The sequence below is a fragment of the Hakea prostrata genome, chromosome 10 (assembly GCF_041222555.1).
Source record: "Hakea prostrata isolate BN-2017 chromosome 10, UWA_Hpros_2, whole genome shotgun sequence".
In the NCBI taxonomy this organism is placed as follows: domain Eukaryota; kingdom Viridiplantae; phylum Streptophyta; class Magnoliopsida; order Proteales; family Proteaceae; genus Hakea; species Hakea prostrata.
This window is the reverse complement of record NC_142609.1, coordinates 48,839,475-48,961,370: the sequence shown is the minus strand read 5'-3', so window position 1 is coordinate 48,961,370 and position 121,896 is coordinate 48,839,475. Positions and strand designations below refer to the sequence as shown.

The 121,896-nt window shown below is 37.6% G+C and overlaps 10 protein-coding genes, 1 long non-coding RNA gene and 2 pseudogenes across 16 annotated transcripts in view; 4 read left to right on the top strand and 9 right to left on the bottom strand.

The window, feature by feature from the left end:
* Positions 1–318: 318 nt before the first annotated feature.
* On the bottom strand, positions 319–13,433 carry LOC149003684 (nuclear poly(A) polymerase 1-like; annotated as a pseudogene). Its single transcript, XR_016170175.1, has 10 exons — positions 12,357–13,433; positions 12,172–12,249; positions 11,962–12,069; positions 8,175–8,237; positions 7,896–8,057; positions 3,510–3,623; positions 3,352–3,414; positions 2,870–3,199; positions 2,190–2,354; positions 319–1,829 (listed from the first exon to the last, which is right to left on the bottom strand). The product of XR_016170175.1 is annotated as a nuclear poly(A) polymerase 1-like (transcript).
* Positions 13,434–16,063: 2,630 nt separating this feature from the next.
* Positions 16,064–19,963, bottom strand: LOC149003683 (G-type lectin S-receptor-like serine/threonine-protein kinase LECRK3). The gene is made up of 2 exons (XM_089138402.1): positions 19,429–19,963; positions 16,064–18,276 (listed from the first exon to the last, which is right to left on the bottom strand). The coding sequence occupies exons 1-2, from the start codon at positions 19,912–19,914 to the stop codon at positions 16,327–16,329; spliced, it is 2,436 nt and encodes an 811-aa protein (XP_088994528.1). The 5' UTR covers positions 19,915–19,963; the 3' UTR covers positions 16,064–16,326.
* A 13,607-nt stretch (positions 19,964–33,570) lies between these two features.
* Positions 33,571–34,490, bottom strand: LOC149003682 (uncharacterized). The gene is made up of 3 exons (XR_016170108.1): positions 34,261–34,490; positions 33,860–33,937; positions 33,571–33,757 (listed from the first exon to the last, which is right to left on the bottom strand). It is a non-coding gene; the product is annotated as an uncharacterized LOC149003682 (long non-coding RNA).
* Positions 34,491–41,905: 7,415 nt separating this feature from the next.
* LOC149003681 (G-type lectin S-receptor-like serine/threonine-protein kinase LECRK3) lies at positions 41,906–44,856 on the bottom strand. Its single transcript, XM_089137608.1, is given in 3 exon segments — positions 41,906–44,076; positions 44,209–44,462; positions 44,465–44,856. Coding segments are annotated over 3 exon segments (2,412 nt in total). The 5' UTR covers positions 44,679–44,856; the 3' UTR covers positions 41,906–42,132.
* A 1,855-nt stretch (positions 44,857–46,711) lies between these two features.
* LOC149003680 (G-type lectin S-receptor-like serine/threonine-protein kinase LECRK3) lies at positions 46,712–50,642 on the bottom strand. Its single transcript, XM_089137607.1, has 2 exons — positions 50,104–50,642; positions 46,712–48,960 (listed from the first exon to the last, which is right to left on the bottom strand). The coding sequence occupies exons 1-2, from the start codon at positions 50,584–50,586 to the stop codon at positions 47,017–47,019; spliced, it is 2,427 nt and encodes an 808-aa protein (XP_088993733.1). The 5' UTR covers positions 50,587–50,642; the 3' UTR covers positions 46,712–47,016.
* Positions 50,643–62,126: 11,484 nt separating this feature from the next.
* Positions 62,127–65,532, top strand: LOC149003679 (myb family transcription factor PHL5-like). Its single transcript, XM_089137302.1, has 7 exons — positions 62,127–63,247; positions 63,370–63,586; positions 63,662–63,738; positions 63,844–63,883; positions 64,716–64,770; positions 64,965–65,031; positions 65,125–65,532. Exons 1-7 carry the CDS (start codon positions 62,648–62,650, stop codon positions 65,329–65,331), a joined length of 1,263 nt encoding a protein of 420 aa, XP_088993428.1. The 5' UTR covers positions 62,127–62,647; the 3' UTR covers positions 65,332–65,532.
* Positions 65,533–66,225: 693 nt separating this feature from the next.
* LOC149003678 (pentatricopeptide repeat-containing protein At5g59600-like) lies at positions 66,226–69,084 on the top strand. The gene is made up of 2 exons (XM_089137725.1): positions 66,226–66,497; positions 66,619–69,084. The coding sequence occupies exon 2, from the start codon at positions 66,840–66,842 to the stop codon at positions 68,451–68,453; it is 1,614 nt and encodes a 537-aa protein (XP_088993851.1). The 5' UTR covers positions 66,226–66,497; positions 66,619–66,839; the 3' UTR covers positions 68,454–69,084.
* A 1,176-nt stretch (positions 69,085–70,260) lies between these two features.
* LOC149003677 (transcription termination factor MTEF18, mitochondrial-like) lies at positions 70,261–73,346 on the top strand. Its single transcript, XM_089137421.1, has one exon. It carries the CDS (start codon positions 70,475–70,477, stop codon positions 72,236–72,238), a length of 1,764 nt encoding a protein of 587 aa, XP_088993547.1. The 5' UTR covers positions 70,261–70,474; the 3' UTR covers positions 72,239–73,346.
* A 1,144-nt stretch (positions 73,347–74,490) lies between these two features.
* Positions 74,491–76,904, bottom strand: LOC149003676 (O-Glycosyl hydrolases family 17 protein). Its single transcript, XM_089138314.1, has 2 exons — positions 76,459–76,904; positions 74,491–75,882 (listed from the first exon to the last, which is right to left on the bottom strand). Exons 1-2 carry the CDS (start codon positions 76,803–76,805, stop codon positions 74,769–74,771), a joined length of 1,461 nt encoding a protein of 486 aa, XP_088994440.1. The 5' UTR covers positions 76,806–76,904; the 3' UTR covers positions 74,491–74,768.
* An 840-nt stretch (positions 76,905–77,744) lies between these two features.
* LOC149003675 (small ribosomal subunit protein eS28 pseudogene) lies at positions 77,745–79,725 on the top strand (annotated as a pseudogene). The gene is made up of 2 exons (XR_016170368.1): positions 77,745–77,773; positions 79,368–79,725. The product of XR_016170368.1 is annotated as a small ribosomal subunit protein eS28 pseudogene (transcript).
* A 2,346-nt stretch (positions 79,726–82,071) lies between these two features.
* LOC149003674 (uncharacterized) lies at positions 82,072–84,313 on the bottom strand. The gene is made up of 2 exons (XM_089138962.1): positions 83,957–84,313; positions 82,072–83,073 (listed from the first exon to the last, which is right to left on the bottom strand). Exon 2 carries the CDS (start codon positions 83,023–83,025, stop codon positions 82,612–82,614), a length of 414 nt encoding a protein of 137 aa, XP_088995088.1. The 5' UTR covers positions 83,026–83,073; positions 83,957–84,313; the 3' UTR covers positions 82,072–82,611.
* Positions 84,314–87,928: 3,615 nt separating this feature from the next.
* LOC149003673 (Peptide chain release factor 2) lies at positions 87,929–93,497 on the bottom strand. 2 transcript variants are annotated; one of them, XM_089138295.1, is made up of 7 exons: positions 92,818–93,497; positions 92,488–92,700; positions 91,706–91,807; positions 91,328–91,465; positions 89,753–90,057; positions 89,453–89,606; positions 87,929–89,363 (listed from the first exon to the last, which is right to left on the bottom strand). In XM_089138295.1, the coding sequence occupies exons 1-7, from the start codon at positions 93,250–93,252 to the stop codon at positions 89,229–89,231; spliced, it is 1,482 nt and encodes a 493-aa protein (XP_088994421.1). In that variant the 5' UTR covers positions 93,253–93,497; the 3' UTR covers positions 87,929–89,228. The 2 variants fall into 2 exon arrangements, with proteins under 2 accessions (XP_088994421.1, XP_088994422.1); XM_089138296.1 differs by lacking the exon at positions 87,929–89,363 and having other exon boundaries at positions 89,459–89,617.
* A 20,384-nt stretch (positions 93,498–113,881) lies between these two features.
* Positions 113,882–121,896, bottom strand: part of AUG7 (nuclear matrix protein) — an 11,909-nt gene continuing 3,894 nt past the window's right edge. The window contains exons 6-10 of one of the 3 annotated variants that reach the window (XR_016170243.1): positions 120,929–121,019; positions 116,688–116,795; positions 116,088–116,186; positions 114,734–115,142; positions 113,882–114,644 (exon numbers count right to left, since the gene is read on the bottom strand). Coding sequence is in view for 2 of the 3 variants with exons in the window: in XM_089137387.1 (XP_088993513.1) it covers positions 114,948–115,142; positions 116,088–116,186; positions 116,688–116,795; positions 120,929–121,019 (493 nt within the window). In the remaining variant the exon portion in view is untranslated. Of the gene's footprint in view, positions 114,645–114,689; positions 115,143–116,087; positions 116,187–116,687; positions 116,796–120,928; positions 121,020–121,896 lie in introns of those variants that run through there. The other 2 variants (XM_089137387.1, XM_089137386.1) reach the window with 2 other exon arrangements.

Genomic DNA, 121,896 nt, shown 5'->3' with positions numbered 1-121,896 from the left:
TAAGTATAAAAAAACATCACCGACCTACAACGCAACTGGACCTGCAGTCGAATCAACCAGAAGAATCTTCTAAATGCTTACTGTAGAAGACAAAAAAAAAACTTGGGAATTCTCCAGCATTCACTTTCACTGACAATGTCTTCACAAGCTTTTGGCCAAGCATTTGCCTTAGAAGCTGAGCTCAACCTGGAAATAAATCGGTTAACCAACCAAAGGGATCAAGGATTCAATCATTTCAGGAATTCACACTGCAGAGAGAATTAAATAAATGGAGTACCTGATGAGAGGCTTCTGCCGAGTTATCGATGTTGAAGCAGGCAATGCATTAACAATTGGAGTGGTCAATGCAGTAGGCTTTGCAGGCAGGAGGGGGGAGCGAGAAAAGAAAACAAAACCATCTACCTTCCTGCTCTTCAGAACAGATCAACACACATCTCAACAGTATCTAAATTGTTATGTATACTTATTCTGGTTAAGTGGCGCCCGTGATAGCCAAGTGAAACACCTATTTTAAATCACCCAGATAATTCTCTCACAATTGTCTCGTTCTGACATACAGATGGTCAAGCACACACAGAATGTTAAGTGGTTGAGTAAAGATACCACAAAATATTGTAATTCTTACTCTGTTGGTTGTACAACATCTTCCTCTTTTTTAAGAAACTGCTTGTGAAAAGATCTCATCTCCAATTAAAAGGTAATCACTTTCCACATTCCGCTTTCTTCCTCCCATACTACCACCTAACCCTACGTACCAAAGACAGGAAAGAGAAAAAAGGAAATCCATCTCTTTTTTGCCTTATGCAATTTCTCAGCGCGTCAGTCAAGCACTCACTTGTTTAACACCTGGCCATAGCATCATGATATCTACATATGTAGGGGAACAATGAACAAGTGAGGAAAACAAACCTCCAGCTCCTTTAAGCTTCCGCTCTGGAAAGGGCATGTAGTTGAACCTACTTCTTTCACTTCTACCTTTGTTGTCAAAGACTCAGCACTGCTGTCATTCGCACACCCTCCAGAAGTTTTTGCTCTATCTATCATGCTAAATTCATCTTCAAATGCACCAAGCTCTTCTGGAAGATCTGGGTGGGGAGCTGCTGGACCAGAAATGTTCTCAATGGCAAGCTTCTCTGCCTCTTTGCATGATAAACCAGCACTAGACATCGGTATCACAGGTAGGCTACATCCTACAGATCCTTCAGCTTCATTACAGGGTGAATCAGCTTCAAGTTGATTATGTCTTCCTCCTGAAGTGTTTGCATCCATGCAGCTTCCTATTACAGAGTGTAGGAGTAGTGGGGAAAGAATGCCTAAGAGAAAGAGGGCTATAAAATCCAGACACCTCAGTAATTCTCCCACTGGCAGAAGTAACTGATGACAAGCACTCTGCATTTCTTGTGCTAATATTATCATCCAATTTTCTCTTCTTGTCATCTATGACATCCACATCGCCTGCTGTGGTATTACAATGATTTATCAGCCAAATCAGTTTTTGATTTCGTGACAAACCTACTCTCCCGCATTCCTTTCACAGGACAAGAAGGCCGAACTCCACCAGGAAACACAAAAAGAGGAATATCATTGTGCCTTATACGGGATATTTGGATCTCCATTCCTGGTTTCCATAATGTATACATTCCAACAGAGTGCTTGAATTCTTCTACAGCAGCCCTTATATCAAATTTTTTGCCTTGAACTTCACTTACAGAAACACCCTTTTTTTGTTGGAGGCCCATGAAGTAACAACAATGGAATGGCCTGGATCTGTCCAAAAAATCATTTGGGTGCGGGTGGCATTGAAGCATACCAAATGTGTCTCTCTCGATCTGAATGTAGATAAACAGAACAAATGAGAACAGAAATATGAGGAAAGGACAGGAGAATGAAAAAGCAGTTGACGGCTTATGGCTCCTTGAGATGCGAGCTCAGATCGAAGCTTTATGATCAAAACCCTTTTCTATAGAGTGAGCCCATCCCCTGGCAATATTTTGGAAGAAAAATAAGACCATATGATAGCTAAGGATTTCTTGCTAGGTTGAAACATTATTCATGGCCTGCAGCCCAGATCACTCTACTAGGGTGATGACTAAACAATCTCACCAGCATTGGGAAGGTGAAAGCCATGGTTTAGTCATCACAGAAAAGACCAGCACAAGGGAATGAAAATGTTAAGTTAAGTCTCTTACCTTCAAAGTAAGCTGGCGAAGTCGAGATTCTACCCAACCCTTCCACTTTCTCAGGTCATCATCATTTTCAGCAGTAATGTCAATCTGCAAATAATTTTTATAAACTTCAAAGAAAGGGTAAACCTCAAAGAGAGTATCCCAGTTAGCCTTGTTTTGCTCCATGGCCTGCAAAAATTTAACCAGTACTGTTAGCTCTTGGATGGACATGTATGACCAATAAATATTTGAGGATACAGAAATCTCTTGACACTGATATTGAGAGTCCAGATCGTCCACTTACATGGAAAGGAAAAACTCCATCCACATGATTGGATGTTTGAGACATGTCAAATTACTCAAATCTAAGAACAAAATCTTCTTTTTTAAGGAAAATTCTGAAAATGTAGGAACCCAAAGCTTCTCTCTCATTTCCTAAAAAGGAGGATTTTATTTTTATATTGGACACATGTCAAGCATCCAACTCTGACATTTATATCATTAAGACTGCAGTTTGACTTAACAGACATCTGCATATTGTCTAAATAAAAATCATGCAGAGTCAAGTGTCTGTAATTTTTGTCATTTATGACGCCCAATTAGAAAGTCCTGAGAACTATAAACAGATCATGCAATAATCATAATAACTGGTGGGGAACAAATTTCTACCACAAATTAGCTAGGCATTAAAGCTTAAAGCACACCTCACAAATTTCATTTCCCCTCTGGAACTCCTCTGTCATTATACGCAATGTGCTTGATGAGACATTATAGCTAGAGTTAATACAAGGGTAAGCAGGAGTAATTATGGGCATCAAATGTAGTCCATCTCGGGAATATTTTCTTGGATCCCAAACAGGTAGTCCCAGCGAACCTTCATCAATGGTGCATAGCATGACAGGGTTTGGCCATGGCCACTGGCCAAAAACCCGGAAGAACCGAGATACCAACATACTGGGTAGTGCATTTGGGTATAGCTGGCAGATTCGAGCAACCAGCAATGCCCAGTGTATTCCACCAAGAAACCCAGCAACCTGGCCATCAGACACAAAATAAAAAGAATATGACATCGAATAAAGCCTAACCAAAGTGGTTGGGGTTGGGGGGGGACGGGAGGAAGGAAAAAGCACAACAATAAAACCCTGTTTAATTCAGAAAACGAAAAAAAGAAAAGGAACTGCCTCACATTTGAATAAACACCCCGTCTTTTTGCCCAAAACCTCATGCATCTCAAAGTCATACGGAAATTCTACATTACACATCAGAAAAAATAAATAGATCAATCATAGTACAATTTGATATCAACATAATCATGCAATTTTAATTGTAAAATGCTAGCGAAACCTGAATATTTGGCACTAAACGTAAAATATAATCAGTAACTCGGCATCCATTAAGACTACGAACTGTCCAGTCATCTACATTCTGCAATATCAAATCTTGAGAAACATCCAGGTCCTGCAACAGAAGAACATATTGAGGCAGTTAACAAAGACACATCCAACACAGATCAACAAGATGATCATTCTTAGATGGACAGGACTTGGACCAATGGGTGAAGAGCAGCATCCAAGTCCTGCTACAGAATAACATCTTGAAGAACAAAGTCAACAACTTCACTTCCCACATGGATCAACAAGATAGTCATCTTTTAGATAGATGGATCTTGGAGAAGTAGGTGAGAGCATTAGACATTGGTAGCAAACATGTCCATTAATCCAAGTCTTGAGCAGCAGTATGTCTCATAGTTAATACTTGGGGTACAAAAATAAGGGATAAAACTTGGACATTTCCAGTGGAAACCATGACTTAAAAAACACAGAATTGGGATAGGAACAATCCCAGCTGATTATGATTCAGATTGGATTGGCCAACATTGGACAAATTGGAATTGGTCATAGAATTGACCAAAAACAACACCCATTGGCTGTAGGTGACATAGAAGGATCTCGACATTGTCACCAACAAAGTCATAGCAGAGGAGCAACAGAGGATCATGTACCACTTCTTAGGGAGATAGACCTCAATGCAGATTTCAACAGTGAAGACTTCTAAGTTCTATCATCACGTGTAGCACAAGGTGGAGTCTAATTTCTGGATCAGAATCTTCTCTGGAGCTCTGAGTCCCCCCCTCCAACACCCCTTTTTCCCCTGCCCCCCCCCCTCCTGCTCACACAGTCACACTGTAATGGTCCCATCACCCTTTATTCTCTCATTCTCTCTCTTCTTTTTCTTTTTTCTTTTAACTTTTATTATTATTATATTATTTTGCCCCATGTGATGAGGACACTTGTGTCTAACAAATGTGTTTTTTCCCTCAAGGACCCGGCCCAACCATCTCCTCTCCAACCCCCTTCCCTATTTTTGTGCCTTACCTAACCCTTAAAACCCCTTCCTCCTTCCCTATCCCTTGTTGGCTGCCCACCTCTTTTGAACTTGGGATCTCTAACCTTCTCAAGAGTCTTGCCAACAACCCTTTCCTTCGCTTATGGCTCTAACTACTGAGAATTCTCCAGTAGAGGCTACAAATGATGAGCCCTCTATTCTAGGGACCCATGGTGATCTAGACTCCCCTCTTGAGTGCGCAGAGGGATCTGGCCCTATTGAGGATGATGAAAACCTTGTTTCTTTTGAGGATACCAACATCTTTGAGGGCACCCCTAAGACAGATTGTTACGGTTGTAGGAGAAACAACCGCTCTGCCAAAGGGCACCACCATATTGATGAAGATTTCATTGTGAAAGTCTTCTTCTAGAAAGACAGAAAAAGAACAGACAAAGAAATTAGGTTCTGGTTTCTTGATCCATTTTAGTCTAGTTTGCTCTCTTTCTTTCACTGCTCGCTTGTTTTGCGTTGTTTTTAGGCATTTTGCCATTTGTTGGACCTTTTCTTTTCTTTCTTTGGTTGGGCTTGGCCCTTTGATGTAACCTCACTGGAGTGAGGCCAAAATCCAGGATCTAATAAGGAGAATCAACAGGCCATTATTCTAGAACCCGGTGGTTAGGGATTCAGGGTTGTTAAGGGGTTTTAGGCTTTGTAGGATGGAATACTAAGTTTGGCTAGAGTTTAGAGGATTAGGATGAAGAAAATACAGACCCGATGCTTGCTGTTTTAGGTTTCACAATTGAATTCTAAAAGTTCTAGGGTTTTGGGAAATTACGGTTTATAGTTCCAAGTTTTTTTTTTCCTTTTTTTGTTGGGGGGGGAGTCCGGATTGTCTCCCCCAACGGCTGTTGACCACAAATTATGGGGGGGGGGCCACAAGGTTAGGGTGATGAGATTTATTTTTTTTTAAATATTTTATTATTTTTACTTGTAGTCCCCACATAATTTGTGGTTATAATGCCATTAGGGGAGATGATCCACACCCCGGGGGGGGTCACTAGGGCTAGGGTCGAGTGCTAGATGGAGGGAGGAGAAGACGATCCTAAGAGACGACGGATTTCTATGGTGGGGTTTGGGTGGTCTTGAAGGGTTTGGGAAAAAGAAGAGGGAGTTTCAGATTTTAGGATTTTAAGCAGGTAATTAGGTAAGGTTTGCAATCGAGTGTTAAGGAGGGGAGGGGTGATGATTCCAAAGGGGGTGGGATTTGGAGGACATGTTCGAGAGATATGTAGTTCTACAGTTTGGGGAAGAAAAGGGGGGGGGGGGAAGGGGGACTGGCGATTGGGACTGGAGGGCTGTTAGGTTTGAGTGCGATGAGGGAAAGAGAGGGGAAAGGCTTGGGGATTAAGGACTTACAAATTGAATGCTCAGGGAAGAAGATCGAATGTCAATGTTCCAATAACCACGTTGCCGCAAGCTTCTCTTGAGTTAGAAGCTTTAGAACTCACAATCACACATCCTCACTGTAGTAATCCTCCCCAGTAAATTTGACTCATTCCAAAAATTGATTTGGTCACAAGGAATAGGTTGTAGTTATAGCCCTTATTGAAAGACTCCTACTGGGACTCAACTTTAAAAGCAAAACAGAGGACTCTTATCTTAAGGAATCCTATTAAAAATAAGACAACAACTTAAACTACTCCTAGACTGGCTCCAAGAACAACATAAAAGTAGGACTAGACTCCTAATGAAATTAGGATAGCAACTAAAGGAACTCTGTTTTAATAGAACTCCTAATAGACTAGGACTCTTACTTAACTTGTCATAGGCTAATTCAATTTACAAAATAAGATTAGAGTTGGACTCCAAATAAAAGTCTACTTGTGGCTAGACCTAATTGGGCTTAATTGGGATTGCCCAAAATGACCAAAATACCCTTCATGCTGGCAAAATTTCCTATGCTGATGGCACGGACATAGGGTGCCGGGCAGTGTGTTCTTTTTTTCAAAAGATTCGATTGGACTGACCAAATAGATCGCTCCAGTTAGGTTATTCCCTTTTCTTAGATAAGTATCCTATATAGCATACAATGCACCAACTCCCTCCCCAACCCCCCCCCCCCCCCACACACACAATAATAATAATAATAATCCTAAAAAGAAAAGAAGTCATCAGACAAACCATACCAGATGGGCTAATAAGTCATTTATATTTTACCCACTATAAACAATTAGGATAACAATGTCCAACCTGAAGTAACTAAGGTCATTGAATAGAACCGACATCTTCCATGAAGGACCTCACAGATTCTAGAAAGAGAAAAGTACATAATGAACCAAAAGGCTTTTACATTTGTAACAAACAGTCAAGCTCAATCTGGCATTCATCAATAAATATGTCAACGACTGCAATACATAACTCATAAATTCAGGAACTCCCCCACATATAATGAATAATCATTATCACTTCTAAACCCAAATGATGCTGTTCATCTATACAAACCTATCAACTAATCAAAGAAAGTAAAGTCATTAACACCACCAAAGAAAAGTATCCAATCAATGTGCAGTACACACTTCACAGCTGACCAAATTATATCATATATAAGTAAATAACCAATGCTACAGTAATCATCACTTGCCTATGTTAGTTCACTATACAGAAATTTTACCAGGAATGTTACGAAAAATAATGCTTTGTTGATATGCAATACAAAAAGCTGGGGGGAAACAACATCTATTTCAAAGTCAAGATGTTATTTCACCAAAATAGTGATAGTATCTTGTGTTATGTGTGACCCAAATTCTTGTATCTGGCTTTGAAGGCTGACCCAACGACATATTTGGTGGAAGACCCGAATGATCTGTTTTCCGAGATTTATGATGGAAGCAAAGGGCTTGGGCGGATCAACCAATATGCCTAATTGAAACTCTATACACATGTCCGTCCAACCTCTGGTAAAGTCATTGTGAAATTTGGGGATTTTCCCCTTATGGTGAGAGTTTTGTAACGCCATTACGATAGTTTTGAGAGAACTCCACTGTAAGCTTCTTCCATGCATAGTGAAAGTTCTTCACCCGTGGATGTACCACGTCGTCTTAGTGTATGGACCATGTTAAATCAGTGTGTTGCATTGATTTAATTCCCATTCTGTTTGTGATTTCTGAGTGATCAATTTTAACATTTTGATTATTATTACTCTTGGCACCCATAAAGGACTCAACCCATTCATATAAATGGGGTTGTTTCCGCCCTCAAATCATGTTCAAATATGCTTGTTAGTCATGTCCAACGAAAGATGCCAAATGACAGAAAAATATGAATAAAATTTTCCAATAACTACTATTTTTTTAGTGTATTATTTAAAATAAAACAAATTCAACCTTAGGAAATTATGAAATTTACCTCAGGAATGACCCAAATTGAGAGCTTCGCATAAAGAAGGTCTATAGAAACCCCATTAAATTTGAACTTCATCACAGGGACATAAGCGTTGGGCACAGGGTGTAATTCTGTTACTTCAGGCATCTCAACCAGCATCTTGCGAAGTTCGATGAAGAAATCCTCCTGAACTTCAATTTTAAGGGTAAATAAACCCATCAAAAAAGAAAAGGAAGAATTTAAAACATCCTTCAAATCAAATTTGAAATCAATACATCAACTTGAGCGAAGAGCTGATCTCACTTCTCTTGATGCATGTCTAGGACCCACACATAGTGTATCTATATCTGCACCAGGGCCATGCACCTAAATTTACAGACAGTTCACTATGATGAGATTTATTGAACGACCAGATATAAATGTCATAAGAAGAAAAAATTACAACAATGAGATTGCTTCTTATTACAAATAATTTTTAGTATCACATCAGCCTACACGTAAACCACCAACGAGTGACACATACAAAAGCAAAACTCCTGATCAAGTCAAGGTCAAATTTTCAACTGTAACATTAACCGAGTTAACCACGAATTCAAGTTGTAAGGCAGTTCGGCCCCTATTTATGCCCCCTCAAGGTCGTGGATTTCGCCTGCCATTACAATCTATGATCTTTCACTTTCTCATTGAATTATATCAGCTCCAGCAAGTTCGGTAAATCTTCCCAACCCCTTTATTAATATCATTTTCTTAAATTTTCGGATTCCTTATAACCCTAAATACAAGAACCTAAATCTAGCCCAACCACCCATTGATGTAACCAAATTCTAAGGTTAGGGTTGATTGTTTCCCTAGAAGTAGGGTTAGCCCAGAATCTCTTTTGTTGAACCAGTAGACCGATACCCAAAACTAGGGTGTAATGGTCGCTAATAAAACTAGATGGGATGGATAAAATTGTTAAATGTGGCGTATATGGGTATACTTTGAGATAGCTAGAGATGGGCAAATTTGTTATGGATAGGTTTTGGGATATCTAATGTTTTAACAAATCCTATGGGATGGGTTTGTGATGGATCAGATGGTAACAAATCCGTATGAGATTATACGGATTTGTTAAGAGATACCTAGGAAGCCTGGAATTGGGTATGGGAGGGGTTCTGGGGATCATTTGGTTTAAAATCTTAGTGAATGTTCTTAAGGATTTAACTGGGCAATTCCCATGAACAATTGCCTCAAAGAGTGTGCAAATGGTTTGGTTCACCAATGCTCTCAATCCTCCTCTTTTTCTTTTTCTTTGTTTTTGAAAAAACACAATATAGATGCAGGTCTTGATCCAGGATTCCAACCAAAATTAATGTTTTATTTTTATTATCATCATTTTTTTGGTTTAGGGAGAGAGAGGGGGGGGGGGGTGTTTCAGTCACTTGATTGTAGGTTGGATTCTAGACTGTGGAAAGATACAAGAAGGAACTTGCGGCTACCAAAGGAAGTCAAGACAGTCTTACTAAGTAAAGTTTGACGAAGGTTGGAGTCCGACTTCAATTAGGATATATGTTTTCAATGATAAAGAAAAACTATTTGTAAGACATCAATGGAAGCACAATGCTTGATCATTTTGTGACTACGTAACAATTTGAACTATCAATATTGATTATTTTGGGTTAAGCATCTATGTAATAATAAGGTACCTTATTTTGGATGGAATTGACAAGTACATGGTCATACTATATAATCAAATGATAATGCCATTTTTGTAATTATTGATGCATATTAAAGTGAATTTCTGCCAAGAACAGATAGCTTGGGATATGTTTATCAAACACGTTATTGTTCTGAAAATGTTCAGGAACTATTTTTGGAACATGTTTACCGAACGCCTTTTGAGTCATTCTAGAAGCATTCTATAAACATATAAAACTGAAAAAATATTTTTTTTCCAAAGAACTGTACTCCTAGCATAGAAACGTTATCAAACTTACTGTAAAACCCTGTCATATCTATTTGACCTAGAAAGTGACTCTGCTTACCAGCAATAGTTTGTTGCTTATAGTTTACTACCCTGATGATCATATTCTATCCAGATGCCAGATTACGAATTTATAAAGAAATAAATTTGGAATATATGATAAACCACCACACTTTTGGAGAGCTGCAAGCCAAGAGGGAGATGGAGGGGACAAGGGATGCCAAAGGCACGAAGTAAAAGCCCGAGATACCAACCATGACAGTAAGCCTACAATAAGGATGCAGAACAAGAAGACCAGAAACAACCAGGCTATCAAACCAGACCAGAAATGGACTAAAATGTTAGATTCTGAATGTCCAATGGGTTATATGATTCAAGGGCTGACATATTGTATGTATTTTCCATTTCAATGGGCCATTCTTGAAAGCTCGAATATTTGGGAATTAGTGATAGAGGATTTTTTTGTGGGGGAGGCTTCTTCTTTTTTTTTTTTTGTGGGCATATGCTAGTTCTAAACCCTAGACCCTTTTTCCCTTTCTTTTCCGTCACCAATGCCAAGTGCCAAGGGAAGCTGATCTTCTCTCCTCTTCCCTCTACTTCTATGTCTCTTTCTCCTCTTCCTACTACCCTCTTCTCTAAACCCGAGAGTGCTCAGTGCCCTAAACACCCTCTCCCTCCCCACCCCCCACATCTTTTCCTCTTCTGCGAATTGGTACCAGTTACTCTACTCTTCCCTTTGCTTCTCTCTCTTGTCCAGTTGCCTGCTTCTCTTTCTCTCACCTCTCCTATGCTTCTTGCTACCTATCTACTTCTTGTCTGGAGGAACAGAGCCAGATTGATAATGGTGGCCAGCCCAAGACCGTCGCCTTGTCATCTACTCCACCCTCCTCCTCTACTTCTCTTTCACTTCTGCCTCTTTGCCTAACCAAGTGGAGCCAGATCGATGACGACTGCTGGTTGATCCCTGGCTCTGGTTCACTTGAAGTTCTGAGCAACACCTGTGAAGCCCCATCTGCATATTTTTGCAACCTGTCGCATGGTTGCTATTGGCCCAATTGCTCCTCCTCGGATCCCTCGACATGAGGAGCCAACAACTTGAGAAGTCAATTTCTTGCACCCTTCTCTGCTTGTCTAGCTTGGCTTACTAGCCTTGGATTTTGTCCATTTTGTCTAGTATTGTATTTTAAGCTTAATTGTAAGGTTCGGAATCACTTGTTCAAACTGTCTTCTTTTCATATGGCTTTTCGTCATATTCTTTCCCCTCGCCCTTTCTTCCCTTTGGTTAATAAATTTGTTTATTCATCCAAAAAAAGTGATACAGGATTAAGTAGTTAGTTCTGAAGAATTTATTTAAGCTTTAATAGGGGGATCATAACCACTACCAACAATTTAGCCTTGAACTTTAGAGTCTGTATCTGTGAGAGAGAATATGGTCATGCGGATGCAAAATGCTCTACTGTGGAATACAGCATGGAACCTTGATGGATGCCAAAGCTAGTGTAGGTTGGATTCCTTCTCATAGTTTAGGCTATATCTTTTAATCTAGCTGCTCGGTTTATTCATAGTTTTGGAGATCCACTATTGTCATATCTCCTACATTGATCAGAAATTTATAGAGATCTTGTTCTCTGGTAAATGATCATTTGATTTCAACCAAGCTTGCGCTGATGTGTCTATCAAATCTACTAGCTGGGCAGATCTGAAACCTATTTGGATGTTTAACTGGATTCCAAAAGTTGGCAGAGCCATTTACTGATGACTATGTTCAGCGACTGATATGCAGTAACCTTTCAGTCAGGACAGTATACTGGGCAAACTGAAATAACAGTATGTTGGAAGCAGGTAAATATGGTAAAAACAACATCATCGAACTGAAACTGTGGCCTACTCATAGCAGAAGCTCAACAGTGTGCACCATAATAGTCTCCATAGCAAGGCATTAGTATGGACAAACATTTGCACATAAACAGTGCATTCAACCATCAAATAAAAAATTAATACAATCAGATACCTTGAAAAATAAATTTCCTGCTTCCCCTGACCCCATATTGATTCCTTCGGAACATGTTTTATTTTACAAGCAGAAGCCATTGATTCAATAACAAACTCACAAAAGCAAAAACATACCCCCAGCCTGTATGAACCAAATGTGAATATTTTGGCATTTGCTTCCTGGACCACCTGCTCATTGAAACCCTTAGCTCGGCTAACTGCTTTTATCCATTTCTTAACAATCTGTTCAAGTTTTCAACAATCAAGCAGTGTCAATAGCATTAGAATCAGAAAGATATAAAGACCACAATACCAAAAATTGACACCTTAATCAATGAAACCCACCTGGTCCAAACGCCCAAGCACTTCTTCCCTAGATACAGCCTCTTCCTGACTTTCATACAGGCCAACATCCGCAAGGTACTGAACATAGAAAGTCTCAGCTAAGATTCATGGATGCACAGCACTAGTTCCAAAAGTTAATAATACGAAGAGGATTGGAAGGAACGTGGCTTCCATATAAAACTAACCTTTTCAAGCTCGCGGGTCTTGATCACATCAAATTCGGTAGGGTTACTCAACGATATTGGTTCCGTAACTCCAAGATACTCCCTTTTAGACCCTAGACTTCCCATTGAACCCTTTTTCTTACAGATTTACGAGTTATTAATATATATTTCTATTAGAGGGGATGAGAATTATAAGAGAAGAAACACGAAAATTAACACAAAGGTTAATTACACAGCTGCTGAGTTCTGATGCTTCAAATATATCGGGTAATAATTCATTCAGTTCGAGCCGAGGCTGACACTACAAATCAAACGGAGAAATGGAAGAAACAAGCACAATGCAAACTCTTTTTACTTTTCTTTAACCTACGAAAAAATCCTACGATGAGGATATGATCATTGAAAGTGGTCCAACGAATCTTTCATCTTTCCCAGAAAAAGAAAGAAAAAAAAAAAACCCTAACCAGATATGGACAATTGCAGCTACTACAATGGAGACGAGGATCTTGAATCTTGAAATCGTCACTCAAGCAGGTAAGACACAAATTTCTCCTGTTAACTTGCAGAGTAGTTCAACAGCCATCGGATTATGAGAGTTTTCAAAATCAAAGAAATCTCTACACTTAAACTCAAACAATTCAAAGAACAAAATACAGAGAAAATCGAACCTTTTCAGATTGCAGTCTATTTACTCTGCGATAGGGTACAGTTACCAAGAGAAAGAACTGAAGATGTGAAAATTCACATTGAGGTTCTAACTTCTAACTGAGCTTTTTTTCTTTTTTGGTACGAGAGTAATCTCATTCAAACTGGAAAAGAGGGCGTGAAAAAAGCCGAGGAATCAGGAGAGCATAAGTCCTGAATCCAAGGAGAGGAGCAAGGCCTTATGGTCATACACGGGATAAGACGTGGCACTTCGAACAAAAGCATCAGCTGCACAGTTGATACTTCTTGGAATGTAAGAGAAAGAAACAGTTAACAGTGAAGTCCCCAGCCTTCTGATGTCTGAGATCAATACGAGCAGACAGAAGGAATAGGCTTCTCAGGATGTAGAAGGTATAAGATTACAGAATTACAATCACTTTCCACAACCAGGTGATCAAAACCTTCACCAATATCATGTAGCATTCCATTGCGAATCTGAAAAAAATGCCGAGCTCAAGTTCATCGTGGGCCGTTTACAAAAAAAGAAAAAACTTCATGGGCCACTTGCAAAAACTCCTTACCCAGGCCTACTCCATTGTTGGGCCTTAGTATGTAATGGGAGGCCCTGCATGATCACCTCATCATCATGGAAGCACATACTACTTCTCTGATGCTTTTTCTACACAAAATATGTGTGGCCTTATAGGGTTCACGTCTAATATTGATTAAATAATTTAGAGGTGGAGCCTCTAGTGGGTCTTACATAATTCCACCCCTATTGTGCGGTGGAGAAGCATCAAGGAGCAGTATGTGCTCTCTCGACTAGTAAGTGTTTCGGACTCTAACCCCCCATTCCTTCACACCTTTCACAATGAACATCTGGATGCCTCTAACCTAACCCTAGAGAGATAATCTTTTAAGATGAAGATTTAGATGTTGGAGTCAATGATGAGCTCAAAATGTTTTTTGATAAATGTTGATATGTATACTTTTGTGTGTATGTTATTTATAGAGTAAGCTTTTGGAGGTGACTTAGCGGTTAAGGCTCTAATTTCTAGTATATTTTTCACTAACCAAAGAGTTCTTTTCTTCAAACATCTTGATCATAATTCACAAAGTTTGGTTTAAAGGATAAATATTCTTTGATAATTTAAATAAGAAAGTAAGTTTTATAAATGGTCTCTTTCTATGCACAAAAGCTATGGCACTTTTTGAATGCCTAGTTTTCAATAGTAGAGTTATTAGTATTTGAAGACAGCTTTAGAGTGCAAGACAAAGGCCATTATATCTCACCAACACTGTCTCTAGGTATTAATGTATCAAGAGAAATCATACTTGAGATATAAAATTCAATTCGAACATGATTTTGATTCTTAGCATCTCGACGTAAAATAAAAATTTAGTCATAGTAGCTTGAACTTGGTTAGTTGGGAGAACATTGGATGATTTTGAGTAGAGCTAGAGAATCTTGCTTATTTCAATCCAATTTCTTAAACCCTAGTTCAACAATGGTAAATTAATAGACAAGTAAATGAGTCCAAGCAATTTTGAGTTAAATTTGAGAACAAAATGAATATACCCGTGAGCTTCTAAAATCACACTAAAGTTTTGAAAGTGCTTCTTCATCCATTCACATCTTGACAATCCATGTTTGGAATGTTTATAATGCTCATACACTTCATAACTATAATTTACTAACGGATAAATATTCCCACAAAGAAGTGATGGCTACTTGAGAGGCTATTTGGAATTGTTCTTTGCTAGAGGGATGGAAAAAAGGCTATTGGTGACAATTTTTTTGGAAAGAATGGTAGGAATGTAGCCTTCTAGACTATTCAAATTGAAATCCTACAAATGTATAAAGCAGGTCTTTAGAGGATCTATCATGAGATATGGAGGTTCTGGTCTTGGAGAGTTGGAGGACCATTAGGGATGCTTCCATATAAGATAATGACCCCCACTTGCAACTTGGTGGTTGTACAATTGTACTATACATAAGGTGTAATGGGCCTGGGCTTTGGCCTTTCAGCCCATTTCAGTCTTAATTCTTTCTATAAAAGATTTTGTAAGAGTTAAGATTGCTACTACTGTCATCTAAGTTCTTCTTAGCAAAGAGGTCAGAGTTCAATTCTCCCTACCAACATACGTTCCCATATCAAACATATAGAAAAATCGCCAATTTCCTCACTCGCTCACTAATGAAAGCCCTTATAGAAGCCTTACGAATAGTCTAATTGTAAAGAAGATGTTGCTTTAACGGAAAAAAAAAAAAAAATACTATTATCATCCAAGTTTTTTATTTTTTTATAAAAGATCATTATATGATTGTTCAATTGATAATGACCAATCCTTGTGAAGAAATCAAGGGTTTGTTCGTCCTGGTGGTAATTGTGATGGTCCCCTACTCCCACTAATATAAAACTACTAGTTCCAACAAAAGAAAAAGTTTTTTGATGGAATATTATTCTTATCTAAGTCATTTAGGAAATTTAACTAGTTGTCAAATAATCCGATGGATGCAAAACTTTATCGTATGACACATGTCATACCAGGACTGTTACAATTTTGTAATACTGGCCATGTTGATAGGCCCAAGGTATGATATTGTTTTTGAGTGATAATTTTATTTTGGATTCTATACTTTTATTATCTTCAAATACAGTACTCTTAGAACTTCTGGATAATTTTTTGTTCAATACCTTTATTTATGGATTGAGTATTCAGTCTTAAGGAATGAAAATTTGTTTACGACGACATTTCATATGCATGAGGGAGGGCAGTTTGGAAAACACCCAAGCGCTGTAAGGGTTTTTGAAACTTTAATTATTTTGTTTATTATACTGATGATATACGGGCATTTTTAGTGTCAATTATCAATCTCTATTGGACCAAATTCTAAGAAAATTTGGCACAATTGATCCAACGCTAACTTCACTTATCACATATCTGATCCATGATTCTTCCAACTCTCAGGCAATGTGTTCATTGTTGACTCGGGGAAAGGTTTGAGATTGTTATGGTACACATTGGAAGAAGGATGTAGAAGGTTTCCTTTGATTCTTTCTGTGTCAAGAGAAACAAAAGAAATTGGAAGAAGGAAAGTAAGACTAGTTCTCAATTCACTAAAGAAGCCTTCAAAATGCCAAGCTCAACCTTCTCCATGGATTACAATTCAAAGTGACAAACATTATTGGTAAGTATTGGATTCAAGTCCTAAAACCAAGAAAATTTTGATCACAAAATGGAGATCTAAATTACCAACCCATACAACAAATGGTAGATAATGACAAAGCAGAGAAAGAGGAGTCGCTAGACATTACTTGCTGGATGTAGAAACAGTGTGGTTTTAACTTTCAATAGCTGAGATGGAAAGATAAGGGTAAGGAGGCATATAAACTTCAACAGTTCCTTCTAGCATCTGCACAACCATCCTCATAGAGGGTCTCAATGATGGCTCTTCTTGGATACACCAAATTGCTACTCTCAGTAGCCTCTCCAGCCTTCCCAAATCATTCATTACTTCAATATCATTTTCCACCAGGGCATCTAACCTTCCTTCTTTATAGCAATCATATGCCCAATCGGTAAGAATTGCTCTCTCATCACCACCCATTTCCTGTTCAACACTTTTTCTACAACAAATGATCTCCAATAGCATGACACCGTAGCTATACACATCTACCTTAACCGTGATAGGCGTGTGCCTAAACCACTCAGGTGCAACATAGCCTTTGGTCCCTCTAATGGCTGTGTTAGTTTGACTCTTACCAGTCATTAAGAGCTTGGCCAATCCAAAGTCAGAAATCCTTGCTGTATAACAGTCATCTAGAAGTATGTTTTGAGGCTTTATATCACAGTGGATGATCTGGCTACTGCACTCTTCATGCAAATACACAAGTCCTCTTGCAATACCTAATGCAATCTGGATTCTTTGGTTCCAATCTGGATGAGGGGACCTAAAAAGGAAGCTTGCTAAACTGCCATTGCTCATGAACTCATACACAAGCAGCCTGTGTTGTCCTTCCTCACAGAATCCAATCAATTTGACCAGATTCTTATGATGGGTCTGGCCAATCACAGTCAATTCAGTCTTAAACTCCTTATCTCCCTGTGGTACCACTTTGTCTAGCTTTTTCACAGCTACAAGTTTAGAATCCAAGCCTAAGACTCCTTTGTAGACAACACCAAAAGCTCCACTTCCCAGCTCTTCCTTGAACCCATCTGTAGCTTCGTCCAGTTCTTCGTAAGTAAAAGAATGCAGATTTGTATCAAAAGAACTTGGTTCACGTACCTTCTTTGTTACTTTCTTGTGGTACGTCAAAACCATCATAAGAATTGCAACTAGAAAAATTAAATTGAAAAACATCGAGCTACCCAATAGCACAGCTGCAACAACACTGAAAGAACTTCTATTTTTCTCCTCTCCAATGGCAACCGTGGGAGGCTGATGACCTCTCTGGGTGATATTACCTGCTGAGACTTTGACGAAACCCTTCGTACTTATATCACTCCTCTGTCTTCCATTTCTAAGTGGTAAGGTCTTCTTCCAACAGAAACCACCGTCGATATTAGCAGCTGCACATTGACAATCATACAAGCAAGAGTTTTGGCACTCATTGTCCGTGTAAGGGTAAAGCCTTATATAGGTTGACGAATTCGGCCAATCCATGTTAAGCAACTCCTCCATTCTATACAAAACCTCAGGGGATTCTGATCCATTTCCATTGCATCCTTCTAGTATGAAGTCAGGTTTGCAACCACTAAATGTGTTGGTTGAATCAACCAACGAATATTGATTTGGGCATTGACAAACAGGTCGATATTGCACAATTTTGCAAATGCTGTTATAACCACAAAACCCTTCCCCAACATCCTCACTACTAAAAGAGCATATGTCATCAGGCATAGACCAGACAATAGACCAACTTTCATTGGCATTGCTACTCATTGAGGACTTTGGTCGAGCATATTGCGTGAAAATACCATCGAAATCCATGGTTGCTCGGTGGTAATGGGTTTTGGTCGAGGGTATGCTCCCAACAGTGAGGTTCAATAATATGGCTCCTGTTATGTCACTAATATGAATGGTAGCTGTACTCTCATTGAAGACAACTTGATGACCAGATCTATAAGTATTGCTTACATAATAAGCAGCATAGGCGTAACCTCCTGGTGACGATATAGTATTCATAACAAGATTTCCATCACCAAGCAGGCGGAGCTGGAACCTTCCTGTGGAGTAATTGGTTGGTTGTTGTTGTTGTCGAGAAGAAAGCGTGCTACCCAGTTCTAGTACCTGTTGAAAAGATGTAGCAAAAGCAACAGATAGCATAGTGAGAAAGCTGGCCAAATAATAAGTTTGGATCACCTTCCACTCTAGCGAGCATTAAATCACTACACAAATTGTGTGGGTTCAGGCGGAACCTACTGTTAAATATTTTATTATATTTTAGTTCAATTATTTTAAATTTTTTTAACATAACAATTACTTCAATACAACTTTACAAATATACAATGTTATTAAAACAATTTATTCAATAATTAAATTTAAAAAAATCAAAGAAAGAGATAATACCCACTTTAATATGATGTGAAAATAAAAATCGATTAGTTCAGTAATTAAATTGAAAAAAATCAATTGGTTCATCCTTGCATGATAAGGGCCTGTTTGGTTGCACAAATTCAGAGATTTCAAATCTCTGGATTCACAAATGAGAGATTTTTACCCGTTTGTAGTGTGAATCTATGGATTCATGAAATCTAAAGATTCATATTTTTATACTAAAAATGTGAATATGTAGATTTATGGGTATGGGATGAAATCTCAATTATAAAAATATTAAACATTTGAACCCTGACTCCAAAAATATTTTTTAAGCATGAATCTATAGATTTCATTCTAAAGATTCAGGCAGCCAAACAGTTAATTTTATGAACCATGACTCCTAGATTTATAGATTTCAAATCTGCTGATCCATGATTCAAAAAATTGATGTTTGGTTAGCCTCAAATCTATCGACGTTCATAGAGTTCTATTGGGTTATTCTGCGTGAATTAACAAATTTCATTAATTTTATACTTACGGTGGAATCCATGGATTGCACCCAATACCCAAGAATGGCTTAATTCACATTTTAAGGGGGAAAAAGTGAAATCCTTGGTATAAATCTCGATTCATGAATTCAAGGATTTGAAATCTCTGGATTCAAATTTACAAGCAGGCCCTAAGATTTCTAAAATATAAACTAGAAAATTTGAGAGACTTAAAGAGAAAAAAAAATTAGAGAAAGAAAGAATGAATATTTGATAATTATGGGGATGATTTAGGAAAATTTCAACGTACTAAAAACAATGGTAAAAATAAATGAAATAAAGGAAAGATCCATTTCACTTAATTAAATCCAAGAAACCTTTAATTTTTATTATATTAAAAATAATACAACGATACCTGGGATGGGAGGATGGTGTCACTTGGGTATTTGAAGCTTTCCCATACACGCACAGAGTTGTCATCTACAAGGACGAAGTTGCCAGTGTCAAGCATTGCAGCATACTTGGCGTTACCAACGGTACTGGATTGGGTACTCCATATCTCCTGACCTTGAGGGCTATTGAGCTGGAGCTTACCATCAAGGGTAAGCTGAACTTTTGATTCTCTAGGTGCTGGTTTATCTCCATTTGCATACCAAACTACAGTCTTTTCAGGTATTTTGTCATACCAAATAGCAAGCAAGAAGTCATCTTGATTGTTGATAGCTTGGAACCCAAATGTAAATTCACCTGAAGGAGAGAGCCATGAAGAGTTTTCACCCCCTGCAGTGAGAGATGTGCCCAAGGTCACAATATTACTGTAAGTCTGAGCCGAAGCAGAGAAGGGAAGACGAAGAAGAAGAAGAAGAAGAAGAAGAAAAATCAGAAGAAGATTGTGAACCATAGGAGCTAGCTTGAGCTTTTTTAATTATCTAGGGAAGGGAAACAATTGAAAACTGATGTCAGGGCTGCAGTATATAACAATGGGGGTTCAACTAAAATGCTGCGTATTAAATCTGAATACTGTGCTGTCAAAGGTCAAGATCGACTGTCCGCTTCCCTTTCGCAAGACCATTCAACCACTAGTGAAATCGAAATCTCGACCATTCAACTACTTGCAACTAGCCCAGATAACACGGTTCAACTTTAGTGCTAAGTCCACAACACTGACCCAAAATCTCGACGTGTCAATCACTTGTAGGCAACAAATACTGCACATTTAATGCTCACCATTCAAGTCTCGACCATTCAGATAACATGGGTCGATGACTCGACGACGACGGTTGAAGTGCATGAAATTACAAGTTCAGTCAAGGCGGCTTCATTGTCGTAGCATGGTAGAATTTAAACGCGTTAACTGTGATGGCATCATCATTCGTCCCCCTCTGGATTTCTTCAAAGATCTTAATTAATGTAAGTGAAACTATTTCCTAGGACAATTCAGACTTGTGAAATTAAACCTTAAACATGACATCAATGTTGAAATTAGTAGAGTCACCATAAGCTAGATGATCAACATACAGAGAAAGATTTTTCCATTCAATTTTCTGAGGTATTTTCAGTTTTGAGTACACCCTAACAATAACAAATTGACCAGTCCCATAACTTCATAAACCTTCAAGAACAAGTGCGGTTCTTGATTCTCTGATTTTGTAAAGTGAGAAGATGGGTGAAGGGAGCATGTCTTCACCCATCTTTTAAATTTATAGGTTATCAAAGGATAATTTTACAATTTAAATCAAGGGTAAAACAGTAATATAACATGACTCGCGGTTGGTTTTTTAGGTATTCTGAAAATTATACAAATGCCACCTCATTAGTTATTCTGAAATTTTACATCAGTTAATTGATAGCTTGGAACTCAAATGCAAATTTATCCACATAGGAGGTCAGAGTTCGAATCCCCTCGGGGTTAGGGTGAAGCTCGCCTATATTAATTATATAAAAAGCGCCTTGAGGATGTAGTCGTGGTGCGCACTAGCTGGCCCAAATGAACCTCATTAAAAAAAAAAATAATTTACCAGTTACTTTAAAAAATGTAAGGGATAAGATAATAATTAAGATATAATTCGAGGAGGCATTAGTAATTATCCTTAATATGTATTGTATTTTCAAAATTTACAATAGTAGGGTAAAGTCATCTTGATCAGTTGATTGTTGATAGCTTGGAACCCAATGCAAATTCACCTAAAGGAGAGATTCATGAAGAGTTTTCACCCCCTGCAGTGAGAGATGCCCCCAAGCTCACATTACTGTAAGTCTAAGCGGAAGCAGAGAAGGGAAGAGGAAGAAGAAGAAGAAGAAGAAGAAGAAAAATCAGAAGAAGATTGTGAACCATTGGAGCTAATTAAAGCTTACAACATCTTCAGGAAACTGATTTTGAGAGAATTTCAGCAAATGCGTTAAGTGATTTTAAATATTGTCATTGGTGCGACGTGTTACTTCTTCCTCACAATATCACATTGGTCTGTTTTCGCCAAGTTGATGATGTCTCTGTCCTAGTCATTTGAATTTGAATGCATCCATTAATTTTTCTGGTAAGGTTTTGATTTCTTCTTTATTATGGTTGACAATGGAAATTGCCTTTCTTTACCATCTTCTAAGTCTTTAGACCATGTCAACAAGTCAACAACGCATGTGATTGGCAGCTGAGGCCATTGCTGTCTATAAAGGCTCTCAAATCTGAACTAGATTTCGGTGCTAGTACCGCTGGAACAAGTAAATAACATAGAACACTAGCTGTTTTCATCTACATTTAATCCCTCTATTAAACTCCAACTGCAATGATGGCTGACCCCATTTAATTGGAACAAGGATTGGTGATGATGATGACGATGAAATCCAACAGCAATATTAAGTCTAAAAAAAACATCACCGAGCGGGATCCTGCAGTTGTATCAACCAGAAGAAACTTCTACATACTGTAGAAGATAAAAAATACTTAGGTTGCGTTTGTTTGCAAAAGTGGGGTGGGAAAAAAGGGGTGAGAAAAAAAAACATGTGGGTCCTACATGTAGTGGGGTGAGGGAGAAGAAAAGGAAAGGAAAGGGTTTTGTGGAAAAGTGATGGGGTGGGTCCCACTTTTTACTTTTCCCAACTTTCCCACAAAATCCCACCAAATATGTGGGGTTTTAAAATAGCATGGGGTGAGAAAGTTGAACTACCACATCAGCAGACAAGGTTCCTTGAATCAAGGAACCTTGTCTCCCACTTTCCCACCCCAAGCAACCAAACACTCTACCATTTTAGGATTTAAAGGAAAAGTAAGAAATTTACACATTTTTCAAGAATTTTCCCACCCCTTTTTTCCCACCCCACCTTTATTCCAGCAAACAAATGCAGCCTTAGGCTGCGTTTGTTTGCAGGGTTAAAGTGGGGTGGGTAAAAAGGGGTGGGAAAGTTGTACCCGATTACCACAAAACCCCGAATATTTACCTGTTTGGTTGCCTGGGGTGGGAAACTCAGGCGACAACTTTGGCCACCGTGGAATCCCTGTTGGGCTCATTTTTCCCACCCCAGGCCCTCTCAAAATCCCACGATTTTGATGGGGTTTTGAGGGAAAAATGAGGGAGAATTGAGAAGACTGGCGGGAGATCTGCAACTTTGGCGGGAGCTTCGGTGGAGATAGAAAATGACGGAGGAAGTGGCCGGCGGCAGAGGCTGAGCAGAGAGAGAAAGAGGGAGCGCAGAGCAGAGCAGAGAGAGAAAGACAGAGCGCAGAGGAGAGGGAGCGCAAAGCAGAGAGAGAAACAGAGAGCGAGCAGAGGAGAGAGAGAAACAGAGCGCAGAGGAGAGAGAGAAACAGAGCGAGCAGAGGAGAGAGAGAAACAGAGAGCGAGCAGAGGAGAGAGAGAAACAGAGAGCGAGCAGAGCAGAGAGAGAAACAGAGCACGAGGGAGAGAGAGAAAGAGAGCGCAGAGGAGAGAGCGAGCAGAGAGAGAAATAGAGTGCGAGCAGAGGAGAGAGAGAAACAGAGCGCAGAGGAGAGAGAGAAAGAGAGAGCGAGCAGAGAGAGAAATAGAGTGCGAGCAGAGGAGAGAGAGAAAGAGAGAGCGCCCACCGAAGAAGACGACACGGACACCCTTTGCAACTGTTGCACTTTCCGCCGGAGTAATCCGCTTGGATCCGCTGTGGCGACTCACCGGCATAGCAGAGACAGAGAGAGAGAGAGCGCATCACTCAGAGCACCTCCCACCTCCCACCTCCCATCTGAGTATTTACCTGTACACGATATACATATGAGTAAACTATAGGGAGAAAAAAAATAATGATAATATATCTTTAATTTAAATTACTTTTACAATCCCACCCCATTCAACCAAACAAGTATTAAAACTTGAAAGTCCTCACCCCATCCAACCAAACAAGTATTGAAACTGGAAAAATATATTTACCCATTATTTTTCCACACTTTACTATCCTGTTTCCCACCCCACTAACATATGGGACCCACAAGTACAACTTTCCCACCCCTTTTTTTCCAGCAAACAAACGCAGCCTTAGGGAATTCTCCAGCATTCACTTTCACTGACAATGTCTTCACAAGCTTTTGGCCATAGCATTTGCCTTAGAAGCTGAGCTCAACCTGGAAATAAATGGGTTAACCAACCATAGGGATCAAGGATTATACAATGTGAAATAGCCTAATCATTTCAGGAATTCACACTGCAGAAAGAATTAAATAAATGGAGTACCTGAAGTGAGGCTTCCGCAGAGTCATCGATGTTGAAGCAGGCAATGTATTAACAAATGGAGTGGTCAATGCAACAGGCTTCGCAGGAAGAAGGGGGAGCGGGGGGGAGGAGGAAGAAAACAAAAACCATCAACCTCCTTCCTCCCCCCCCCCCCCCCCCCCCCCCCCCCCCCCCCCCCCCCTCCCTTCTTTTTCCCTTTTCCTTTCTTCCCCCCCCCCCCCCCCCCCCCCCCCCCCCCAACCCCCCCCCCCCCCCCCCCCCCCCCCCCCCCCCCCCCCCCCCCCCCCCCCCCCCCCCCCCCTCCCCAATTCACCCCCCCACCCCCCCCCTTTTTTCTTTCTTCTTTCTCCTTTTTTTACCCCCCCCCTTCCCCCCCCCCCCCCCCCCCCCCCCCCCCCAATATTGAGATAAAACCCCCCCCCCCTCCTCACTTCCCCATCCCAATTAAAAAAACCCCCCCCCCCCCCCCCAAAAAAGGCCCGCCTTTGTTCCCCCTTCCCCCCGAAACAGGTTCCAGGGAATCATGATTCCAAAAAAAAAAATCCATTTGGTTCTCTTTTGACTCGGAATCAGGATTTGTCCATGATTCTATTGGAACCCGTTTTTCAGTGTAAAAACCTGATTTTATTGGAAACCACCTCTTGAGGTGGTTTCCAAATAGAATCACCCAAATCGAACCATGGTATAAATTTGGGAGACTCAAACAGAATCACTATTATCGGGCTTTTCTGGATTTTAGGGTTCAGCTCTGCGAGGTTCTCTTCCGTCGAGCTCGAGTGCTGTTCAGCTCCATCGCCTTCTTAAAAGCTTTCTTCTTCCCATTTGGCTTCCATTCGGAGATTTCTTCTTCCCATTTCTGCAAAATGGCGTCGTGGTTGCCTCTGTTTTGGTGAAGCTTTGGTTGAGCTCCTGCTACCGTATTTCAGCTCCATCGCCTTCTTAAAAGCTTTCTTCTTCCCATTTGGCTTCCATTCGGAGATTTCTTCTTCCCATTTCTGCAAAATGGCGTCGTGGTTGCCTCTGTTTTGGTGAAGCTTTGGTTGAGCTCCTGCTACCGTAGTTCAGGTTGAGCTCCATCGCCTTCTTAAGCTATGATTTGACTTCCATTCAGTGATATCTTCTTCCCATTTCTGCAAAATGAAGTTGTGGTTTTCTCTATTTTGGTGAAGTTTTGATTGAGCTCCTGCTACCGTATCTCAAGCTCATCCTTGAGCTCCATCGAGGTGAATCGCAAGTGCAGTGTCGAGCTTCTTCTTCTGCAACATCTAGGTGAGTCTACCGTTGCCTCTGTCTCGCGAGCTCTGTGGTTGAGCTTCATTGTTGAGCTGTATTTGGTATTATCGGTTTTCCATTCTATCATTTTTTAACGTTTTTTTGTAAACGCAGGTGAATCAACAGTCTTGCATCAACCTGGTCCTGCATCTTCTTGTTGTTCGGCTTCTACCAAATCGAAGGCACATATAGAGTAGCTTTTATTTCAGATTTCTCTGTTATTTTGGTTATGTGTTCTAGTTGCATCTGGGTTAGGAATATGTCAAGTTTTGTCATCGATTGATTGCATTTATTATCTCATATTTATTTGTTTTGGAGGTTTTTTGAGTATTATTAAGTGTTGGTTAGTCAAGGGGATAGTTTGATTACTAGTTGGTATAGTCATTATTTCTATTATTTGTGTAGCCTCTCCAATCTCTAATATTTTGATCAATGATAATCATGCAATAGGTGTTTGTTATATTCTGAGAATTGCATCCCTATTTTGAGAGTTCGTATCTTCACACTGTTTGTAAATTTGTTGTTGTAAATGTGATTCTTGTGATTATGTCATCAATTCCTTGCTGTTTCTGTGGACTTCAGATTTGCTTACTGTTTGTAAACGAATTATTGTAACTATAATCATCAATTCCTTCCATACTAATATATAGGGCTTCAAATACCCTACTTTTAGGTCTTCTAGGGTAATTAAGTGGTGGACGAAGCTATTTCGGGGCTAATGTTATGGGTTGGGGATCGGACCAATAGGATTCAGGGTAATTGGCTTAGAGTTAGGGTTTTAATGGAATTCAGGTGAACCTTGCTGTAGTTGAGATTTCGGAGTTGATCTTCCAGTCGGGGGCTGTGGGAATTAAAGGAACATAGGGCTGAATTTATGTGGCAAGATTCCTAGCTTGACTTCACCCAGATTATCTGTCTATTAAGGACCAACTACTTATTGGAGAAAATGTACCTTCCTTGAATGAAGTCTTCTTTCGCTTAAACTGGCTGGTTTGCAATTCCAAATCTTCTTTTCCTGCTCCTATCAAGGAGAATTCTGCCTTTCTGACTGACTGTGGAAAACCCTCTATTAGGGGTCATGGACAGACCCAAGGACATGGTGTGGTGACATTGGTGTGGTGGACAGCAACAAGATAAGTCCTCTCACCACTCCTCTTTCTGTGAGAAACCAACCACACTTTTAATATTTGTTGAGCGAAACATTGCAAAATCGATTAAGCTCATGAGTTAGCCAGCACTGCATTTACAGAGAGTACTTGTGGCACCTTTTTATTGGCAATTATTCCAATAATCTTAAGGGATCCTGTGGGTAGATGGAAATTGGAGGGAAAGAAAAGGAACCAAACTTGGGATTTTAAGGGTTGTTCGGTTTTAACAAAATCTATATGGGTAGGGTAATTGGGAGGAAAGGTAAAATTAGATTATTTCAATCTTCATGGGATGTAACAAAAATAATGGGGAAAGTATAACTAAGATACATATAAAAAATATGGATTGGATCTTGAACGATTCTCTTCTATCTCCTTCTTGTTCTTTCTCTCTTTCTTTTCTTCTTTCCTCTCTTTTCTTTTCTTTTCTTTCTATTTTCTTTCTTTTTCTTTTTGCTGGATTTTTTTCTTCTGCTAGAAACAAAGAGCCGAATGAGTCAGAATCAGACGATTAAGTTTTAACATTTACTGTTTAAAATGAAGTACATTAATTAAATGTATGCTTTTGAGTTTGAAATGTACTTGGATTTGCTTTAATTTTCTGCTTAACTTTGTAGTATAATTGTCACAATATGTGAATTCTAGTGTTAGAATTGCATCCCTATTATAATTGTGTGGATTTACTATGACCATCATTTTGGTATTAAGTACATCATCTGTTTCAGGATGTCAAGCCATAGTGTAAATGATGTGACAACTTCTTACTTGAAGTATAAGAACAAAAGATGCAATTGTGGGAAACTTGCAGCCGTCAAAATTTCAGTCTCATCCAGGCATCCTGATAGGTTGTACCAAGGGTGTGAAGACTACCCAAATGGATGCTCTTTCTTCCGTTGGTGTGAGCCAATTGGAGAACATCACACACCCTTAGAGACATCCAGTGGTATGCAGATACAACAAGATGTGGATGTGAAAGATGTGTTGAAGTCTCAAAAGAAGAATGTGCAACATATGAAAATTTTAGTTCAAGATATGACCATGGTTAAACTATTACAAATAGGGCAATTTATTGTGTGTTGTGTAATACTATTTATAGTTGCTAGGCATGGTTACTGATTTGTATTGTAGAAATGGATGTATTTTATTAAATTAATAACTCTTTTGTTGTCAGATATACTAAAGCATTTTGTTTTTATCTTAATTATGTGGTAATCTTTTTGTCATATATTATGAAATTATGGTGTGGATTTTTGTGGTAGCATTGCATCATAACTGCATATATACATGTACTTTGTCACTCAATTATATTTGTACCAGATGGAGCCTGTAAATGCATCACAATCACGAGACAAAGACATAGCATCATGGCCAACAAACATATCCCTCACACTCTTGGAGGAGTTCTTACAAATCCATAGAAGTGGTAGAGGTGGAGACAACGGACTGAAGAAAGAACATTGGATGGAGATAAGTAGAAAGATACATCAAATGTATGGCAAACATTATGATTGTGATCAATGCCGTAATCATTTTCGTATCTGGAAAACTAGGCTCCGTGCACTTTCAGATTTACAGAAGCAAAGTGGTCTTGGTTGGAACAATAATGAAATGAGATTTGATGCAGGCCCTCACTTTTGGACTGATGTCAAGGTAACAGTTTATATTCATATACTATCATTTGTCAATTCACAATACTATATGGTAGCTTCTAAGCTGTAATTTTTTATTTAAAATTGTAGAAAAAGGAGCAGAAGTATTGGAAAGAGCATTCTGTGCATCAAATTCACCTAGATGTTGCTGCAGCCTTAGGCAATGAGATTGCAACCGGTCATGAGTCTCACAATCGCTGCAGATCTTATGTATGACTCACCAATCGAACCACATGACCAAGACACCCCATTGCATGGGACTGGGATAGACAATTTGGGTTTAGACCTTGATGCCAATGCAGCTGAAATACCATGCAACCAAGGAGGACAAGAGGCGGGTGCCAGTCGATCTCGAGGTAGACCACGGGCTGATGATGTCTCTGGACAGCCTAAGAAGAAGAAGAAAGGAGCTGATAAAGTTGTGAGTCCGTTGAAAGAGATATCAGGTGCTTTGAGAGAGTTGGCCAAGAGTGTGGTAAAGGAAAGAGAGGAAAGAGAGGGAAAAAAAGATAAAGAAGAACTTGTTTGTGATGCAATTAATGAAATTCCAGATCTTGACATTGAGACCCGCCTGCTTGCAAAAGATATATTTGCAAAAAATAGCCAGCTGGGAAATGCACTACTGAGTGAGAAAGAGGAGGATAGAGCAACTGTTATCAAGTTTTACTTGGATAGATATAGTTGATGAGGTTAAGATAAGTGTTTACTATTTTTCATGCATTTGTCAGTACATTCAGTTGAATCATTTTCTGTTATTTGTGATATTCGTTTAAGAACTGGAGTACTCAGAATCATTCTACATTATTGTGCAGGTGATCTCAACAGCACCACAAAAGATGAGCTCTGCAGAGACATATACTGTTTTGGGGAGGTCTTACTGGAAATTATAACCAATGGCAAGCTAACAAATGGTGGAGTGAGCATTCACAGCACACCAAGAGACAGAAATTTAAAAGAGATCTATGATAAAAATGAAGTTGGTGCCACTGTTGAACTGAAAGGAGAGACAGAACTTGTCCTTGAGGTTGCTTTGCTTTGTACTAGGAGCAGACCATCCATGGAAGATGCCTTAAAACTTCTATATGGGTTAAGACCTCACAGCAAAAATTGTTGATTTGGAACCACAAGGATTACAAATCCTGTTTAGATATGTCCACGTCGAATGCTATCAGAAAGTGTTTTGTATGTAACCAGCTAGTAGGAGTGACTATGTTTGCACCTATTGATAATTTTATTTTCTCGTGTGTTATGTCATATAAAGTTCCTTGTGTATTCTTAAAAACACTCCAACAGGTTGACAATGGTAAATTTGTTAGACACATCTTTTTACATACACTGAAAGTCGTTTTCATTTCATGTATTGCCTGTTTTTGAATGGATAACATGAGCTGCTTTTGGGCTGCTTTTTGTAACATGATCTAGTTTAATCATTTGATCAATTGACCATGTTTTCCTGAACAGGTGAGGGATTTTGAGTTATAAATTTCTAAATTTCTGGTAAGTGAAATCTGTGTGAGGGGACCTTTGAGCCTTTAAATATAGGAACTGCCCCATTTGACCAAAGTTGCTTACATATCTAGTGAGCAACAATTTTTTTGGGAAGTTGCTTCAAAACCTATTTTAGTTGAGTTGCTGTATTTTTCAAAATCTGGATTAGCATCACCCTGCTTATTTAGAAAATTATGAAATGGGAAGGGTACATTTTTTTCAGATTAGCAGAGGCACAGCATTCTTGTACATTTTTTCTCTCCATTCCTATTTTTTCAGGTACATCAGAACACTCAATTTAGGCACATCTGGGAGCCTGGGATTTCACCAACATTCTTTTGGTTATATTCATTTCTATGTAAGAGGTTGGTACGGTGGATGTCATGGACAAACCACAAGATTGGTGATGATCTTTTGAAGGTTCAAGGTTCTATTATGGTGACTGGTCCAGTTGAAGTACAACATGGGATTCAAAGAGCTACTGTCATGCAAACTTGAATTGTACAGAAAAAATACTATTGATCAACCATACATGTTTATTAGCTCTCAGTGTTGTACCCACATTTCAGAATTGATTGTAAGCTTTTTATATTAAATGTCTTAGCGTGAGCCAAAATGTTAAAATGTCTACCTGTAATTGAAGGTGACAAAGGACTTAAGTTAGATGGCTATACATATGTGGCATGGAAATTAATTTTTTTTTAATACATGACAAGAAAAATCACATACATTTCTTGGATACTTTTTGGGGAGGCTGATGCAAAATGCCTATTTATTTTTGTACAAGATTTTCTAGTTTTTTTTAGACCCAGTACGTCAAGTTGTTGTTGGTCGTTTGTTTAAAAGGTTGAATCCACTCCCAGAATCAGGGTAACCAAACAGTTTTTCAGATAGATTCAATTTCAGAATCAGGGTTACCAAACAGTTTTTCAGACAGATTCACTTTCAGAATCAGGGTAACCAAATGATTTTTCAGACAGATTCAGTTGTCAGAATCAGGACAACCAAACAGTTTTTTTATAACAAATATGATTCTATAGAACCTAATTCCACAGAATCATGATTCTATAGAAACATGACTCTGAATCGGATTCCATAGAATCGCGGAACCAAACACGGCCTAAGGCTTTCTTCCATATCTTCTGCTCCAATGACTTCTACAGCAACCCCATCTTTCCAAATTCCAACATCATCTCATTCTAAAACTCACATCTGATAATTTTCTTCTTTGGAAAACGCAATTATTTCCCATTCTTTGTAGTCAAGAACTTCTTGGACTTATTCAAGGTACAAATGTTTGGAGCCACCGATCCAACACCCAATCCTGCTCATGCTGAATGGAGTCGCAAAGATCAACTTGTCATGGGTTTGATCATATCTAGCCTCTCTCTAGAAATTCTCACTTATGTAGTGGGTTTAGATTCTACTGCTGCAGTATGGGATGCTCTCCAGACAGCCTTCGGCACTCTCTCTCATACAAGTGTTCTACAGTTGCATATGCAACTTCAAAATACATCGAAGGCAGAAAAAACAATTTCAGAATATCTTCGTGAAGTCAAAATTATTTCAGATCAACTTATGGCAGCAAACCAATTGGAGATGCTGAACTCAAAATGCTGTTATTTTCCGCAATCTAGGAGAAGATTATAAAGATATTGCTGCTGCATTAGCTTCCCATCTCTTCATCGTGCCTTAATCAATCATGAACTTAGGTTAAAGAGTGTTCAGACTCCATTCCAAGAAAACCTTGTTCAGTCTCCACATCAACCACAGCACATGCAAAAAGCCTCTTATCTCTCAAACTCCAATACCAACACAACAGAATGCTGCCCCATCCTTCCACATTCCTCTTTCTTCCTCCAACGCTACCACCTACCCCTACATAGCAAAGACAGGAAACAGAAAGATGGAAATCCATCTCTTTTTTGCCTTTCTGCAATTTCTCAGCATGCCAGTCGAATGCTCACTTTCTGAACACTTGGTCATAGGTTCAGTCTTTGAAACAGGGTTAAAGTACACCCTCCAGAAGTTTTTGCTCGATCCATGTTCCCAAATGCACCAAGCTCTTCTGGAAGATCTGGGTGGGGAGGTGCTGGAACAGAAATGTTCTCAATGGCAAGCTTCTCTGCCTCTTTGCATGATAAACCAGCACTAGACATGGGTGTCACAGGTGGGCTACATCCTACATATCCTTCAGCTTCAAGTCGATTATGTCTTGCTCCCTCTGGAGTGTATGCATCCATGCAGCTTCCTATTACAGAGCATGTAGTAGTAGTGGGGATAGAATGCCTATGAGAAAGAGGACTACAAAATCATCACCAATTGACATGCACTTGGCATTTCCTGTGCTAATATCATCACCAATTTTCTCTTCTTGTCATCTATTCCATCCACATCACCTGCAGTGGCTTTACATGATTTGTCAGCCAAATCAGTTTTTGATTTTGTGACAAACCTACTCTCCCTCATTACTTTCACAGGACAAGAAGGCCGAACTCCACCAGGAAGCACAAAAAGAGGAATCATCATTGTGCCTAATACGGAATACTTGAATCTCCATTCCTGGTTTCCATAACAGAGTGCTTGAATTCTTCTACAGCAGCCCATATATCAAATTTTCAGCCTTGAACTTCACTTACAGAAATACCCTTTTTTTCCGTTGAAGGCCGATGAAGTAACAACAATGGTATGGCCTGGATCTGTCCAAAAAATCATTTGGGTGAAGGTGGCATTGAAGCATACCAAATGTGTCTCTCTCAATCTGAATGAAGATAAACAGAACAAATCAGAACAGAAATATGAAAATAGGACAGAAGAATGAAAAAGCAGTCGATGGCTTATGGCTCCTTGATTTTCATTGACTTGTTTCTCGGTTCTTTGGCTTGACCAACTTTCAATAAAAGATTGGCCCTTTGAAATGAATAATTACATCTTGGGGTTTTCTTTTTCTATTCATTATGGTCTAGTTGACATCTATTTTCCATTTAAACATCTGTTAGGTACAGTGAGTAACCCATTGGATTTTGTCAGAAGAGGAATGGAATAGCACCACTAAACTAACAAGTAACAAAGGCTGTTGGCCGGCGTATTCATGAAAATGGCCTGAAAGGGTCGGTTGTTTTTGTTACTTCTTACCTGGGGGTACTGCACTGCTGATGTTGCCTCAAAGGCTGGTCTGATTTCCATGACCAAGGTAAGTTAGTTAATACTATTTCATCCTACAAATTATAGTTAGTGTTGGATTGAAAGAAGGAAATGATACTATTTATTTGGTTTTTTTTTTTTTTGGGAACAGATCATGGCTATAGAGTTGGGGACACTCAAAATGAAAGTGAATGCAATAGCTTCAGGGTTATTCAAGTCAGAAATCACAGAAGAGCTTTTGCAAAAAGATTGGCTTAACAATGTGGCTTTAAGGACGGTAGCTCTAAGAAAATTCGGTACATGATCCAGCACTGACTTCACTTATCAGATATCTGATCCGTGACTCTTCCAGCTATGCCTCAGGCAATGTGTTCATTGTTGACTCAGGGAACACTCTTCCTGTTTTTCCCATTTTCTCTTCCCTTTAGCTTTGGTATTCCTGTCTCCCCCTCTTCTTTCTTTCTCTCTCTTAAATTATTAAAAAAAAAAAATTTAAAATAAAAAATTTCATTGACTTGTTTTTTGGTTCTTTTGGCTTGTAGAACGTGGAATTGAAGGTAAAACGGATAAGATGACTAAAAATTGGTGAACACATCGATGCCATTAATTTTCAAAACTGGAATTTCATTATCAATTACCATGCAATGTATGGGAAGATGCTTAGCTGACTCTTAAATTCAAGGTTTGAGATTCTTACGGTACAAATTGGAAGAAGGTTAAGCCATTTGTATTTGAATGCATCCATTAACTTTCTGTTAAGGATTTGGTTTCTTCTTTCTTATGGTTGATGGCGTGTTAATGGAAATTGCCTTTCTTGTCCGTCTTCTAAGTCTTTAGACCAGATTAACATGGTATGTGATTAGTAGCTGAAGCCATTTCTGTCTATAAAGGCTCTCAAATCTGACCAAGATTTCAACCAGATCCCTGCAGTTGTATCAACCAAAAAAAAGAACTTGGGAATTCAGCAGCATTCACTTTCACTGATAATGTCTTCACAAGCTTTTGGCCATAGCATTTGCCTTAGAACCTAAGTTCAACCTGGAAATAAATGGGTTAACCAACGTGGAAAAACATAAGCGCATAAAAAGAGCATTAACCATCAAATAAAAAATCATTACAATCAGATAACTTGAAAAATAAATTTCCTGCTTCCCCTGAACCCATATTGATTCCTTCAGGACATGTTTTATTTTATAAGCAGAAACCATTGATTCAATAACAAACTCACAAAAGCAAAAACACACCCCCAGCCTATATGAACCAAATGCAAATATTTTGGCATTCGCTTCCAGGAGCAGCTGCTCATTGAAACCCTTAGCTCGGCTAACTGCTTTTACCCATTTCTTAACAATCTGTTCAAGTTTTCAACAATCAAGCAATGTCAATAGCATTGGAATCAGAAAGACATAAAGACCACATTACCAAAAATTGACACATGAATCAATGAAACCCACCTGGTCCAAACGCCCAAGCACTTCTTCCCTAGATACAGCCTCTTCCTGACTTTCGTACAAGCCAACATCCACGAGGCACTGAACATAGAAAGTACATGGCTTCCATAAAAAACCAACATTTTCCAAGGAGAATTATAAGAGCAGAAACACGAAAATGAACACAAAGGTTAATCACACAGCTGCTGAGTTCTGATGTTTCAAATAAATCGGATAATAATTCATTCGGTTCGAGCCGAGGCTGACACTACAACTCAAACAGAGAAATGGAACAAACAAGCACATTGCAAGCTCTTTTTTACTTTTCTTTAACATACGCTATGAAGTGATGATCATAGAAAGTAGTACAACGAATTTTTCATCTCTCCCAGAAAAATAAAAAAGTAAAAAAACTAAACCCTAACCAGATATGGACAATTGCAGCTACTACAATGGAGACGAGATCTTGAATCTCGAAATCGTCACCCAAGCAGGCAAGACGCAAATTTCTCCTGTAAACTTGCAGAGTAGTTCTACGGCCATCGGATTATGAGAGTCTTCCCTATCAAAGAAATCTCTACGCTTAAACTCAAACACTTCAAAGAACAAAACACAGAGAAAATCGAACCTTTTCAGATTGAAGTCAAACTTACCCAGCGATACGCTACAGCTACCAAGGTTCTGACTTTGCTAACGGTTGCAATTATAAATGCCGAGCTCGAGTTCATCATGGGCCGTTTACCAAGAAAGAAAAAACTTCATGGGCCTCCTTACCCAGGCCTACTCCATCGTTGGGCCTGAGTGTGTAATTGGAGGCCCTTCATAATGACCCAGAGTCTCTAATGCCTAGCCATATCCCATTAGTATCAGCTGACCTTATTGGGACATTTAGATGAATCACCTTCTACCCTCAACCTGCCGGTCCGCGTCTAAGTATTGATAAAATAATTTAGAGGTTGAGACCCTAATGGGTCCCAGATAGTTCTATTCCTACTGTGTGGTGGAGAAGCGTCAAGAGAGCAGCAGTATGTGCTCTCTCGACCAGGAGGTGTTTCAAACTCCAAACCCCCCCCTTTGCAATGAACATCTGAATGCCTCTAACTTAACGATGAAGATTTAGGTGTAGGAGTCAATGATGAACTCAAAATGTTTTTTGATAAATGTTGATATGTATACCTTTGTCTGTATGTTATTTCTAGAGTAAGCTTTTCGAGGTGACTTAGCAAGTTAAGGCTCTAGGTTCTAGTAAATTTTTCACTAACCAACAAGTTCTTTTCTTTAAATATCTTGATCATAATTCACAATGTTTGGTTTAGAGGAGAAATATTCTTAGATGATTTAGATAAGAAAGTAAGTTTTATAAATGGTTCCTTTCTATACACGAAAGCTATAGCATTTTTTACGAAGACTATGGCACACAAAGTCAATTATCTAATTATGATGAATGTTTAGTTCTTAATAGTAGAATTATTAGTATTTGAAGACAGCTGAGAGTGCAAGACAAAGGCCATTACATCTCACCAACACTACCTCTAGATAAAATTCATGTATCAAGAGAAATCATACTTGACCTATGAAATTCGAATATGATTCTGATTCTTAGCATCTCGAAGTAAAATAAAATTTTAGTCTTAGTAAGTTGAACTTGGGGTTAGTTGGGAGAATATTGGATGATTTTGAGTAGAGCTAGAGAATCTTGCTTATTTCGATCTAATTTCTTAAACTTAGTTCAACAATGGTACATTAAGAAAGATGTAAACTTCTTTTGAGTTAAACTCGAAAACAAACTTCTTTTTTGTTAAAGAAATGGTTGGTGGTGAGCATTACCGAAAAGAATATACCCGTGAACTTCTAAAATCACACTAAAGTTTTGAAAGTGCTTCTTCATCCACTCACATCTTGCCAACCCATGTTTGGAATGTTTATAATGCTTATACACTTCATAACTATAATTTACTAACCGATAAATATTCCCACAAAGAAGTGATGGCTACTTGAGAGGCTATTTGGAATTGTTCTTCGCTAGAGGGATGGAAAAAAGGCTATTGGTGACAATTTTTTGGAAAGAATGGTAGGAATATAGCCTACTAGACTATTCAAATTGAAATCCTACAAATGTATAAAGCAGGTCTTTAGAGGATCTATCATGAGATATGGAGGTTCTGGTCTTGGAGAGTTGGAGGACCATTAGGGATGCTTTCCATACAAGATAATGACCCACACTTGCAACTTGGTGGTTGTACAATTGTACTATCACATAAGGTATAATGGGCCTGGGCTTTGGCTTTTCAGCCCATTTCAGTCTTAATTCTTTCTATAAAAGATTTTGTAAGAGTTAAGATTGCTACTACTGTCATCTAAGTTCTTCTTAGCAAAGAGGTCGAGTTCAATTCTCCCTACCAAGCATACGTAATAGCCCCCATGTCAAACATATAGAGAAATCGCCAATTTCCTCACTCGCTCGCTAATGAAAGCCCTTAAAGAAGCCTTAAGAATAGTCTAATTGTAGAGTAGATGTTGCTTTAAAAAAAAAAATTTTTTTTTATTTTTTTTTTTTTTTAATAACTTTTTTCATTTTTTTTTTTTTTTTTTTTTTTTTTTTTTTTTTTTTTTTTTTTTTCTTTTTTTTTTGCCCCTCCCTTTTGAGGAAATCTGTTGTAATATTAGTCCCACATCGACTGATGTGGGAATATGTGGAGAGGAAGAGGCTATAAAAGAATGCCTCTTCCTTCTTCTTTAATCATCCCAAATATCTTCTCTCTTTGATATTTCTTTATTTATAGTGGAGTTTTCTCTCTTGCCCATATATTATTGTGTCTTTCTTTTCTCTTAGTTGTTATTATTGTGTTCTTCTTTTCTCTTATTTGCTGATTGTTCTATTCGGTGGGTTCTTCATAACCCGACAGTGGTATCAGAGCGAGGTTTTTCTAAAGTATGCTCTGTGGTTGCAGCATAGTCTGAGCTTCCACATCAGAAAAGGAAAATTCCTTGGGGGTTTGTTTGTTTGGTTTAGGGTGTGAGTATCTACTTATAGTATGCTCTGTGATTGCCACTTAGGTGGATCCTTCACATCAGAAAAGTAAGTAAGATATTGTTTTTCATCCTACGGAGGTGCTGCAGAAGTCGCAATTTCACGTGGTTTCTTTTCGGGTACCCTAGAAAGGTGTATTGGGTGATTAAGTGCATGTCTAGGAAAATTTTGTCTAAGGAGTCTGGTTTTTAAGCGGACCGCTTGTGTCCCTCCGGTCTTTCCCGGAAATTTTCTGGTGCATTTTGGTTCAACCTTATACCAGGTGGAGATAACCTGAGAAGACAAGTTTCACGTGAAATAGTGGGAGTTATTCTGCAACCAACAACAGTTCGTGATAGAAGCAATGGCAGCAAAAATCGACATCGGCAAGTTTGATGGCACGAAATTCTCATTATGGAAAATGAAGATGAAGGCATTATTGATAAAAGATAACTGCCTGGAAGCCATCAGTGTTCGGCCGGCGGAGTTCACAGACAACGAAAAGTGGAACAGAATAGATGCGATTGCTCTTTCTGATTTGCATCTAGCATTATCAGATGATATTTTAGCGGGCATAGAAGAGAAAAACCGCAAAGGAGGTTTGGGATCACCTCATCAAATTGTATGAAGCCAAATCACTTCACAACAAAATCTTCTTGAAGAGAAAGTTGTATACCTTACGGATGTCAGAATCTACATCAGTTACAGAGCATTTACATACTCTGATTTCGTTATGTTCTCAACTTTCAATGTTGGGACATAATGTTTCACCATAGGAACGTGCTGAAATTCTACTCCAAAGTCTTCCAGATTCATATGACCCAATCATTATCAATTTAACCAGTAATATCCTCTCTGATTATTTGGTATTTGATGATGTCGCTGCTACAATTCTTGAAGAAGAAAGTAGACGAAAAGGCGGGGAAGATAGACAAGCAAGCTCACAACAAGCGAAGCTTTGTCTATGACTCGAGGAAGGTCAACGAACGTGATTCCGGTGGGAGTCACAATCAAGGGAGGTCAAAATCCAGGGGTAAGAAGAATTTCAAGTGCTACAATTGTGGCAAAAGGGGACACTTAAAAAATGAGTGTCGATTCAAAAAGGGTGTAGATAAGGCGAGAGACATCTCAAGGGTGCATTGTTTGAAGGAGATATTCTTTACGGCGAATCAGCAATGGCGACCAAGGATAGATTGGAATATAGTGATGCTTGGATCTTGGATTCGGGAGCAACATGGCACATGACCTCTCGCAGAGATTGGTTTCAAACTTATGAACCTATCTCTACGAGTGCTGTGTACATGGGAAATGATCATGCCTTGGAGATTGTTGGAGTTGGCACCATCAAGTTGAAGATGTACGATGGTATGGTACGCACTATTCAAAATGTGCGGCATGTGAAGGGCTTAAAGAAGAATCTATTGTCTTTGGGACAATTAGATGAAATTGGGTGCAAGACACGCATCCAAAATGGAATGATGAGGATCGTCAAAGGAGCGCTAGTTGTAATGAAAGCTGAAAGGGGTGCTTGGCAAATTTGTACGAAGTAATGGGAGAAATATGTCGGAGGCGAAGCATCGGTTGCATCAACCGGTGCTGAGAAGAGATGACAAAAGTGTGGCATCGAAAATTGGCCCACATGTCGAGCAAGGGTTGAAGGTTCTCGCGAACAGAAATTACTCCCGGGTCTCACAAAGGTTTCATTACCCTTTTGTGAGCAACGTGTTACAAGCAAGCGACATAGATTGAAGTTCAATGCATCGATTCCAGGAGTAAAAGTGCTCTGGAATTAGTTCACTCTGATGTATGGCAAGCACCGGTTACATCTCTGGGAGGAGCAAGGTACTATGTATCTTTCATTGATGATTATTCCAGAAGATGTTGGGTGTTTCCTATCAAGAAGAAGTCGGATGTGTTTTCGTTTTCAAAACATTCAAAGCGCAAGTTGAACGAGAAAGCGAGAAGAAAATCAAGTGCCTCGGAGACGGAGACAATGGCGGTGAATATACGGGGGATGACTTCTTTGAGTTTTGTAATCAAGAAGGCATCAAGAGACAACTCACGGTGGCTTACACTCCTCAACGAGAATGGAGTAGCGGAGCGGTTGAATAGAACTCTACTCGAAAGAACGAGAGCAATGTTGAGAACTGCAAGTATGGCTAAGTCCTTTTGGCGCGAAGCCGTAAACACTTGCTGCTATGTGATTAATCGATCACCAACAAGATCGATTGATTTGAAGACACCGATGGAGATGTGGACTGGCAAGCCGTTGATTATTCATGCCTGCACACATTTGGGAGTCCTGTGTACGTGATGTATCATCCCCAAGAAATTTCGAAGTTGGATCCAAAATCCGGAAAATGCAGATTCTTGGGAAATGCTTGATGGAGTCAAGGGGTATCGATTGTGGGATCCCACGCCCACAAAGTCGTCATCGAGCGAGAGATGTCACTTTTGCGAGAAGATAAGCTGCAAATGGAAGATGTGAGTAGCATTTCAATAGAAATTCCGGAGAGTACAACAGTTCAGGAGGAAGAGAAGTCCAATCCAGAAAAATTCTTACGGAGCGAGAATCGAAAAATGAGGAACAAGTACCGGTTGAGTCTACAAGCTGTAGAAGTTCGACGGTCACCTCGTGAAAGACATACACCAACTTTGCGATCTGATTATATTATGGAGAGCAACATTGCATCTTGTCTTCTAACGAGAAGATGGTGAGCCATCAACATTCGAGAGAAGCGATTGATAGCTCGAAGCGTCACTTTGGATGGCGGCTATGCGGGAAGAACTAGAAGCTCTTCATAAGAATAAGACGTGGGAGCTTGTACCTTTACCGCACGGAAGGAAGCCCATTGGTAACAAATGGGTTTACAAGATCAAACGAAACAGTGATGATCAAGTAGAGCGGTATCGTGCAAGAATGGTGATCAAAGGATATGCTCGAGAAAGAAGGTATCGATTTCACGTAAATATTTTCTCCGGTGGTTCGACTTACTACTGTCCGGATAGTTCTAGCACTTTGTGCTACGTTTGATCTACATCTTGAGCGGTTAGATGTAAAAGCTGCATTTCTTCATGGAGATCTTGAAGAAGAAATCTATATGCTCCAACCCGAAGGTTTTGAAGAACCGAGAAAAGGGAACTTGGTTTGCGAGTTGAACAAATCTCTATACGGCTTAAAACAGGCGCCAAGATGTTGGTATAAGAGATTTGATTCCTTCATATTGAGCCTTGGATACAACGGACTTGCTTGAGACCCTTGTGCGTATTACAAGAGGTTTGGTGATGATGATTTCATCATTTCTTGTTGTATGTCGATGATATGTTGGTGTCGAGGCCCCAACAAAGATCGGATCGTAGAATTAAAGGCTCGATTGGCTAGGGAATTTGAAATGAAGGATCTCGGGACCCGCAAACAAGATTCTAGGGATGCAAATTCACCGAGACAGAAATAATAGGAAGATTTGGCTATCTCGGAAGAGTTACTTAAGGAAAGTCTTGCGCCGCTTCAATATGCAAGGCTGTAAGCCAATTTCTACTCCTCTTCCTGTTAATTTCAAGTTATCCTCAAGTATGTGTCCTAGCAATGAAGCGAGAGAGGATGGAGATGTCTCGAGTACCGTATGCATCAGCGGTGGGAAGTCCGATGTTCGCTATGATATGTACAAGACCGGACATTGCACATGCGGTGGGAGTGATTAGTTGGCATATGGCGAATCCAGGGACAAGAGCATTGGATTATAGTGAAGAGGATCCTAAGATACATTAAAGGAACCTTGGATCTTGCTCTATGTTATGGAGGATCTGAATTTCTTGTCGGAGGATATGTTGATTACGATTTTGCGGGGGATCTTGATAAAAGGAAATCCACTACTGGCTATGTGTTTACAATTGCAGGGAGGAGTTGTGAGCTGGGTATCTAAACTACGAGACGGTTGTAGCACTGTCTACAACGAGGCTGAGTATATGGCAGCTACACAAGCTTGTAAAGAAGCAATCTGGATAAGAAGATTCATGGAAGAACTTGGGCACAAATACGAGAAGATTCTCTTGTATTGTGACTGTCAGAGTGCCTTGCACATTGCAAGGAATCCAGCTTTTCATTCCAGGACAAAACACATAGAAATACAATATCATTTTGTTCGTGAAGTGGTGGAAGACGGAAGGGTGGATATGCAGAAAATCCACACGAAAGAGAACCTAGCAGATGCATTGACAAAAGCAATCAATACTGACAAGTTCATTTGGTGCAAATCCTTGTATGGCTTGATAGAGACATAGACAGCATGGTGGTGGCAAGATAGAGACTGGTGTGGAGATTGATTGGTTCTCAATCTAATCTCCAAGTGGGAGATTGTTGTAATATTAGTCCCACATCGACTGATGTGGGAATATGTGGAGAGGAAGAGGCTATAAAAGAATGCCTCTTCCTTCTTCTTTAATCATCCCAAATATATTCTCTCTTTGATATTTCTTTATTTATAGTGGAGTTTTCTCTCTTGCCCATATATTATTGTGTCTTTCTTTTCTCTTAGTTGTTATTATTGTGTTCTTCTTTTCTCTTATTTGCTGATTGTTCTATTCGGTGGGTTCTTCATAACCCGACAAAATCAGGGGTTTGATTCGCCCTGGTGGAAATTGTAATAGTCCCCTACTCCCACTAATATAAAACTACCAGTTCCAACAAAAGAAATTTTTTTTTGATGGAATATTATTCTTACCTAAGACATAGTTACCTTATCTCCCCCTCTTCTTTCTTTTTCTCATTTCATTGAGTTGTTTCTTGGTTCTTTTGGCTCGTAGAATGTGGAATTGATGGTAAAACAGATGAGGTAACTAAAAATTGGTGAACAGATAGTTGCCATTAATTTTCAAAACTGGAATTTCATTATCAATTATCGTGCAACGTATGGAAAGATGGTTAGCTGACTCTTAACATCAAGGTTTGAGATTGTTATGGTACACATTGGAAGAGGGATGTAGAAGGTTTCCTTTGATTCTTTCTGTGTCAAGAGAAACAAAAGAAAATTGGAAGAAGGAAAGTAAGACTAGTTCTCAATTCACTAAAGAAGCCTTCAAAATGCCAAGCTCAACCTTCTCCATGGATTACAATTCAAAGTGACAAACATTATTGGTAAGTATTGGATTCAAGTCCTAAAACCAAGAAAATTTTGATTACAAAATGGAGATCTAAATTACCAACCCATACAACAAATGGTAGATAATGACAAAGCAGAGAAAGAGGAGTCGCTAGACATTACTTGCTGGATGCAGAAACAGAGTGGTTTTAACTTTCAACAGCTGAGATGGAAAGATAAGGGTAAGGAGGAACATAAACTTCAACAATTCCTTCTAGCATCTGCACAACCATCATCATAGAGGGTCTCATTGATGGCTCTTCTTGGATACACCAAATTGCCACCCTCACTAGCCTCTCTAACCTTCCCAAATCATTCATTGCTTCAATATCATTTTCCACCAGAGCATCTAGCTTTCCTTCTCGGTAGCAATCATATGCCCAATCTGTAAGAATTGCTCTCTCATCACGATCCGTTTCTTGTTCAACATTTTTCCTACAACAAATGATCTCCAATAGCATGACACCGTAGCTATACACATCTACCTTAACTGTGATAGGCATGTGCCTGAACCACTCAGGTGCAACATAGCCTTTGGTCCCTCTAATGGCTGTGTTAGTTTGACTCTTACCAGTCATTAAGAGCTTGGCCAATCCGAAGTCAGAAATCCTTGCAGTATAGCAGTCATCTAGAAGTATATTTTGAGGCTTTATATCACAGTGGATGATCTGGATACTGCACTCTTCATGCAAATACACAAGCCCTCTGGCAATACCTAATGCAATTTGGATTCTTTGGTTCCAATCTGGATAAGGAGACCTAAAAAGGAAGGTTGCTAAACTGCCATTGCTCATGAACTCATACACAAGCAGCCTGTGTTGTCCTTCCTCACAGAATCCAATCAATTTGACCAGATTCTTATGATGGGTCTGGCCAATCACAGTCAATTCAGTCTTAAACTCCTTATCTCCCTGTGGTACCACTTTGTCTAGCTTTTTCACAGCTACAAGTTTAGAATCCAAGCCTAAGACTCCTTTGTAGACAACACCAAAAGCTCCACTTCCCAGCTCTTCCTTGAACCTATCTGTAGCTTCCTCCAGTTCTTCGTAAGTAAAAGAATGCAGATATGTATCAAAAGAACTTGGTTCACGTACCTTCTTTGTTACTTTCTTGTGGTACGTGAAAACCAGCATAAGAATTGCAACTAGAAAAATTAAATTGAAAAACATCGAGCTACCCAATAGCACAGCTGCAACAACACTGAAAGAACTTCTATTTTTCTCCTCTCCAATGGCAACCGTGGGAGGCTGATGACCTCTCTGGGTGATATTACCTGCTGAGACTTTGACGAAACCCTTCGTACTTATATCACTCCTCTGTCTTCCATTTCTAAGTGGTAAGGTCTTCTTCCAACAGTAACCAACATTGGAATTAACAGCTGCACATTGACAATCATACAAGCAAGAGTTTCGACAATCTACTTCCGCATAAGGGTAAAGCCTTTCATAGACTGATGAATAAAGCCAATCCATGTCAAGCAACTCCTCCATTCTATACAAAATCTCAGGGGATTCTGATCCATTTCCATTGCATCCTTCTAGTATGAAGTCAGGTTTGCAACCACTCAATGTGTTGTTTGGATCAACCAACGAATATTGAGTTGGGCATTCACAAACAGGTCGTTTTTGCTCAATTCTGCAAATGCTGTTATAACCGCAAACCCCTTCCGCAACATCTTGACTAGCAAAAGAACATATGTCATCAGGCATAGACCAGACAATGGACCAACTTTCGTTGTCATTGCTACTCATTGAGGACTTTGGTCGAGCATATTGCGTGAAAACCCCATCGAAATCCATGGTTGCTCGGTGGTAATGGGTTTCGGTTGAGGGTATGCTCCCAACAGTGAGGTCCAATAATATGGCTCCTGTTATGTTACTAATATGAATGGTCGCTGTACTCTCATTGAAGACAACTTGATAACCAGTACCGTTAGTATTGCTTGCATAATAAGCATCATAAGCGTAATCTGATGGTAACGATACAGTATTCATAACAAGATTTCCATCTGAGCGCAGGCGGAGCTGGAACCTTCCTCTGGAGTAATTGGTTGGTTGTTGTCGAGAAGAAAGCGTGCTACCCAGTTCTAGTACCTGTTGAATAGATGTAGCAAAAGAAACAGATAGCATAGTGAGAAAGAAATAAAGGAAAGGTTCGATTCACATAATTAAATCCAAGAATATGAAACCTTTTATTTTTATTATATTAAAAATAAAACACAATACCTGCGAAGGGAGGATGGTGTCACTTGGGTTTTTGAAGCTCTCCCATACACGAACAGAGTTGTCATCTACAAGGACGAAGTTGCCAGTGTCAAGCATTGCAGCATACTTGGCGTTACCAACGGTACTGGATTGGGCACTCCAAATCTCCTGACCTTGAGGGCTGTTGAGCTGGAGGTTACCATCAAGGGTAAGCTGAACTTTTGAATCTCTAGGTGCTGGTTTATCTCCATTTGCATACCAAACAACAGTCTTTCAGGTATTTTGTCATACCAAATAGCAAGCAAGAAGTCATCTTGCTTGTTGATAGCTTGGAACCCAAATGCAAATTCACCTGAAGGAGAGAACCATGAAGAGTTTTCACCCCCTGCAGTGAGAGATGCCCCCAAGCTCACATTACTGTAAGTCTGAGCGGAAGCAGAGAAGGGAAGAGGAAGAAGAAGAAGAAAAATCAGAAGAAGATTGTGAACCATAGGAGTTAGCTTGAGGTTTTTTAATTATCTAGGGAAGGGAAACAATTGAGAACTGATTTCAGTGCTGCACTATTAATAATCGGGTTCAACTACAGTATTGCACATTACATTAAATGCACTGTTGTCAATAGTCAAGATTTCGATCTGAACTGATCACCTCCCTTTCAATCACTTGCAAGCCTGCGCCCATGATAATGAGCGCATAACGAGTCAAGGAAGAATTCGGATCATCTTCCCGTCCGGGGAGCACAGCCCATGGCTTCCTGACCACAAAAACCAGTGTGTTCCACTGGTGAAAAAATTTATTTTTTATTTAAAAAGAATATATTTTTCACCGTGGGCCCCACAGGTTTTTGCAGTCAAGAAGCGTCGGGGAGCGTCGAGGTCGCAGATCCGGACACGTCAAGAAAGTCCAGTAAAGCGATTAGCCCGGATAACACGGTTTCATGATCTTCTTGACAACGTGTTTCATGATCAAGTGCATGACAACGTGTTTCATCACTTCATGTATGAACAGGAGGATTTTCAGTGTCGCTGCTAATCTTACGAAATTGCTCTGCTTGACCAAAGAATGGGAACTGAGAATCGGACTTGTGCTCTGCTTCACATTATGTTTAGTCTTTACATTTTTGAATTATATAACAATAATATTCTTACGGTTAGAATAATAAAGTTAGGTCATGATTCAATATATATTGTATTTTCTGTCTCGTTTAAACTGTTGAGCAAGTACGTATATTCTTTTTTTTTTTTTTTTGGTTAAACAAGTACGTATATTCTATGGCATAACATATGTTGTATTTTCAAAATTCTTGATATTACCCTTATTCATTTTAATCCTGAAAAAAAAAATTGAAAAAAGAAAAACCAACCAAAAATAATTATCTTCCTAAAGAGAATTCACAGACTTTTATGTATATATATATTTTTAAATTTACATTTTGAATATTTTGGGGGAGAAAACTTTTTTTTTTTTTTTTGGGTGACATTGGGGGAGAAAACTTACATTAAGATTTATTGAGGATAAATTGTCTTTAACATTCAAAAGTAAAGGTGTTAGGCACAGTGGAAGTTTGTAATAAAGTAAATTTCAAAAAATATAAATATAATTATTTGCAAATATAAGAGGTGTAAATGCAATTTATTTTATTTTTTGTAGCCATAGATTTTTAGATTTTATTATCCCTTATCTATATCATGTGGACAATATCATATTGGCTTGGTATTCATATCAACTATAAGTATAAAACCGGTCAATGCAGGGTTGGTATAATGGTAAGATTCATACTTTTCAGTGGAGAGGTTATGGGTTCGACCCTTGTAGATGACAAAGCTCCCTTTGAGGATGTGTAATCGAGGTGTCCGAAAACGATCCAGGATGAACCTTAGACCAAAAAAAAAAAAAAAAACCCTAAGTGTGAAACTGAAATTTGTTGCCCAATATGAACTACAATACTTAATTCAGATCATATTTAAAATTTTGATTCAGATCCGGTTAAATCATTGGAATTGAACCCATCTCAAATATAGCAATACAAGTACTTAAGCAGCTATGGTATTTAACTTTTTTTCTTTTTTCCCCGTTTGGTATAGTCATTCACTTTGACCAAAATAGGGTATAGTCAATCACTGACTTCACTTATCAGATATCTGATCCGTGACTCTTCCAGCTATGTCTCAGGCAATGTGTTCATTGTTGACTCAGGGAACATTCTTCATGTTTTTCCTATTTTCTCTTCCCTTTAGCTTTGGTATTCCTGTCACCCCCTCTTCTTTCTTTCTCTCTCTTAAATAATAAATATTAAATAAATAAATAAATTTCATTGACTTGTTTCTTGGTTCTTTTGGCTTGTAGAACGTGGCATTGATGGTAAAACGGACTAGATGACTAAAAATTGGTGAACACATTGATGCCATCAATTTTCAAAACTGGAATTTCATTATCAATTACCATGCAATGCATGGAAAGATGGTCAGCTGACTCTTAACTTCAAGGTTTGAGATTCTTATGGTACACATTGGAAGATGGATGTAGATGGTTTCCCTTGATTCTTTGTGTCATGAGAAACAAAAGAAATTGGAAGAATAAAGAAAAGACTAGTTCTCACTTCCTCACTAAACAAGCCTTAAAAATGCCAGGCTCAATCTTCTCCATGGATTACAGCTAAAAGTGACAAACATTATGTTAAGTATTGGATTCAAGTCATTAAACCAAGAAAAATTTGATTACAACATGGATATCTAGATTACAAGCCCATACAACAAATGGTACATATTTACAAGGCAGAGAAAGAGGAGGTGCTAGACATTACTTGCTGGATGCAGAAACAGAGTGGTTTTAACTTTCAGAAGCTGAGATGGAAAGATAAGGGTAAGGAGGCACATAAACTTCAACAATTCCTTCTAGCATCTGCACAACCATCCTCATAGAGGGTCTCAATGATGGCTCTTCTTGGATACACCAAATTGCTACTCTCAGTAGCCTCTCCAGCCTTCCTAAATCATTCATTACTTCAATATCATTTTCCACCAGGGCATCTAACCTTCCTTCTTTATAGCAATCATATGCCCAATCGGTAAGAATTGCTCTCTCATCACCGCCCATTTCCTGTTCAACACTTTTTCTACAACAAATGATCTCCAATAGCATGACACCGTAGCTATACACATCTACCTTAACCGTGATAGGCGTGTGCCTAAACCACTCAGGTGCAACATAGCCTTTGGTCCCTCTAATGGCTGTGTTAGTTTGACTCTTACCAGTCATTAAGAGCTTGGCCAATCCGAAGTCAGAAATCCTTGCTGTATAACAGTCATCTAGAAGTATGTTTTGAGGCTTTATATCACAGTGGATGATCTGGCTACTGCACTCTTCATGCAAATACACAAGTCCTCTTGCAATACCTAATGCAATCTGGATTCTTTGGTTCCAATCTGGATGAGGGGACCTAAAAAGGAAGCTTGCTAAACTGCCATTGCTCATGAACTCATACACAAGCAGCCTGTGTTGTCCTTCCTCACAGAATCCAATCAATTTGACCAGATTCTTATGATGGGTCTGGCCAATCACAGTCAACTCAGTCTTAAACTCCTTATCTCCCTGTGTTACCACTTTGTCTAGCTTTTTCACAGCTACAAGTTTAGAATCCAAGCCCAAGACTCCTTTGTAGACAACACCAAAAGCTCCACTTCCCAGCTCTTCCTTGAACCCATCTGTTGCTTTGTCCAGTTCTTCGTAAGTAAAAGAATGCAGATTTGTATCAAAAGAACTTGGTTCATGTACCTTCTTTGTTACTTTCTTGTGGTACGTCCAAGCCATCATAAGAAATGCAGCTAGAAAAATTAAATTGAAAAACATCGAGCTACCTAATAGCACAGCCGCAATAACACTAAAAGAACTTCTATTTCTCTCCTCTACAATGGTAACCGAGGTAGCATGATGATCTCTCTGGGTGATATTACCTCTTGGGACTTTGATGAAACCCTTCACACTTATATTACTCGTCTGTCTTCCATTTCTAAATGGTAAGGTCTTCTTCCAACAGAAACCACCGTCGATATTAGCAGCTGCACATTGACAATCATACAAGCAAGAGTTTTGGCATTCAATGTCCGTGTAAGGGTAAAGCCTATTATAGATTGACGATTTCGGCCAATCCATGTTAAGCAACTCCTCCATTCTATACAAAATCTCTGATCCATTTCCATTGCATCCTTCTAGTATGAAGTCAGGTTTGCAACCACTAAATGTGTTGTTTGGATCAACCAACGAATATTGAGTTGGGCATTCACAAACTGGTCGTTTTTGCTCAATTCTGCAAATGCTGTTATAACCGCAAACCCCTTCCCCAACATCCTCACTACTAAAAGAGCATATGTCATCAGGCATAGACCAGACACTAGACCAACTTTCATTGGCATTGCTACTCATTGAGGACTTTGGTCGAGCATATTGCGTGAAAATACCATCGAAATCCATGGTTGCTCGGTGGTAATGGGTTTTGGTCGAGGGTATGCTCCCAACAGTGAGGTTCAATAATGTGGCTCCTGTTTTGTCCCTAATATGAATGATTGCTGTACTCTCATTGAAGACTACCTGATGACCAGATCTATAAGTACTATTGCTTACATAATAAGCAGCATAGGCGTAACCTCCTGGTGACGATATAGTATTCATAACAAGATTTCCATCACCAAGCAGGCGGAGCTGGAACCTTCCTGTGGAGTAATTGGTTGGTTGTTGTTGTCGTCGAGAAGAAAGCGTGCTACCCAGTTCTAGTACCTGTTGAAGAGATGCAGCAAAAGCAACAGATAGCATAGTGAGAAAGCTGGCCAAATAATAAGTTTGGATCACCTTCCAGTCTAGCGAGCATTAAATCACTACACAAATTGTGTGGGTTCAGGCGGAACCTACTGTTAAATATTTTATTATATTTTAGTTCAATTATTTTAAATTTTTTTAACATAACAATTACTTCAATACAACTTTACAAATATACAATGTTATTAAAACAATTAATTCAATAATTAAATTTAAAAAAATCAAAGAAAGAGATAATACCCACTTTAATATGATGTGAAAATAAAAATCAATTAGTTCAGTAATTAAATTGAAAAAAATCAATTGGTTCATACTTGCATGATAAGGGCCTGTTTGGTTGCACAAATTCAGAGATTTCAAATCTCTGGATTCACAAATGAAAGATTTTTACCCGTTTGGTGTGTGAATCTATGGATTCATGAAATCTAAAGATTCATATTTTTATACTAAAAATGTGAATCTGTAGATTTATGAGTATGGGATGAAATCTCTATTATAAAAATATTAAACATTTGAACCCTGACTCCATAAATATTTTTTAAGCATGAATCTATAGATTTCATCCTAAAGATTCAGGCAGCCAAACAGTTAATTTTATGAACCATGACTCCTAGATTTGTAGATTTCAAATCTGCTGATTCATGGTTCAAAAAATTGATGTTTGGTTAGCCTCAAATCTATTGACGTTCATAGAGTTCTATTGGGATATTCTGCGTGAATTAACAAATTTCATTAATTTTATACTTATGGTGGAATCCATGGATTGCATCCAATACCCAAGAATGGCTTAATTCACATTTTAAGGGGGAAAAAGTGAAATCCTTGGTATAAATCTCGATTCATGAATCCAAGGATTTGAAATCTCTGGATTCAAATTTACAAGCAAGCCCTAAGATTTCTAAAATATATACTAGAAAATTTGAGAGACTTAAAGAGAAAAAAAAATTAGAGAAAGAAAGAATGAATATTTGATAATTATGGGGATGATTTTGTAAAATTTCAACGAACTAAAAACAATGGTAAAAATAAAGGAAAGATTCATTTCACTTAATTAAATCCAATAAACCTTTAATTTTTATTATATTAAAAATAATACAACGATACCTGGGATGGGAGGATGGTGTCACTTGGGTATTTGAAGCTTTCCCATACACGCACAGAGTTGCCATCTACAAGGACGAAGTTGCCAGTGTCAAGCATTGCAGCATACTTGGCGTTACCAGCGGTACTGGATTGGGTACTCCATATCTCCTGACCTTGAGGGCTATTGAGCTGGAGCTTACCATCAAGGGTAAGCTGAACTTTTGATTCTCTAGGTGCTGGTTTATCTCCATTTGCATACCAAACTACAGTCTTTTCAGGTATTTTGTCATACCAAATAGCAAGCAAGAAGTCACCTTGATTGTTGATAGCATGGAACCCAAATGCAAATTCACCTGAAGGAGAGAGCCACGAAGAGTCTTCACCCCCTGCAGTGAGAGATGCGCCCAAGCTCACATTACTGTAACTCTGAGCGGAAGCAGAGAAGGGAAGACGAAGAAGAAGAAGAAGAAGAAGAAGAAAAATCAGAAGAAGATTGTGAACCATAGGAGCTAGCTTGAGCTTTTTTAATTATCTAGGGAAGGGAAACAATTGAAAACTGATGTTAGGGCTGCAGTATATAATAATGGGGTTCAACTACAATGCTGCGTATTAAATCTACAATACTGTGCTGTCAAAGGTCAAGATCGACTGTCCGCCTCCCTTTCAATCACTTGCGAGACCATTCAACCACTAGTGAAATCGAAATCTCGACCATTCAACCACTTGCAACTAGCCCAGATAACACGGTTCAACTTTAGTGCTAAATACACAACACTGACCCAAAATCTCGACGTGTCAAACCACTTGTGAGACTGACGGTTGGCAACAGGTACAGCACATTTAATGCTCACCATTCAAGTCTCGACCATTCAGATAACATGGGTCGATGACTCGACGACGACGGTTGAAGTGAATGAAATTACAAGTTCATCAGTCAAGGCGGCTTCATTGTCGTAGCATGGTAGAATTTAAACGCGTTAACTGTGATGGCATCATCATTCGTCCCCCTCTGGATTTCTTCAAAGATCTTAATTAATGTAAGTGAAACTATTTCCTAGGACAATTCAGACTTGTGAAATTAAACCTTAAACATGACATCAATGTTGAAATTAGTAGAGTCACCATAAGCTAGATGATCAACATACAGAGAAAGATTTTTCCATTCAATTTTCTGAGGCATTTTCAGTTTTGAGTACCCCCTAACAATAACAAATTGACCAGTCCCATAACTTCATAAACCTTCAAGAACAAGTGCGGTTCTTGATTCTCTGGTTTTGTAAAGTGAGAAGATGGGTGAAGGGAGCATGTCTTCACCCATCTTTTAAATTTATAGGTTATCAAAGGATAATTTTACAATTTAAATCAAGGGTAAAACAGTAATATAACATGACTCGCGGTTGGTTTTTTAGGTATTCTGAAAATTATACAAATGCCACCTCATTAGTTATTCTGAAATTTTACATCAGTTAATTGATAGCTTGGAACTCAAATGCAAATTTATCCACATAGGAGGTCAGAGTTCGAATCCCCTCGGGGCCAGGGCGAAGCCCGCCTATATTAATTATATAAAAAGCGCCTTGAGGATGTAGTCGTGGTGCCCCTGGGCCAAATGAACCTCATTCAAAAAAAAAAGATTTTACCAGTTACTTTAAAAAATGTAAGGGATAAGATAATAATTAAGATATAATTGCAGGAGGCATTAGTAATTATTCTTAATATGTATTGTATTTTCAAAATTTACAATAGTAGGGTAAAGTCATCTTGATCAGTTGATTGTTGATAGCTTGGAACCCAAATGCAAATTCACCTAAAGGAGAGATTCATGAAGAGTTTTCACCCCCGTAGTGAGAGATGCCCCCAAGCTCACATTACTGTAAGTCTGAGCGGAAGCAGAGAAGGGAAGAGGAAGAAGAAGAAGAAGAAGAAGAAGAAGAAAAATCAAAGAAGATTGTGAACCATTGGAGCTAATTAAAGCTTACAACATTTTCAGGAAACTGATTTTGAGAGAATTTCAGCAAATGCGTTAAGTGATTTTAAATATTGTCATTGGTGCGACGTGTTACTTCTTCTTCCTCACAATATCACATTGGTCTGTTTTCGCCAAGTTGATGATGTCTCTGTCCTAGCCATTTGAATTTGAATGCATCCATTAATTTTTCTGGTAAGGTTTTGGTTTCTTCTTTATTATGGTTGACAATGGAAATTGCCTTTCTTTACCATCTTCTAAGTCTTTAGACCATATCAACAAGTCAACAACGCATGTGATTGGCAGCTGAGGCCATTGCTGTCTATAAAGGTCTCAAATCTAAACAAGATTTCGGTGCTAGTAGCGCTGGAACAAGTAAATAACATAGAACACTAGCTGTTTTCATCTACATTTAATCCCTCTATTAAACTCCAACTGCAATGATGGCTGACCCCATTTAATTGGAACAAGGATTGGTGATGATGATGACGATGAAATCCAACAGCAATATTAAGTCTAAAAAAAACATCACCGAGCGGGATCCTGCAGTTGTATCAACCAGAAGAAACTTCTACATACTGTAGAAGACAAAAAATACTTAGGCTGCGTTTGTTTGCAAGGTGGGGTGGGAAAAAAGGGGTGAAAAAAAAAACATGTGGTCCTACATGTAGTGGGGTGAGGAAAAAAAGGAAAGGAAAGGGTTTTGTGAAAAAGTGATGGGGTGGGTCCCACTTTTTACTTTTCCCAACTTTCCCACAAAATCCCACCAAATATGTGGGGTTTTAAAATAGCATGGGGTGAGAAGTTGAACTTCGCTGAGACAAGGTTCCTGAATCGAGGAACCTTGTCTCCCACTTTCCCACCCCAAGCAACCAAACACTCTACCATTTTAGGATTTAAAGGAAAAGTAAGAAATTTACACATTTTTCAAGAATTTTCCCACCCTTTTTCCACCCCACCTTATTCCAAGCAAACAAAGGCCCGGCGTTTGTTTGCGGGGGGGGGGTGGGGTAAAGGGGGTGGGGAAAGTGGTCCGATTACCACAAAACCCGAATATTTACCGTGGTTACGGGGTGGGAAACTCGGCGGCCACCGTGGAATCCGTTGGGCTCATTTTCCCACCCCGGGCCCTCTCAAAATCCCCGATTTTGATGGGGTTTTGAGGGAAAAATGAGGGAGATTGATGCGGGGGGGGGCCGGTGGAGATAGAAAATGACGGAGGAAGTGGCGCGGGCCGAGAGAGAGAGAAAGAGGGAGCGGAGGGGGAGGAGAGAGAGAAAGACACGAGCGCAGAGAGGAGAGGGAGACCAGAGCGAGAGAGAAAACAGAGAGCGCAGAGGAGAGAGAGAAACAGAGCGGGGAGAGAGAGAAACAGAGCGAGCGGAGAGAGAGAAACGGGGCGAGGAGAGAAAACGGGAGAAAAGAGCGCATAGGAGAGGGAAACGAGACAGCAGCGGACAGAGAGAAAGCCCAGAGAGAGGGCAGAGAGAGAAATAGAGGCGGCGAGGAGAGAGAGAAACGAGCGCGAGGAGAGAGAGAAAGAGAGAGCGCAGAGAGAGAAATAGAGGCGCAAGGCAGAAGGAGAGCGCCCACCACGGACACCCTTGCAACTGTGCACTTTCCGCCGGAGTAATCCGCTTGGATCCGCCGTGGCGACTCACCGCGAGCGACAGAGAGAGAGCGCATCACTCGAGCACCTCCCACCTCCCACCTCCCATCCGAGTATTTACCGCACGATATACATATGAGTAAACTATAGGGAGAAAAAAATAATGATAATATATCTTTAATTTAAATTACTTTTACAATCCCACCCCATTCAACCAAACAAGTATTAAAACTTGAAAGTCCTCACCCCATCCAACCAAACAAGTATTGAAACTGGAAAAATATATTTACCCATTATTTTTCCACACTTTACTATCCTGTTTCCCACCCCACTAACATATGGGACCCACAAGTACAACTTTCCCACCCCTTTTTTTCCAGCAAACAAACGCAGCCTTAGGGAATTCTCCAGCATTCACTTTCACTGACAATGTCTTCACAAGCTTTTGGCCATAGCATTTGCCTTAGAAGCTGAGCTCAACCTGGAAATAAATGGGTTAACCAACCATAGGGATCAAGGATTATACAATGTGAAATAGCCTAATCATTTCAGGAATTCACACTGCAGAAAGAATTAAATAAATGGAGTACCTGAAGTGAGGCTTCCGCAGAGTCATCGATGTTGAAGCAGGCAATGCATTAACAAATGGAGTGGTCAATGCAACAGGCTTCGCAGGAAGAAGGGGGAGCGGGGGGGAGGAGGAAGAAAACAAAAACCATCAACCTTCCTTCTCTTCAGAACAGATCAACACACATCACATCTCAATAGTATCTAAATTTGTTATGTGTACTTATTCTGGTTAAGTGGCGCCATGATGGCCAAGTGAAACACCAATTTCAAATCATCCAGATAATTCTCTCACAACTGTCTCGCTGACATATAGATGGTCAAGCATATACTTGTTAGGAAACCAGTCAAACATAATTTGAAATCTTTCAAATTTTAACTGTATTGCTCACTTATTCAAACTCTATCCACTAGCTGTCAATGATAGAGTTTGGAATAAGAGAGCTCCTTTGTAAAACATTACAGATTCATATTATAAGTGGCCATTACCCATGAGAAAGTGTAAGGCTTTCTTCCATATCTTCTGCTCCAATGGCTTCTTCAGCAACCCCATCTTTCCAAATTCCAACATCATCTCATTCTAAAACTCACATCTGATAATTTTCTTCTTTGGAAAACGCAATTATTTCCCATTCTTTGTAGTCAAGAACTTCTTGGACTTATTCAAGGTACAAATGTTTGGAGCCACCGATCCAACACCCAATCCTGCTCATGCTGAATGGAGTCACAAAGATCAACTTGTCATGGGTTTGATCATATCTAGCCTCTCTCTAGAAATTCTCACTTATGTAGTGGGTTTAGATTCTACTGCTGCAGTATGGGATGCTCTCCAGACAGCCTTCGGCACTCTCTCTCATACAAGTGTTCTACAGTTGCATATGCAACTTCAAAATACATCGAAGGCAGAAAAAACAATTTCAGAATATCTTCGTGAAGTCAAAATTATTTCAGATCAACTTATGGCAGCAAACCAATTGGAGATGCTGAACTCAAAATGCTATTATTTTCCGCAATCTAGGAAAAGATTATAAAAATATTGTTGCTGCATTAGCCACAAAAGATGAACCACTGAGTTTCCCATATTTTCATCGTGCCTTAATCAATCATGAACTCAGGTCTCACAACACAAACACCCCAAAACACAACAACCCCCACACACCAAAAAAAACCACAACCACAACCCCCCCCCCCCCCCCCCCCCCCCCCCCCTCCCCCCCCCCCCCCCCCCCCCCCCCCCCACCAAGGGAGGGGAGGGGGGGGGGGGATTTTTTTTTTTTTTTCTTTCCCCCCCCCCCCCCAAAACCCTTTTCAAATGGGGTGGGGTAGGTTTTGGAACAGGGGTAAAGGCCCCCCCCCCGAGTTTTTGCTCGATCTATGTTCCCAAATGCACCAAGCTCTTCTGGAAGATCTGGGTCGGGAGATGCTGGAACAGAAATGCTCTCAATGGCAAGCTTCTCTGCCTCTTTGCATGATAAACCAGCACTAGACATGGGTGTCACAGGTGGGCTACATCCTACAGATCCTTCAGCTTCATTACAGGGTGAATTAGCTTCAAGTCGATTATGTCTTGCTCCCTCTGGAGTGTATGCATCCATGCAGCTTCCTGAACATGTAGTAGTAGTGGGGACAGAATGCCTATGAGAAAGTGGGCTACAAAATCATCACCAATTGACATGCACTTGGCATTTCCTGTGCTAATATCATCACCAATTTTCTCTTCTTGTCATCTATTGCATCCACATCACCTGCAGTGGCTTTACATGATTTGTCAGCCAAATCAGTTTTTGATTTTGTGACAAACCTACTCTCCCTCATTACTTTCACAGGACAAGAAGGCCCAACTCCACCAGGAAGCACAAAAAGAGGAATCATCATTGTGCCTAATACGGAATACTTGGATCTCCATTCCTGGTTTCCATCATGTATCCATTCCAAACAGAGTGCTTGAATTCTTCTACAGCAGCCCATATATCAAATTTTCAGCCTTGAACTTCACTTACAGAAATACCCTTTTTTTCGTTGAAGGCCGATGAAGTAACAACAATGGTATGGCCTGGATCTGTCCAAAAAATCATTTGGGTGAAGGTGGCATTTAAGCATACCAAATGTGTCTCTCTCAATCTGAATGAAGATAAACAGAACAAATCAGAACAGAAATATGAGAATAGGACAGAAGAATGAAAAAGCAGTCGATGGCTTATGGCTCCTTGATTTTCATTGACTTGTTTCTCGGTTCTTTGGCTTGACCAACTTTCAATAAAAGATTGGCCCTTTGAAATGAATAATTACATCTTGGGGTTTTCTTTTTCTATTCATTATGGTCTAGTTGACATCTATTTTCCATTTAAACATCTGTTAGGTACAGTGAGTAACCCATTGGATTTTGTCAGAAGAGGAATGGAATAGCACCACTAAACTAACAAGTAACAAAGGCTGTTGGCCGGCGTATTCATGATAATGGCCTGAAAGGGTCGGTTGTTTTTGTTACTTCTTACCTGGGGGTGCTGCACTGCTGATGTTGCCTCAAAGGCTGGTCTGATTTCCATGACCAAGGTAAGTTAGTTAATACTATTTCATCCTACAAATTATAGTTAGTGTTGGATTGAAAGAAGGAAATGATACTATTTATTTGGTTTTTTTTTTTTTGGGGGAACAGATCATGGCTATAGAGTTGGGGACACTCAAAATGAAAGTGAATGCAATAGCGTCAGGGTTATTCAAGTCAGAAATCACAGAAGGGCTTTTGCAAAAAGATTGGCTTAACAATGTGGCTTTAAGGACGGTAGCTCTAAGAAAATTCAGTACATGATCCAGCACTGACTTCACTTATCAGATATCTGATCCGTGACTCTTCCAGCTATGTCTCAGGCAATGTGTTCATTGTTGACTCAGGGAACACTCTTCCTGTTTTTCCCATTTTCTCTTCCCTTCAGCTTTGGTATTCCTGTCTCCCCCTCTTCTTTCTTTCTCTCTCTTAAATAATAAAAATAAATAAAAATAAAAATTTCATTGACTTGTTTTTTTGGTTCTTTTGGCTTGTAGAACGTGGAATTGAAGGTAAAACGGACAAGATGACTAAAAATTGGTGAACACATCGATGCCATTAATTTTCAAAACTGGAATTTCATTATCAATTACCATGCAATGTATGGAAAGATGCTTAGCTGACTCTTAACTTCAAGGTTTGAGATTATTACGGTACACATTGGAAGAAGGTTAAGCCATTTGTATTTGAATGCATCCATTAATTTTTCTGGTAAGGATTTGTTTTCTTCTTTCTTATGGTTGTTGGCGTATTAATGGAAATTGCCTTTCTTGTCCGTCTTCTAAGTCTTTAGACCAGATTAACATGGTATTTGATTAGTAGCTGAAGCCATTTCTGTCTATAAAGGCTCTCAAGTCTGACCAGGATTTCAACCAGATCCTGCAGTTGTATCAACCAAAAGAATCTTCTACATGCTTATTGTAGAAGAGAAAAAAAAAACTTGGGAATTCTCCAGCATTCACTTTCACTGATAATGTCTTCACAAAAGGCCATAGCATTTGCCTTGGAACCTAAGTTCAACCTGGAAATAAATGGGTTAACCAAAGTGGAAAAACATAAGTGCATAAAAAGAGCATTCAACCATCAAATAAAAAATCAATAAAATCAGATAATTTGAAAAATAAATTTCCTGCTTCCCCTGAACCCATATTGATTCCTTCAGGACATGTCTTATTTTATAAGCAGAAACCATTGATTCAATAACAAACTCACAAAAGCAAAAACATACCCCCAGCCTATATGAACCAAATGCGAATATTTTGGCATTCGCTTCCTGGAGCAGCTGCTCATTGAAACCCTTGGATCTGCTAACTGCTTTTATCCATTTCTTAACAATCTGTTCAAGTTTTCAACAATCAAGCAATGTCAATAGCATTGGAATCAGAAAGACATAAAGACCACATTACCAATAATTGACACATGAATCAATGAAACCCACCTGGTCCAAACGCCCAAGCACTTCTTCCCTAGATACAGCTAGCCTCTTCCTGACTTTCGTGCAAGCCAACATCCATGAGGCACTGAACATAGAAAGTACATGGCTTCCATAAAAAACCAACCTTTTCAAAGGAGAATTATAAGAGCAGAAACACGAAAATGAACACAAAGGTTAATCACACAGCTGCTGAGTTCTGATGTTTCAAATAAATCGGATGATTTTTCATTCGGTTCGAGCCGAGGCTGACACTACAAATCAAACAGAGAAATGGAACAAACAAGCACAATGCAAACTCTTTTTACTTTTCTTTAACATACGATATGATGTGATGATCATAGAAAGTAGTTTATCCAATCTTTCATCTCTCCCAGAAAAATAAAAAGGAAAAAATCTAAACCCTAACCAGATATGCACATTTGCAGCTACTACAATGGAAACGAGATCTTGAATCTCGAAATCGTCACCCAAGCAGGCAAGACGCAAATTTCTCCTGTAAACTTGCAGAGTAGTTCTACGGCCATCGGATTATGAGAGTCTTCCCTATCAAAGAAATCTCTACACTTAAACTCGAACACTTCAAAGAACAAAACACAGAGAAAATCGAACCTTTTCGGATTGAAGTCAAACTTACCCAGCGATACGCTACAGCTACCAACGTTCTGACTTTAATAACGGTTGCAATTATAAATGCCGAGCTCGAGTTCATCATGGGCCGTTTACCAAGAAAGAAAAAACTTCATGGGCCTCCTTACCCAGCCCTACTCCATCGTTGGGCCTGAGTGTGTAATTGGAGGCCCTTCATAATGACCCAGAGTCTCTAATGCCTAGCCATATCCCATTAGTATCAGCTGACCTTATTGGGACATTTAGATGAATCACCTTCTACCCTCAACCTCCCGGTCCGCGTCTAAGTATTGATAAAATAATTTAGAGGTTGAGCTCCTAATGGGTCCCACATAGTTCTATTCCTACTGTGTGGTGGAGAAGCGTCAAGAGAGCAGCAGTATGTGCTCTCTCGACCAGGAGGTGTTTCGGACTCCAAACCCCCCCCCCTTTGCAATGAACATCTGAATGCCTCTAACTTAACCCTAGAGAGATACTCTTTTAAGATGAAGGTTTAGGTGTAGGAGTCAATGATGAACTCAAAATATTTTTTGATAAATGTTGATATGTATACCTTTGTCTGTATGTTATTTCTAGAGTAAGCTTTTCGAGGTGACTTAGCAAGTTAAGGCTCTAGGTTCTAGTAAATTTTTCACTAACCAACAAGTTCTTTTCTTTAAATATCTTGATCATAATTCACAATGTTTGGTTTAGAGGAGAAATATTCTTAGATGATTTAGATAAGAAAGTAAGTTTTATAAATGGTTCCTTTCTATACACGAAAGCTATAGCATTTTTTACGAAGACTATGGCACACAAAGTCAATTATCTAATTATGATGAATGTTTAGTTCTTAATAGTAGAATTATTAGTATTTGAAGACAACTGAGAGTGCAAGACAAAGGCCATTACATCTCACCAACACTACCTCTAGATAAAATTCATGTATCAAGAGAAATCATACTTGACCTATGAAATTCGAATATGATTCTGATTCTTAGCATCTCGAAGTAAAATAAAATTTTAGTCTTAGTAAGTTGAACTTGGGGTTAGTTGGGAGAATATTGGATGATTTTGAGTAGAGCTAGAGAATCTTGCTTATTTCGATCTAATTTCTTAAACTTAGTTCAACAATGGTACATTAAGAAAGATGTAAACTTCTTTTGAGTTAAACTCGAGAACAAACTTCTTTTTTGTTAAAGAAATGGTTGGTGGTGAGCATTACCGAAAAGAATATACCCGTGAACTTCTAAAATCACACTAAAGTTTTGAAAGTGCTTCTTCATCCACTCACATCTTGCCAACCCATGTTTGGAATGTTTATAATGCTTATACACTTCATAACTATAATTTACTAACCGATAAATATTCCCACAAAGAAGTGATGGCTACTTAAGAGGCTATTTGGAATTGTTCTTCCCTTGAGGAATGGAAAAAGGCTATTGGTGATAATTTTTTGGAAAGAATGGTAGGAATATAGTCTACTAGACTATTCAAATTGAAATCCTACAAATGTATAAAGCAGGTTTTTAGAGGATCTATCATTAGATATGGAGGTTCTGGTCTTGGAGGACCATTAGGGATGCTTTCCATACAAGATAATGACCCCAACACTTGCAACTTGGTGGTTGTACAATTGTACTACCACATAAGGTACAATGGGCCTGGGCTTTGGCTTTTCAGCCCATTTCAGCCTTAATCCTTTCTATAAGAGATTTTTGTACTATCATCTAAGTTTTTCTTAGTAAAGAGGTCAGAGTTCAATTTTCCCTACTAGCATACATAGCCCCCATGTCAAACACATAGAAAAATCGCCAGTTTCGAAAAAAATACTATTATCGACCAAGTCATTTTTAGCATATGTTATCCAAGTTTTTCGATAGAAGACCATTATATGATTGCTCAGTTGATAATGACCAACCCCTCTTAATAAAGAAATCATGAGTTTGATTCTCCTTGGCGGATGGTAAATGTAATAGTCCCCCACTCCCACTAATATAAAACTACGAGCTCTAACAAAAGAAAAAGGTTTTGATGGAATATTATTCATTATCAAGTCATTTAGAAAATCTAACTAGTTGTCAAATCAATCAATAGGTGCAAACCTTTATCGTATGACACATGTCATACAAGGATGTTACAATTTTGTAGTACTGGTCATGTTTTCGGTTTCCAAGGCTTTGCCCTGACTAATCCGGTGTTCGACCCGACTCGCACACCTGGCTGTGGTGGGTGAGTCTCCTAGTAAAGATTTTTTGTATCCACAAGGTTTCGATACCGGAACCTTGCTTAAGCGGATCAAGCTGCTTACAACTTGGACCAACCTCATTAGTTAATAATTTCATTGTTGAGTAAAATTAAAAAAACACCCCGAGTCCCTAACGAACAAAATGAAGCATATAGAATGAGCATTTGATTGTCCATTGGAACCTCCAAAGGTCATTCTGGATGGTAAAGCTGAACCAGAAACTGTCATTTCTTCTATGATTATTTTAATTTGTTGATTGATTATGGTTAAGTAGAGATTTTTCCAACATTCCACCCACAGTAGCTGAAGATGGAGGTTGATCATGAGAGGTTAGAGACAGAGAAGAAAAGAGTGAGTGTGGCCTTTTTCACTTTATGCTGCCCTACATCCACCTGTTCTATTTGTTTCCGATCAAATCCCAAAGGGGAATCGATCTTTTTCTTCCAAAAATTTCAACATTTACCACATTTGATTCTGATCGGGCCCTCACTGAGAATAACATCTATCACAATGCATGTACTATTAGAATAACAGTTTTACTTTCATTATCATCAGATAAAAGATTCCCAAACAGAAATCATGGTCGCTTTCAGTCCGATATGCTTTCAATGAAAATCAGAAAGACCCAGATAGAAATGAAAGGTACCCTTCATAAACCACTTCTAGAGAGTAAAATCGTCTCCCTCCCCTGTCTTTGTTCATTAATTTTGATTTGCTTTATCATTAGTATTTTTTTCTTTTAACAGATTCCTAGCTTCCATTTTTGGTTTCCCAATACACTAGTTTATATGATGTGTTTTTACGTTGTTAATTCGACTTTGTGTAGTTGAAGGAGAGCAAAGACCATAATCATTCCTTAATATTGTAAAGGTGAAAAGTTTTTGCTTTTCATATTTTCTAACAATGTAATTGTATGTTGGCTAAATTGCTTTTTCATCCGTATCCATTGTAGGAATAATTGAAGGGCTGGTTGCAGTAGTGAATTTATGCCAGTATCTGTCGCACATTAAGCTTCTGATACCTGTAGCAGAAAATTCCAGATTTCTGTTGATAAAAGTGAAAAGACTCACTGTAGGAATCATTTTAAGTTCTGGATTGAAAAACCAACCTCCCTTTGTTGTTAAGATTCAATTCCAACAGTAACCATTCCAATTTAATCTTTTATAGCATGGGCACATATGTGCCTATTTATTACATATTCTGATGGGTTTTTGTCTCTTCCCCCTCTCGTCTCTCCTAAGTCAAGCTATTGTTCATCTCAATCCATCTTAGGAATAATATGAAAGGTTGATGGGATTATGCATTTACATTGTTCTCTTATGGTGGAAGTCTTCTGGAGTTTGAAATACTATTTCTCCATTAAACCCTTGGATTCAAAGGATGTTGTTTATCTCTTTTCCTACTTCATCCCTTTTTCTGATTTTAAGTGTTGTTTGTATGGCTCTTCATATGAGGGAGTTCATCATTCTGGTATTCCTCAACTGTCAATCTAGATAAAAGGCTACAAGAATTCAGTTCTGGACTCCAGAGAAGTAGTTTGGCAAGTTTTTTGTTGTTTTTTTTTTCTTCTCATAGATACATAGCTGTAAATGAATACTCAAAAAATTGAGTGCCAAGAACAAAATAATGGATGCTTGAATGATTATACTTTTGAATTATCTGATTGTTCCTATGAAAGTTTTGGTTCACGGCAGTCTTGGAATACGAGAGTGTTTTGCCAATCTCCATCATCATCTATCGGAGGAGGATCTCTGCAGCCAAGCCACAGGATAGTGAATTCTGGTGGCACAATTTCTACTCAATTAGAATCAAGAACTTCTACATTTTATACAAACGAAGAGAGTTATCTACAGCCCCAGTATCAAGTTGGCAGACACCCTTGGTGCTCCCAGCTTCACAAGTTTTATGATGTACCATCACTACAATCTTCTGAGGATCCCCGCTCTATTAACTCAGCCAAGCAAGATGATATTGATCTTCAATCAAGGGATACCTTGCAATCTGTGGTGAAGCTTCCATTGCACAGAAATCAGGAATCTAGATTTTCTGTTGATTACAACAGAATCTCCTGTAAAAATTTGCCAGGGAATGACCTCTGTCCACCTCTGCAAAACAAGTTTGCAGGTGAAGAAGGCACTTTCGAAAATAGGCGCCTCTTGGTCCCCTTTGTGAGGAGTCAGAATCCTGTCGTAAGTTAAATTCTTTCCCCCTCTTTTATATTCTCCAACATAATTTTTCTTTCTGGCTATTCAAGATAAAATTGTGGTCTATTGCTAGTTTGATTGGGTTTGCAAGTTTTCACTTATTATAGGTGGGTTGTAATTCATTCATCCCCCCACTAGCACAGCCACATCTTCATCAGCAGCCTGAGAAGCAGACTCCAGAACCTTCTTCAGGGGGTGTTTCTGTTACTTCTGGCAGTTCTGTTTCATCTGGAGCAGCACCTTCTAGTAAAACACGGATTAGATGGACTCCGGATCTTCATGAGCGGTTTGTTGAATCTGTGAACCGTCTTGGGGGCGCTGACAGTATGTAATAAGATAAAAGTTACCCTAGTCAAGAAAGGACTCATTGAATGACATATTATTTCTTGTTGATTGTAGAGGCAACCCCGAAAGGAATCCTGAGGTTGATGGACTCTGAAGGATTGACAATATTCCATGTAAAAAGCCATTTGCAGGTTGGCTTTCTCTTCCCCTTCTGCAAAGTGCACTAATTTGCACATTTAACCTCATTCTGATTTAGTGAATTTGAACATGAGTAAACGTTTGCATTTGCCTGGCAGAAATATCGAATTGCCAAATACATGCCAGAATCTGCAGAAGGTAAGTTTGTTACTGTTAGCTAAATATGTTACTAAAGAGAGGACTTCTCTGTATGCCAATGTTGAGTTTGCTCTCATAAGTTTCCTAATATGACAATGAATTAGATTCTCTGTAGTTTATGGACCAAAACAATTGATCTGATATTATCTTGCTTTTAAATTTTTACTTAACTTTCTTCTGTTTCTATTTATGTGACCATGGACCACTGATACTTTTAACTAGATTTGTTTAGACATGCTGATTTTAATGCCATTTTTCCTTTCTGTGATCCTTGGGGTCACTACCAGACAGAGTATGCTGTAGTGAAATTCAAATGTATCTGTTGAGAGGTTAAGAAAGATACATGTATTACTCTATCCAGTAAGTTGAAGAGGTACTTGAAAAAATTATTGGGTATTGATTACAAAAAATTTCACTCTTTTCTTTTTCTTTTCTTTTAAAAAAAAAGGGTTTTGTGTTCCTTTACAACGTTATTCATCCAACAAGATGGAGCTTAAAAACAAAAAATATACAGCTAAGTGCACCAAAACATTAAATCCCAGGAGTTCCAATATGCAAATTATATAATGCCAACCTTAACCAGAACCATGTAAATCTTTGATTGCCATGGAGTTCGTTCTTACCTGAGTCAGGTGAGTATGACTGTTAGAAATTATCGAGTCATGTTCTTGTAGCATGTGAAATTCTTCAATCATATTCTCAAGTAAGGTTTTCGTGTAAATTCAGCAGGTAACCAATCTGAGCACAGTAATTGAAATCTCTTATTTCTTCAATGGCCAAAATTTGTTATTAAAAACCTTAAAAATGTGTCTGTTTTCTGTTGCTATTGCAGGAAAATCTGAACGAAAAGCAAGTTTGAACCACATAGTTCAGATTGATGAAAAGACGTAAGTTTCTTCCTGCATCATCTCTTTCTTAAGTTAGTCATTAGCTTGTAGCTTCTAGTCATTGATGATAATATTTTCAATAATATCATAACCTAATTGTTTAAACTATGTGCTAGCTAGCTTATAAAATGCATAAATTATTAAGTGGCCAAAGTGAAAGTACTTATTATAATTTAATTACTTTCTCAACACAGCATACAAATCACCGAGGCACTGCAAGTGCAACTTGATGTACAGAGGTGTCTACATGAGCAATTAGAGGTGTTCCCTTAGATCACTATTTTTTATGTCCTTGCATGCATTGCTCAGACACTGTAAATACTTACTCAGTTCCCCCCGGTGGTTTGATGTCAGAGTCAGAGAAATCTACAAATGCGGATTGAAGAACAAGGGAGACAACTCAGAATGATGTTTGAACATCAGCAAAAATCAAACAAGAGCCTTTTCCAGACTGAGAACTTGGATGATTTGTTCCCTGGAAAATCAATTAGTCTTGAGGATACTCAAGCCTCTACTGCAGAAAGATCAAAGAGTACCCATTTCCACTCTGAAATAACTTAGTTAGCTGCTCTTACTGTATTCTTTGATCTTTACCTTTGTAATCAGTGTCTAAAATTGTGTATTAAGATGTCAGTCAAAGTTCTGTAAGAAAGCTCAATCATAACTCATAGGATATTCGTGTTCTTGGTGATATTACAACCAAAATTACTGGGTCATGTACTTACCTTTTTCCCGTTATGTAGCAGAAAGAGACCAGGCATACAGTTAGTGATTGCTTTTTTTTGAGATGAATAGAAATTTCATCAACCAAAAAGAGAGAAATGGGGAGACAAAGAGAACAGAAGTGAATCAAGGGCAAACCCCACTCAAAAGCAACAAAGAAAACAGAGGCTCTACAAGTTGCACCAAGGCATAGATTGAAGAGGGAAGAAACATAAAAAGGCATAACATACGCGAAGAACAAATGCCCAAGAGGACCAGCACATAGGAGACCATCCAAGAGGTAAAGAAATGATTGCTCACGTACAGATTATTCCTTTAACACCTTTGAGAGGGATCTGCCATTTACAGCTGCATTTAGCATAAGACAAGTAGAAATTCCCTTAAGCAAGTAAGGATCTATTTCTCCTAATCAATAGACATATCTCCAAGGCCACCAACGCCCAGCAAATCAAAGAAAGGTCATGGAATCCTTCTCAATAATACCATCCAATAAGCCAGCAGATATAACAATTCTTATGCTCTGAATGTAAGTCATGAGCTTAACAGTAACTGAATCATCGATGCAAATAGGATCATAGAGCAATATAAGGCCAGCATTATTTTTAAATATTCTTGTTGATGAACCGGGTCCTCATCGGGCTACCATCTACATTTTCCTTTTGTTGTGCCCAAATCGGACCCCTTCAAGTAGATCACGCTTGACTCTGGTTTGCTGATGATTTAGTTGAGATCTGTCCACACAAAAGAGAGTAAGTACAAGTCAACTCTGTGATCGATCCATTGCCTTCGAAGATCAAATCAAATTCGGGAACAACACCATCCTGGGAGGGGTTTAATTACCTAAACTAAGAAGCTTAGAGGATAAAGTAGGAGTAATGTGGTAATTGAGGGTATTTATAGCTAATTCTGAAAAGCGAGGACTGTTGAATCTTCTAGGGCAATGTCGTCCTCTTGCTAAGGTCGAGCTCAGAGACCATTCTATTAAGTTCATGGAAATTGCTCAGGTGTTGCGCATTAACTGTGCTACAAATTGAGATTTTAATTTCGATCGTTTATTTCACAACAGTGTTCAATGCACAGTAGGGTTGTTAGCAAAATTGATGCGACTTGTTTTCACCTGAACAGAACCAAGCTCTCGGGTGGACCCCAATAAAATCTTGCTCTGGTCAACAGAATCTAGAGGCAGGGCTGGCACGGTTTGGATTTCAGAAAAATCCGAAGACCCCTGGAAGTCGTTGAGGAAGCTCTGACAAGAAGGCGCCATGTCGTCGTCGAGTAAATCAACTGATTAATAAGTCCGGGCCTTTCCCTTATGGGGATGAAGGAGTCATCAGCGTCAATTAAGAATGAAAGGATTGGATTTGGGTCACATGGGATCTCTGTTGCAGAGCTGCATGAGAGCAAAGGCTTTGAAACCTGGGAAGCAAATCCATGCCCAATTATTGACTTCTGGGGTCGACACGAACGTTGGGTCTCTGAACTCCAAGCTTGTGGGAGCGTACGCATGTTGTGGGGACGTAGAATCTGCCTCTGTAATCTTTGAACAAATTCAAAGACCAACTGTTTTCGCTTGGAACTGGATGATATCAGCATCGGCATTTCAAGGGAACTGCGAAAATGCAATTGGGTACTTCTCCCGTTTCCTGCGAGACGGGAATTATCCCAATAGATTCACATTTTCTTACTCCTTAAAAGCTTGTGTTGGTCTGATGGATATTAGTAAGGGAAAGGAGTTTCATTGCGCGATTTACAGAATGGGTTTCGAATCTGACGTTTCTGTAATGAATGCTCTTATAGATATGTACAGCAAATGTGGGGATATGGGTTTTGCTCATCGTCTGTTTGACAGAATGCCCCATAGAGATGTCGCCACATGGACTACCATGATTTGTGGATACTCTTTTGGAGGGAATCTTGAGCAATCAGCTGTTCTTTTTGAAAACATGAAGTTAGAAAGCTTGGAACCCAATCACTTCACTTGGAATGCCATGATAGCTGGTTATGCTAGGAATGGAAATTGCAATAGAGCTTTTGAGGTTTTCTCCAGAATGAAGGAAACAGGATTATTTCCTGACTTTGTTACTTGGAACGCAATGATTGCTGGTTTTGCTCAGAACCATGAAAGCACGAAGGCTATAGAATTGTTCAGAGAGATGCTGGTTTCAGGACTCAAACCTAATTCAGTAACCATTTCTGGATTGCTGCCTGCGTTTGGATTGCTGGGCTCATTGCACAGAGGAAAACAAATTCATGGTCTGATCTACAGGACTGGGCTTGATACCAATGTCTTTACCAGTACGGCCCTCATTGACATGTACTCAAAATGTGGGAGTGTGAAAGATGCCTGTAATGTATTTGACCGCATTGCAGTAAAGAATGTGGCAACATGGAATGCAATGATTGGGTGCTATGGTAAGCATGGTTTGGTCGATGCTTCGATCCAACTGTTCAAGACAATGCAAGAAGAAGGTGTGAAGGCAAACCAAGTCACTTTTACCTGCCTTCTTTCTGCCTGCAGCCATGGTGGTTTGGTTGAGAAAGGGTTGGAACTTTTTAGGTTTATGGAAGAGAACATTGCTGAGTTCAGTAAAGAGCATTATGCTTGCATTGTTGATATTCTGTGTCGTTCAGGGAGGCTCGAAGAAGCTTATGATCTGGTGAAGAAAATTCCAACAGAGGTTAATGACTCAATTGCTGGAGCATTTCTCAATGGATGTAGAATTCATGGGAGAAGTGATCTTGCCGAGCAGATGGCAGAGAAGATTTTGGCTTTGGAGTTGAAGAGGCCAGGAGGGTTTGTTACCCTATCAAATATTTATGCTGCTGACGGAGAGTGGAATAGGGTGGAGACTGTGAGAAGATTAATGAAGGAGAAAAGTGTCCTGAAGAAGCCAGGATGTAGTTGGCTTGAGAAGAAGGATGAGTTGGTAGGATTTAAAGTTGGGAAAACAGTTTTCTGAAGTCATTGGAGTGTTGGCTTTTAAGTTGAATGCTTACAATAGAGTAGCCCAAAGCTGCTTAAAGAAAATAATTCAATAAGCCTGATATTCCAATGTATGATGTGAAAACTTGAAGTGGTAGAAGAAGAAGAACTCGGCCAAAGATAACCTGAGCACATTGGATTGGTGAAAAAGGGGAGGCCATGATGATTATGAGTTAACAGCTACTATAGTTTGCAGTAGTAGATCGCCGGAACAGAGGAAAAGCACAAAGATGACCTGGGCAGGTTGGGAAGGGGAGAAGGCCTTGTGAGTGGTGATTAAGAGTTAACAGCTACTATGGTTTACAACAGAATAGACCGGCAGAACCACTATTGTAAGCAAGTGACAGGGAGAAGGCTTAGTAGAGTTGAGTATTTTGATAATTTTCATTCTAACAAAGTTAGAATGACAGTGAAATTTGATGTTAAGACTAACTACAATAACGCGTATTCTGAAGAGTTTCAGATAAAAGTGAGCATTTGAGTCCTGTTATTATGGGGTTCCTTCCTCTTACTGATGCTGAGCAAGAAATATTTGCACATATGCACCAAGATGGCAAGTGTAGATTGTTGGAAAATAAATGTATGGCAGTGGTTCTATCTAATTCTGAATTTAGTCCTCTTTTTATTGTCATCATACATGTGGAACATAGGACAGATAGGAGATGGCTAGACGATTGCAGGATAGGAGGAAGAAGAAAGGGGTGGGCGCGTGCCAAATGGCATCGATGGTAAGCAGCAAGGGGAGGGAGGGATGGAGGGGTAAGATATTAAATATTAATTCTTATATGAACAAGTGATATTATTTTGGCTCTGGGATGATCCCTCAAATACAGCTTTCTTCAAGGAGTTTATTGTAGGCAAGGCTTTAGCAATGCAATGGGGTCTCAAAGAAGGCATCACAATGGGGGGAGAGACAGGTCAATGGTGGAATCTGATTGCTTGGAGGTAGCAAACTACATAAATGATTCATCGAATCTCCCTTCTATAGCCCTTCTCTCAGTCCTCCAAGACATTAGGGACTTGACTGCGTGTTTTTTTCCTTGTATGTTTTCTTTAATTCTTAGTGCTACTAATGCTTTGGCGGATGCTCTAGCAAAGAAGACACTATCTATGCAATGTATGATAGTTTGGCAACAATTCACTCCCTTGGCTGATACCAACTTTGTGGACAACACTTACTTCAAAATGAAATATCAATTTTTAAAAATATATATTATTTTGGCTAGTTTTGTAAATCTATATTCAAGATTTAAACATAGGTTATTTTTATTAGAGAAACTTTCAGCACAACACCCGGAGTTATCCCCTAAAATTAGAATAATTCTTTGAGTTACCCAATTTATTGGTTAGGCCCTTGTGGAGAAAAAAATTATCAAAAAATAACTGTACAATTAGGAAATGAGGAAATCCAAGTTAAATGTTAACGAAAAACTTTTCAAAAGATAAGAACAACCTTGAATGAAAAACCCTATGCTCGACTCGTCTTCATCTTTCTCTACCATTTGCAATTATTATTTTTCTTCAGATTTTGCATCTTCATGATTTCTATGTTTGTATTAATATGTTGTATAAATATTGACAATAAATAAATAAAAATTAATAAAAAATAACGGTGTTAGTAATAGGGGTTTTGTTGGTAATGCTGGGTTGGCGCTGAAATTTTTTTTTTTTTAAGTCAAATGATCAGTGATTAATTTTATAAATATAAACCTAATTGTGGTTAATCATGTAATTTTTCCGTCGTCGTGTAAGTTGTAACTGACCCGTTGGCCTTGCTTGTTCAAAACCCTTGCTCGTTGGACTAGAACCCAAGCTGAGCTACACCAGTAGCTTCTCTGGAGCAGTAGCACCATCTGAAGAAGAAAACCCGTTGTTGGCACTCGGAGTGTATTGTAATTGGAGTTTAAAGCTTCTCATATGGGTTGCGGAATAGGCGCATAAGCATTGATACTTTGTCTCTGCATTTTCCCTTACCGTGGAAATCTCGTCTTGTTCGGTATGATCCATGTACAGAAGTTCAAAACATCACCTCTTCTCAAATGGGTTTCTTCATTTCTTTCAAGAAACTACTCTAGATCATCTTTCTCTCCATTATTTTTAAGTCCAGGGTCGCTCCATACTGCAAATATCCGAACTTATGGTGTTAGAGCTGTTCAGAGGGAAAGATCAAGAGGTGAAGATCAGAGTTCGACCCCTGACTTTGAAACTGTTGCCAAAGTCTCTCGCTCTGGCAGAACTGAAGCTCAGGCTGCTTTATTGGACTACCTGCATTCTACCCGGGGTATGCTGTTCCCTGATGCAGAGCATATGAGCAAAAACTCCCCAAATTTTCTCGAGAAGCTTTTGAAGAGGGTTGAGAATGAGCAAGAAATTGGGCGATCTTTAACCAGGTTCTTTCGCTACCACCCTATTAATGAATTTGAACCATTCTTTGAGAGTTCCGGTCTTAAACCTTCAGAATTCAATTCTCTACTTCCTCAAGATCTGATGTTTCTGAGTGATGATGATGATTTGCTGGAAAATTACCATGTTCTTTGTAACTATGGAATTCCTAGGAATAAGATAGGAAATATTTACAGGGAAGTGTTTGAAGTTTTTCGGTATAAACCTGGGGTTTTGAAGTCAAAGCTTCAGGCATATGAAGATTCAGGCCTGAATCGTTCTTCTGTCATCAAGTTTGTCACTTCTTGTCCTGGTCTTCTGAAAGGAGGTATTAACCGTGAGTTTGTTAGTGTATTAGAAGAGTTTAAGTGTTTGGGTTTTGAACATGATTGGATTGAAGGGCGCTTATCTGACAGAGACTCTTATAACTGGAGCCAGATGCTTGGGCTCCTCCATTTCTTTGGTGAAATGGGATACAAGGAACAACAATTGGGGGATTTGTTTAGGAAAATTCCAGATATCTTATTTGAATCTTCAGGCAACAAGGCCTTTTCTCTTATTGGGTTGCTTCTGAAATTGGGAATGAAAATGAATGAAATATCGTCAGTCTTTCAGCAGTTTCCTCGAATCCAGGTTGGAGCCTTTCTGAAAAATTTAAGAGCAGGGTTGGCATTTCTTATTGAGATTGAAATGGAGAATGAAGAAATCCTCCAGCTAGCATGCACACACACTCTACTTCTTGGTTCGTTTGCTTTGAAGAGACCGAATACTGTACTTGCTAAATTGAGTAGTGGCAAGAAGCGAGTACGTGAGATTGTAAAGAAGGATCCTGAACACTTGAGAAAGTGGGTCCTCGGATCAAGGATTGATCCATTGCCCAGCCCAAGTGTGAGCCAAAGATCATTGGTGAAGAAAACTGAGTTTCTATTAAACCTGGGCTTTAGAGACAACTCAGAGGAGATGCGGAAAGCACTTAAAGTTTTTCGAGGCAAAGGAGAAGAACTTCAAGAAAGATTTAATCTTTTTCTAAAAGCAGGTTTTGATGAGAAAGATGTTTCTCAGATGATCAAAGTTGCTCCAAATGTTTTAAACCAGAGCATAGATGTGCTTGATATGAAGATTGGTTTTCTTGTAGACGAGTTGCACTATCCCATATCATCTTTGGTGGTATTCCCACAATATCTTTGTTACACAATTCCGAGGGTCAAGTTTAGGTTTTCAATGTACAATTGGCTGAGGGAAGAAGGAGTAGTAGGCCATCTAGCCCTGAGCACGGTCCTTGCTACTGCTGATCAGTACTTCATGAAGCAATATGTAAATAATCACCCTAAAGCCCTTGAGGTATGGGAGAAGTTGAAGAAAGACGCTTATTCAAGTTGAATATTATCTGCTGCATTGTGGTTTCTACATGCTAATTTTTAGTTTGTATCATCTTCATTACTGTAATTTCCAGATTAAGACATACAAAGCAAAATGCTATCAACTGATTGACATTAATCATACACTTGAAAGCCACTTTTTTCATAGGCAAACCTGATTATGATCACATACTGTCATGCACTGACTTTGAGTTAGCAAATCTGTTTTGCTTTGTCTGGTCTCAACAACTGCATGCTTGACAATAAAAGGTTATTTGTTTTGCCCAAGTATCTTTTTCTACTGTTCTCATGTTTTACTGGGGGATGGTTTTGTTGATTGGAGTTTGAACTAGAATTTGTGTCTTGCACCTGGCGTCTCTCTTTGTTGGGTTACATTATAAGAATTTTATAATCATGAAGAAAAGCAACTAGGGACACAAGATGGTGTAGAAAAACAAGAAGTAAGACCAAATCCCAAAAGATCCACTCAAGTAACCAAACAGTAGGGATCTCCCCTCTGCTTTATCCTTTTATCTTGAACCATAATTCATTAAATAGTTATAGGTTTTATATAATCCATGGTGACATAATACTCAATAGATCCGCTAGAAAGAAAGGAAAAGTAAAAAAGAATGCAAGGATGAGAATAGGAGAACAACTTGGCCTGAAATACCTGTTTGTTAATTTTAGAAACTGTAATCTCCTATTACAATCAAACTGGAAACTGAAAATAGCAACTGGGTAAACTAATATAGTGAAAAATATAGGAACAAAACTGTCCATATCTTGTACTCCATGCAAGCTGTCCACGGGTGCTCCAAAAGCACTGTTCACTTGAACAGGTAACATATTTATGAAAAAATCTCTCTCGCTTGATCTCTTATCTTCTTCATCCCTTTGGTCTCTTGCCTCTTATTATCGGTCAGTCATGGAAAATTTTGTTTGGAGAAAGGGGATTTAACCAAGTTCTGGTCAAACTGAATGAAAACTATGTTTCAGTCATGTGTCTAAACTCTAATGGAAGGCCGTATGGTAGTCCCATTGGGCATTTCAACTCGAAGAGGCCATGCATCATGGTGGCTATCAGCCCGACACTGGCCTGCTCCAATACAGGAGTTGATTGAAGTATTTTTTTGGCCTCCAAGCTTCTAAACATTTTTAGTAATGATCTCTTATGTCTCCAGACAGCATAAATTTACAGTATAATTAATTGCTAAATGAAGAGAACTGACCTTAACAGAGATTATGAGTAAAAGCTTTTTGTCAATATTAGTTGTCATTATATGTCAATCCCCCCCCCCCCTCTCTGCCACAACAACAACAACTACAACAATGACAAAAAAAGAAGAAGCTTAATTGATTCTTTATATTAGTACTTAGAAGACATTCCGAAAGTAAGAGAACTTGAGAAGCCATCTATTTTGCCATTATGCTTTCTTCCTAACATGTGTTATTGAAAAATGTCCCAATCATCCAGACAGGCTGAAGTGCGCCATTCATATTCTTCCAAGCAAATGCTGCTCCATAACTATTAATTCTTCAAATCATAGGAGATGTTTTAACTTTCATTCCAAGTTCTCAAGGGGTACCAGGTAAATACCAAGCTTTCAGTGTCATGGTTCTGAACCTGTCAACTTATATGACATGAGAGGAGAAGAATGCTTTTTCCAGCAAAAATATGGCTTTTGCTCATTTATTTCTCAGCTTTATTGAAGGTAAATCTCAAATCCTTTAGGTACTGTTCAGCTTCCACATGTTTGATGCTGCTGCTAAAGTTTACCTTCTTTTGCTAAATGATATAGTAATTGTTAAGTTCCTGCGTTTGACATGTTCTATTTTTGAATTTGTTTAGGTAAGTTCTAGCTTTTTTTCCAGGAACCTGTTCATTATAGTCTCAGAGTTGGTCTGAGCTTGGTCACTAAGATGGTCGGTCAAACGTATTTTGAGTATGGCATTAATGACATTCAATCCAATTGAGATGATTGCAATTTGCAACCTCAAGAACCAGAAATCGCTTAGCTGAAGAAATGATGAAGTCAACAATCAGTCAACTAGAGATGTTTCAAGCTTTTGATTTTGTTTATTCCACCACACCACCACAACAAACCTTTCTACCCTCCCCCGTCTTTCTTTCTTTTTTGTGTTAGGTACATTTTATTTATTCTGGATGTTCCTTGTTGCCTTTCTTTTGTAAGAGGAACAAGAAAAAGAAACATTTGCAGGACACTTAACATGGGCAAAAGAGATGACATATAGCAGTAGCACCGCGCTAACTGGTTCGACTTTTTTCACTTGAGACTTGTCTACATCTGGGCGCCAGGTTCTTCTGACAGATTAAAACCTCATAATACACACTTGAGTTTCATCTTGCCATTGATTGATTATTGATGGCATTACAGTAATACATCCTTGCAGATCAAATACACCATTATACAAACAGTGTGATATATTTCTAAAGCTTTTCTCTTGTAAAAGCAGTATAAGAACCCTTATGGCTTCATCACAAGGATTGGATGAATGAATGCAAATGTAGGGCAAGGTAAGCCTCTCTGTTATACAAGAGATTGGATCATAATTTCCCACACTAGTGAGAAGAAGATGACCAATGCATGAATCTGCAATGCCAGTGCAGAATTATACGCAATCATTATGGGAAAGCGACAATGTCCAACTGATGGATCCTCATACGTCACTGTTGCCAGACCAGCAAAATCACAATCCGAGCTTTGCTGGTTCCCTAACTGGTAGAACATGTTGAATGCATAAGAGGCATTCCCGTGGACACCCAGATGGTTGCAGGAGGACCCATATCCCAATGAGGTGCAATCAGAGAAGGTGCAGGCAAGATCTATGCTGACAGGCAAGTCAGAGAAATCATCCCCTTGGATTTTCTGGTCCAATACACACCACCTCCTGGGTAAGTATTCGACATCGTGAGCTCCTATTAGACTCTTATTCTCTTGGTTACCAGACATATCCAGTTCATATTTTGGTTTTCCATCATACTCAAAAATACCCCAGTGCCTCTCAAAATGCCCAGGTGCAATGCTTTTGGTATTCTCATCCATGAGGCTGAAGAGATAAACATCAATCTTCCCCCTCCATGATGGGGTTCCATTACCACTCAGAACATGTTTTAGTAGTCCTTGTGTGAATCTCCTGGCATTGTTGATGTTTGCATGCTTGTCACCATCCGTAGGCCAGCCAACTTCTCCTATTATTATTGGCATGCTTGGGTATCCAGATTTCTTAAGTGCCCAGCGAAGCGTGTCGAGATTGGCATCGAACACATTGGTGTAGATGGCATCACCATCTTTGATTCCGTTTTCTGATCCCTCAAAGAAGGCATAGTCCATAGGAAAGTATTCATTGCCATAGAGGCTAAGGAACGGGTAGATGTTAACAGTGAAGGGAGCATCATTCTCATTGAGGTACTGAAGTATTTCAACTGTAAGCTTACGTATGTCCGCCCTGAAGTTACCAGAAGAAGGGAATGGATCTGGAGAATCGTAGATATCAGCATTGAAGGGAACAGTTGCTTTGATATGGTTTCCAAGCCCAGCCTCATTTAAGGCTTTCTGGACATTCTTCAATGCAGGCAAGGTAACTTGTTTGAAGGTGCCATTGTATGTCTGGAGGAAGGGTTCATTGCCCACAGCAACGTACCTGCAAATTGTCAGGTTTTTTTACGGGAAGAATCGGGAGTTAAAAGGTATCCATTATCAGGCAACTGAAATTCAAAGAGTTGATTCAAAACTTCAAAAACAAAATAACTCGCAGGAAGATAAAAGGAACTGAAAACGATCAGATCAATTAATGCTCATGGTAAGATGAATCATCATTGCCACAAAAGAGTAACTGTTAAGCCCAAAATTTCCCCATTGTTCTGTTGTGTATGAAAGGGAGAGATGCACAGAGTTATGAGCAGAGCAACCCCATGAGGAAAAAAGAATTACAGACACCAAGAAGCTGAAATCCATTTCGAAGAACACCAAGAAACAGAGGAATTTGAAGGAACGACCTGCAAAATTTCAGAGATTGCAATGCTGTATATACACTTGAAAACAAAGAAACCCATCATTTCATGAGACAATCAGAAATACAAAATCAAGTAGAAAAGGAAAAGAAGTTCAAGTAAAATGGATAAAAAAGAAAAAGAAAACCAGCGTCAGAGAACACCCAGATGGAAGCGATGAAAACATGAAACAAGTTTGAAACCATCAAGAAGTGTAGTCACTGGACCTGATATTGACTGCTCCATTGTTAGTGTATTCTGTTATGTTCTCATCGACCCAGTCCCGTGCAATCTGAGGATCTCTACTCATTTCCTGCAACATGTAATTAGGTATAGCTACCATTACTTCGATTCCTGACCCAGCCAAAGCTGTCAAGATCTTGTAATCGGCCTCAAACAACTTGACCTTGTCGAACCTGTTCTCACGCAGAATCTGAACAACTTTCTCTGGAGGAAGCTGGTGAGTGGCCATCGTTCCCCAGTTCACTCCAACGCTTCGAACATTCAAAGACAACTCCATTAAAGCCAGAAAAAGAATCAAGAAATAGTTTGAGAGGAATCTTGCTCCCCTCATCAGTTCTTCTGTAATAATGCGTTTCTCCAACTTATTTCTTGAATTTATAACAAAGACGGATAAGAAAGATGACTCGAACAACAAAAGCGAATCGTGAATGCTGCTTTCTAACGTGAAGACTGAAGAATCTCTGCGTGATTTAGCTCTTTAGAGCTCCGAAGAGATCACGAGAAACAAAACCAGCAAAGTTCAAGAGGAGGGAAAGTCATGGAAACACGACTCATCAGCAAACCGTAATGTGGTTCAGTGAAATAGGCCAAGCCGACAGGACCAGACCGGGCAACAAGAAACCCGAAAGTGGTTCGGTTGTGTTAATTGGGTTACGAACTAACGATTAAGGCCTTGCCATCTTTGTCGAGTTTCGGGTATCAAATGAAATCGTAAGAGCAGTCGAATTCAGTTGATTCGATGCTATCAAAAGGGTATCGTGCCATTTACGTACTTTCCTGATAGAAAACCGTAATGCAATATGAAAACAATGTAAATTGTATATACTATCAAAAGGTGGGGTGAGATTTTGTTTTTTGAAAAGGATTAATCCTTGTTTCCATTACAATAATATCATTTAATTGCATGCCTTTGTAGGTGGTAGCTAAGGGTGTCAATTGATTCGTTTTCAATTTGGTTCTAAGCAATGATACTACAAATCTAAATCCGATTCCAAAACTGAATTGATTTTCGTATCGGTTCTAATTTCGAACGAAAAACAAGACTAATACCGACATTTTACTTCATAGTCTAAACCCCACACCTATCCGGTTCAACCGCTAATTCGGTTCAACCCTAAGTCCCTATACAAAACCAACAGACCAACCGTCTTAAGACTCCAGAGTGGCGTGCGATACCACATTCAGATTTTCTCGCATAGTATCTCCCGCTATAAATTCACAGTGACTTCTTTTCTCTTTTTTCTTTATATGCCTTAAACCCTTGATTCAACTTCGTCTTCTTCAGTCTCGTTCAGTCAGGTTAGTATCTCTTTCTCTCTATGGCCAAAAACAGAGCTCACTTTTTTCTCTCTTGTACATCAAGATTGTTGCTTGTAACTTGAGACAATTGTTTGTATAATGAGATTATTTCCTGTAAACTGAGATTGCTTCTCTTCTGAGAATAACCCTTTTGATAAATTTGCATATTATTGTGTTTGTTGAATGATGTACATATCTGCTGATATAGTACAGAGTGAATTAAGTACTAGAGAGAGAAAGAGAGGTTTAAATTTGTGGCTCCTGTAAGAGTGGCTGAGTTCTTTAAAGGCTTCATGTCAAGGTTTAAATTACTGGAATTGGTCTCTGGTTATTTGGATTATCTTGGGTTTGTATGATATTTGCTTGTTTTATTCTACTTTGGTGCTTGGATTGCATGATCTGCACAGATGCCTCAGTTTGAGATTTAAGCATGATATAGGATGGCTTGGCTATCAAAATTAAGACAGATGGATGATTTAAAAGATGGAATCATTGCTATTTGGGTAATGAATTCGAAGTTCTACATTTGATTAGAAAATGGAACCATTCCTAGTTGGGTAATGAATCCAAAAGCTGCATATTTTGATCCTCCTCTGATTCTGCTGGCTTGGGAGTCTTAGCAATCGATATTATCTTTTTATTTGAAAGAATTGAAACCATAAATAACACTCTGGTTCAAGGGTGGAGCCAGAATTTAATATGGAAGGGACAGAATCACCATTTACCACTAATATTAAAACCCACAAAATACGACTGTCTCACTTGTCTTTGCCTTTAAATTTTTCTTCAATGGGAAATAAGTGCTGGTATTCTACACATGAAAAGAGTGTATAGGGGAACATTTCAAAAAATCATAAGAGAATAGGGGAAATTCTCAAAAAAGTTGTGTTGGTCATGAGCCCCTGGCCCTAGGAAAGCTCTAGTATAGGATGGGCCTTGGCTTTAGGAGATTGGTTGTTCATCTGGATGGTAATTAAGATTAGGGCTGGTCTGTAATTTACACTTCTAATCTAGCTTCTTCTCTTTTTTATATTTTTTGTAGAATACTACTAATCTAGCTTTCAATCGACCTAGTTTTGTTTATTGATCTCAAAACTCCAGCTGCAAACCCATGCAACAGTGGGTGACTGCTGCTAGACAATTTATTCAGGGTAATACTGTTTGTGTACTGCAATTGCTTTTTCATAATTGTACCCTTCCACCTTTCCACCTAGGGAGAGAGAGAGGCACGCAAGTTCTTTGCGTGTGAGTAAGACATGTGTTCGTCCGTTTGGCCGCACGATTTTCCGCCCGTGACACCAGTGATCACCTTGGGTTGGTACCACGTGCATCATGACCAAATGTGGACGCATGCCCTACCCGGATGCAGAGGATTTGGATCCAAGAGAGTTGAGAAACAGAGGAAATTGATAATTTAGAATTTCACTGGTTTAGTATTTGTGCAAGTCACTCTTTAGCTGGCTCTGTTGATTATTTCATTTTGAACTACTAGCTAGGGAATTATTTTTACATGTATGCCAGTGATTGCAAGACTTTGTTATATATTCAATTGTGTTGATTGTTGATGGGTTTTTTTGGTTTTTCAACCATACAGAATGGATAATCAGCCAAAGCTTGCAGTTGTGGAGAAGATAATTGGTCGAACCGGGTCTAGGGGTCAGGTGACTCAGGTGAAGGTCAAATTTATGGATGATTCGAACCGGGTCATTATGAGGAATGTAAAAGGACCTGTAAGGGTTGGAGATATTCTCACTCTTCTGGAGTCCGAAAGAGAAGCAAGGAGGTTGCGCTAGCTCTATTCTTGAGGATTGATTTGTTTATTCATATTTACTTCTTCTCCTAGGATGGTTTTTTGCAGTGACAGAAATTCCCATTAGCATCTGTTCTGAACATGTAATGATGGCAGACCAATTCAATATTCCACAGTATTGACTCTTTTACAAATTCTTATTTCTCCCTTCAACATTTCTATAATTTCCTCACATCTCTCTACCATACACAATAAGAATGACTCATTTTATCAATGTTTTAAAAAAAATTCCAACCCCATTATGTGGTTGAGAACTTGAGAAGAAAGCACAAAAACTCAGCCACAACACCTTATATCAACTATTCTGTGGGTGAAAAACAAAAAAATTGCTTAGCATTCTGTGGGTGTAAAAAGAAGCTGAAATGAGTGAGACCTGTAGCCACAGAAAGGTGTTTCAGCTGAGAAGTCATGGTCAGACCTTTCCAGAAAGTTTATTAAACAAGAGAGCCATAAGCAGGCAGGACAGCCAGGAAAGGTTTCATCATAAAGACTAGATGCCTCACTCAATCACAACATTGCTTTCACTGGTTACCGGGCCTACGCACAGGTGCTTCTCTTGGGAATTGATGGTCGAATTCTAAGTGCCAAAACAGATTTATGAGAAAACCCATCTAAAGGAAAGGCCTCAAAAAAATGCCCAGAAGACACAAGATCAGATATACTTCTCAAACATACTGTTACCCTGAAGTAATCCCCAAGAAAATAAACACCCAAAAACACTCAGTCTCACAGGGGAAACACTTCCCTTCAAGCAGAATCGTAGCCAACTGTGCTCTAGGCTGATTTAACCTGTTGGAATGCTAACTGCAAGTCAGGCAATACTGAAGTGTGAACTTTAGAGACAAAAAGCAACTACTTCAAGAAATAGGTTAAGAGCTTCGAAGCATTGCTCGCACGTCAAGAATATTTTCTAAGGATCCCTATTCATGCAGAATCAGATGAAAAACTCTTCTACTCCTTCCAATTAACATGCCTGGTGCCTTTTTATTCTTTTGTTTTTGTTTCACCTGCAAGTTATGAAGGGGGAAAAAAAAAGAACCCACACATACAGTATTGAAACAAAGTGAATACATCCATGGAGACAAGCATCCGAAGGAGATGAGATTAATACATGCAGTAGCCACTCACAAATAAAAAACAGTAGTAGTAGCCTAACAGCTAAATTTTTTTCCACAAATATACAGTTTTTTGAAGTTAAAGTTAGTTCAGTTTCAGCACCACTATCTGTATACAACATTGAAGAAAAGATTAACACACACAAAAAAATAATAATAATAATAAAATAATTAAAAAAAAAAAAAAAAAAAAAAAAAAAAAGGAAAAGAGAATCAAGCTTACTGTGCTAGATCATCAAGCTCCAACTACTGATTTTCACTTCATTAATAATAATAAGAGGTCAACATAAACAGAAGAGGAAGGCACCCCCATGCAGATAACTTGCCTCCTGCAAATGACTCAAGTAATTGACAGACTTATATTTCATGTTTACAACCACAAGACCACTCTATCCAAAGCAGTTCATTATAAGCTATAGACCTGATCATGGAACATTCAGTGACTTGTACTTTACTCAAAAAGCCTTTTGGAGAGACCATAAACTTGTAAACAACCTCCTACTCATCACCTTTCATTATTTTGAACAGCCTGACGTTATATACCTTTAGAATCTATTAAAGTTATATATGTTAATCAACATGACAGGGTCACCTTCCTGTTACTAAAATAAGCTTATAAACAAATTAAATTTAAGAGTTAAGTAGGTCTACTAATGGTCACTTTAGTTGGTTATGAAGATCACACAAAAGGCATCTTTATTAACTGAACTATTGTCTCCAAACCCAATACTCAAAATATAACCAGAAAAAACTTTCCTACCCAATCGTAGTTCAAAACCTATAGAATGGAGCCAAACATCAGCATTATGTAACACTTTGTTTTGGCAGAGTCAGTTTATTTTACAACCAAATTTTATCATTCAGTCTCTTCTTAATGTAAAATTCTCACTTATGCAAATATTTCCAAATTCTATAACAAGAGAAACTAGAATCTTCTGAATTCAATATGAAGTGCAGATGCAAGGTTTTTCAGGGTACACAGATGTTTTGGGGGAATTATACAAAAGCTAATTTCAGATTTTCTTTTTTTCTTCTTTCTTTTCTAGGTGATATATTGTATTTAAAGATTAAAAAAAAAAATTTCTTGACCACACTCAGTTGCAAAGAACTAGATTTGGTTCTAGCATAAAATTCAGAACGACAAGAGAATTTGCAGCATCAGCAACCAATGCAATGAAGCAAGTCTTGAAGAAGCCAAATATAGACAAATTTAATACATTAAAAAATTGACAGATAAAGCAAGTTAAGTTACTGAACTACTCTGAATACTATTAAAGATGCCTCTCTAGACACTTTGAAGGGCATACACCCCACCACAATTTCAGCATCTAGAAACTCTCTAACAGGATTTCTCATCTTAATTATGCAGTTCAAGTGGTCAGGATACTTTTGGCAAGCTTAATATACAAGGTTTGGCTTTGCCAAAATAACTCAAGACAAAAGGTTGCTAGACAATTGAAAACTATAAACAGATATGGGGTAATCTGAACAAGATGTAAGGATGGAAAGCACTGAAATCATAAGTTCAATGCAATCAATCAAAGACAACGGGAAAAAAGAATGTGATAACTACATAAACCATATGATTTGAAAACAAAAATAAATGATCTAAAGGGAAGAGCAAGCAGCAACAGATATATACAGTAGAACTTGTGAAAATATCCAAACAGCAAAAACTTAATTGAAGATTATGAAGCAATATAGCCGGTCCCGTACCTCCGAAACAAAATCATTCATAAACATGGAACTGAAAATCAAAACTTACAAATGAAGAAAAGAAAATGAAACAACAAAAACCAAATGACAAGAAAAATAAAGAGCCAGATGCAAACCAACAACAGTTGGTTCTTAGTTCATGAGTTATCTAGAAAGAAAAAAGGGAGAAACTCATTCAATGGCTAATCCGAATATGACTAACACTCAACACCAGCTTCAGCAGCCCTTCGGGGCTTGCTCTTACGCCTATTTCCATTTGGTCGATAACCATTGGACTTGATCGGGTTGTCAGTATTAGATCTAGTTCCGGTACCATCCTCCTCTTTGACGGAATCTGCATTCTCTTTTGCCTGTGAATTTCTCTTCCTCTTCTTTACATTCTCTGCCGCTATTGGACTTTTCATCTCTTTAGTTGTGGTAGCTGATTTGGCATTCTGCCCATCCTCCTCTTCTATCTTTTCAATGTCATCTTCATCTATCTCATCTTTTAGTGGTTTTTGTGGCCTTCCCCGTCTCTTGTAAGCAGGAAGTGATTCTTCCCCACCACTACCTGGATCATCGTGACCAGTAACAACAGTCAACTTCTTTCCCTTCCCTCTGCCTCTACCCATAATCTCCTAATGCTCCAAAAGAAAGGTTTAAACAATTAAAGATGATTTCTGCAACAACAAAACAGAATGGATCCCAAGGTCTCAGTAAACAGTAATGACATATTCAACAAAATTCAAAAATATGTCAGATATCCTGCATGCAAAATCAGCATTTACAATACAGCAATGTGGAATTTAAGATCATATCTATATCCTGCTGCAGATATCAGAAGAGGAAAAAGAAAGAGCACGGAGGAAGCAATCAATTGGAAGTTGAAAACTCCTACATGGTATCACCCGGTAAAATTCATATTTTAAGTATCCCATTCGATATCTTAAGAAATATCTAAATAACTGAGCAGGATCATTCTCAAAGCTGAAACATGGTAAGTTTCATTATAAGGGGAAAAAGCCTACAACTTTGTGCTAGATTCAGAAGTAGGGCAAAAGAAAAACAGTTAGGAATGGAAAGCAATCCATAATCTAAGCGTTTCTGGAAACATCTACGATCTTCAACATCGCTTAAAAGGTCCAATAGGTACAAGAGAAGGAGAAGAGGAGGACTGCAAGTAACAATAATAACACCATCGACCCAAATCTTCCAAAGAAAGAAAAGAAACCTTGCAAAACATCTCCTAAAACTCAACTGAATCGAAATGCGCAACGAAAATAGAGAAAGATACAAACTTTAGAGGGAAAAATGACTGCAAATCCATGCTATTTAGCTAATTTCACTTTAATGGTCACACAGAAAGGGGAAAAACATTGAACAAATAAAATGGATAAGAACTGAACGCCCGCTGAACCCAAAGAAAATTAGCTTCAGAAACCCAAATACCAATTGGCAAAACCACAACCATAAAAGAGAAAAGAAGGGATAAACAAAAAGAAAATATCCACTCTAACGTGGGAATGAATGAAAAATGAGAAAGAACTAAGAAAAGAAGCGAACCTTATAAAAACTGCAACTCTCTTCATCTCCCGCATGAAATCCAGTCTCTGTGAATCTGTTGGAGAAAAGGTTCACAGCATCTCAATACCCACAAACCCAGAGGTTTTGTTTGTGTTTTAATGGCTGTAACAGTAGATGGATAGAGAAATGGATTTAATGGAAAAAGTATGATCTTCAGGAAGAACAATAAAAACCCAGATCAGATAAGCGTTATACTATTCCCAAATACGTTAGAGTCGAAGAGGCTGCTTCCCTGCCATCTGGGTTTCCGGAGAGAGCTACCCGCATAGGAAAGAAACGGAGAAGAGAAGACTGTAATAAGGGAAGAGAGCAAGAGACGGAGGCGATGAGATATTTGTTTATTGGCTTTTAAGTAAAAATGACTGGAAAACAATGAATATTGTTAATTCATTTTTGTTGGTGATTTCCTCCAGGGCCTGAAATGAAATTTTCTTACAAATCCGGAATTTTGTGACTTTTGTCTTGGAATTTGACTCTACCTTACTCTTATATATAAAATGTAGCATAATACATAGCCTTCAACCCAAAAAAGAAGTATATCCCACCAAAGGGATAATTATCAACATCTCTCAATGAAAAGGCCAAGTTTCAATAGTAATATAAAAGTTATTATGAGAATGTAGTCAAAGTGTACGTAAGCAGTTCAGTAAAGTAAAAGGCTTATACGATTTGTATACAAAAGAACCCGTCAATTTCTCCTAAACTAATAAGATAACCCACCAAGTATTCTTCGAAGAGAAAGAGTTTTGGTTGTTTCTAGAAGAAGAAACAGTTGTCGACTTTTGATAAAACTAACTTTCGGAAATCAAACATTTCAGCAAGAGCTCTTATGTTTAGAATGTCAAATTTCATTAAAAACTATCTTTTAATTCTTTCACTTGAACCTAACCTACACCCAAATGTTGTTGTGTTAAACTATTTCTTGAAGTAGAAATTATCATCGATTTTAGTTTATGTTTCAAAAATTGCCTGAAAATTATTAAATAAAATAAAAAAGGGCACAACTTCCTTGCTTGTATAAACATTATGAACATTGATGAACCACAAATTAAAATTTTTAAAATAAAGTGAAAAAGAGCACAAATTCCTTGCTTGTATAAACATTATGATATGGTTACCTTCCTACTGATGATGCAAACACCAACAGGGATGGGAATTTGAATCAACTATTTTAATGAGGGGAGAGAATTTGGGAAAAGAAAAAATGAAAGAGAAAGGAGAATTTAAACATTTATATTCTAAGCGGAATCTTTATTAAGGGGGAGCTAGGTTCAAATTTCAAATAGGAGAGTCAGAGATCATTTTATTCATGTTGATATTTAAGATAAGAACAGGGAGAGTAAATTTGACAAATGTAAACCAAGACCGTTGGATTCTCCAAATAAGCTAAGGAGGTTATGAACATCCAGATCCAATGGTTGGAATCTTGTCTGGATGAGAATTGTGCTGGCTTGCCCTAATCCTTATAATTCAAAGTTCAAACAAATTTGAAAATTTGGAATTATGCAACTAAAATTACAGGGATGTCCTTTTGTGCTGTTGGCTAGTTGAATATTCGTTGTCAGATAAGAATGAACCGGGTTCACATGAGCCATCAGATCTGCTTCTGCTCGAAACCCATTCTAGCAATTGGACCACTGGTGTATGGGTCTAAATTAGTCATCTAGGTTTGTTACCTAAATTTCAGCGTTGAAAGGTTCAATCATGCCTGATATATGGGGTCAATCTTTAAATTTATGGGTAATTTTTATTTAGTTTTAATTTTAATCCAAAGAAATGACCTTTTGCATTATCTCTCTTGGGGTTGAAAAATATTCAATTAAGGACATATTATAATTTTTGCCCAAAATACCTTATAAATTTTTTTATTTCCTTTCTTCAGTTAGTCTTTTTATTTCTTTTCTTTAGTTGATAGTATATACAGAAGCTTGCTCTAATACTAAATTATTAATATTTTGTACCAGTACTGTTCAAGATTTGAATAAGTTGAGTGGAAAAATTGAAAAGATATAAAGACGTTTTGGTCATGAAATGTCAAACAAGTGTCTTTAATTGACGGTGTGTCTAATTGATTTTTTTGGATATTATAAGGATACTAATGTAAAATTTTATTTTGTCAGAACTAAGAATGACGGAAAACATCCTCTGTTGTGCAAAGCAATACACTTTTATGCCAAACAAGTGGTTGAGAAAATTTTAAAATAAAAGAGTATTAAAATTTTTTAATTTAAAATTAAACCTCTAATCACAGTCTTTTATTTGACATAAAAGTGCACAACAGAGAGATGTGCATATCAGAGGAGTTTTTTTTTTTTTTAAAGAATGACATGGATCAAAATTAGAGATCCAAATGAAAATTAATTTATAATTTATTGACATTAATATTTTTTCTATTTTTGAAAATGATAACTAATATATTTTCAACCTTTAACTTACATGAAAAAAAAGATCTCAATACCATCAACCAACATTACAAAAAAAAATTAAAAAAAAGGAGAATTTTATTTTGAGATAGAACATGTGTCAACTATTCAACCATGTAAATTAAAAATTTTCAATCTTGCCTACAGATTCTCTACATCCAATCTTGCCCTTCTACTCATCCACACTTACATACCTTCACATGAGTGTGGAATCCACACTACCATACTTGATACGGAGAGAACCTACGAGTTGTAGGTCCCGCATTCATGTGTATATGAATAAATGAGTAAGTAGAGGAGCAGACTAAGTGGAGAGGATCTCCATTCTCCACTACCTTGGCCTAGCCTCGCCAAGCTCAATCCATGGCCTGCAAGTTTCTACTGAGCTTTGAGGTTGGTCGTTGGCTTGTGGCCTTTGCTAGGTCGGTTTCTTCGTTGTCAACAGCAGAATCGCACACATAAAAGAGGAGAGGCATCTAGTGACTGTGTGGTGAATTATTGGCATCCATGTCGACAGTTGCTGAAGAAGCCCCTGCCGAGGAAAACGAAGGCAGTAAAAGTAGCATTAGAGTACGGAAGGGATAAACACCGTAGAGAAGGAGCAAGATGGAAGTGGCAGACCAATTCCAAATTCTCAACAGAATTGTTTTTGACCTGTTCGGTTAACAGACAAATTTACAAGGATTAATGACAGATTAATATTCTCTTGCCTCTATGTTCTCCTTATTATTACCGGTGCAAGACTTTCTCCTCTCTCTCTCTCTCTCTCTCCTCCCAGGTGTCTAGCACTCTCTAGCACTCTTGGGTTTTTCTGTTGAAAGTGCATGTGAAAATTGGGGTGAAATGTTTATTTCACGAAGGTCAAGGGAGACAACCTTGCAGGGGCTCGCATAAAGGATCGATGCTGGAACCATATTCCCAATGAGTTTCCACATTATCTCCAGTGAAGAGGAGAGCAGCTCCACGCCATGCAATGACTAGATGATGACTCTGATTCTCTACTCACGTAAATTTTTTGTGTTTTTATTTATTTATTTTTTTTTTTCTCCACATATTAGAAGTAGGATCACTTAATAAAAGTATTGACAAAATAAACTAGAGGTAAGAGCCCAAGTGGGTTCCACGTAAACCCACTCCTAATGTGTGATGAAAAAGTTCAAATCACTTTCCTATCAGAAGGGCACATAGTACTTTTTTTCCTATCAGGAGAGCACATAGTACTTTTTTGACATTTTTTTACCACTCATACTGTGTGAAGCCCCTACATCTGAATATATTAAAAAATATATTAATATCACATGGATCTCACACATAATATGTGGTAAAAAAGCATCAGGAGAGCACTATTGGCTGATCTGACGAAGAGGCGATCCCATATTGTGTTGAAGAGGTTAGAGGAAAACTCAAACTTGTGGAGGATTTGAACCCGCAAATGATGGGGTACACAGGGTTAGGGTGATGATTTTTTTGTTTTTAATGTTTTATTATTTTCTACTTGTGGACCTCACATAATTTATCATTGTAAGACTATCGAAGGAGCACAGGCAGAGGAGATGATCCACACTCCAGATGATGAGCCTCAATGTCTCAAGGTAGGGTTTCCACCTATTGTACATTCAAGAAAAACGACAATGCCCTCCTTGCTAGGTGGTCTGCAATATAGTTGACCAACCTAAGAATATAAGAGAAGAAACATTCCTCCAAAACAGAACTAAGATGTAAAATATCAAATACAATGGGCCTAATGTCATGGGGTGGAATTGATGCACCATCCATAATCAGATTAATCAACACTTGGCAAACTGATTCAACTAAGACTCCTTCTACTACCTCTGCCAGTGTGTAGAGTAATCCGGATCAAATGGCGAAAGCTTCACTCATCAAAGCTGATGAGGACTGTTCCGGTTCTGAAACCACATCAGTAGTAGTTGCGTGTGCGAGAGTGATAAGAAGTGCACTAAAAATTTTGAACTGATGATGACACTCCTCGATATAAAATGATCAGCAGATTACCAACCTACCTCCATTGCTTTTCAGAAAGTAAAAGTCATCTGGATCTTCAATTGAAAGTTGAAACCTGGTAGAGTAGGCGAAGGATGTTTACTAGACACCTGCTCTGTAAGTGAATTACCAATTTGGAAAGGAATCATGGATGGCTTTGAAACCTCCATTCTTGAGCCACCTATCAAATATGTTGACCTACTTCAAAATTATAATCAGTCATACATATGGGTTATTCTCGACAGTTTCCAAATGGATCATGGTTGTTGTTGAGTTGATGATAACTTCATTTTATACAAATTCCAAGCTCATCTTAAAAAGCCATGATTATTTATGCAAAGGTCACGTTATCTGCTCCAACACGTAACAGGCAAAAGCTTTAAGCTAGTAGGTGAAGAGATCATAATTAGAGAAACACACATAATGTACTATCAATGTTAATTAAATAAAATGCGATCGCCTGCACAAGTTTGCTACAGTAATTGTAATATATAAGAAGCCAGAAAGAGTTCTTTAGGTCATTAAATAAATGAAGACATCAAATTCAATCCTTTTTGATGAAGTAAGGATTGAAGACTATTAGTAGCTAAAACAAGTACATACCGAGTAAATTCATCCAGTAATTCAGAAGTTTACGTGATTCAAAACTCCATATAAGAACCTTCATAATACTTGCCGACAATATCCAATGCACTGGAACAATCTCTGGACTGCCAATATGGTCAACTCTAATAAGCAAATTCCCGCCACCTTTGTGCAGCCATTTCCCAGGAAAGAAATTGGTGGACTCTCCAGGGAAGAACAGTATTGAGGATTTTGACCTTTATTCATATGTTATCCTGATTTTTATCCAAAGATGCAGATAGGAAACTCAAGATGAATCCATCGAGATCACCTTCAAGAACTGAATCAGGATCAGAGACCTCGTAATTTGTTCGAAGATCCTTCACCATGCGATAGGGCTACACAAAGACAAAGGAGCCTTTAGTGAGTAAAAAGTTGAATTATTGGCAAGCAAATATATTAAGGGAATTAATTTAAAGAATCATACATGGAGAACGTAAGTTCGTATCTGGTTGCCCCAACTAATTTCAGTGAGGGACTGTGTATGCTGAGCATTCAACTGAGCTTGGCGGGCCATCTCGAGCTGGTTTAACCGAGACTGAAGCACAGACATCGCCATAGACTTATTTTGATGTTGTGACCTGCTTTCATACTAAATCAAATTTTCTACTTGAGATTAAAAGAACATGAAGTACAGGTGCACATGTGCTTCATTTACATGAGAAGTAAATTTATCTTTCAGCTCTATGATCAGTATAAATGCAAATGAGAGATTGTTCATGCCTACCTTTCATTTTGACATGTGGCAGTAACTCCAGTAGGAATGTGCACTATTCTGACTGCACTTTCAGTTGTGTTAACATGCTGGCCACCAGCTCCTCCGGCACGAAAGCGCTCAATGCGCAGATCAGATTCATTAATTTGGTAAACGGATGATGTCTCACCCAAGATGGGAATCACAGCTACAGCAGCAAAAGAAGTATGCCGTCGTTTTCCACTGTCAAAAGGTGAAATTCGCACCAACCTGTGTACCCCAACCTCTGCCTTGGCATAACCAAAAGCAAATTCACCGTCTACCTTAATCGTTGCTCGCTGAAAATGAGAATAATTTATGATTAAATGATATTCCACATTTTGTCCATCACAATTTCCACACTTGATACATAAAATATTAACTTATAAAAAGTTTGTATAAATTTTTTTACTTAAAAAGCCAATGATGAAGTTACTTCCTCGACTAAAAGTGGTACTTGCAAAGGTGAGACATTTTAGAGTACCACTTGAAACACAAACAAATAAAGGAGTCAAAATCAACAAATAACCAGTTCAACATGAAACTATACTGCCAAAAAAATGATATCTGTGGATTAAGCCAAAAACCCAACCGAATTGAACTCTCCAGGGAGCCCCAAATTGGGGGAATATCAGAAGGAAGGAGAAAACGATAAAGACATAGATTAGAGGGTCTAGACCATTTTATAATTATGAATCTGGGTTTAGCAACACAATTCACCTCGGATATTCAAAAAGAATGTCATAAGACCCTGATATCCAAGGGAAAGTAAACTGCACCATATAGGGAAGGGCACGGGGGATCATTTCCACCCAACCATGTGAGGGACAGAATTGAAATACAAAGACACATGGCAAGTATTCATTGCAGAGCAGCATACTTGCCATTGAGAATTCTCAGAGGGTATGGCTGAGGGGGAAAGGTGCTAGTTAGGGTATGTCTTGGGGTGATGTTTTAGGGTATATGAAGAGAAAGAGGGGAGAAGAGAGGGGTAAGAGAGAGGTATGCGAGAAGTGAGAAACTGTGGGGAGAGGAAGACTCTCAGGTTTTGGGGCAAATAGAATAGGATATTCAGGGGTTTTGGAAATACTTGTATAACAGTTGATCAAGTCAATTGCAGCGCCGAATCAACTGAAGTATTTCACATTCCATTTTCCTGTGTATTCATTTTATTTGCAGAGTGTGTGAGTTGTCTGTGGACTGTGAGGAATCATGTGTGAATTGTAGGTCAACAGTGAGGTATTTGAAGGTATATCACATCAGGAAGGAGCTCGGTTGCAGGGTTTGACTGAGGAAGTAGTTGGGGTCCTATCAGAATGAAAACAGCTGATGAACTTTTACTCATACAGAGGATTCGTAGTTTTCTAAACACCCAGCTTGAGCAATCTCCTTTATTCAACCTCAAGGGAACATTAATATTTATTGTTATTTAAATCCATACATATAATTTCCCTTGAAGCTTCTATTCACTGAGCACAAGCAGTGTATACTATTAAAAGCACATTCTCAGATGTTAAAAGAAAGAATAGAAAAAAAAGCATGGTCAAGATAAAAGGTCTGGAATTGAACCTTAATCCCTGCAATCTCACCATGCATTTCGTCCACAACAGTGACTCCATATCTGTGGCGTTGAGCCCATGATTTATACATGTTCATCACCATTGCAGCCCAGTCCATGCTTTCCGTACCCCCAGCTCCTGCTTGAACCTGCATTAGGTACCAATACCAATATTGAAATAGAGTATGGCTCTGCATAAACAGATATTTTCCAACTTCCCACTTAATGATGATTTATAACAGCACGTCAATGCTCTAAAGCACAGGCTGCACAGGCTATGAAGGATATAACTATATTTTATGTGAGAAATGATGTTTCAAAATGCCTGGCCAACATAAAGCCAGTAGTGAACAGAAGAAGACTGTTTCAACAACAATTTTAGATATTACCTCTATGAAGCAAGAACAAGGATCCTGTTCCCCAGCCAACAAAGCTTCGAGCTCTTTCTCCTTCACACTCCTCCTCATACTGAGTAAAGCTCTCAGGGATTCCTACCAAAGAAGAAATAAAATTTCCTTCACTTTCAGTGAGAACAAAAAGATTTCAAACCAAGTACAAAATACTCTAAAGGTAATCAGCAGGATGTTTTAGCATATCAATATTGATTCATAAGATTATCATCTAAAAATAAACGCAATGTCCTGCATAATATTTGCACTATTAGCCAATAAATCCTTACAACACAAGAACGTCACTTACGAAAGATAAGCCCACATTTGGCTTAAGAAGAAAGGATTTGGGGAATAACAATCAGATCAGGGCTAATGGGCTCTTAATACATTGACCAATAATGCTTTCTTTGTGTCTGCTATCAATCTTCAGTAAATGCGACACTGACTTGGAAGCAACCTTTATCAATGAGGAATGGGCATTCAAGTGCAAATATCAAAACGGCTAGGCCACTCAATTACAGAGGAAGAAGTGAAATATAACTTTGTAAAATCAAATCGAGAGAAAGGAATAGTTTTGATGTTCCCGGAAAATGGATATCTTGTTTTAAATTATGAGTTGGTTCAAGCTCTACATAACTGAGAGTACAGATATAAATATCGTGGCATTCTTTCAATAAGGCTCATGTAAGTCCTCCAGTACTTATGAAATAAAAAGGGAATACTAGCAAATACCAAGAAGCAAATGGAATACATGCCTATAAGCAAAAGCAAGTCCCCACCGATTCCAATTCTCCATCGTTCTCTTCTCGTGCCAGCTTCAGCATATCTATGTGCTCGAGCAATTCTCTCTCGAACCCATTCACCTCTTCCATCTTTCGCAAGATTGACCCATGTTCACGGCTAATTTTTCCAGCATGAACTGGATCATCCCAAAGGTTAGCTTTATTCAGCTCTGCTGACAGCATTGCCAGCCTAACTACCATCTTCTTCCACTGTTACCATACAATCATGAAAACTTAATTCTGGGTCTCAAGCAAATAATGAAAATTTGAATTTTCCCTCGATATACTTAATTAAAATTTACAAATGAAGGTAGCTCCCACATGTACCTGTAATCTCTTCTTAATTAGCTGAATCGATTGAGCAATGGCGGCTGCATGGCTCTTCCAATCTCCTTCGTTCTCATCAAGTATTGGCCATTGACCAGCGACGATACCATCAACAGTTAAGCCATCGGAAGTCCTGGGTACGGTAGCGGCCTGAGAAGTGAACCAACAGCGAAGACCGACACCGACATGAAAAGTAGCAGGGATTTTTGTGGTTCTGACATCTGGAGAAGATAAGCCCAAAGTATACCGCAAAACCCTAAACCCAGAAGGAACCGTAGACTGTGAATACTCTGTTTCGACAGTGGAAGGTTTCTTTGACTCACAGAAACATGAAATTAGAGAGCAGAGTTTCAGAATTCCACTTCTAGAATTTTGAGGGATAAAAAATGATCTGTTAAATGATGATGCCTTCTTCAAACTTGGGAAAAACCCCATTTCGCAACAAGATGGGACACAGCGTCCCAATACCAAGAGAGGTGTCACTTTGTATTTAATGGAGGAAAAGCGTGATATTTGTAAAGGAAAATGAGAAATATTGAGAAATTCTATTCATGAACTAAAGAACTAAAAGGTGGTTCGTCTTCATAGGGTCTCAAGAACTCGGCACATCAATACGAAACGGAGAAGATCCCATGAAGTCATGAACAAGGGTTGTCAAACCCTAGACTGAACCGATCGAGTCAAACTCGAACCGAATGAATGTAATCTAACCTCATCGGTTTGGTCTCGGATTATGATATGTGGATCTTACCCGATCTACCAAATCTGAACCCGATACTGAGAAATCAAACTGCCCGAAAACCAGACCGAAACCAATGCTATCGGCAAATTATGAGATTTTTCATTATTTTAAATCGTTGGCATCTATTATCAGTTTTATTTTTATTTAAAATAATAAAAAAACTTTCAAAATCCGTAATAAATTTTTTGTCTATTATAAATAATGGTGAAAATTTTATTCTCTTCATTTATGCACAAGTTTACTTAAAATTTTATGGCTAAGATGAAGATAAAATAGTCAATAAATATTTTTTTTATAAAAGTCATATTTTTCCCCTCTTTTATCACTTGCTCACTTTATTTACTAACCATTTTTTTATTTTGATTTCAAACTTATTTTTTATTCCATAATTTATTTTCGACAAAATTTACCAAACCATTTTTCATTCTTGACCGATAATAAATTTTTGTATTTATTTCTTGTAAATAGACATAATAAAGAATAAGAATTGATACCAATAACAGCCTTAGCCCCATTCCTAAATATAAATAAACAGCGAAATATTGAAGACATGTATTTGTAATTTTAAGTAATAGAAATTTTTGTTTTTTCATTAAAAAGAAAAACTTATTCAAATAATACGGGTTGCATTTTTTATTTTTTTTTAAATAAGGGTTTCATTTTTTCATCTATTTTTAATGAACAAACAACATGCATTTTTTGCATGTTCTCTGCTTATAAGAACTTATTATTCAAAATATTAATCATATATAACTATTTTTCATTGCTTTTTTTTTTAAGTGTTTTTTATAACAATTTTTCTTTTGTTTTTGAGTTGGATGTTAGATATTTATAATAAGACGAGAAGATTTTACAACGATGAGACATTTGAGGAAATCAATTACAAGAATTATTTTAATAATATTTGACCAATTTTTAAAATAACAGTGAATTATTGGAGCAGGATTGGGACAGTAGTTTTGAACATACTGTTCACACTAGAAATTGATTTGCCACAAATATATGAAAAGAGGCAGAAAACATGACCAATTAAAAAGCTGCTCAAAAAGCTGTCAAGCGAACAAGTAAAAAGCTGCACGGAAAGCAGATTGTTGTTTTTTTTTTGAGCAAATTGCAATGACACCCCAAAATTGAGACTTTAAAGCACTGACACCCCACTTTATGTTTAAAAAACACAAACACCCCAATTCATTAAACACACTAGTCCATTATGTTAGTGAAACTGTTAGAAAGGAATCATTATTAATGTTGGACGTGGGGCTCTCGTTGATGAGAAGGAGCTGGTTCGGTGTTTGGTGCAAGTGGAAATTGGTGGTGCCGGTTTGGATGTGTATGAAAATGAACCAGAAGTGCCCCAGGAGCTAGACCTAGGGTGTCGAACGGTGAGAGAAATAGGGGCGGCTGTGGTTGCCGACGGGGAGGGGATCTGATCGTTGCTGGCAGTGGACAATTTTTAGTGGCGGTGACTATTTTCTGGTGTGGGATGGGAAGAAGATGGGTGACAGGAGAATCCCTTCACCCACCTATAGTTGGGTGAATATTTTAAATGCTCTAAATATAAGGATATTTTTGTCATTTTATTTTTTCATGAATTTTTCTTTTATTTTTGATAAATGAAAATAAGATTGATTAGAGAATAAGTTTGATAGAGAAGGGTATAATAGTCTTTGTAATAATATAACTAACCACTCTAACAGAATATGACCTATGTGTTTTTCAAACATAAAGTGGGGTGTCAGTGCTTTAAGGTCTCTATTTTGGGGTGCCAGTGCAATTTGCTCTTTTTTTTTTTACATGAATAAATAATATATTAAGATAAAAAGCAACACAAACAAAAATATCCTTCAATATATGAAGAGTCTCTTTTGGCATCTTTCCTTTAATTGTTGTTTTTTTTTTGTTTGGAACGGAGGTGCCAGCATGTGCGCACCACGATTTACTTCTTCAAGGGGGAGCTCAGAACCTCCTCTAGGAAAGTTGGATCTTTAACCACTTTAACATATCATCTTTGGCAACCCCACTATAGTTATCAAAAGTATTATTATTTGACTATCTCAGGAGGAAGTATTATTTAATTAAGTCCATTTCTTTGTATTCTTATTTAGTAGAAAATGGACCATCCATTTCTCTCTAAATGAACGACAAATGTCCATCTATCACATCTAAAGGTTGAGGTAAGATTTAGAAAATAAAATTTTTTTATTTAAATTTAATTTGAACCTTTGAATGTCACTGATGGACATGTGTCCTTCATCCAGAAGAAAATGAATAGTCAGAAATGAACTTAATAAAATTCCAAGAAGGAGATAGATACATTTTAATCACGTATACGAGCCTCATTGAACAATATATTGATTACCTTTTAACAATTCATTGGTCATTGCACGGTTCTACTCATCTGAACTAAACACCGGTGGAGTTGCTATTTTATCCATCGAGAAACATGTTATTGTTCAAAAATCTGCATGAGCGCAATCTGGTCCAAACTAGGTTCCTAGAAATCATAGAAAGTGAGAGTGGGCCGCGCCTCTAAGGACGGAAAGCCACCTCCAATGATTAAGTCAAACTAAGGAAAATACAGATCTTCATGTTGAGGAGTAAATGCTCCAAGAAAGAATGTCTTCTTTGAAACTTGCAGGAGAATAAATATCGGAATTATTGTAACTAGGCCTACCCTCTTTTTTTTTTTTTTTTTTTTTTTTTTTTAAGAGGTTCATCCGGGCCAACTTAAACACACCACGATTACATCCTCAAGGGAGCTTTTATATAATTAATGCCGCGGAATGGGTGCGAACCCAAGACCTCCCCTCTTTGTGCTGAGTGTATTGCTTATATATCAATCTCATACCTTTGATATTGCCAGAATGCATCATTACCGTCCAATCTTCCACATCATGATGAAGGGTTGTGATTACTCACGGTATATTACTTAATCACCAAGTTAATAACTCAATCTTTCTAGAGAAGCTTCAAGCCAGCTGCATCTTATCCTAAACTGATCAAGAGCTCAAAGTTATGTGGGCTCAAATGTGACAGCTATCCCTTAATTCAACAAACAAAAGTATGAACGAATGAGAAACTTCCCGATAAGCGTTGAGCATTTAATTTTGAATTTAATGCCTTGATTGATGTTTGGATAAAGATGAGTTGAATACCCTCGCAGTGTTACTTTTGCCGAGAATTAGCGTCTCGAGTGCTTAGTAAGGTGTTATCCAAGAAGTCTCAAATGCCACATGACATTCACTGAGAGACGTTCTTTAAAGCCAACAATTCTTCCCAGAAGTGGCATATTGAGAAGTACTAGACGAACCTTTTGAACTAGGTTTAGCCAAGTGTTCTCAATTGAATGATTAACACCGGTTTAATGGTTTAAACCACAACCTGTGTAACACATGCCAATTCATCCATACAAGGGAAGTAGCTTTCAAATGGATAGAAATTTTGACAATAGCTCTTAATCAAGGAATTTTATCTATTTGTTAGATTGGATATTCAGTCAAAATGGTGGTTTATGGCCTTCTATTGTGATTTGCGTGATGATTAACCAAGAATTGCAAAGAGAATCAAAAGGGAGAGACACACAATATGATGACGGAGTTCGGCTTACGCCTACATCTTCGAGACTCAAGAAAAAGTCCAATCACTATATCAGAGTTTCAAAATTCTTACAGACTTTGGAGAGAAAATGTACAATAGAGAAAACTAAGTGTAATGATCTTCTTGACGTTATCCACTCCTGAAACCACATCAAACCAGGAAAAAATAAACAATGCGTTAACTGTTTCATTAATAGAATGGACTACTGTGTTTAATGAATTGTGATGTCTATTTTTTCCAAACATAAACTGGGGTGTTAGTATTTTAAAGCCTCCATTTTGAGGTGCCAGTACAATTTGCTCTATTTTTATTGTTTGCAGAAGGACTAAGAAAATCTTAGCAGCGAGGCCTTTGGGATTGAAAACACAAGCTCTCGCTCAGAGCTCCATGCTTCATCTCTAGTGATCATTTATTACCAATCTTTCATTGGATAAAACTTTTGTATGTGGTTTTGCTCTATTTTCATAATAACTAGTTACTCTGTATGGTCTTTAATAAAAAAATCCCCTGATTCCAATAGAGTGTTGAGTTATGTATCGAAGTGGTTTAATGACATGGGTATTGGGGAGACCTTGGATCAATTATATTTGATACCTAGACGACTTGAACAATGTATGTCCATTTTATTTTATGATTTAAAATAATATTCAAAATGCTATTTTAATATTTGTAAGAATTTCTAACCAAGATTAATAAATTTTGGGAAGACTCCAAATTAATAATTTTTTTAAGGCCATGAATTTTTGCCTTCATCAAGGTTTAGATTATATACAACTTTTCCAATACCAAATAGAGCAAATTTTGCATTACGAGATGAAAGCAGTCCTTAATTTGCTATCAAATCCTAGACATACAGTCTTGCCCTTAAGTACTACTCTTCTATAATTAAACATAATTAATGGGACTTTTGATATATGGGTACTCATGTTTTAAAAACCCTTTTCTTGTTAAAATAGTTAACTAATGTACCTTAAGCCCATTCCAATGTGGTAGATATATAGATGAACAATGCAATACTGGAGGAATCATGTATTTGCAGTTTTAAGATATAGAAGTTTTTGTTTTTTCATTTAAAAAAGAAACAAGTTAATCAAATAATACGAGTTGCATTTTCATTTTTTTTTTGGGGTTTATGTTTCATTTTTCATGTATTTTTAATGAAGAAGCGACATGCATTTTTTGCACATTGTCTGTTTATAACAACTTATTATTCAAAATATTAATCATAAATTACTATTTTTCTTTTATTTTTTCTTTTTTAGTTGGATGTTAGGTTTTTCTAACAGGACGAGAAGATTTACAATGATGAGACATTGGAGGAAATCAATCACATGAATTATTTGATAAATATTTTACCATTATAACAAATTTAACCCAATTGTAGTTGTCAGAAGTATTTTTATTTGGTTATCTCCAGCATAAGTTGACAGATTCCTAATAACGTATCAAGGCTTATTGAACAATCTATTTATTATCTTTTAGCAACACTTTGGTCATTGCCGGATTCTATTGTCTGAGCTAAACCCCCATGGTGGGATTGCTGTCTTATCTATCAAGAAACATGCCAATTCATCCATACAAGGACAATAACTTTCAAACAGATAAAAATTTTGACAGTAATTTTTCGTTGAAGAATTTTCTGACAATTAATCAAAATGATGGACCTATTAACTTTCTTAGGGAGAGGTCTTTCTAAACCTCTGATTTATGTATGTAAATGGTGGCTTTTTTTTTTTAATTTTTTTTATCTGTAATTCATCTGTTTTAGAATTATATATATATTTTTAATACTTGGCTATAGAAAAACTAAAACAGATGAATTTTTTTTTTTAATTTTTTGGTTGATCATAAATTAATGTTGGGTTTTTTTTAGTACAATATATTATGTCCCTTATTATATTTTTTCCTCTTTTTTTTAAACGAAACCATTCACCTCTCCCATCTTTCCCTGGGGTGATCAATTCACCATGAATTAAATCATCCCAAAAGTTAGCAGACAGGATTTCCAAGCCTAACGGCTATATTCTTCCACAGGAACCATACGATCACGAAAATTAAATTCTGGGTCTTAAGCAAATAATAACAATTTGAATTCTTCCTTGATTGATTTGAAATTTACAAATGAGGGTAGCTTCCAGTTGTACCTGTAATCGCTTCTTAATTAGCTGAATCTATTGTGCAACGGCGGTTATATGATTCTTCCAATCTCCTTGAAATTGGGACTGTAATAGTAGGTTAACTAACCGTTGTAATTACTTAGGATTGAAAGAGAAAAAAGAAAGATCTTTGTCTTCATAAAATTGCCTTATCAGTTTGGGCGTGTTTCCATGTCTTACAACTAATGTTCGAATGATCGGTCCGTGTCGCCGTGTCGGTGCTGATGAAACCGACACGGCCGACATATCAGGCCGAAGAAATTGAACCTTGTGTCGTTGTTCTAACATCGCCTTCTGCTCGCTGCTTCTCTCTCCATCGGTTCCATTTTCTCCTTTTTGTTCCTCTCTTGCAACAGGTTTTGGATCTGCTCCTCCACCCTTACACAAAGATAATGCACTTTCTCCGTTTATTTAACTGTGTTTAACACTAACTTGCTACAGTTACGGTTTACCATGGAAACCCAGATGGGCGGCTTTGGCTTGCAGGTGAGTTTGGGAGAGAGAGAAGCAAAGAGATCGTAGGCCGGCAGAGATCGCAAAGATGGAGAGATAAGAGGAGAACGCAGAGATCGTAGGCCGGCAGAGATCGCAAAGATGGAGAGATAAGAGGAGAACGCAGAGATCGTAGGACAAGTTTTTCTTCAAATCTCAGACTCCATCACCGTCACCGCCATGGTTTCCGACACTGGTCACCACCATCATTTTTCCGGTCACCCCCATCGTTTCTTCCCTTCTCCCAAAAATCAGAATCCCTCTTCGATCTGCGCCTCTGCGGTGTGGTGTGTGGAGACTGGAGAGAGACATAAGCATAACCGACTCCTTTTACCCCTCTGGCCCTCTCTCTCCGATATTTTAGATGTTTTTAAATTTGGAATTTTAAATTCTAAAATTTTAATATTTTCAGAATTTATCACGATAAATTGATTTTATCATATGGCTGGGGGGTTTGGTGTCGCCCCCAGTGACACAGCGAAAAATCGCCCTGTCGGCCATAAAATTTATCGCCGACACAAAATACCATGCTTACAACTCTGCTATGTTGGATTTGGAGTCAAATTAAGGACAGCCAAAAGCGAAAAAGGAATACTAGCAAATGCTAAGCAATGGCTTCTTAATGGCTCTTCCAATCTCCTGCGTTCTCATCAAGTTTTGGTCATAGACAAGCCGATACCATCAACAGTTAGGCCATCGGAAGCTTGGGTACTGTAATGGCCTGAGAATTGAACCAACAGCGAAGACTCGTTGAAGGAACAACATGGCCATGAAAAGTAGCAGGGACTTAGTCTAAATTTAGTCTAACAGCACCGTTAGCTTGGAGGGAGGAAATCTCAGTTCCTCCAAAACTTCCCTCATGAACATGGAATGGAGAAGATAATGTGAACAATGGTTGTCAAACCCTAGACTGGACCGATTGAATAAAGCTCGAACCAAATAAATCGATTCCTACATTGGTTTGGTTTAACCAAACCCTACTACGCATGTGTAAAATTTTTGTTTTATTTTTTAAATTTCTTATTCATGGTAAATTAAAATGCTTGTGTATAGTAGCTAGTATATCTTCATTGTTAGTTATTTCTCTCTTGGAAAAACTTTTTTTTTTAAGCTTTTCTATTAAATTAAAAAAAAAGGTAGGGCTAAAACTAATTATGTCTTTTATAAAATTTTATCTTTATCATAAATAAATAAATAAAATGAAAAGACCTGATGGATCTATTGCCTTTTTTGCGAAGACTCCTTCAAGATAATTTTAATGGAATAGATAGAAAATGATAACTTTTTGAGGGCCAAAATTTTCTGCATTTGTCAAGTTTAAATTACAACAACTTTACGAGAAATTTGGAAGGAGGCAAAAGAGATCCTTGATGTGCTACCAAATCTTACTCCTCTATTGGTAGGCATAAGAATATGATTTTGGATGTATGGTATCATTTTTTTTTTTTTAAATAATTGTTGTTGAAACTCTGTACTATACCTTAATTACTACTTAATCCTTATACTTTTTGAAATTACTAATCTAACCTTAGACTTTACCTGTAATTACTGTTATCCCTCGTTAAACTTCGTTAGTTAAGTAATGATGCGATAACTTTTATTTATTTAAAATTTTCAAAATAACCCTAAGGTTTTATTCTATTTATTTACACTTTATATTAAATTAAATTATTACGTTAAATAATTAAGAAAAAAAATTAACTCTAATTTGGTAGTTCCTTATTTTCTATTTTTTTCTATTATTTTTTAATTTGGTGTTATTTTTTAGTTTTTGTTATTTACTTTTCAATTTGATATTATCAATTTTAAGAAATTCCTACTTCTATTAGTTTTTCATTTATTTACTATCTAATTTGATATTAACAATTTGATGAAGTTACCTTTTTTAGCGGAAAAAAGTAATTTAGGTAGTTTTTTTTTTTTAATTTAAAAATAATAAGAATATAACTCTAAGATTAGTAGTCAATATAATTTTTTTTAATGAAGATAGTATTGTGTTGTAATTTCTTAATTTAGAATGACAAAATAGATACGAAACTTGCAATTGTAATGGTGTCTTAACACTGTTAGAACTCAAAGGAGCAACAATAATTTCATGAATAGGGTCATTTTAGTAATTAGCTATAGTATAAAGGGCCACTATAATTATCCTTTCTTTCTTTTTTTTTTTTTCTTTTGATAAAAGGTTCTTGGATATTAAATCTCCTTCTTGTTAAAATGTCTAATTAATTTAGATTTTGGCCCATCCAATATGGTGTATAGAAGATCAATGTACCATATTTTTGTAACATTGAAGGATTGTACTTGCATTTTTTAAGTAATAGAAGTTTTTTTTTCATTAAAAAATCTTTTTTCTTTTTTTTTTTCTGGGTAGAGGTTTCATTTTTCATCTATTTTTGATGAAAAAATAACACGCATTTTTTGCATGTTATCTGCTTATAACAACTTGTTATTTAAAATATTAATCATAGGTTATCATTTTTATTTTTGATTTAGATGTTATGTTTTTATAATACGAAATACAATGACGAGACATTGCAATTTTAAGACATTTGAGGAAATCAATCACATACATTATCAGGTAAACATTTGATCATGGTAATTTTTTAATGTTGTATGATTGTTTGAAAATATTTAATTAGCATACGTTGTGTTTTACCAGTGATATGACTAGATTATTCAATGGAGACTAGAAGTTGGCTTGCCTATTTCCCATTTTCAGATATTCATCACTTCTATCAAGATGTCAGACAACGTAGACAACCCAGCAGAACCAATTATCATTCCAAGACATATCAAACCCTAATGGGGCTTCATGATTCATTTATTTGAACCAGAAATTGAAGGATTCAGAAGGGAATTCGAACAGTAGTGGTGGGTCACTTCTGATTGGGAACTAATTCTAAAAGAAGTTGCAACAGAAAAACCTTTTAGAACATAAATTAGTATTTGGGTTTGAATCTGAATTAGTAGATTCCTGTAATTTAATAAACTACCTCCATAGATTATTTAATAAATTGTATTATTATAAATTTTTTTCATCTTTTTTAGATATATATATTAAATATATAATTGATGCTTAATAATCAATTATCTCTTTTTTAAATCATACATTAACACGATGTATTAAATAACCTAAAAGGCACTTTGGTGCGTTTTTTATATATAGGGATAGGGATATTATATATTGCCGCCGGTAGGAGTTGAGCCTATGACCTCTCCACTAAGAAGCAAGTTCCTAATCATCCTACTACTCCTCCATTGGCATGTTATTTTTATTGTTTGTGAAGGGACTAAGAAGATCTTAGCTGCGAGACCTTTGGGATTGAGAACATAGGCTCTCACTTAGAGCTCCATGCTTCATCTGTAGTAGTCGTTTAAGGATAAAAACTTTTGTCGGTGGTTTTTACTTAGGCTCTTTTTGGTATCAATTATCATTCTCTATTATGCATATTTAAAATAAATAAGTACAAGAATTCATTGTTGGTCAAGAATGAAAAATGGTTTGGTGAATTTTGTCAAAATTAAATTATGGAATGAAAAATAAGTTTGGTGTCAAAATAAAAAATTATTAGTAAATAATAGTGAGCAAGTGATAAAAGAGAGAAAAAGTATGATTTTTAAAAAAACATGTGTATTGACTATTTTACCCTCATCTTAACCATAAAATTTTAAGTAAACTTTTTTTGGTAAGAAATTTTAAGTAAACTTGTGCATAAATGAAGATAATGAAATTCTCACCATAATTCATAATTGACAAAAAGTTCATTATGGATTTTGGAAGATTTTCTATTATTTTAAATAAAAATAAAACTGATAATAGATGCCAAACAACTTAAAATAATGAAAAAACCTTATAATAGAGAATGAGAATTGATACCAAAAAGAGCCTTAGTAGTGTGGTCTTCAATAAATTATCCCCTGATTCTAATATAAAGTATTAGGGCTTGTTTGGTTAAATGAATCTATAGATTTGAAATGATTTAAATCTATAGATTTTCAAATTTGTAGATTCATGATTCAAAAAATTAACTATTTAGTTAGCCTTAAATTTATTGAAGTTCATAGAGTTTCGTTGAGTTACTCCGCGTGAATCCGCAAATTTCATCAATTTTATCCTTATAGTGGAATCCATGGATTTCACCCACTACCCAAAAATGATATAATTCACGTGTTTAGGGGAAAAAATGTAAAATCCCTAGATTTAATGACTCTAGGGATGTTCTACAATCAAATAGGTATAAATCTCCAATTCATGAATTTAGGATTTGAAAATTTTGGATTCAGATAATAAAACAGGCCCACTGGGGAAGGAGACTTTAGATCAATTATAATTGAAACCTAGACGACTTGAGCAATGTATGTCCATTTTATTTTATGATTTAAATAATATTCACAATGCTGTTTTAATGTTTTTGCAAAGATTCCTAATCAAGGATAATAACTTTTGGGAAGACTCCTTTAAAGATAATTAACATGAAATGGATAAAAATTAATAATTTTTTTAAGGCCATGAACTTTTGCTTTTATCCCTTAAGTCCTACCCCCTCTACAAGTAAACATAATTAATGGGACTTTTGATGCATGGGTACTCATGTTTTAAAATCCCTTTTTTTTTGTTAAAATAGCTAAACAAACAAACACAGTCTTTGTGAAAAAGTTGGGAAAAGTAAAAAGTGGGACCCACCCCCTATCACTTTTTCACAAAACTCTTTCATTTCATTTCTTTTCCTTCTTCCTCACCCCACTATATATGGAACCCACATGTTTTTTTTCCCACTCCACCTTTGCAAACAAACACAGTCTAATGTAGCTTAGGCCCATTCCAATGTGGTAGATATATAGATGAACAATGTAAGATATAGAAGTTTTTGTTTTTTCATTAAAAAAAACAAATTAATCAAATAATACGACTTGCATTTTTTCATTCTTTTTTGGGTAAGGGTTTCATTTTTCATGTATTTTTAATGAAGAAGCGACATGCATTTTTTGCATATTGTTCGTTTATAACAACTTATTATTCAAAATATTAATCATATATTACTATTTTTATTTTATTTTTTCTTTTTGAGTTGGATGTTAGGTTTTTATAATAGGACCAGAACGTTTTACAATGATGAGACATTCGAGGAAATCAATCAAATGAATTATTCGATAAATATTTGGCCATTATAACAAAGTTAATAGTTAACAGAAGTATTTTAATTTGGTTATCTCAAGCTCAAAGAGACAGAATCCTAATCACGTATACAAGACTCATTGAACAATCTATTTATTATTTTCTAACAACACTTTGCTCATTGCAAGTTTCTATTCAAGAAACATGACAATTAATTCATACAAGGAAGGTAACTTTCAACCAGATAGAAATTTTGGTAATGGTTCTTCCAAAGAATTTCTCTACTTGTTAGGGGAGATATTCAAGTGAAAATGATAGTTCAAGAACATTTCTTGGACAAATTTTACCAGTTTCAATGGAATCAGAAGTTTCTAACTTAATGCACTCCCATAGTGGACCTGTTAGTTTTGTTAGGGAGGCGGTGTTTCTAAACCTCTTGAGTTATGTACGTAGATAGTGGAATTTGTTTTTTTCTTTCTTTTTTATTTTATATCAGCAATTCATCTGTTTCAGATTTTATTTTTTTTAATACGTAGTAACAGTAAAAGCTAGTATTGATATTAAAAAAAACAGAGTCTCTATAGTTGACCACAAATTAATATTGGGTCATTTTAATGCAATATATTACACGTGGGTCTTAACTTAGTTACTGTTAAATATATTCAAATTTCAAATATGAAGGAATCAAAATGTCCTTCCAATTATTTAATACATAGTATTAATTTTTTCCCCCAGTTTTGTTAAACCAAACTATGCACACTTCCCATCTTTCCCATCTGTTAAGAAAATCTAATCTAATATGCAGCGGATTAACAAAGAAAGGAAAGAAATAAAAGATAACAAAGCAAGACACAGGGTTTTACTCAGGGGCGGAGCCAGGATTGAACAGGGAGGGGTCGAATGTATCTGGGCTAATGTGGGACCCACTGTAGGTCCCATCTCAGAATATATTATTATATTTTAATGTAGAGTCTACATTAAAAATTAGATAAATTAATAGAAAATTTGTGAGTGTGAGAGAGAGAAAGAGTGAATACCTGATGTGGAGAAGATTTAGGAAAATTTCAAAGTTTGTTAATTACTTCAATATTTTGTGAGATGTGTGAGAAAAAAAAAAGAAAAAAAATAGGAATAAAAGAGGAAATTCATGAGAAAACAAATATAAATGAAAATAGGAGAGAATATATAAGGAGAAATTCATGGATCGTGAGTTAGTTTTTAAATTAGTTTTTAATTAGAATTTAACCTTTTATTCCTTAAAACTAGGGATTTAATGACAACCATTAGATAGAGATTATGAATGACATTTGTACCCATCATCTTTAAATTTTAATTTTTGGAGGGGGCCAAATAGTGGTATTTCACATTTAAAGATAGAGAAATAAGGAAAAAAACAAGGATTTTTACAATTTCAAAAAATCCGGGGGGGGGCCATGGCCCCCTCCGGTCCCAACGTGGCTCCGCCACTGGTTTTACTTGGTTCCGTCAGATACTACATCTAAGGATGAGTTGAGCACTCACCAAACTCATGCAATCATCAAATAATAGAGAAGGATTACAGCCCTAAGATCAATAAGAGAACTCTATACAAAGGACAAGAAAAATAATAACCAATACTAGGAACAACCACACCAGTAACCACAGATGAAACCTAGCTTCAATCCTTCCTTGAGCGCACAACTGAAAGCATCACATAGACACCTTCATGCTCCAACAGCAGAAGCTGTTAAACCACATTCACAAGAGTCAATCACACAGCCAAAGATCAAAGGAACAGCATCCAATCGAAGCTTCTTGCACACAGGAAGAACAGGAACTCAAAGAACCCGAGAACAAAAGAAAACAAAGGAGAGAGAGTGATTTGATTCAACTGAAACCGTAAACCCCAAACCCCAATTAAATATAATGAAACAAAAGAGCTGAATTTACACACTTGCCCCTCTAACTAATACATAAGACATCTATCCTAAATACCAGTAGAAAGACCAAAATGCCCCCTGTTACATATTGCACCATCTTTCCCAGAAGTGATCCATCTAGCTAATTTTTCCACCATGAACTGAATCATCCCAAAGGTTAGCAGATAGGATTTCCAAGCCTAACTACTATATTCTTCCATGGTACCATACAATCATGAAAATTTAATTCTGGGTCTGAAGCAAATAATAACAATTTGAATTCTTCCTTGATTGACTTAAAATTTACAAATGAGGGTAGCTTCCAGTTGTTCTTGTAATCGCTTCTAAATTAGCTGAATCGATTGAGCAATGGCAGCTGCATGGCTCTTCCAATCTCCTTCATTCTCATCAAGTACTGGCCATTAATGACCAGCGACGATTCCATCAACAGGTAGGCCATCGGAAGTCCTGGGTATGGTAGCTGCCTGAGAAGTGAACCAGCAGCGAAAACCGATTGAAGGAACCTCACTGACATGAAAAGTAACAGGGATTCTTGTAGTCCTAACATCTGGGAGAAGAGAAGGCCAAAATATCCAGGAAAACCTGAATTTGAAAGGAAACATGAGATGAGAGAGCAGAGCTTCTGAATTCCACTTCTAGAATTTTGAGGGAGAAAAAACTGATCTATTACATGATGATGGCTTCATCAAACTTGGGAAAAGTCCCATTTTGCAACTAATGATCAGGGAGATGGGGCACTGCTCCCAATACCCAAAAATGTGTCAGTTCGTATTTAATAGAGGAAAAGTGTGATATTTGGACACAAGAACAAGAAACATTCAGAAATTCATGAATTACTAAAGAATTGAATAACTTGGCACATTGTAACAGTGTTGTTTTCAACAAAAAAATTTCCTTGAAGAGTGTTAAGTAATGTATCCAAGTGGGTTAATGATATGGGTAATGGAATACCTTAAATCAATCATATTTGATACCTAGACAACTTGAATAATGCATGTGTATTTCATTTACTAATTTAAATAATATTCACAACTTATAATTGTTGTTACCTTCCTCCTTTAATTAAGTGATAACGTGACAATTTTTATTTCAAAATATCAAAATAACCCTAAGTACTTTATATTAAATTACATTATTATTTTAATAATTAAAAAAAATAACCCTAATTTGATAGCTCCTTATTTTGTAACTTTTTATATTATTTTTTAATTTAGTGTTATTTTTTTAGTTTTTGTTATTTACTTTTTTTTTTTTTTTTTGGGTGCCAATCCCGGTTTTTTATAAACCGGTGTTCGACCCGCGTCGCACACCTGGCTGCGGTGGGTGAGTCTCCCAGCGGGGATTTTTTGTTATTTACTTTCTAATTTTGTATTATCAATTTTAAAAAAATTCCTACTCCCATTAGGTTTCCATTTATTACTATTTAATTTGACGTTACCAATTTTAGAAAGTTTTTTTTTTTTTTTTTTTTTTGTGGAAAAAAGTAAGTTTTTTCAGAATTTAAAAATTACAAGGGTACAACTCTAAATTGGTACTTGATCTAGCTAGGAAGGCCCAATTCGTGACAAGTAGGACTATTTGGCCTAATCCACTCCTTAGCTTCTTGAAGTCCGTACAAGAAGCCCGTACTCAGGATGTCTCATCTTTTGCTTGCCCTCCTTTTTTTTTTTTTTTTTTTTTTTTTTTTTTTTTTGGTTTGCCAACCCCGGTTTATAAACCGGTGTTCGACCCGCGTGGTGGGTGAGTCTCCCAGAAGGACTTTTTGCATCCACAAAGATTCAATACCGAAACTTTGCTTAAGCGAACCAAGCTGCTTTACCACTTGGACCAACCCCGTTGGTGATTGCCCTCCTTTTAATTGAATAGCAGTTTACCAAAAAAAAAAAAATGGTATTTGATATGGTTTTTTTTACTGAGGATAGTATTGTGTTTCCACTTCTTAATTTTAGAATGACAAAATAGACATTAAACATGCAATTGTAATAGTCTCTTAAGTCTTAACACTCAAAGGGACAACAATAATTTCATAAAGAATATGATCTTTTTAATAATTAGGCTATAGTATAGAAGACAACAGTAATTATCCTTTTTTTTTTTCTCTTTTTTTTTTATAGAAGCTACTCGTGTATTAAAATCTCCTTGTTGAAATGTCTAACTAATGTAGGTTTAGACCCATCCAACATGGTACACAGATGAACAACATAACATTTTTTCTTTTTTTTTTTTTTTTGGTGTTCAAAGAGCAAAATGTAACATTGAAGGATTATACGCATTTTTAAGTAATAGAAGTTTTTTTTTATTAAAAAATAATAATTTTGTAGAGGTTTCATTTTTCATTTATTTTTTATGAAAAATAACACGCATTTTTTGCATGTTGTCTGCTTATAACAAGTTATTATTCACAATATTAATTATAGATTATCATTTTTATTTTTATTTTTAATTTAGATGTTATGTTTTTTATAATATGAGATACAACGACAAACATTGCAATTTTAAGATATTTGAGGAAATCAATCACATGAATTATCAGGTAAAAATTTGATCATGGTAATTTTTCAATGTTGTATAACTGTTTGAAAATATTTAATTAGCATACTTTGTGTTTTACCAGTGCTATGAGTAAATTATTAAATGGAGACTAGAAGTTGCCCAGTCTATTTCCCATTTTCTGAGATTCATCACTTCTATCAAGATGTCAGGCAAGGTAGACAACCCTGCAGAACCAATTATCATTCCAAAACATATGAAACTCTACTGGGGCTTTATGATTCATTTATTTGAACCAGCAATGTATGAATCACAGGAGAATTGGAACAGTAGTGGTGGGTCACTTCTGATGCTGGGAGCTAATTCTAAAAGAAGTTGCAAGAGAAAAACCTTGGTAGAACATAAATTAGTATTTGGGTTTGAATCTGAATTAGTAGATTCTTGTAATTATTAGGATTTAGAAAAGTTAAAGCAAAAAAATTTTTGTCTTCAATAAAATTCCTGGGCACTTTGGATTTTGTATTTTCCACGGGTTTACAACTCTGCTATGTTTTGGATTCGGAGTCAAATCAAGGACAGCCAAAACCGAAAAAGGAAACTAGCAAATACTGAGCAATGACTTCTTAATGGCTCTTCCATTCTCCTTCGTTCTCATTAAGTTTTGGTCATTGACAAGCCCCGATACCATCAACAGTTAGGCCATCAAAAGCTTCGGGTACTGTAAGGACCTAAGAAGTGAACCGACAGGGAAAACTAATTGAAGAACAAAGGATATCTGGGAATTTTCTGTTTCCACAGTGAAAGTTTCTTTTGACTTAGAGAAACATGAGATCAGAGAGCAGAGCTTTTGAATCTATTTCTAGAATTATTAGAGTGAATAAATATATATATGTTACGTGATGATGGTTTCATTAAACTCAGCAAAAATCCCATTTAGCTACCAGAGAATTCAAGCAATTAAAACCCACTTTAATAGTTCAATGGCTGGAGATGGGTCACAGACTCACAAGGGTTGTCAAACCCTAGACTTGAACCGATTGAATAAAGCTCAAACCAAATAAATCGATTCCTGGTTTCGGATTATGAAATTGTGGATTAGTCACGAAAGTTTATACCATAGACAAAGATTAGTCAACGATACCCTACTATGCATGTCTCCAATTTTTATTTTTGTTTTTTAAATATCTGTTTCATGGTAAATTAAAAATGCTTGTGTCTACTAGCTAGTATATTTTCATTGTTAGTTATCTCTCTTTTGGAAAAAAATTTTTTTACCTGTGGGTTTCCTTAGTGAACCACAAACTAATGTTGGGTCCCCTTAACACAATATATTTCGTGTGGGTCTTCACCAGACTAACACCATTAGTCGCATCGTTAAGTATGTTCAAATAACAATAAATGGTGAGAAAATTAATGGGAGTGGAGACAGAGAGAAAAATAAAATGAATGGAAAGAGAAACAGGAAGAGGGAGAACGAATAAACGTGAAGACAGAGAAAGTAAATTTACTTGTCATTAATCTAACCACATGAATTGAAATTTTTTCTCTTATATAGATGAAAAATTCATATTTATAATAAGGCATTGGGTCAATGAAAGACTATGCACAACATGAAAAATATATTCCAAGAGACAAGCATAATTAGACGCGATTCTTCTGCATTTAGGGCACAATACGAAAAATATATTCCAAGGGACAAAGGATAATCTTTCACTATTATAATTAATCCCAAAGCCATGAAAACCAGAAGCATTTCTCCACCTTTTGTTGAACCACTCTTGATAGCCAAAATATTAATTTTAGGGAACATTACAACTTTTCCTTATACTACAAATTAACTATCAAAAGGATTTTATTTTCTGTGAGATTACTATTGCCTCCCTTATCCCTTACTTCTAACTCTACTGTAACTTAATCTGAGATCAATGTAGTCTGTGGACTACAGTTTGGTGATGATAGCTTCCTGCTTCTAATTCTTAGAGATGGTTCAAATATCACGAATTTTGCAGCTGTTGAGAGAACAGAGCTTCTGTTATATGATGATGGCTTCGTGAAACTTGGGAAAAGTCCCATTCTGCAACTAATGATCTGGGAGATACCCAGAGATGTGTCTGTTTGTATTTAATAGAGAAAATGTGTGATCTTTGGAAAGAAGAACGAGCAATATTGAGAAATTCATAAACTACCAAAGAATTGAAGAGGGTCGTCTTTCTTCTTGAGATCAATCATATTTGATGCCTAGGCGATTTTAACAATGCATGTGTGTTTCATTTCCTAGTTTAAATAATATTAACAACCCTATTTTAATGTGTACAAAGATTCTTAATTCAATCGTGAAAAAGGACTGGATGGATATATTGGCTTTTTTGCAAAGACTCATTCAGGATAGTTAACATGGAATAGATAAAAATTGATAGTTGTTTGAAGATCATGATTTTTTGCATTTGTTTAAGGTTCAGATTACAACAACTTTACGGGTACTAAATAGAGGAAATTTGGCAGGAGGAGAAAGAGATCATTGATTTGCTACCATATCGTAGACATATAGGCCCTTTAAGTCTTAGTCTTTGTTAGGATTAGAGAAATCAATTACACAATCGAATAGAAAACAAGGAAAAAAGAGACATGGATTTTACCCTAGTTCACCTCAATGTGAAACTACGTCCAGCATCAGGTTTTTTACTATATTCTTCTTGAAAATAACTATATACAATGTTCTATTATAAGAAAATATATATATGCCCTTAAAAACCTTAAGCCACAACTATTTATAGGCTTAGACGCAAACTATAAAGAAACTCTGGGGCCCACAGAGACATGTACCCTCTACAAGCTATGGGAGCGCTGCCCTCACACCCCTACTAAGGCGGCCTCCCCAGATCCCGTGTCCGTCTACAACACAACCAAAAGTGTGAGCCATACTCAACACTCTATTGGATGGAAGGTATTCATATTTTTTTTCTTTTGGTAAAAGGTACTCGTGCTTTAAAATCTTCTTGTTAAAATGTCTAACTAATGTAGATTTAATAGAAGTTTTTATTTTTTTTTATTAAAAATAATAAAAAAATAAGTTTTATTTTTCATCTATTTTTAATGAAAAAATAACACGCATTTTTTGCATGTTATTTACTTATAACAACTTGTTATTCAAAATATTAATTATAGATTATTATTTTTATTTTTATTTAGATGTTAGGTTTTTATTATAAGACATAAAATGATGAGACATTTGAGGAAATCAATCACATGAATTATCAGTAAACATTTGGTAATGGTAATTTTTCAATGTGGTACAACTGTTTGGAGTAGTAATAGTATAACAAAATATTTTGTTTGAAAATATTTAATTAACATATTTTTTTGTTTGAACAGTACTATAACTGGATTATACAATACAGACAAAAATCTCCTGTATTTACTTTTCATTTTCAAAGATTCATCACTTCTATTAAGATCTCAGACAAAGTAGAAAACCGAGCAAAACCAATTATGATTCCAAAAGATATGAAAACCTATTGGGGCTTTATGATTCATTTATTTCAAGCAGCAATGACAGATTCAGAGGGAAATTGGGACAGCAGTTGTAAATTCACTACTGAGCCTTGGAACTAATTTCCAAAGAAATTTTTAGGAAAAAACCTTCTTCAAGTTACCGTTAGGGTTGTACTTTAAGTTACTGTTAGGATTGGAATCTGAATCAGTAGATTTTGCTAACTAACTCTAATTCTTCAGATTTACAAATATTTTATTAAAAAATAAACTGGGAATTTACTTGACGTGAGATCAGAGAGCAGAGCTTCCGAATCCCACTTCTAGAATTTTTATTGTGAAAAAATGAACTACTACATGATGATGGCTTCATTAAACTCTGACAAAAATCCCATTTTGGGACCAACGACCTGGGAGAATTCAAACAATTAAAACCCACTTTAATAGTTTAATAACTAGAGATGGGACACAATGTCTCAGTACCCCCAAAGAGTTGTCAATTCGAAAATGAATGGAAGAGTTTAATCATTGGAAAAAACATGAGAAATTTTCGAAAATTTGTCAATGGTGGGTTAGTTTAGCGGTTAAATGCCCAACCTTGCCAGCTACCAAAAAAAAAAAAGAAATATTTGAAAATTCACCAAATGAAAAACTGAAGAAGTTCTCCTTCCTTCCTAATTTGGGTCTCAATAACTAGCCCAAATCGTCTAACCCCAACTGACCATGCTCCCATATTGTTACACTCACACGACACACAGATAAAATATGGACCCTACATTTATATGAGGGTAGGGGCATGGCAGCACGATCAGTTTGGAGGCAGGATATCTCAATCCCTCATGAACATGGAATGGAGAAGTTCATGTGAACAAAGGTTGTCAAATTCTAAACTGAACTGATTGATAAAGCTCGAACCAAATAAATCGATTCTTACAATGGTTTGGTCTCGAATAATGAAATTGTGATTAGTCACAAAAATTTATACCAAGACAAAGATCAGTCAACCAAACCCCACCATGCATGTTTCAAATTTTGATTTTATTTTTTAAATTTATGTTTCATGGTAAATTAAACTGTTTGTGTCTAGTAGCTAGTATATCTTCATTGTTAGTTATTTCTCTCTCCTGGAAAAAAAAATTTGGTAAGCTTCTCTGTTTTTAGAAAGAAAAAAAAAACAGAAACCAAAAGGTAGGGATAACTACTATAGAGTTCACAGAACAATAAAGGGAGAGAGAATTAATGGGAGTGGACACAGAGAAAGTAAATTTACTTGTCATTAATCTAACTACATGAATTCAAATGTTTTCTCTTATATAGATGAAAAATTCATATTCACATTATTATAGGGCATGGGGTCAATGAAAGGCTATGCAAGCGAACAACATGAAAAATATATTCCAAGAGACAAGCACAATTAGACGCGATTTTTCTGCATTTAGGGCATAATACGAAAAATATATTCCAAAGGACAAAGGATAATCTTTCACTATTATAATTAGTTGCAAAGCCATGAAAAGAAGAAGCATTTCCCCACCTTTTGTTGAACTACTCTTGATAGCCAAAACATTAATTTTAGGATAATTACTATTTTCCCTTATACTATAAATTAACTATTAAAAAGATCTTACTTTCTGTGAGATTACTATAATATAGCTTAACCTGAGATCAGATGTAATAATACACCAAAAAACAGAATACCTTCAATGTTATCTGTGGACTACAGTTTGGTGATGATAGCTTCCTGCTTCTTGATTCTTAGAGATGGTTCAAATATCACAAATTCTGCAGCTGTTATAATGGCCTTCTGGGAACCCATCATTTCACTGACCACAAGGGTGGGGGAAAAAAATCAACAATACATAGGCAACTTAAATTTTACCAAACAATAAAAATAAAAAATTTGACAACTTACATGGATTTAAACAGAAATCTCAAGGAAAATATGCTATACTCAGCCAAATCCAAATCCATCAAGCAGGGAAGAGCCTTACTAAGTTGAATACACTACTCTAATTAAACCAGCAATTAATGCTCCAATCGTCATCAAACATAACAAGATTGAACATCCTATTTGCAAACATGCTTTAAAGAGAGTTAGAATATATGTACATGATGAGGAAGTCATCTTATTTTGTGTCTTCACCCCGTTCTCGAGCTACAGAAGCAGAAAGGATCCCAAGATCACGATTCAAAAATGTCAATGCTGACTCACACTCAGAAATTATTCTTGTCACAGAAGATGGCTCATCTCCTGCTGATTCAGCAGATCCAACAGCAACAGCAGCATGTGAATCTTTAAGATTCCGCAAGTTCCAGAGAAACTGTCATTAGATTCAGAAATACAGTTATATTTGGCTCAACAGAATCCTTGAAAAAAGGAAGTTTTAATACCCAAAGATGAATATGAACTATCGAGTTTATGCACCTTAGAGAAGACTCAAAACTAGTATAATTTGAATTTTGAAGTAGGGAAGAAAGGTAGAAGACAATAATTTAACCACAGCGAATTAAGCCAAAAAAGGAAAAGGAAAAAAAAAAAGAGGGTTACGCATTAGGGTTCATGAATCATGAAGCATGAATTCTCAATAAAAGAGCTTCATGCTTTTCAAGAGAACATTCAGAATCAGATCCAACACTGACGGGTGAAACACAGTTCTGCAGACAAATATTGATGAGTTTACCCTTGAAAGTCAAGGTTAACATCAGATTTCTCCACAATTGACAGGTGAAACCGTGAAACATCCTTTTGGGCTTGCTTCACTGGCTTTATATGTTCTCTGATATGTTATGAAGCATTACAACCATCAGATGAAGTCCAGGCATTTCCCAGCTTAGTTTCTTTAATTTGAAACATCAACATGTTCCCAGGCCTCATTAGGTGCATCAGCAGCTTTGTTCTTATGCTTAAGGGGGGTGAGGTGGGTCAGGCTTATTCTCAACTCTAGAGTTTTTCAGTTTCACAAGAAGAGTTAGACTGAAAGAAAATATCTAAAAAGTTCATAAGGAAATCACGCTGAAAAATGAGGATGGCTTCCTTTAAGAAAAGATGAGTAGTTTGGGAGCCAATTCCACACGAACAATGAGCTTTTATTTTTTTGCTTAATTACATTATCAGAATCACCAATACACCCTAAATCACTACCATGAAAAAAACCAACCTTGAGAAAACCAGGACAGTTGTTTAGCCATAAACTTGGAAGAATAAAAACCAACAAAGTTGACCGCTTGTCATTCCATCAGAAATAAAGCTAAGGCAGTCAACTAACCTTCAAAAGTGTGTTATAGGCCTCCAACAAGCGATTGGCAGCTGGTCCAAAGCCGTGCAACTGTGGTACTTCCATCATATGGGTCCAAGGACGAATTTCCTACAAATACATAACAATTATATAGACATGAAATATCAAAATTCTGAAAACTTCTAGCACATCAATAGGAAAATTCAAAGATACTTCTAAATATAGTGGCAGAGAAGTAGAAACCCTCCACCCTGCGCCAGAAAAAGGCAGAGAATTGAATAATATCCAAGTCTCTGGATGATATTTTCAACAGCATTTAAGGAAACTTTTCTGTAGGAAGAAGTTTTAAGTTGGACAAAGTGTCCCTCTCGCATCCAACTTCAGGAAGAAGAGGCAACAAAAACAAATTGGTTCCTATGCAAACACAATTTAATCATTACGTTATTTCATTTTTAATTAATTGTGTGGTTATTTGACACGGAGACCACTGAATCACATTAGTGAATCTGCGTGTGTCCATTGCAGCAAAGAAAACTCAGAGAAGAAAAGAAATAGACCCCATCTTAAAAATCAGGTTTACTCATCTCATGTGCATAATAGCAATTGAAAAGTGCAGAAACCCATCACCACCTTGGTGTAGATCAGATTGAAGGATCTTGCAGTATTGAGAAAAGATTCCAAATGCTCCCTCAATTTTGCTTCAACCTCTACATAATCCTCATCTGGGTTGTAAGCATACTGAACAGAAAAAGCAGGACCAGAAAAAAATGAGTCAGAAACAGAACAGATAATTGATAGTAAGTAGTAACAATATAGAATAAATCACACTTATCCCGACACTGAAAATTGCTCACAGAAATGAATTCTAAAGTCGCAAAAACAGGGATGCACAAGGGGGAACATGCATGTCCTACAAAAGATTTAAATATTCGTAGAATGGAGGAAAAAATTTATCCAGAAGAAATTTCAAATTTTCAACAGGTTCTAGAGAAATTTCATGATATTTTGGCTTTGACTCCTATCAAAATGAAACCAGGTGTGACACTTAAATTGTGCAGGACTAAATCAAAATTTCAGTTTCATCAGAACTTCAATACCATTTCATTTCCCATGCCATTTCCACTGGGACAACACAGATCTATATGGTATAAAATGGAAAGTTTCAAACACAACTCCAAAGATCTTGGAACCATCTTTTTTGCATGTTTTTTTGCCAAATCACACCCATACAAATGTGAAACAAGGTGCCAGGCAGTACTAAAGGACATCTACAATGACAATTTGATGTATATGTGAAAGTTCTATTAGATTCAACATGGATGGTATATCATTTCTCTCATAAATGAATTTTCATGAAAAAATATCAAAATATTTAGTGACTGTCCTTCATTTTTTTATATGTTAGACATAGTAGGCATCCTATGACTTTAAGAGAATTGGATCTAATTTTCTGTTTTCAAAATATTGTTGAACTTTTCTACAAAAACTGATATTGAAATATTTTTTATTTATTCATTTTAAAGAAATAAGATAATACTTATTGGTTGAAGCACAACCATTTATATGCCAAGACACAATTGTCTCATCTGCAGCCTCACAGAGCCATTCTTTTGGTCCAAAATTTATTTTGAAAATTGCAGAGAATAGAAATAAAAAAGTTGGGAGTAACACTCCTTCCAACCTATCACTTAGCCTCACCATAACCTCAAAAAATCCTAATCTGCTATAAAACCCTTTGACTTTGTCAATTTCAGCTGTAAGCCAATTCAACTTTGGAGATTGGATCATGGTTTGGCTCCTTGCAGGATCTGGGTTAGATTTCCAGGATCTTCTTAGGTAGGAACCAGCACTAATTAGGGCCTGAAATTTTCAACTAGGTGCAGGAACTTCTGATTTCTGTTCTGGTTCCCTATTTACTGCCCAAACTGAGAACCAAATGGGGTAGGAGGGGTTCCTACAGATCTCAAACAGCAGGGGGAGGGATTACTAGGGCTTGCGAGGGTGAGGGAATAGTGCTACTGTTATGCACAGAAGCTGGAGAGGGGCTGGGGTAGGAGTGCGATGGTTTAGGAGAGGTGGGAAAGGGGTGGAGACACCTCTGTACTTACTTGTAAACTGTAATAGCTTGCTGAACTGTGCTTGAATGCTTGAATGACAAGAAGAAGAAAGCTAAAGTATGAAGAAAACTATCTCAACCCCAGCCGCAGGTCACCCATCTCGGGATCCCATGGCTTCTCTCAAGTCCATTCTTCAAATCATAATTTTATTCATCAATCAATCCGTAAATTACAACCATCAACTAGGCTACTTATAGCCTTCAAAACTCAAATTGACTCAACTAAGGACTCCCTACCTAATAGGGATCCAACTACCTCAAAACTTGGACTTTTAAGTTAGCAAATACTTACTAAATAAGGACTAAACTACTAATTTCCAAATAAAACCAACTCTAAGAGATAAAGTCCCTTAAGATAAGGAACCCTAACCAACTAACAACCTTATCATAACCAGCCAACCAACTGACTTCATCTAAAACTCTTAACTCACAATTGAATGACCAAAATTGGAAAGAAAAAATAAATAAATAAAAGTAGATCTCTGACCCTAAGATCGAGGGGAGTAAAAACCCCATATTCAGCCCTGAAAGGGAGCTGGAAAATAACCAAAATACTCCTAGGGTAGTTCAGCCATTTTGGGAAGCTTCTTGGTCTGGATTTTTGGGGGGTCCAACCCAGGTTACATCACCTTGTCATGGATCAGTCTGGGAGAAGGCCCAACCTCAAGATTTGCCCATCAAACGAGTGTTGATGACGAGATTATGGTGTTTCAAGAGGGCCACCCTTGTCCTTTTGACAGCCTGGAGCGGAATGATGGCATTGAGTGGTTGTATTCCAGTGCTTTCATCAGCACACTTTCCCCATCTGATGGAACATGATGGGGATGATAAATTTGCATTCCTCCACAAGGAGTTTGACTAGGTACCAGATGCAAAGGTTGAGTCATAAATCATTTGGTAAACAATTATTTTATTATGCAACCAACTAGGTGGTCCTATCTAACTGGATCAATAGTTGTCAACTGGAAGTAGTCACCTCCTATTCTCAGGAGGAGAAACATTCTTTTTGCTTAGAAGTAGGGGTGCAAGTTTGGCCTTGACCCACCTTGAGCCCGCCCTGAGCCCGAATAGGGCTTGGGCTCAAGATTTTGGCCCTGAGGGCTGGTTAAGGCCAAGGGCGGGCCTGGGATTACTCTTTGGCCCGCTGAACCTATCCCGACCCGTTCCTGATTTTTTGCCCTAACCCTAGCCCTAATTTTGTCCTTGATGCTTGATCTCAATAAAATTAAGAACAGGCCAAGGATAGGGTCATCAATCAGGGTCAAGGCTAGTGATAGGCCAATCAGGGCTAGGGACAGGGCCAATCAGAGCGGGAATGGGCTTAGCTTGGCCATGTAGGGCTTAGGGTCAAGGACAATAATCCTTGGCCCTGAATTAGGGTCAGGGCCGGAATGGGCTTAAATTAGAATATATAGGACAGAGCTTGGGATTGCAAACGCCCAGCCCAACCCGGCCCTGTTGCAGCCCTACTTAAAAGTGATTAACTATTGCCAAATCAGAAATAGAGCTAGAGCCAAAGCCTTTCTATTCATAGTGAGAGTTAGTTCAGTCATACTCATGCCAAACGGCATTCTGACCATGACTCCCACACACGTAGATACTCAAGAGGCCCATGCTACCAGTCCAGATGAGATATGGAGGATAATAGCATGAATATGGATGTTAGAAGCCCGATTGACACTCTTGGATGCCTAAATTTGGACGATAGTGTAAAATGGAAACAACATGTACCATCCTATGCCACAGACAACACAGGTTCGGACTACATCTGTATGGTAGATATGGTAGCTATGTGTAGCAAAGCCTCTTCATCATTATGCTCTTGAGTGTAGACTTCACTGACACAGTGGATTGTCATTTATGGGTAGCATCCTTTCAATCTTAGACCCCATCCATACATGTCTGACACTGGGTCCACATCCATCATTCAAAAATTGTGGATCTCAATCAAGTTCCTCATGGTTAGGAGATTCATACCCTTGGTTATGGGACCACCAACTGTGGAGGACTTCAAACATAATATATATCGCAAAATACTATGAAATGGCCAGTATTTTTATACGGTCAAAGGATTAACTTCCTTCAGCAGCACCAACAACAATTTGTCAGTGAATCTTATGCTGTCTAGAAATTGGTGTGTTATTAGGAATCTAGGATGGACAGAGGTGTCCAATCTAAATTGTTTGAATTCTTCAGTCTTCAAAAGTCTGAAATGAACCATGTGTAAATTTGATAATTCTGAAATGGTTTCTAATTTTATGTTATTCAAAACTAATGCATATTTTAGTTGTAATTAAATTATGTATACAACAAACAAAATAGATTGCCAACCCAGGGCCCAAAGCCAAATTACCACCTTGGTACATTTTCTAAAAAATCCAAGGGTTCTATTATTTTTGGAATGCCTAAATAGGGCTTCTCTAGTTGTGCTAATTTAGCCATTCAGTCCTCAAAACCATCAATCAAAATTGCAAATTAGCAAGGCCCATTAAAATTTCAAGGTTTCACAAAATATTTTAGCGTCAACCTAGATTCCAAACCTACAACTTTGACCTCGAAATTGAAAGACTAATAAGGATATTGGTATACAGAATTGCAATGCGTATAACCTAATAGAGGACAAATATAAGGGTCCAAGTGATGTTAAAATAACATTATATCATGTATGGGTTAAACTAAGAAAAATGTAACACAATTTCAGCAACAATAAATAATCCCAACAGAAGTGGCCAAAGACTTGAAAGTTGGAACGAACCTTTGATGCCAAGTCATCAACCATCTGCTGAAGATTCAACAGCTTTTTTGACTGTTCTGAGAGCTTCAGTTCTAATTCAGAAACATCCGGCCTGCAAATGAACTTTAATTAAAGAAACAGGGGTTATTGCATCTATGAAACAGGGAAGAGTTAGAGACATCTCCCACTTGTATCCAAAACACCACCTTTTCACTCATGGAATTCAGACTGCATGCAAACAAAACTAAGCAACTCTAACAAACCATCATACTTTCAAAATAATAATAAATAAATAAATAAATAAATAAAAAGGAAGAAGAAAAAGAAGAAAACTCTCCTGATATGACCTTTCTGATATGATACCCAACACCCCGATAACCTTTTAGGGGGAAGGTAAACAATGAGCCTGGAAACTGTTGATTACTTGCCTTCAGTTCATGATTTTGTAACTAAAGTTGTTGTTGTGTGTCTGTATGTAAGTGATAGCCTCTAGTATTGCGGAAGCACGCAGAAATAAAAGGGGAAGCAGAGTATCACTTAGAGCAGCAATAAAAGGGAATCAGATATGAAACAGCATTTGTAGGACAACTGGACCAACTGAATTGGAAACAACTGTATTGGCAAGGAGGAGATGGATTGGTTTCCTGCAAGAGAAATTGCAAGGTAGACCTTACAGGGAGAGCGCGGTTGCTCCTATAGCTGTAGGTGAAGTGTGGGGTGGCTGAATAAATCTAATTCCTTTTGCTGACCTATGTTAATTATTGTTTTATTCTTGAATGATCAATTAATAAAGTTATTTCCATCACCTTAAGATGATTTGATTCTGTGTTTGCTGTGTTGATTGTGGAGTTCAAGTGTGAGGGAGAGAAACCATCATTAAGATAAGATTAGGAGCTTTAGTATGTGTTTATTATTTTGTTTTGGTTGGGGGGAGGAGGAGGAGGAGGAGGAGGAGGAGGAGGCGGAGGCAGGGGGATGCCATGTTGCCA

Bases quoted from the DNA above. Each gene is read 5' to 3' on its own strand.
- LOC149003674 (XM_089138962.1), bottom strand. From the start codon at position 83,025: ATGGGTAGAGGCAGAGGGAAGGGAAAGAAGTTGACTGTTGTTACTGGT.
- LOC149003683 (XM_089138402.1), bottom strand. From the start codon at position 19,914: ATGGTTCACAATCTTCTTCTGATTTTTCTTCTTCTTCTTCTTCTTCTT. The intron at 18,277-19,428 runs GTATCGTTGTAT...TCTTTTCAACAG, and splicing joins ACACCATCCTCCCATCCCAG to GTACTAGAACTGGGTAGCAC.
- LOC149003680 (XM_089137607.1), bottom strand. From the start codon at position 50,586: ATGGTTCACAATCTTCTTCTGATTTTTCTTCTTCTTCTTCTTCTTCTT. The intron at 48,961-50,103 runs GTATCGTTGTAT...TCTCTTCAACAG, and splicing joins ACACCATCCTCCCATCCCAG to GTACTAGAACTGGGTAGCAC.
- LOC149003677 (XM_089137421.1), top strand. From the start codon at position 70,475: ATGATCCATGTACAGAAGTTCAAAACATCACCTCTTCTCAAATGGGTT.
- LOC149003676 (XM_089138314.1), bottom strand. From the start codon at position 76,805: ATGAGGGGAGCAAGATTCCTCTCAAACTATTTCTTGATTCTTTTTCTG. The intron at 75,883-76,458 runs GTCCAGTGACTA...GACAATTTGCAG, and splicing joins AATGGAGCAGTCAATATCAG to GTACGTTGCTGTGGGCAATG.
- LOC149003678 (XM_089137725.1), top strand. From the start codon at position 66,840: ATGAAAGGATTGGATTTGGGTCACATGGGATCTCTGTTGCAGAGCTGC.
- LOC149003679 (XM_089137302.1), top strand. From the start codon at position 62,648: ATGAATACTCAAAAAATTGAGTGCCAAGAACAAAATAATGGATGCTTG. The intron at 63,884-64,715 runs GTAAGTTTGTTA...TTGCTATTGCAG, and splicing joins CATGCCAGAATCTGCAGAAG to GAAAATCTGAACGAAAAGCA. The intron at 64,771-64,964 runs GTAAGTTTCTTC...TTCTCAACACAG, and splicing joins GTTCAGATTGATGAAAAGAC to CATACAAATCACCGAGGCAC.
- LOC149003673 (XM_089138295.1), bottom strand. From the start codon at position 93,252: ATGGGGTTTTTCCCAAGTTTGAAGAAGGCATCATCATTTAACAGATCA. The intron at 91,808-92,487 runs GTGGGGACTTGC...CTTCTTTGGTAG, and splicing joins ACGATGGAGAATTGGAATCG to GAATCCCTGAGAGCTTTACT. The intron at 89,607-89,752 runs GTAGGCATGAAC...GTATGAAAGCAG, and splicing joins GCCACATGTCAAAATGAAAG to GTCACAACATCAAAATAAGT.